This window comes from Gallinula chloropus, assembly GCF_964237585.1.
Source record: "Gallinula chloropus genome assembly, chromosome: 16".
NCBI classification, from domain to species: domain Eukaryota; kingdom Metazoa; phylum Chordata; class Aves; order Gruiformes; family Rallidae; genus Gallinula; species Gallinula chloropus.
In genome coordinates this window covers 10,529,682-10,648,033 of record NC_140101.1, presented here as the reverse complement: position 1 = coordinate 10,648,033, position 118,352 = coordinate 10,529,682, and the positions used below count along the sequence as shown (strand labels likewise).

The 118,352-nt window shown below is 50.3% G+C and overlaps 3 protein-coding genes across 3 annotated transcripts in view; 1 reads left to right on the top strand and 2 right to left on the bottom strand.

The window, feature by feature from the left end:
* Positions 1-34,479: 34,479 nt before the first annotated feature.
* Positions 34,480-85,924, top strand: RIMS4 (regulating synaptic membrane exocytosis 4; the record flags this gene model as incomplete). Its single annotated transcript, XM_084271733.1, has 6 exons — positions 34,480-34,576; positions 69,862-70,003; positions 82,511-82,623; positions 83,304-83,405; positions 83,651-83,790; positions 85,706-85,924. 6 exons carry the CDS (start codon positions 34,480-34,482, stop codon positions 85,922-85,924), a joined length of 813 nt encoding a protein of 270 aa, XP_084127859.1.
* Positions 85,925-97,647: 11,723 nt separating this feature from the next.
* On the bottom strand, positions 97,648-102,244 carry KCNK15 (potassium two pore domain channel subfamily K member 15; the record flags this gene model as incomplete). Its single annotated transcript, XM_084271781.1, has 2 exons — positions 101,953-102,244; positions 97,648-98,561 (listed from the first exon to the last, which is right to left on the bottom strand). Exons 1-2 carry the CDS (start codon positions 102,233-102,235, stop codon positions 97,648-97,650), a joined length of 1,197 nt encoding a protein of 398 aa, XP_084127907.1. The 5' UTR covers positions 102,236-102,244.
* Positions 102,245-115,529: 13,285 nt separating this feature from the next.
* The window catches only part of LOC311197723 (P2Y purinoceptor 1-like), a gene marked incomplete at its 5' end in the record, with an annotated part of 4,300 nt that continues 1,477 nt past the window's right edge, over positions 115,530-118,352 (bottom strand). Inside the window, 2 exons of the mRNA XM_084271517.1 lie at positions 115,530-117,345; positions 117,514-117,599. Coding sequence (XP_084127643.1) covers positions 115,715-117,345; positions 117,514-117,599 — 1,717 coding nt within the window. The 3' untranslated portion in view covers positions 115,530-115,714. The remainder of the gene's footprint in view (positions 117,346-117,513; positions 117,600-118,352) is intronic.

Sequence of the window (118,352 nt, the reverse complement as noted above, 5' to 3'; positions counted from 1 at the left end):
CCATGAGTTATCTTCAGCTGCAAACGCTGATTCAGCTGGATCAGTTATTGTCATCTCTCTCTGACTTTTCCTCTCTAGGCAAAACCTGGTTTTCCCCTGATCTTCTCCAGAGCCCCTATTCTCGCAGTTTCCATCCAGGCCATTCCCAGTGCTCTTGCTGAGGCCTTGGCAGTGCTGGTTCATGGCAGATTTACTTGCATTCAGCACTCTTTCCACACATACCTGCATACAATACTTGGTTTGGGGAAGTGTGCTGTCAACACCCGTTCATTTAGTCACCTGCTGTACTTCCCCCAACCTTCCCACTTTGCTGCCTACTCCAGCTCATCACTGCCCTGCCTGTGCCCAGGAGACATTAAAGTGTCTCTGGAGATATTAAAGACCCATCTGGATGCCAACCTGTGCGACCTGTTCTAGGGAACCTGCTTTGGCAGGGGGGTTGGAACCGATGATCTCTTGAGGTCCCTTCCAACCCCTACAATTCTGTGAATCTGTGCTGTCACAGCGCCTGCCTCCTACTTCCAGCAAGGTGCAGCAGGCTCCCTTCATGCTGCTCCTCTGATCTGTCTGAATCAAGTTCCAATCATCACCTCTGCAGTGCTTGCAGTTCTTCTTAGCCGGTAGTTTTGGACCGTACATTCTCCATCGCAGTATCCAGGTAGAGCAGCAATTCATCACCATGTGGTCACAGAGGTGAAAACACCAACCTCTGCTGTTACAGAGCTCCTGCAGCTTGGTCCCTGGCAGGCCAGAGACCACTAAGAAATGCCTGTCTTAATAATACAGTTCATTCCTCTGTGAGCTTGTCTTCTTGTATCCCTGGTTTGGTAGGAGAGAGAAGCAATACATCCTGTAGTTTCCCCAGGCACGGAACGGTCAAGGCTGGAACTAACACCAAACCTCAGCCCTGAAACACGTTACAACAGCAGCCAAGTCTTTCAAAGTGTCACCTTCCAGAGCAGGAAGTGCGAGTCATCTTGATGCAGCTCAGAGGATCTAAAACTTTGTGAGAGAACAGCATTGATCTCAGAGCCAGGCTCAGTCCATGAATAAACAAGCTCAACACAGAGACCAGCCTGCCTGGCCTCCAGTAGAAAACATTCTTCCCCAAAGTAATTTTCCCAATAGAAAACGTTTTCCCAAAGAAATACACTTCAGGTAAATAAAAGTGGGGAAGCACAAATGGTGTTTGGCTTTGGCCGGTGGTCGGCCTTACGCCGCTGCTGCGCTGCGGAGCGCAGAAGGGCTTTGCTGAGAGCATGCCGATGTGCTCACAGCGAGTTGCAGGCAGGCATAGAGTAAATCCCCTTTGGCTACAAAGAGAGGATTTCACTCTTCAAAATGCTTCTCTAGCAAGAAGTTTACTTGGTGTCAGTAATAGCTAAAGGAAGGGGAAGAACCTTGTTCTCAAAGGTGGCCTGTGGCCCAGCACCCCAGGTTGGATGGGGCCTTGAGCAGCCTGGTCTAGTGAGAGGTGTTCCTGCCCATGGCAGGGGGTTGGGACTCAATGATCTTTGTGGTCCCTTCCAGCCCAAAGCATTCTGTGATTCTGTGATACATCCACACCCTGTGCCAGCAGCAGTACCAAGGAAAGGGATCCCAGCAGACGGCTCATGTGCTCGAGCTGCTTCTGACGCTGCTCTGAACAGGTACCTGTTGAGAGGTACCTCTTGTGCTGCTTGTACAGGAGAAGTGAACCTGAGATTTGGAGTACCAGATTGTATTTAAATGGATAACCTTTCATTAAGAAATAAAATCCACATGAGTTGGTCAATTTTTGTAATTTTTTCCAGTCATTTTTGAGGACAGCAATACATAGTGGATACCAGGAGCAAACAGTTGATGGCACTGCATGATCACTGTCCCTGCAACTGATGTCTCCCTTGCTACCCAGCAGTCTTTGAATGAAAAGGGAAGGGGTTACTCTTCCGTGCTAGAGGAAAAACACTCACAAAATGGGTTACCTGCTAAGGATATTTTATTTCTGATTTTCCTGTTACTCATTTTCTCTAACTTCTGCTCTGAGAGTTCACAGCCTGGACCTTTCAATCGTTCTGGACTGGACCTCACAAATCACTAAAGAATGTATCTAGGTGGTGAATTCCAAATGGGATTAGTGGTGTGGGTCATGACAGCTACCATGGCTGCCCTGGTAGAACTGACATCTAGATGTCCAGTGCAAATCTGGTCAGCAAATTAAGAATTTAATCATTGTCTGTGCTGGTTGTGGTGCTGCTTTGAACCTGTATGTGGTGGCGTTAAGAAGGAGGCTTGTAAGGAAGCAACATGGAACACACAAAAAGGAAACAATGGGGTTTTTTTCATTAACACTTATGTGATAGGAAATGAAAAAGCCCCAAGGGAACAACTTCTGCTTGTGATATGACAGGATAGCTGTCATGAGGTTAAAACTAGAATTAGGTTAGTTAGAATTCAGTATACAACTAACCTGGAATCAGGGATAAACATCTTGCACAGGACAGCATTATTAGTAGCATTATTACCACCTTTGATTAAAGCAACATTCAAAACAAAGAGGAGCGGGTTTTCCTCCTGGTCTCTGCCAGCTCACTGCTAGACTAAATAATATTGTGTTTGTCCTTCTGCCCAAGGAATGCAAGTGGCTTAGCACAGCTTTGCTATTAAACACAATTTGCACTGATGTCAAATGGCTTTTTAAATTTGAAGCTGTTCAAAGGTCTGAAGGTGACTTCAGGGAGTACAGTTAGGAGTGTAACTGCAAAGCAACACAGTGACGTTTAGGAAGGAACTGTGGGAGCATGAAAATATAAATGACCTAAATAGCATAAAGTAGTGTGGTGGGAAATAGGGTAGAACAAATGTCTGGGGTGGGATAGGAGTTCAGCTCCAGGAATGTGGTTCTGGCAGCAGTGTGCCTAACACAGAACACTATTTCTGGGGAAACACACCGAGCTTTGGGCTGTGAATTAAACTCAGGTAATTAATGTTCAGCTTGGAAGTAGTGGCAGTGCAAAACCCAAGCCAAAACAGAACGGAAGATATTGCTGTAAAATTTGTAGCCACTGAAACCTGTAGTGTTGCTGTGTACATCTGATGCCAGGTAATGCCTGAAAATATCCAAGCCAAGGAGCACATAGCAAGCCCTTCAAAGCTGCCAGCTCAAGGACCTCAAGGAAATCCAGCATCAAAGCATCAAGTTAAGAGAGGTTTGAAGAGGTAACTTCCCAAGCCCTGATCTGTATTTATTAGCTGTTTCTGACAAGCCCTACAGAAAGGCAAATGTCTCGGTGTTTTGGAATTGTGTGGCAAGTGCTCACTTTATAGGAAACTGATCTTTAGGAAATACCAGAACTATTTCCTGATTTCTCATTCTTTTTCTCTCTTGGTCCTTAACACCAGTCTGCAGTGCAGATCCTCCAAGCCAGTGTCAGTTCCAAGTCTTGGCTGCCTGGGGGCTCGCAGAGCTCCAGCTTCCTCACCCCCAGCTAGCTTCCAGCTGCCTTTGAAGAGTGATTTCTGCCAGAAAAGTAGCTATGGAAGAAATATACATCCATGGCATAAGCAGAGCTGGGGCTGTTAAAGTTCTGATGATGTTTCACTCCTCATTAGGTGCAGTCCAGACAGACTTCTTGGTGGGGATATGCAGCCAAAAGAGAAAGCTCCATTTAGCAAGGGAATGGATCCCTTTGGGGGTCAATGAGATCAAATTAGATGAGTCTGGGCTCCTTACAGCAAATATGGGAGAAACCTCTCCTTAATACACAGAGTGGTGGAGTTCCTTCTTTGGTATAAAGCACAGGGGAGCCTGGCATGATGTTTTCGCTGAATGTCTCTGGGGAAAGGCAGCTTCTCTCACGGCAGTATGTATCTGTTTCAGGCCATGCTTCCAAGTTGAGCCTGTTTATTTTGTGTTTGCTTTGCTCATTTTAAATAGGAACTATCAGAAGGCCTAAAAATCTGAAGCTTGAAGAGCTATACCAGCTGCTTCAAGCTCTGAAGAGTTTCTTTATGATTAGAATACATGAAATATTTAGCCTTCATTCTGTACAAACCCTGACTTTCAAAAGAGAATTTACAGCATAGGGTGGAGTTTTATCTGCTCCTAAATAGGACAATTCCCCTCCTTCTATTTCTGCCCCAAATTTCAAATTCCAGTGTGCTGTGAACCATTTGTGGAAGAGGACATGATCGTCCCTCTGCCTTCCTGTGTGAATGACTCTCAACAACTTTCTTCTTCTCTGAGAAGCCAGGGTGAGAGCACTGAAGGAGCACATCTCCAGCTGGATACCTCTTCTTTATTCTGGTTTGTGTTTCAAGGTGTCTCTTTTTCTTCAGAAGCACCTGCCACTAGACTATTAAGAGTCTAACAGCCCACAGCATCCAAGGAAATGCTTTCCAGCGGTCAGAGCTGGAGGACAGCATAGGTCTGATAAAAGAATTAATAAACCACAGCACCAAGAGCTGCAAGTTCAGTTTTGTCTGATGCTGGCACTGAAGATTAGTTTGTATATTCTGTACCCTTAATTGCTTTTTCTCCCCCGAAGTTCAGTGTGCCTTCTACCACTTTCCCAAACAACCTGAACTAGATTTCTTCCTAATTTACATTTAAACTCATGTCCTTTCAGCAGAGTCTTTTATTTGAGGTACACTGATTGGACTGATAAGCACAGGGGTATGGGGTGACACCTTTCCTCACTTCCATCATGCCAAAAGTAGAATATTTTTTCAGGGTAAAACTGTGAACAATCCCAACCTAGCTCTGCTGTTCCACTTTTCTTGGAATTGTTCCGCCTGTTTCTCTGAAAATGCAAGTCTGTTTTTCCTCCTGCCACCTGCTATTTCCATGTGAGAAAGCTGGTTTGTTATAATGAAGGTACCATTTCTCCCAAGGGCAAACTAAGGACATCTCATCACACCCATCTTCCTGAAATTCCAGTAACCAAATTCAATGTTACTAGGTCTGATCCACTTCTTCACAAAGCAGTAAAGCTTTTCAGGGCAACCTCAAGTTCTGTCTGTGGGTATTTACAAGACAGAATGTGATCTCCCCACAGTGTGAGTCAGTCCCACTTTCTGGGAGGAGAGCAAGGAAAATCCAAGGAGCTGATCACAGGGCACCTGAGTGTCCTTGGTGGGATTCCTAGGGGAGAATCAGGGAAAGTTGATCCTCTCTTTTTAGTGTTTGTATAAAGGAAGAGATTATAACCCATCTTAGTGAACATGCTCTGGAGAACACAGGACAGCCAGGAGTTGGATATGCTGTTAGTTCGGCAGTGTGAGCCTGGGTGCTCTTGCAGGAGGGACCTGGCTGGCTGCCCAAAGGCTTCAGCATGGGTCTCCTGTGGGTCATCTACTGGACCTTCAGCTATGCCCCAGGTCACCTTTTCAGAGCTGTGCAGACACAAACATGAAATCAGAAGAGATTGGTAGGGGGACATAGCTCCTTTCAGTGCTGTAGCACTTCTCCCAGGAGCCTGGCATTCCCCTCAGCTGCAATATACTCCTTCCTCTGCCCAGGGTTAACAGGTACCTCGGGGGTGAGAAGGAATAGCCCACACTCTTGCTGTGCTGAAGGCTGAAGAGAAGACAAAGCTGAATTTTTACTCAAACTCCCAGAAAGCCAACAACTGTCACCAGATCTCTGGCCAAGATGCCACAGCTGGTATGAGACTTCCCAGGCTCAGAGAAACACACTAGGATATTGCTGCTTTTGGCTCTTGCCTAAAGTGAACCTGCAGGAATAAGTACTGGGGCCCAAAACAGCCTGAGACTCTGGAAATCCCAGCTGAGACATCCCTACTCATATTAAAGATCTGCCTGGTTCTGCAAAACATCTTTATTTCAGATCTGATTCATTTATCAAAGACTCACAGATCAGCCAAAGGCCAGGACAGTATATGGGAACGTGTTAATGCATTTACCCTTGGACTGCCAAGGCACTATCTAATTATCTACATTAATGCCAGCTGCCTTGGAACACAAAAAGCCCTTAATAAAGAAGCAACTGTGGTAACAAAATGATGAAATGAAAATAGCAGAAGATGGTTCCCCAGGCTGGTAGAATTTGAGACACAAGGGGATAACAAAACCCTCATAAACACATACATTTATGTTTGCAAACACTTTAGGTATTGAGGAATGAAGTCATCTGTAGCTGTAGCCCCAGGAAATGAGACAGAGCACGTCTTTTTATTTCAAACCCATTTTGGGGCCAGCTTTCTTGCAGGAAGCATGGTGGGCAGGCTGTGAGGCAGGGATGGGGAGTGCTACCAGACAGTGGATGTCCCAGCACCACGCTCCAGCCTGCAACCCCTCAGCTGCAGGCAAAAATGCAAACCAAATGTTGTGGGATAGAGAGAGAGACTATCTTCTAGAAGACTGATCCAGGTGAGAAACTGAGATGAGCTTTTAAGTACATACACCTTTCTTTAGGCCTTGGAGGTTGTGGCAGTTTAGCCCCAAGCAGTGGCTGAGCACCACACACCACTCCCAGAGGAGAAAGAGCCTCCATCAGTTGGGATAAAGACAGTTTACTGATAAAAGTACTGTGAATGTAGAACAGTAACAGCCAATTACACCCAGTGATAACACAGAGTACCTTAAGACCTGATGATCACAGTGTGATGCATGATGTGAGGACAGACCAAATGCTCCAGCCACACTCAGACTACCTTGGAGGCACCCAGGAGCAACCCCCCTCAACCAGCCCCTTTTATGGGAGAGTGATGTCAGGTGGGGTAAAAACAGCCCCAGCTAATTCAGCTCCCCTGGGCTGACATAGCTCACCTGGGCTAATTCAGCTCACCTGGGCTGGCTGCTTGGGGAGGATGACTCTGACCTGACCAGAACCAGGACAGGAGTATTGTGGCTGTGAATGTGTGAGGAAATAAGGAATTTGGACAGATGGATCTGAAGAAAGGCTTCTACATCCCAATGTCGGTCTTGCTTCATTTATTCTCACCTTACACAACCAGGAAGCAGAGGGAGAAGGGAAAGACAGCTTTTCAGCATTCCCAGGCTCCTCAGGGTAAGAAGAGTTGCTGTGCTTGTCGAGCTGGTGTCACCGTGTCATCTGCATGTGGCGGGTCACAGCAAGGTGCAATGGCAAGTTGCTTTTCTCTTCCTGTTCCTGTTTGTGGTTTCACAGCTTTGCTGGGCAGACTGCAATGGTGCAAGTTTCCATGCACACACACTCACTCACAACCCTCCCCCCTACCCTGTGCTCGCTGCTTTTCCTGTCATTTAACTGTGTTGCTGTCATGCTCAGAAAGTTCTGTGACCCTGGTGAGACGTGGGAGAAAGCTCAGAGAAAAGAAACAGAAACGGCTCAGATGTGGCTCTTGGTTTTCTCACACAAAAGTTTGAGACACAAACACCTTTCCAACACCCCAGTGCCCACAAGGTCTCCTTCAGCCCACTTTTAACCTCCTGTGCACTGCACAGGCATCTTCACCCACTGTGGCAGGATATCTGGGGGGCAAAGAGGATCTGTCCATGGAAGTGACGCCTCAAAATCCCACTGCTCCATGTCCAACTCTAAGTGCACCCCGATTTTTTTCTGGATTATTAGGGGAACCCCAAAGATTTGGATTCCTGTGACATACCTGAGTCTGTCTCTTCCCTGGGCCTTCTGCATGCACTTGCCACTCTGTTGCTGTTCCTTCTCTGTCAGAGCCGTAATTCAGTAACACACACCAGGAACCAGCTAACGTGTCCAATAAGGGAACAGAAGCAATTTGGGGTGATTCATGATCAGCCACAACTAAGCAACACTGCTAATTTTTTGGGATTCATTCTGGGAGTAAGGACTTAAGAAGCACACACACACACACCCCGCCCCCCAACATATTCTTGATTAGATTAGAAGAAAGTAGAGGAGTCTGCAGCCTACTCCCAGACAGAAAGGAAGGCAAGTGAATCCAGGACATCATTTTTGGAAGCTGCACACTGCCCTGCTGGATGAGGAGGGATGAAGGGCTGTATCTCAGCACCATCGTGCTGCCACTTGCTTCCTCCAAAGGGCTGCTGCCGGAAGGTATACAAAATTTCAGGAGACAAGGCTGGATGTGATGGTATAAGGTTCTTGAAGCACTCTGCTCTCTTGATTCCTTCCCATCAGCTACGAAGCAGGGTGAGGTAGAAATGGGTGTCTAGAGTGGTTTTGGAGGCAGGAAGGTTACATGGGGGCATCTGCTGTCTGTTCCGGTGCAGAATAGTGGTGTCATCTGTGCCCAGCAGGTCCTGAGGATGAATGAGAGGGGACTAATAAGAACATCAGGAAGAAAGCATCTATTAATGCTTCCATTGGTAGGAAAATCCATCATGTCTTTCTCCTGTTCCTTCTACCATACTTACTACTCAGTGACACTGGTGACATTTTTTAGCTTAGTCATTTTATAAAGCCCGCAAGATAAATCACTGCCCAGTGAGGGAAATGAGCTCAGCAGCATTTATAACAGTGTGGGCTCTCATGAAATCTTAATTTGATGACCTTTGAGTAAGAATAGAGGCAAATCTGCACCACTGTCAGGGGACCGCATCCTGTCCCACCCTGGAAATGGACTCAATCAAATCCCATCGTTTGCATCCCTGCCTGTTCTGAGCCTGTAGTGCTGGTGGGCCCAGGTCTCAAATGTTCCTCTCATTTGGTCTAAAGAAAGAACATGGAGAACTCATTTCTGCTGCCAAAGCTGCAGGCAGAGGGAGGGATAAAGCCTTTTTCCTAGGGCAGTACTGGTGAAATTGCCATCAGCAGCCAGGACAGTGGGTGCAGGTTGTTAGCCAGATGCTCCGATGCCATCTGAAAGCAGGCAGGGAGAGGAGCAGGACATGCTCCCATGGCAGCACCAACCAATCACACTGACCCCACAAAACCATCACTTTGCACCTCAGCCCCAGAGAAGTCCTGCTGTGGGAGGCAGGAGGGCAGACGAGCCTCTGTCAGTGTGTGATGTGACAGCCCCTCGCAGTGCCTGGGGACCTCCCGCAGGCACATACAGCTCCACAGTTCGTGGCACTGACCCAGGTAACAACTGCAATAGATGAGGACAGTGTCCTGGGAACTGCACCCCAAAAGCCCAGCGATGGCATGGTCACACCATGGCTGCACAGAGAGCCAGGAGGCAGCAGGGCAAAGCACAGCATGGCTCCTGTGTGGCTGAGCTCACCCTGCCCGGGATGTTGCGCTCTTCCAGTCTCCAGAGCACCTGTGTTGCTGTCCTTCATGATACACGGCTCTGGTGCTTCTCCATGGGCCCATTTCTTTATGTGGCTGTAGCTCTGTGGTCCTGTCTGCACAGGCTGCTAAATAATGGATGGATTCAGGAGAATCAGAATGTGCAGGGTTGGAAGGGACCTCTAAAGGCCATCTACTCCAACCCCCTGCAGTGAGCAGAGACATCTTCACTAGATCAGGTTGCTCAGAGCCCCATCAAGCCTGACTTTTTGAATATTTCCAGGGATGGGGCCTCCACCACCTCTGGGGGCATCCTGTGCCAGTGTCTCCTTGCCCTCAAATTGAAGAGCATTTTCCCTAATACCCAACCTAAATCTCCCCTTTTCTAGTTTAAAACCATCACCCCTCGTCCTAGTGCTACATGACCCCACAAACAGTTCTTCCTCAAGAAACACTGAAGCAGCTCCGATGCCACCATTCCCATGCCATATGTACCATCAGTTATGGTTTGTGCTGGCCATCCCAAACCATGAGGATAAGATATTCCTGCCAGAGGGAACACACAGTTTATGGTGTGATACAGCAGACATGGGTGGGGACCATCACTCCCTGTGTGGCTGTGTGGCTTTTGCCATGGTGGCAGATTCCTCTGGTCCTGAGCAGAAAACAACCCTGCCAACCAGGAAGCTTCTCACCTGTGAGAAAGCAAAGATAAAGTGTTTTATGCTGGCTCTACCCCATGACAGGGAGGGGAGCACTCTTCAGAGGAGAGAGCTGGCTTTGCCAAAAGCTGAACTCCTGGGTGGTGGGACGCGGCTGTCAGGAAGCCTGGCCAAATGTCTCCGGGAGCTTGTGACGTGGTACTGCCTCGCCATCACACGCACACCATCTGCCACCAGCCGTCCCCAAACACAGCCTGAACATGGAGCTGCTCTGCAAAGGAAGGCTGCAAATTCGCTCAGCCAGGAGCAGTCCGGTAACAAATGCCACCCCACACAGGGGTACCAGGGGCTGTCTGTGAAGGGTGGCAGGCAAACTGCACAAGCCCTGTGCCCCAAGTGTCCCCCATGGCTGAAGCCAAGGGCTGCTCAGTCTGCCCAGCACTCCGTGTTCATACAACCTCCATCTCCATGGGATGAAATGGCTTCATCTTCCACGGCTTTCTCACTGCCAAACATTTGAAGAAACCTCCAACAAGAGAGGAGGTAGACAAGACTGTGCTCTGTCCAGCAGTAACATCATTACCTCTGCGCACTGTTGGTGTGGAGCTCACGCACGTGTGTCCCCTGTACCTGGGTTAGCTCAAGCAGGTTCAGAGCATGACCCTCTGCCCAGCAAGAGGTCCATCAAATGGGTGAATCCTCTGCCAACCTTGCTCCTCTGGTGCAGCCCAGACACTTCCAGTTGCCCCCCAAGATGCCGCAGGACTGTGCCTGCCTTCCATCCTCAACTTGGTCAGGAAATACACTGGTCCCTCCCAGGGGTGCACAAGAAAACTTGGAATTAATGCTTGTTTTCTATAGGGCCAGTCTCCCACATATGGGGTGTTGTCTTCTTCACCACCCAGCACAACTTCCCCAAGCTAGAGGAATCTGCCCTTTCAGGAGGAAACAATTATGGATGAACGCTAAGGGTTCAGGTTTTACTCTCCCCCACCCTCTCCCTTTCCTCTCCCGATTTTTGTGCTGTTGGAGACAGACATCTGCTCTGCCTGCCCCAGGGCTCAGCCCTTGGGATAATAATATCTGTGCAGGGAAGCCATGAGCCAGCAAAGTCTGCAAGCACCAGGATGAAGAAGCCTCGTGGGAACTGAGAGAAAATAACAGGCTCGGCCTAATCATCTTCTTGGAGCACTCCCATCGTTTGGGAGGCTGGGACCGGCGGTGGGGAGAAGCTGCTCTGGGTTATCACTGCTGCACATGGAGCAAACCCACGCCAGGCATCTTTCTGGATTCCCAGGCACCTGTCTGCCACCCGGCTCAAATTCAGAGGCTTTGCAGAAGAACCCAAAAGTATGCCAATCTGCTGAAATGCTTACAGTCAGCTCCTGCCCAGGAAGGAGAACACGGCTTTAGAATGCAGCTCTCACCCTCCAGTGCTTTACAGCGACCAGCTGCGGCCCGGCAGCACGGTGACAACTTCAGCGAAGCCGGAGCCGTGCGGCAGCCAGCAGAAGCTGGACAGAAGGAGCTGGCAGCTGCAGCGTTGTCCCTCGCCTGACCCTCTGCGAGCTGGGACTCGGTGCAGCTGCACGGGGCTGATAACATATTGCATTGCTTTGTGTGCGCACCGCGGAGCAGAAGGCGCCGAGCCCCAGGACTCCTCTTATCCAGAGGCTGGAACATCAAGTCCGGCCTGGCCGGCAAAATCGATTCCTGCCTGATGATGAGCCAGCCAGGGCCCTGCAACATCAGGGAGTGTTGGGAAAGGTGGCTGCTTCTTGCAGAGAGGGGTTGAGTTCCATCATACAGGGCTTTCCCCCCACACTTCCCTCAGGAAACAGGACCGTGCTCCAGTTTTTCAGAGAGAGCTGACTTCTTTCTCCCTGCGGTGCTGCGGGCCCTTAGCTAATGAGACATCCCCGCTCTAGAAACTCTGGAGAAAAAAAGCAACCCGTCGCCAACATCCTGCCAGGTTCCTTTACAGGGAGCCCAGGAAAGCACCAGAATAGATCTAATCTGCTAGAAAGTAGGACTTGTTCCTCCCTCGAGCTTGTTCCCATTGCCGTGGAGTGAGCTGCGGCCCAGTGATCCACCAGCGCCACGTGGATCAGCCCAGAGGTGGGGACAAGCCCCAGAGCAGGTGGAGGATCCTCAGGCAAAGGGCTCCACGATCTCCTGGTGGGTTTTAAAGCAGGACAGGCACACACCAACTCCAATTCTCTTACCCCCTGACAGGTATATGCTGTAAGTGCCTGGGGGTCACTGCTGCGAACAGCCTGAACAGAGGGCAAGGTTTATAGCAAAGAGGAAGAGGTGACGTGGTGGGAGCCACAAGCAGCCTTTTAAAGAGGCACTTGGGCATCCGGGAGCTTTCTCAGCAAATATCCAGGTTGGACAGGATCCAACTGAGGGGATATGGGCAAGTCTGGCACAGGTGGTCCTACAGCCCCCTGGGGTTCCCTGGGGAAGGCATCCACATGGTCCTGTGTTTACAGAATGCCCACTCAGCACTGGAGGTGGGCACACTGGGATGACTTCTTTGGGCAGGGAAATAATGCTCACTCGGGGTGTCCAGCAGCGCTGCACACGTGTGTCGGACAGGAAATCAGGGAGAGCAAATATCCTGCTCAAGTACCAGAGGACAGCGTGTAATTACCTGAGCTGGGAGCCAGCCAGAGCTCCAGGAGTAATACTGCTGAGAGAGCAAAAGAGCTGAAAAGTGGAGGGAGGGATGAGGGAGAGAGGGAGGGATGGGGGTGTGGGTACTGAGGAGCCAGGTACAGCCTTTGATTCTGTATTAGGCAGGCAATAGCACAGCATTCCTACGCTATGCCCCTTGCTGCGGCTTTGATCTGGCATGGATGGAGAGAGACATACGTGGCAAGCCCTTCACACCCTGTCTTCCCCAGCTACCCTGCTGCTCCATCCTGCCCAGGGGATGTAGGTCCTCTTCCTGTGGTCCAGCCACAGTCCATCTTGCTGGAGTCCACAAACTCCACTGGTCTCTTTGCCCTGGGCTCTTTTAGACCCCATGCCAGTCCCAAGGTCAGTTTTTGCAGCCACACCAAATGCTGCTGTAATGGCACAGAGGGAATTGAGCACAAAACAGTCCCAGAACCTGGTGAGGAAGATGTAGGTGGGTTGGAGCAAAGCACCATGAAATACCCTGAGGGCAGAGCAGGGAGTCATGGGCTTCAGCTGGAGGTAAGAACACAAGGTCATGGGAGCAGCATCGGGATAACAGTACTAAAGGCCACCCCATGGTGGTTTCATCCTGCTGTCTGTCACCTTCCTTGGAGCAGGATGAAACCTGCTGGATTGAGACTTCTCCAGGGCTTTCAGGCACCAGGTCTGGCTGTGCTCTCTCCCTCAGCAGCTGGCAGCTGCAGTCTTGGTGCTGGGCTGATGTGCATGCAGCCCACAGGTCTCTAAACCAGGAGGAGAACCTTTGTGCTGTCGGGGGGAGGCAGTGCTGGAGTCTCTGCTGAGGAGCCTTCTCAAATGGGGCCAAGCCCTCCTGGCTCAGTTCTGTGCCTGTATTGAGGGAATCTGGATGTGCACAGGATGATGATGATGTGCCATTTTCTCAGGACTCTGGTAGATTCCCTTGGCTGGCTCATGCCAGGCTTCAGTCCCCAGTCTCTGCTGACAGCAGCTTGGTTTTTGAAAGAGCAGCAGTTACATAGCTGGGGTGTTGGACCTAGAAGCACCTCCAGGCATCAGCCTCATGGGGCTGACCTGCTATAACTGACAGTGAAGTGCAGTCATCAGCCTGCTGCAGCAGGCTTCTTCATGGAGGAGACTCTCGCTCTGCAGAGTAGACCCACCACCTGTAGATGCTTTTCCAAGGAGCCCTTTCTGCACCTCCATCCCTGTCTCTGCATATCCCATCATACTTTGCAAGAACAATTTTTCTCTTTCACCGCCAGCCCCAAGATTTGAAGTTAATTGGGGCTGGTGAGGTATAAATAGACGCTGGACCAGATGGAAACTCTGTCGTGATTTATAGCTAGCTGAGCCATCACATGTTCCACTTGTACTCTGAGCAAGGGCACTATTAATTATGACACTGCCCGGGCAGATCGCATGGGACGTTACGACAGTGATAGTCAAGCTGAAGACTTAAATATAACCTGGCTGTGACGTTTTGCTGAGTAAGTGAGACGTGGAGAGGACCTGCCTGTTGCTGTGGCACAGTTTTCAGGGCACTTCTCCAGCAAGCACATGTTTTGAAGAGCTTTGGACGGGCAAAAGCAATGTAGCTGGTCCTTTGAAGTGACTGTCCCTTTGCAGGGTCCTGCTTTTGTCCAGGCAAAGTGCAAGAAGATGCTGAGGGATGTTTTCCTCTGTGCTGAGGCTGTGTTTTTTCCCCAGCAGCTGCTTTGAGAAGAGTCAGCGTTACAGGTCCCCTTTCCCTGATGCGGACAAAAAGGGATTTAGGATTGAGCTTCACCCACAAAGCTTCTCTTACAGTAATTTCCCTTCCCCATACATCTCTCGGGGCCCCAGCAATGTATGTCTGGGTCCTGACACATCCCTCAGAGGCAGAAAAAGGTTCCTGTGAGAGAATCCAGGGAAGGGAGGACTGGGATAAAGAAAGAGGAGATGGCGAAGGCTGAGCCCTGGCAGTGGCTGTCCTCTCCTGACAGCTCTCTTCACCGCACAAGGCCACTTAAACCCTGGGAAGAGAGCACTGCAGGAGCCCATGAAAAAGAAAGGTGGTGTGAGCATCCCACCCCACAGGCCCTGCATCCTTTGCTCTGCAGCTCAGCTGGGCACAGAGCATCCCCATACCACTCTGGAGCGCGGGCGTTGCCCCGAGGGGCTGCAGTCCAGGCTGAGTGGGGCAGAGGGACTTCCAGGCGTTTCCAGCGGGGGTGTAAGGATCAAAGGACTTGCCGAAGGTCATCTGGGAGAGGCTGGTGCTGCACCAGGTCTCCTGAGCTTCAGGCCTCTTTTCATCACTGCTTTTTTTCCCTTGCAGCCCACACTTGAAACATCTATTCAGTTATCCATTGTGAATTGGGATTTTGCTAATTACTGGAAGAAAATGAAGCTCAGGACAAGGGGAAGAGGGGGTGGGACGGGTGGGACTATTCCTACCTCTCCTCAAGACCTTTCTGCCCAAGGAACATATTCCCCAGCATTTATGAAGCAGGCAGTTCAAGAACAGTTTGCAGATGTCCTGGTTTTCCTGGGACCTGCTGCTCAGAGGGAAAATGAGAACATGAGCCACACCCTCCTCTTGTTTTTAGAAAGCATCAACCTCTTGCATTCCCCAGACTGTGTGGCCTTCAACATCCATTCAGGTGTCATGCAGCACTGTCAGACATGAAGAAATCTTTACAAAAGCTTCCCTGGGAACTCTGTGCCACAAACTGAATAAGATGTGCAATTACAGAGCCATGATTTAAGAACTTAAACCCCAGCTAAGCTCCATAGAAGGTATCAGACTTACAAACAATATGTAGGGAGAATTTAATCTTGCAGGGACTGCGGTTATTTCAGGGGAGAGATTGTGTTTGGGATTAAGAGCCAAATTACTGCACAAGTTTTTATTAAATCTTTATATTTTCAGCCACAGCTTATTATGGCTGGTATGGGACAGGAGCTCGGCTTTGTGATGGGCATAAATCCAGAAAAATAGTTCAGATTCCCTGAAACAGGCAGAACGTGAAGAAAATGGATTTGGACCTTATCTGGGCTGCTGACTACTTGAAGGATTTCATCAAGGCAAGTGATTTCCCAGAAAGCACCTGAAGATGCAAAAAATGCCTAATTTCACTGTTATTCCTAAAAAAACACACCAAAGAAGCCCTGAGAGTGTGCATACACCCCCCTCGCTGGGCATCCCTCCTTTCCACCTGCACTCATGCTGGGAAGCACAAGTCGGAGCATCCCTGTTCTGAACTCAGTATCAATGCACAGCAGAAACGTTCACTTTGGGAAGCAAACTCCTTGTTATCTGAAGGAACCAAATCCCACCTGCTCCCGTGGGATGCTGGGGGGAATCAATGTGCTTTGCAGGTGCCTGGATGGCTGCAGTCCCAGCTTGACATGGGCAGTGGCTTTGGGGCAGCTGGGGGAAGAGGGGAGCAGTGGGCTTGGGGCTGCCAGGGCATCACACCCGTGACTGGGTCAACAGGTATCCATCATCCACCCAGCAGATGAATCCAAACACATATCTCAGATTTAGGTGGCTTTATGCAGCTGGCAGCCAACCCTGGGACTGGGAGCTGAGCTGAGAGCCACACAGAGCTGGTTGTCCCCAGCAACACCGCGGCATCCCTCTCCCGCTGTGTGACGGGTAGTGCCACGTTATTAGAACAACACTTCCTGCAGAAATACTTGGGGAAGAACAACGAGTGTCCCTGGCTTGATGCAGGAGGTGCTGGCCCCTGTGTCCCCACACAGCAGCTCCCCACAGCTTGTCTGTAGTGCCAGGCAGCTCAGTGTCCATGCTCGTCATGCAGGGTCATATTTGACAGACCTGTTCATGTCTCTGCACCTCTGTAAGGGGGGTGACAAACACAGGCTGCTTTGAGATCCTCAGTGGGAAATAACTCCCACTTATTGCCAGACCTGGGCACATAAGCATCGTTTTATCTACCAGGGATGGGTGTGTATGCCAGGCAGATGGGGATGGAGACTGCACATTAAGGGAGCTGCACATCCTTAAGGCTCCGCATCATTAGGTGAACTGTGGAGGCCAAGAGCTGGGAGAAAAAAGGAGCAGCCTGGGATGGGGAGCAAAATACCACACTCACGCTTACTGAGGTGTTTGTGGGTCAAATCTGTGGTACCAGAAGCAGCACCAGAAACCGCAGCTGCAAGGAACTGCATTTACAGGCACTCAGGCTCCCCGCTAGCTGAGGAGCAAAGCTGCTCCAGAGCCCCCGTGGTGCTTGGCGGTGCTGTGGCAGGGGGAGGAGGGCTGCGGCTCTGCGCCGGAGCTGTGCCACCTCCCTGCATACACATGGACACAGCTCCTGTGCTGGCTGCTGAGACCCCGCTGGTGCCAGGCGCTGCCACGGCACAGAAGTGGTCTGTTGCCTGTCGCCTCTCGCCGTGTGCCGCTGGCTCAACCCGCTGCTCTTTAACGGGTCACGCTGCTCTCCCGGCTCTGCTTGCTGCTTTGCCCTTTCCAGTCCAGTGCTTTATTCCTTCTGGGATTCACATGGTTTCCCAAATTGGGTCAGTCTGGGCAATTCCAGCTTGTGCCAGGTCTCAAAGACCTTTTCCCCTCTGCACTTTCCATCAGGGGAGGCCGAGGGAAAGCCGGGGCAGCAGTGTGCACTGACCTGACCTGGGGTCCAGGGAACGGCACCTCTAGAGAGCACCACGGGCACGTACCATCATCAGAGGAGCAGTGTGATAACACACCACTGCGGAGGTGCCCTCCCTGTCCTGCACTCACCCGCCACTACAGACTGATGCGGGCAAAGTCCCCTTTCTGTCAAACAGCTTCTCGACCGCTGGCTGCTGCTCCTGGGCCGGCTGGGATTGCCTTGCAGCATCCTCCCAGGACCAGCATCTTCCTCCCTGCCCGCTGCCTGCTGCTCTCCCTGGGCAGCAGGCAGGTGATGGGCGGGGAGATGTTCGGCTAGTTTGGGGCTGGCTTCTCACTACAGGGAAGCCCGGTTGTCTCGACAGGACGAGGACTTCTAATTTATGGTGACAGAGGGAAGTAATTTGATGTTTTCTGGCAGCCACACTCCTCTGTCAGCCATAAATTAATCCCGGGGAGCTCTGGCTCTGCACGGAGGGAGCTGCCAGACAAGGGTCCCCATCATGACACGGCCCCACCGGGGCTGCAGCAGGCTCTCTGCCTGGACACCCGGGCTCGGTGCTAGCCCCCACACACCTGTCCCTCTTTCCCTGGCACTGCAGTATGACCACGGCAGGGATGCAGCACCAGACCACCTAGCACACCTTGCTGACACCCTCTCCTGTTCTCTGCGTCCTCCCAGGAGGAAAAAACAGCTGTGCCCGTTGCTGGGGCTTTGAACGTGACTCGTGACACAGCACACCCAGGAGAGCCTTGCACAAGCTGTGGGTCAGCAGCAGACAAGGAAAAGCGATGGCCCTTCCCTCCAGCACCTCTGCCCTGGCAGCACTGTCCCTGGCACAGGGCTGCTCCCCCCTCCCAGAGCCACCAGCTCCTTCCCCAGTGACCCTGGCTCACTCCCACTGCGGTTGCTGCCGTTCCGGGTGATTAATTCAGTGTGAGTAATTTTGGAGCAGATGATCTCATGCACGTGGTTCCTGCTATTTCTTTGGCAGAGAGAAAAGGAGAGGAGAGGAGAGAAAAGGAGAGGAGCACAGCACCATGTCTGTGTGAGCCGTCCCTCTGTGCGTGCTCAGGAAGCTGGGCACCAGCCTGCAGACCACTTAGTGTTACAGGCAGAGCAGAAGGAAATTTGCTGGCAAATTGGTTTCTCTCGACAGAGGGCAATTGAATCATTTAGGCTGATGAGGGCTCAATTATGGCTTTTGCAACCAGGCCAGTGTTTGGGGCAGCAAGCAGCTCCTGTGGCCAAGGAGCAGCCTGGCTTGCTGGGCTCCTGGGGGGCTGCGGAAGGTCCCCGACACAGGACAGGGCACTGGGGTCATTGGGGACTTAGAAGCTCTGCCCCTGCCAGGGGATGGGGAGGCTGCAGTCCCCCCCTTGCCAGCAGGAAACCCCAGTGGATCTGGCACCCTCTGACTGCCTGCAGAGTCAGAGACTGAAAGACATCCTGGGCCTGTGTTTGGAGGGATGGGACCTATGTGGAGATGGCTGCCCATCACGGATCCCTGGGTGGTGGGACAGCTGTCAGGAGAGAGAGGGCAGCAGGGCTCCTGTGTCCCAGGCTGCACCGCGAGGAAACTGGAGTGAACCCTATGAAATGGGATGAGATTAGCAAAGCAGCTGAATTATTCTAAGCTAATAAAGTCCCTAGCCCAGATGGCTCCCACTATGAATACTATTAAAGAGAAAAACTCAGGGTAAATTAGGAGACTTGAGGCTAAGGCTTTTAATTTGTGTGTATAAGATGCTCTGTGGGGTGGGAAGCAGCCCCCTTCCAAGGGCAGAGACTTGGTGCTCTGTATGGAGTATGTGCTCCTCCTCACCCAGTTTCTGCTGGCTTCTCCTCAGAAACCCGTGCTGGCTGCTCTTGTTGCCTCCTGGCACCACCAAGTTAGGATCCACAGAGGTACTTTCTTGCCACACACATGCCCACGCAAACCCCAGCAGCTTAGGATCCCTTTGGAGAATTATTTCCCAGCCCTGAGGGTGCTCTGAGCCCCTGGACCCCTCTGTGTGGGCACCTCCTAGTGTCTGATGGGAGCCCACACTAAGACTCTGCCGAGGGAGCAGGAAACATGAATTTGCCCCTGAATTTCGGTGCCTGAAATAAGCTGTGAGCAGCAATGAGATCTGCACTGTGTTTGCCTGGTGAAGGGCTGAGCAGAGGGGCTCCAAGGGTGGCTGTTTATCCCACCCTTGCCCTGGGAAATGGAAGATGGGGGCAGTAAGTGAGATATGGCTGCAGAGCAGGGGTAGATACAGCCCTGAGCTGAACTGGAGGGACTGGGGCAGTGTTAACTGGGGTCTACAGTGCCTGGGACATCTGTGCCGTGCAGAGGAGAGTGATGGCTTCTGTCACATCAGCCTGAGCAACCCAGTGCAGGGAAGCAGAGCCCTTTGGGGCACAGAATTTGCTGCCCACTGTGGGGTTTGGCTGAGGGTGGACATTTAAAGTGCATTCTTAATCCGACAGGGAGAGGGAGAACTTATGGCAGGGAGAAAAGAGCTGGCTTTGCTCCGTCCACAGTGACTGGAGGAATAGATGCTGATGTGTTTAGTTACTGAATTACCCTGATGAGATGTATAAGCTTGTTATTTGTTTTAATTAATCTGAAGGAAGCTGTCAGAGAGCCAGAAAGTGGCAAGAGAGGGGGAGCAGGGAGGGGAGATGGGGACATTTGGAATTGAAGAATCCTATTAATATCCCCACTGTTGTATGAAAGGTCATTAATGAATGAAAGAAAAATGAGGGGGGAGGGAATCAAGGCAACCAAATCCCTCTCTCTGCCTCCTGCTGCCTGTGTTGCTACCAGGATCCTTCCAAGCCCTGCTCAAGCCCTGCTGCTGCTTGATCTGTGCCTTTATCTGCTGTCTTTAAGCTGCTGGGGGGTTTTGAGGAAGATGAAGATCTCACCTGGACAGAGTCTTGGACCTGTGGGGAGCAGCGAGGCTTGACCACTGCTGCAAACCTGCTGCTGAAGGCATTGAGCCCCAGCCCCGGGGTGATGTCTGACAGGGAGGGGTGCTCAGCAGGCAGTACAACCTCACTCAGTTTATTTCTCTCATTTTTCCTGCTCTTCCGGAGGTGAACGTGTCCAGTGTCATTCCCAGCCCCGCGCTGAGGCTCTGCTTGCCTGGGAATTGATTTGCCACGCTTGATATGGAAGAAAACAAAGATTAAATTTAAGCTATTTGTTCAGTATCTCAGTTACGCAATTGGACAGCGTAGATTAGGGAAGGTGACCTCCTGTAGCACAGGGGGGATTTACTGACATGTTCGAGCAAATATTATACTTCCTGGCATCCAGCACGGCTTGGGAAGGGGGGAGGAAAAAGGGACCAGCCTGTGCAGGTGCCTAAACCCCAGTGATCTCCATCCTCCCCAGAGCCTCAGACTGGGGAGCCAGGATCTCCAGAGCAGGGGCCAGCCTTGCTTCCTCCGGCAAGGAGGGAAGGGGCAAAGGAAAGGAGAGAAATGAATGGGAGGGGAAGTGGGGAATGAGGCGCTTGCAGGATCTCTGCCACCTGCCAAGCATGACCAGCCCTGGGAGATGGAGAATTTTGTTCTGGTAACCATGTCCCACGCTCCTGGCTCCTCAGAGCTTGGTGGTGGTGGTGGAGCCAAGCTTGGGGCTCTTGCTTGATGCAGGGAAGCTCCTTTGGGCCTGTGGCTGAGGGCTGGGGCAGAAGATGCAGCACTAGAGACAGGAGGTCCTTGCTGGACCAGCAATTTAGAATTTAAATCTGTGTGCTTAAAAAAGCAAAGAAGGGAAAGAAACCCAGGGAGGATTGGTGTTTGCATTGCCAACTGTCACTGTCTCTGTTTGTGAAAAGGCTTTTGACTGACAGCAAAGTTTGTCAGAGGCGTCTGACGTCAGAGCCCTGCGCAGCGAGGTGTCGGAGTGACAGCTTGCCAGCGGCAACAGCAGCATCAGCCGCCTCTGGGTAGCTCCAAGCTCCCCACCTCCTCCTCCTCCTCCTCACCAGGGTTTCAGAGCAGGAGAGCAGGCTGCCCCAGCACCCACCTGTCCACTGCCCATGAAAGCCCTGTGAGGAGGAGGAAAGAAAAGCTGCTTTCATGTTTGCTGGCTGCCACATGGCCACTGTACCTCTGTGGTGGAGGCATCCCAATGCGGAGAGGGCAGTGTGCCCAGAGCCACCTCCCTGTGCCCACAGCCCTGACCTCCCACTGTGCCCAGACAGCTTCTCAGCTCAGTCTGTGGCCAGGCACAGGAGCAATGGAGGGAGCTGGGCTCTCTGACAGGAGTGGGGCAGCAGAGCTGACACCCCTGCACGCCTCCAACCCTCACCGGGAGGGACATTTCCTACCAAGGCACTACATGGCCCCTGCTCTGACTTCTTCCCGGTCCAGGGAATTCATGGATGTGCTGAGTACCAGTCTGCAGTGCTAACCACATCCCTGGCCTTTCCCCTCTCCCGACGGCTTCTGTGTCACCTCTGGCGTGACCTGGATGAAGGAAGGGCTCTGCCTGAGGCAAACCAGGCAAAGCAGTGGGGCACTGGCGTGGTTATTGCATGATTTAGCACTGAGATGAGACAGTGTCAGGGCAGGGCTGGGGCTGAGCTGAGGACAGAGGGGGTGGCTGGGCGCAGGCTCGGGTTTGCTCTCTGATGTGAGGTCTTGGAAATGGAAATGATTCGCCAGGAGAGCATCTGTTCCTCAGGCAGGGGCTGTACCACTGCAGGCATCCTATCCTCCAGAGACACCCCCGTCCCTCTGTGCAAATAAAAACACCAGTAAAAGCACCGGCTACAGCACAGATTTGGCTGTCTGGGCTTGGGACCACCTGAGCCATGTGGGGTGACTACCCCATGGCTGAGGCCTGCTGGACTCTCTGAGCCCTGAGACACCTGCTTGCTGCTGAAGTGGTTCAGTCCATCCTTCGGATGCTGTGCTAGCTGGGAAACTGTTTCTCTGCTTTGGCTTTACATGATGAATTGTTGCCTGAAAGATTATCCTTTGTTTATCTCTCTTTGTTCCAGTGACCCCCTTCGCTGCCTCTCATCTCGCTTCCCCTCAGGCGCTGCGGGAGCAACCAGAGTCAAGGGCAGAGGGAGCAGGAGATGGACTTATTCCCAGTCCTGAGTGTCAGACCATGCAGCTTTCCTCCAAGCCATCCTGTCCCCAGCTGAATCTTGTCTCCATCCATCTTCTCCAAAATACAGAGCAGGGTCTAGCACGCCCAAGACTAGAAAGGAGCACGAGAAGTGTGTGCTAGCTGGAATGAGAGAGGTGGAGAAGGAGAACGACCGACCTCTACATCTCGCCCCCTCCTTCCCTTACCCTCCTGCCCCTAATCTCCTCCACTTCCATGGAGCTAGTGGGGGGCCACTCTCTGCGCTTGCACAGGAGGGTCTGTGTGTGCTCAGGGATGCTGCTGTGGACACACCACCCTTTGCTGAGGGCTAGAGGGATGTCCTAGGGTGGAGGGACACACGGCTGCTCCACCCCAGCTTGGCTTGGGCAAGCTCCGGTGGGATTGAGCTAGGCTTTGGGCTGGTGGGGCTGGGCACTGTGCAGGATCCAGGCTTCAATTGTCTGTGAGATGCCGTGTGGGTGCTCTCCACTGCACTCCAGCACCCCAAGTGCCAGCATTACCAGCACCCGAATGGCCCAGAGTGAGATCACATCTGTGGCTCTGCTCAGATGATTTCCTCAATTTTCCCTGTCTCCAGCAGAATGGTCTCTAGGGGAGGAATTTGCCAGCTTGAATTGAGGTTTATATCATTTTCCTTAGAAATCCTTGGGCTGTAACTCTCTTAAGAGGGTCAAATATTTTCTCTCTGAAATTTGGCTTGTCTTGCTTCCCTGTGAGTGCAGAGGGTGACCCTATCAGATGTCCTAAACCAGCTGGGTCCCTGACCCTAAATTGATAGAGGCAGCAACCCCAGGCCCCAAAACCACCTCTGAGAAGCTCCTATTTCATTCAGGTGTTTCTGAGAGCTGGAGCCTCCATTCTTCTCCGTTCCCTGAGGCCATGGACCCCTGGCTTGGGAACCAGGTTTTCACGCAAATTAATTCACAGAGGAAATAGAGCCATTACAAAACAGAGTCGAATCGCATGGAGGAAGCTTTGCAGCTTGGACCCAGCTCAGCACAAGAGCCAGAATAGAGAAACAAAGTGACAAGTTGGATTAATCTGTAATTTTATTAGAACTGGGGTGGGAAAACTGCAGAAGGTCACAGTGACACTAAACAAGTGTCTTGTATTAAACCCAGCTCAAGTTTTCGTGTCTCAGTAAAGAGCTGGAGCATCTATAACTAGTAGCAGGTTATTTTTGGCATCCCAACCTATTTTGTAGCTCCCAGGAGGATGAAACTGCTTCTCTTTGACTTTGCAAAGCCTGGATTTCTTTCTGTGTCTGCAGGATGCTGGGATCTGCATTTAAATTCTTCTACCACTGCCTGTCTTAACAAAAACTCACGGGTCCAGGCAATGACTGTTCTTGTTGCTTTGCACAGAGCAAAGAGCCCACAGCCCAGGTGAGAGCTGCACCACTCAAGCTGCTGTTCAAAACAACAATGCAAAAGGGTATTACAGCCCTAAACCCCCCTAAATTCTTAGCAGACATGGTGATCCCAGGGGTCACTCTGTTATTCCCTGTCTTACAGGTCACTGGGCCGCAAACATTTGCTTGGAAAGTCAGTAGCAGAGGCTGGTACCAGAGCCAGGCCATCCATGGTTTCCAGGGACCCATCATCAAGCAGGTTTCCATGACTCTCCCTGTTCCTTTGCGTGTCCCTTCCCAAGCGCCGGACGCACCCCCACCATGTTCCCACACTTCCGAAGGCTGTTTGTCAGACGGGCGCCAGCTCCCCAGTTCTGCAAGGCACTGGGTGACATCTGGTCTGCCTTCCCTCCCTCGCTTCTCCCACATGCAGATAGCCGGAACAGTATCTCAGCCAGCATCCACGGCCCCAGGAAAATCAAAGTGCTTCAGAAAATTGACTGCATTTTACTGGAATCTTGTTTTGAAATGAAACAAACAAACACAACGATCTGGCAGCATCAAAACATCTTGTTTCAGCGTTTTCAGGAGAAAGACGACCTTCCTGTTCTATTCTGGAAAGGCTTTTCACTGCTGAGATTGTTTCAGGAAATAGCTAAATCGAGCAGAAAGCAAATGTGAAAAATCAAAGTCTTTTGAAGATGGATCCACTTTCCAGATTTTGGTCTGACTGTGAGCCAGGGGGGCAGTGCCACTCCGGGCATCCCAACCGGTACAGCGCTGGTCCAGCAACACTCACCTCTGGCTCCCTGTGTTTGCACTGGGGTAGACAGCAGAAGAGCTGGGAGGTGACCAGGGCTAGTTAAAACCTAGGAAAACACCAGCAAAATCAAGGAAAAACCTGCTGTCTTCGAGGAGATGCTCCTCCTCTCATCAAGGACCAACCTCCCGAATGAAGCTGTGCACTGAAGAAGGGACAAAGAGGACTCATGGTATGACAAAAGTGGGTATCTCAGAGGTGTTCAGACATCCCCTGCCTCTGTCTCCTGCATGAGGGAAAACTGGGCAGGTTCCTCCATCACATCAGAACATGTAACACCTATGGTAGATAGATGGGGACAGGAGCACTCCTGCACTGCTCATCCCAGCACGGTGGGGACAACAGGGCTGAGAGCTGCAGGTCTGTGCTCGAGCCTGGTCTGCAATGACCCAAATGTCAGTATCCCACATTTCCTTCGAGCACTTGGATGTAGAAGGCCACTCTAGCTCTTGCTGGCCTTACGGAAAGTGGCCTTGTTGGGCTGATGCCTGCAGAGCCATCAGCTGGGGGTGAAGGAAAGGGGGATTGCCTCCTCCAGAATCAGCTCAGGGCTCCAGCATTGAGTGTATTTTGCCTTGAAAAGCAAAAATGGGCAACTGCTCTGGTAAGTGACCTGCTGGAGAAAGAGCCCTTCTGTGCTGAAGCGAGAGCTGGAGCTGTCGGTGCTGCAGGGATGTTGCATGGGAACCAGAGCACAGTGATCGCACCAGCCCTGGGAAACATGAGGCTTCCTGGGGTTCAGTGGCATGGGGCACAACTCAGTCAGAGCTGTATGAATGTGACATGCACAAGTTCATTTAGGCAATTTGTTCCTGAAAGAAATGAAAGTAGATTTGAGCCACTGGACCCCCACAGTGCGCTGGTACAAATGCTGAGGAGCAGGTCACCAGCACACTGAAGCCCTCGGGCAGACGCTGATGGATAAACAAAGTTCCTGACTCCTTTAGTGATGTGAATTCTCAACCAGCAGGAGGGAGAGAAACAACTGCGGTGTTTACCAAACCACAAACACCCTGAACCTCAGCCTCCAGATGGGGACTATACTGTCCACCAGGTTCACAAGGGATCCAAGGAGGAGCCGGTACAACAGGCTCTGATGCATGCAGTGGTGAGCCCACACCTCCTTCCCATATTTCTACACACACCCACCCCCCCCCAATTTCACTGAAATAAACTAAATGCAATTCTTGGACCTTGTAAGACAAGGTGGTTATCTCTACAGCCAGCCAGCAGCAGATTATTTATTAATCTCTAAGGTGCCTTCAAACCATATTTTCTTTTGCATGACAAGTGTCTTGTTTCATTCAAGTGTTTTTTCACAGCCCTGAATTGCTGCTGCAACTCCATATTGTCACAGGCAAACAGAAGATGCTTTCCATAGAGTCAGGGAAACTGAACGTTGTACCTTTGTGAAATGAGAGCATCAAGCCTGTGGTGGTAAGGACTGAAGTAAAAAAGGGCAGGTTCTCAGGCAACGATGATAAACGCTTTAATAGTTGAACTTGAAAGTCAGGGAGTCTTTTTTGACAGTCTTTTTTAAAAAAAAAAGGAAGGTAAACTGTTTATACAGTATTTTCACTGAGTATTTGAAGGAGTAGGCCTAATAATTTGAAGATTGGAAGCAATCTGGATGAACTTGAAGAATTCTCCGTGGCAAAAAGTGTGAAACCTGGTCCAAATTGCATTAGTGATGCTGACAATGATGTCCCCTCTTGACAAAGGGGAATGATTTGATGAATTTGCAAATGTTGGAAAAAAAGATGAATTGAGACATGAAGAAGGGAATAAAAATAAGACTGGGGAGATAAGTAATGATATATTCAAGTACTTGGTGTGAAATATAGTCTCAGGAAAAACATGAAAACATTAGCTGGGGTTTTACTGGTACTGCCAGAACCAATGTATCTTTATAGACAGATGATAAGAAATGCAACAGCTCTGGGTGTACTAAAGCAATCAATGTAAAAATATATATCCAAGATATGCTTGCAGTGAATTGTATCATGTGCTTCTTTAATTTTAAACTTCTGGAAGTTATACATTCTTCCAGTATGAAACTCCTTATGTTTCCTCCTGTAGTTTTCTGTACGTGGAGAATTAAAAGAGGGGTGTTACAACGCGAGAAAGAGCCGTCTGCTGAGGGCATGTATAGATAAGGCATCTCCAAAGGTAGAGCACATTATTTTTGGTTTTAGGACAGGTTATGTCAGAAGACAGAAGAGGGTTGTGAAGCTAAATGTGAGCTTGCTGGTGAAGACTACAGCAGGTTATTGAGAGCTCCATTTTCGAGTCGATGCAATGTTTGAGGGCATTACGAGGAAATTTGTGTTAATTTGTGTTATCACTGGGGTGATCATAACTGGTCTACCTTCAGTTTGTAGTTCCACACTTTGAGTCATGGCTTCTAATTATTTGTCCTGTATAAGATATAAACCATATATATATATATGTATATATATATAAAACCAATCTGTTAGGGGCTTCTTATGTAACATTATTGCTCTCAAGTTCAGTAAAAAATGCTGCCTCGTGAAAACTGTGTAACATGTAACAGATTTACCCCCTTTGGTAACTGCAGACAAGTGAATCTTCCTTTCCTTTTGGAACCCCGTTGCTGTAGCCTGGAGGAAGGAGAGAGGGGAAAGGCGAGGTGGAACAGAAAAAAAAAGGGTAAAAGCAGCCTTAGCACCAGCACCCTAAAAATAGAAATGCATCTCACCAAAGTGTCGCTGCCATCTGAGGTGAAGAAAAAGCATTTTTCCTTTTCTCCGATGGCTTCCAGGGTCTGGTCTGGCTGCCCCACACTGCAGGGCACAAGTCCTTTTTGACAGACCAGCTCCAGCACAAGCACAAGAGGCAGCACATCTGAAGCACTCTCGAGCCTTTGCAGGGATTGCTCCCTCCAACATGCAGTTTTGCTGTAGCTATGCTGCATCACCTCTCATTCTATAAATCTGTCGATGTCTATCCAAGCCCGGAGCAAATCCATTTGCTACAACTTTTACAAGTACTAAAGCCCATCTGTAGGAAGACACAGAGAGGATTATTTCTGTCCTCTTCTTATTACAGACTCAGCAGACTCATTTAAAAAAGGTATTTCACAAACCTGTTGCCTCCCAGGCTGAGAGCATGTGTGCAGGAGCGGATGGGAGTCCAAAAGCCAACGGGCTGCCCAGGGAAGTGGCTGAGCCACCATCCCCAGAGGTATTTAAAGGATGTGTAGATGTGGTGCTTAGGGACCAGGTTACTGGTTGGATGTGGCAGTGTTAGGCTTCTGGTTGGACTCGATGATCTTGACCTTTCCAACCTAAATGATTCTATGATCCTGTGGCTTCGGCAGCATCGATGACCCCAACGTGCCACTCCTGCAGAGGCAGCAGAAATGCCAGGATGCAACGTGAGGCCATGAGGACCATTCTGTCCACATGAATATCTGTTCTGGCAACTAATGGCCCCAAATCCTAACATTAAATCTAAATTAAATTACCATTCACTGAGCTGCTGAGAGGTCTCTGCTCTAAGGGAAGGTTTATGCTGCAGATTGCAGCGTGGCGTAGAGCTGCCCAAGCAAAATCAGCTCCCAGTTAGCTCGAGCCCCAGCAGCACACCAGCTGCTGCTGCACGGAGCTCATATACCCTTATTTGCTGGATTTCTTGGCCTCCTGACTCGGGGGTGAGCTACCCAAGCCCCATCAAGCTGGCACGGTGCCTTGGGTGCCCAGCGTGGTCCTCACTATGGGATGCTTCCCAGAGGTGGTGCTCTGCACCAAGGACTGCCAAACTCCCACACATGGGGGTAGCTCATGAATAATACATCCTTAGCCAAAAAGCTAGGCTCACATTTTCAAACTCAGAAGCTAATATCAGACAGCTGAGATGCCTATTTTCTGTATTCTTTCCAGGCAGCAGACCTTCCCAGTTTTGGCACTGAATAGTGACATTGCAGCAGTATCTAGACATTTACTGTCCTGTCAGACACACAGACACATCCCTGTCACAGGGCAGTTGGGTGGCCTTCCAGTCCTTTTCATGTCAGTGAGAGAAGTAAGCCTGAATCTTTCTAAGCATGACCTGGGATGGGTGCCATACCATCGCTGTGTAATTTGGCTGGGTAGTTCTGAGCCATCTTAATTCTCCAGCCACCGTTACTTTGCTGGGTTATCATTCATACATTTCTATATGCTAGTTTGCTTGGAGGAAAGAGGTTGGAAATTTACAGCTAGAGAGGATGAGTCTATATTTTTGGAATTGGAGCTAAATTACCCACCAGTTGAAGCATTATTGTGTTTTACAATAATTGCTGATTAAAATTTAAATGCACTAAATTCCACCTGTCATTCCCAGCGTCGCCTCCGCTTGTGACAATGCCAACGCCATGAGCAGCTATGAATGAAAGGACTGAAGGAAGCGGTTTGTCTGTACGATTCCCTGCTTTCATTCAGCTACAATCTGCTATCTCCCTTCTCCCGAGCCCTGGGGATATCTTCCACAAAATGTCTGCTCTACAGGATGCTTTGCAGAATAAAGACACCGTGGTTCAGGCTTTCCAGAGCAGCCTCTTCATTTTTCACAGCCACGTAGGACAGCCAGCCACCTGCCTGGGCTACAGCTCTCTGTCATTTGTGGTCAGTCAGCCTCCTGCTTTAACACACACACACACGCTTACGACTATTGATTGAGCTTCCAGGTGGGCTTTTCTCTCATGAAGCTTTTTAGAGGATGGCTAGGTGGGCTCTTCATGTACATGAGCTCTGACTTAGTGTCTCATTTTTGCTCCTGGCCATAGGATGTGCCCCAAATCCATTTCTCCAGCTCTCGTGAACTTGCTCCTGGCTGCAAAACTTCTTTTGACTGGTTAAACTTCCCAGTCCTTTCCTTCTCCTCTGGTGCTTCCTCCAGTTCAGCTTTTTTGGCCACCTTCTTGCTTTTCCTTTCCATCCTTTTTTTCCCATCTCTCTCCTTCCTCACTGTGCCTAGCATTTCCCAGCCTGGGGAGCTGGGGAACAGCACAGTACCTGTGGGGGTGGTGTATTGATCATAAATCAGGGGTGTAGATAAGCAAGTACCTGCTCTTAAGAGCATATTCTCTGTGCAGGTGTTTCCTCTTTCCTTTTGCTTGTGGCTGAATATTGCAACAGACAACACGTGTCTGCAAATTACTGCTACCCCACACTTCCTCAGTCTGCTTCCACACTTCAGTCACCAGAAAAACACGGAGTTTTTCCATGTAGCGTTCCAGCCAGCTCCTTAGGGCAGCATCTGCTGTGCCACAGCAGGTCACGTGTGTGGTTGGGCTAGCAACAAACCAGAGCTCCTGGTCTGCCTGGATCCCAACCAGCAAAGGATGCTGTAAAAGCCTGTCTGGCTCACAACGTAATTTTGCTAAGGTTAGAAACTACGAATGCTTGCACTAGTGAAAAGCAGAAGGTAGCCTTGAGATTAAGGCAGGAAATCTACATTTAATTCCTAGCTCCAACAGAAACTTCCCTTATGTGGTCTTGGGCAAGCCAAGTGAAACTCCCAGGCTTCATACTCTGAACTTGTGTAAGAAAAATTATACTGTCTTCTGTTCTTTGTCTTGACTACTTAGTGATCACTGGGGAAAAAGAAAGGCTTTCACTCTGTGTTTATGCTGTGCCTGGTTCTTCAGGGCATCACTCTGCAATATCCCTCAACACAAGTAACAAGCAACAGTAAGTTAAACTCTGTATTGTTATACAAGGTAGAATGTGTGTTGTTAGACAGGTGTCCAACCAACTAAGCCTGGTGAAACTGTGGTACTTGGTGTGGTTGGTGCATGTGTTGGTATCTCTCAGCATCATCCCTCACTGATGCAGTGCCACAGGACCAGACTGGAAATGCCAGGCCATTCTGTGGCATTTATTCACAGGTCATGTGTATCCATGCTCCACACAACCCACCTCCTGCCCTCCAGGCTGCCCAGAAATACCAAGAGAAACTCAAACCAGGAAAGGGAATAAATTAGAGCCCTTGAGAACAGAGACTATCAGCTTTGTATTTGCTTTTGGGATCTGGAGAACATCACTGACATCTGTGAACTGTCTGGCTCCAGCAGCAGCTCCCCCCCAGGCGAAGGAAGGGGTAGTATGAGAGAAGGAGGACCTCAACTCTCCTTACCCCGAGGGCTGCTGCGTTTGCTTTGAGTAGGTTTATGTTCTCACTAGCAGGGTTTGTTTCTCTGCTGCGTTTGAGCTCCCAGCATGGAGACTCTTTTGTGAACGAGCTGCGGGCAGGATAAAAACAGGGTAGAAAGAAACATAGACAAACCAAGGAGTTCGGTTTTGTTTCCAAACGGGCACACAGAGACCACAGGAGCGTGCAAGACAGCGTATCCTCTCATCCCAGTGTAGGGAAAGTAACTTCCTAGGCTGACACAGACACCCAAGACTCAAGGCAAAAAAATACAAGCTACGTGACCAGTGGGAAGAGAAAGAGCCAGCAGGAAAAATCTATCAGAGCTTTCCATGGGTCAATCAGTCAGAGCCTGCTTCACTGGAGAAACAATCAATTAACCACTTCCACCAGGGCAGCCGCTGACGTGCTGTTCTAGAGGTAGCAATCTTTGAGTTTATTTGTTCTTGGTTGCACTCTCAGTTTATTTACAACATCACAGGAATCTTCCTCCTTGCTTATGCTCACTTCTCTGAGCTCCTCCCAGGGATCGTTCTGTCCATGATGATCAGTGAGGAAGAACAGTTATGGACTAACAGTTTCCAGCTTCACTGCAAATCCTTATTTCCCTTAAACAGGCAGCCAAAACAAACTGCTTCCTCCAGGCATCTGGAGGGCATTACGCCTTTAACTGTCCATCTGACTTCCAGCTGTCAGTGTGGTTTGTCTCACTTTAAGGCAGATGGTTTTGGTTTAGGATGCTTTGGCCCAACCAGTAACCAAAGAGCCTGGCAGAATGTGAATTAGGTGAGTCCGTGCCCTAAGGAGCAAAATGCTGTAGCAGGCAAAGGAGAGGCAGAGGACACCAAAGGTAGGGGATGATGCTGACAGCACTTGGCCCAAGCCCCTCTGTTGCAGAAGGGTGCAGGAAAGGACTCAAGCATGGCAGGTCCCACAGGTGAAGACAGAGGTGTGAAGCCAGCTTGGAACAAAACACACAGGAGGAGCATTGAGAAGATGTGACCAGGGGGGTGAACTGCACTTGCAGAGGGAGGGGAAGCTGGTAGATGGATGGAGCATGGAGAAAGGTGAACAGAGGTGATGTGGGTGATGGTGATGTTCTTCCTCAGTGTCTCATAGGTATATCTCAAAGCAGAAGGGTCTTCAGGCCCAGTGCATGGTGAAGAAAGCATAGGACAGAGAAGGGTGTTGGGGATAGAGATCTGGTACCCAAACCACAGGCCTGTGCTGTCGGTGAGGCATAGGTACCTCTGCCAGCACTCTGCTTTAAAGATGTAGTGAAACAAGAGATGTTTAGATGACCACAACATAAAGCTGAGATCAAATTTGTATTCCTCATTTTTCTTTCCTTGGATGCTCTAAGCAAATAGCTCCCAGCACTTCCAGGCAGCTTCTGTCCCTGGGAACCTGGAAGCAGATTTTGATTCAGAGATGCCTCTTGCTCCTCCAATTAAACGTGCTGCCAGGAGTAGTAGACAAGGAGCTGACTTAACGGCTCCAATGCACTTGGATTTGTCCCTGTGGCTGCTGCTTTGATTGGTACTATTGAAATATCTTCTGAAACATATGGTAATACATTCCTGACTGACGTCCCTGCCTTTCAGCACCCAGACCTGGAGTCATCATTGTCTGTAATAAGTTCATTCTGTTCCTTCTGCTTTATTGTGTGCCCAGCCTTGCTTTGATGAAGTAATTCATGTAACCCACTAACTCCAGAGTAAATTCTGATTAGTTTTTGAATTAAAAATCATATTTTCTATTGGGAAGTCCTGCAAGCTCAGCCTGACATCTGATATTCAAATGACCTCTGTTATTCTGGATGCATCAGTGGTAGTGAAGATCCTGGGTGTCAGGGCTGGGAGTGCACTAATAGGCCTTAATTGTCCTGATGAGCTTCTTGGGGGGCTCTCATCCACCCTCTCTACCAGAAGCTCCATTTATCCTTCAACCCCTGGGGATGTCAGTCCCTGCTGTGCTGTGTTGTAGGTGAGCCTGTCTCAGACCTGTTCCTGAACTGGTGCTTGGCTTTCCCTGGTTGATCTTGGAGCTGTTTGGCAGGTTGCATTGCCATCATCAGCCTGTGCCACCTCCCAAGGTGTGGGACTGTGCCTGGTTGGTGGGGTTGTCCCTATGCTGGGGCTGCCCCCTGTCTCTCCTGCCCTGGGAGCAGCTCTGCTCTCACTGCTCCCTGATGCTGGCAGCCACAAACATGCTACAGCTCTGGTAGGATCTTCCTGAGATGCGAGACTCTTAATGGATTGATTTATTACCTGTTTGAGAGAAGAGTACAGGTAAAATCACAGGCTATAATTCTTATGTTGCTTACTGGGTATGGAAATCAAATCAAAGGCAGGGTTTCTAAGTACAAGGTGTCTAGTGCTATGATAGCCTTGGAGCTCCTATGGGGTTGAGCTGGGCACTGGGAATGGCTGGCCTCAGGATGCCTAGTCCAGTCATCTGCTTGTCTGCAGCTGGGCTCCAGCACTCGAAAGGAATATACTTTTTCATTTCAGGCTGTTGTTCTGCAGCATTTGGCTTGTATCAGTTCATGCCATGCCCTCCCTTACAGGGGTTTTGGGCTTTAATCTGCATTTTTGGACTAGCACAGGCTGGTCAGTCGCTTCATGTATTTGGCAGTGAAGAACTTTGTTACTGTGATGGGTAGACAGCCCAAGGAACATCTTGCTTTGTGCCCTGAAGAGACAGTACCCTCGCTAGGGAGAGCAAGTTGCTGTCGGAAAAAGTGCTCCATCTCATTCCCATCCTGGCCTTCCTTATGCTGGAGGAGTGAGCCAGGGTATCTGTACTGCTTCAGAGCAAGTGGCATTCACCACCTGCAGACAGCTGGTATTTCCAAGCCAGTAATTCTCCATAAGGCTTGTCAGAAAAGAAATCCAAGAGCCTTCAGGAAGGATCTGAAGGTTCACTTGTTCATATAGCACCCCAAGTTCCCACCAGCACCTATCCTGTGACGTGCTGCAGACCTGGTTTAACCCCCCAGTCAACCACTAAACCTCTTGGTTTACGTGCCTTCGGCCTAGAAGCTCATATTCCTCCCAACAGTGGCTTTTGGGTTTCAGGGGGTTATTTTTTAGCATTTGAGCAGGATTTTTGGTGCCAGGGGAGAGGAGCCTCTTGTGCTGGTTGACAAGCATCCTTGGGATGGGGCAGAGGACCAGGGAGAAGTTAAATGCATGGAATTCAGTGTCATGGTGGCCTGACTGGGAACGCCCTTGTCTGGGGAGACAGAGGCCCTTCTGGTACGGGCAATGCCTGAAGCATCTCTTCAGAAGCAGGAGGGATGGGTGTCCCTGTCGTGGCTGGCCTGTGGGGGCTCTGCAGGGGCTCAGGCCCCCCTTGCCCTGCGGCTGCCCTCTGAGATGGCCATTGATGGGGCCGAGGAGCCGGGCTGCTTCCTTAAATTGCTCCAGTGTCTTTTATTCACCCTTTGGAAGAAACCTCCTGAAAGCCTCAAAACAATTCTGGGGCCACGCAGAGGGCCGGAGCCGCCAGGCTGGGCGCATGGTGGGCGAAGGCCCGTCCCGCGGCGCAGGGGCCTCCTCTGCCAGGCAGATAGCGAGCAAAGAGCCCCCACCCGCGCCTCCGCGCTCTCCCACCACCGGGCCCAGCCCGGCTCTTCTCTCCCCTCCCCTCCGGGCGGCGATTGGCGGCGGCGCTGCCAGGCGTGAGGCGGGGCGGTGGGGCGGCGCCCAGAGCGCCGGGCGGCAGCAGGTGGCTCCGCTCCGCACCGCGCCGCTGCTCTCCGTACTCCCGCCTCGCCTCTCCCCGCCGCCTCACCGCGGCCCCCGCCGCAGCCAAGACGCCGCGGGCCGTGCTCCGAGTGAAGAATGGGGCGGCGAAGCTGGCCAAGCCGCCGGCGGCGGCGGGCGAGGCCCCCGGCGGCGCCCCCGGACCGGGGCTCTTCATGGAGCGCTCGCAGAGCCGCCTCAGCCTCTCCGCCTCCTTCGAGGCCCTGGCCATCTACTTCCCCTGCATGAACAGCTTCGACGAGGAGGACGCGGGTACGGGGAGGGTTAGGGGGGCTGTCGGGGTGGGTGCCGCAGCCAGGCCAGTGGGTCTCGGTCGCGGGTGGGGCTGGGGACGCGTGGCGGGTAGGAGCGTGCGTGGGGTGGGGGGGGGAGAGACCCCCGAAGCGGGGGCGAGAGCCGGGGCGGTGGAGGGGGCGTCGGTGGGGCGGGTGTGGGTCGGTCTCCCGTGGGGTTGTGCGTGTCCGTGTGCCCACCCACGGGTGCCGTGGGGGCGGCGCAGCCTTGGGCGGTGTGGAGGCCGTGGGCAAGGGGGGGTGGGCTCGTAGTACGTCGGTGCTAGCCCTGACCCTGCCGTGGGTTTGGGGTGTGAGGGTCCCCGTGCGCTGCCCTGGGGGAGTTGCGCAGGGAAGCGTGTGCCCGCAGACATGAACCGGGAGCGTTTTTTCATGACGGTGAATCGCGCTCCCTCTTCTAATCGGTAGCGAAGCCGGGGTGCTCGCAAATGGAGCGGCTTACGCACCAGTCCTCTCCTGCCGAGCCGTGGGAAGTGGCGAAGGGCAGCCCCCGGGGGAAGTTATCGCTTCTGCCCGCTGCTGTGGCCGCTCTGCTGCTTCTGCCTTACGCACCGTGAACTCTCAGGCTGATGGGTCTGAGGGGTTGTTGGCACGATACACCGTGCTGCTTTTGGAGAGGGGAATAAAAGGGATTCTGTTCAAATGAGAGTGAAGCACATTGTAAAACAGATACAGAAACCTTTGCGAGCAGGTGCAGTGGGTTTTGCCTGCTACCTAACGACCTTTCTGGCCTCAAAGAGTTGGCAGCAGTCATAAAATAAGACCAAGCTTCAAACTGAGGGTCGTTGGTAAGGAAATGCAGGGGAGAAATTGGCTTGAATGGGAAAGGAAGGACAGTGGGTGCTGGAGAAGGTGCTGGGAGTAGAGGGCAGCACAGCAGCTGGGTGGGTAGGGAGTGGATGGAGAGCCCGTATAAGCACTTTGTCCTTTCCCAGCAGCTCCCTTATAAACGAGGGATGTTTTTCACAGTGCGCACTGTACCCCAGAGACTGAACCTGTAAGTGAATCTTCTGAGTGGCAAATAATGAAAGTTGGTAACTAAGGCGTGTTTTAATGCTGGCTGTCATGGTTGCATCCCTCAAAATGCCGGCGTGCTGCTTTGTCTGGCAGCTCATCCCAAGATGTGCAGATGCCAGCAGGAATACACGGGCAAATCAGCCTGCGAGCTGGTACACCTGTAACGCTGCTGTTTTCAAAGGCATTGACGTAAGAATAAATTCATCATCTGTGTGATTAACTGAGGATTGTCATCAACGTTGTGCAGGGCTGTCAGGCAGAAGATTGTATCCTCCAACAGATGTATTTATAAAAAATACTGTTCTCTAGTTTTTGCTGATGGTTTATTTGCAATTCATATTTGATTCAAATGCTGGGGAGCGTACCTGGCGGTAACGGGAGCTTTGGGAAGTCTCAGCGCTGTTGCTTCAGGAATGATTGATAGTGAGACATGCTCAAGTACGAGAATCCGACGTGGTGCCTTGAACAGGGTGTCGTTCCCTGGTGTCCAGCCCCTCTTGCTCTGAGCAGGGTGTCAGTTTAAGTGAAGGCTTCCTCTTCCAGCGCTGAGAAAAACGGGTTTGCACCGAATTGTATTTATTCACACTTCCCAAATGCTCACGTGTGAATGTTAATAAGTTCCTCCTAACACAACACCAGGACTTGTCTCTGAATTAAATAAATCTACAATTAAGACCTCATTCTCCAGCAGCTTATTAGTGGATCTCGCTTGCCTGAGTTAGTCTCATTAGGAAAGCTGCTTGGGGTACTGTGCAGTGTGGTGGGGACACTGCATTACAGCTCCTGTTCTGTGCCTCTGAGTGTGTATTCAGACATGTATGACCAAGCAGCAAGAACAAACGTGTGCTGCCTCACATTCTGTGTGCTCAGGCTACCAGCATATAACTTTCTCAAGAAAATAAATGTCCTGAAAGAGGAATGATAAAAGAAATGCTGGAATGGTGCGAGGCAAGAGTCTGTATTATTTGTACCCATGCACCCTCCTGAAATCAAGAGAGATTCTGACCGGTTCTGGTTGCAGCGTGATTTCTGTCAAAAAAATAGATCATTCAGGGAGATGAACATTGCACTTGGTGAGATGTTCTCCATAGGAGATGGCAGAAAAACCCCAAATTGATCCCACAAGCTCTGAAAAGGTAAACAAACCCCTTTCAAACAGACACGTCATCCATTTTGTTTGAAGCGGAGAACCGCATCTTTAAGAGCATTGATGTCCTGTGGAAAAGGAGAGAAGCTGATAAATGGCCAAGCCTAAAGGAAACGTGACGTTCTCCTCTGAAAAGGGAAAACAGCCTAGTGAGAACTCAAATCTGCAAACCAGAAAAATTCTTGAGGTGTTTCATTTAAGTTACTGGGAGAGGGTCAGATAAAAGAGCAAATGTGCAGGAGTGGCTATGCTGAGAGCCGTGGTGATGTGGAAACCCACTTAGCCATGTTTGGCCAATGCTAATGACAACCATGGTGGCTTCCAGTGTTTCCCACTCTTGATGCTGAAAAATGGCTTGTTTCTTACTTAAAGAATGTTACCTCTTTTGTCTTGAACTTTTTTGTTCTTCTTTATTGTCCATCTTCTGGACACGAGGTGAGAAGACTCTTCTCATCTTCCACAGCAGTTCTGCCTGTCGTACCACCAGGGATGTCCAGACGGAGTTCTCGGCAATCGAGTGGATGCAGATGATGCTGGCTTATATCTTAGTGCACAGAAGCAGGAGGCTGGCATAGGCAGGGCAGTGGTAGGACTTGGAACAAGAAACTGGATCTCTCTTTCATGCTTCCGGAGCGTGAGGGTGATTGAGTTTCAGATGTGTCCCGTAGCAAATACGGCCACATGCCTCCCTTGACAAAGATGTGGATGTGGAATTGTACTCCTGTGTTGTAATAAATACCCTTTTCCTTCCTTGGTTGCCTACACAGAGGGTAGTCTGAGCAAACACTGAGCTCTGTTCATCAGTAAGCTTCTGTGGGGTTCTGAAATAGCAGAAACCACTGTCTACACTCTGTAGTAGAACTCTGGGTTAATGACTCTTTTGGTCTCTGCATGGCAATTCTGCTGTCCTTCTGTCTGGCTGAGTGCCGCTGACTTCACTCCACTGAGGTCCCAGTGATGTCAGTGAAGTTAAGGGGTTTGAAACTGCAGTTATCATCATCATAATTGTTGGTTTAACTTATGCAAATGTCTGTCCTGAGCTCTGATAATTCTTCAGTTACGGAGTGGTAGGGTAAAAAGAGGTAAGAGGAATTCATGTGCTCTTTGTATGCGTGTTTCTAGAAAATGGGAGCCTTAAATTGGTGCTTATTTCTAACAGTTCCAGCACAAATCTGAGCAGGACTGAGGATCTGCCATTCGCTTGGTCTTGGTCTCAGCTGGAATCAGGCATTCAGTGTGCTAGTATTCATGTGGCAATGTGCCCAAAGGGACCAAACAGTCAAGTGGCAAGCACATGGGTGTCAAAAATGGCATGTTGAGGGTTCATGATGACTGTGAAGACCTGCTTTGTAGGCAGCACATGAGTCCTGGGTGCAGTTTGTGAATAAAGCTGCAGGGGTGTGGAAGGGGGGGAACGAAGCCCACTTCTGACAGCAGCTTAGCACAGCCCTGTCCATTCCATCCTGAGGCACGTCCATAAGGTTAATGGGCACATGTTTGCTGGCATGGAGGAGAAGCAGCTTGCTCCATGTTCAGAGCACACAGCTTGGAAAGCTGCCTAGAGCAGAACAGAAAGTGAAGTTTTGGTGGAGGGCAACAGCAACTGACTTGGAGCTGCAGATGCGAAACCCTGCGAGCCTGGGTGGGAGAGGAGGAGGTGTTAGTTGCAGGGACAGTCAGTGTAAGGGTGGTGGGCTTGCTGGGAGTCTGGAAGCCAAATAAGTCCTCAGCTCTGAAGACGTGAGAGCTTCCAGATGGGGACCTTGTGTCCTACAAAGGACAAGGGCTGTGCGTAGAGAAGCAAAGGAGGGAAATGCTGAAAGACACTGAAGGGGATGGAGTTTCATTAAGCCACTGTGCCTGAGCAGCACAATCCAGGAGAGCTTCTCAGGCTTGGGTGTATGCTCCAGCTGCACTGTGGCTCCAGTGGGTGAGTAATGCACCAACTCCTTTCCCTGTTGCCATATGTCCTGGTTTCCTTAGGAAGGACACATGCTTGTGCTGGGAGAAGGGATCTGAGGCACAGATTTGGAAGTTTGTGAGACTATAACCATGGGTCATACTGCAAATGCAGCTGCCCTGAAGTTCAGCTGCAACTTTTGAGGGTCTGCACAAGGGGAAACTCATGTGTTTCTTACAGGGATCCCGAGTACCTGGGAAGTGTGGAAGGCAGAGGGATTTTGATCAGGAAGCAGGGGAAGGTACAGAATAGGTGTGAGGGACCAGTGAGGGTCCCGCAGATCTGGGCCCAGCACGGGGTCTGTCCAGCCTGGCAGACCTCTGCCCTGTCTACAAGACAGCAGAATCAAGTCGTGTCTCAGCCAGCTGGAACCAAGTGTCTGGCAGAGAGAAAATGGTTTCCAAAGTCAAAATGTCTCCTAGATACTCACAGTAAGCCTTCCTCGTGTCAGCTGCTCGTTCAGAAAAGAGTTAGAGAGAAAATTCTCAGCCTGGGCTGTGGCTTTCACACACCATCAAGTGCTGGCAGATGCGCTGTGTTACGATCAATTGCTCTGAAGAGAAGCTATGTGAAATATTAATTTAATGGACTGATCAAAGCATTTAAAACACTGGGGTGGAGAACATGCTGTGGACGTGTAGGTTAGTTTAAATACTCGTTTGGGTTTTATCTGTTGCACTTCTCTCTAATTTTAGACGTTAAAACATCGTAAAGTTATTAAATAGAGAGAGCCCCTATGTGTGTTTTGACGTTGCCGTGGATATTTCTCAATTGCAGCACTGTATTGGGTTGGGGTACATATGACTTTTAGGGTACATGATGATTCAAGTCTTTTAACTAGCCTGTCTGTGTCTTAAAATGTGTCTGGATCAAGCATGTGAAGTCCTCTGGTGTTTAGCCTGGGTTTGCTTCAGCCAAAGTTACTGTTGAAGTATTGCAAGCCTCTAACCCACTTTGTTAGTTACTCATTAGGGAACATGTGTTCTTATGGCAAACACAGAGGAGACAAAGGCAATTCTTTGCACATCTTGGAATAGTGACTATTTTCCTTATTAATCTTTTACAAATGAAATGCGAGTTCATCTCTGTAGCCCTGAGAAGACACAAACATAGGGCTCACCTGGCAGGGATGCTGCAGGACGAATCTGAATCAGCCTGGAATACACAAGTGCAGGGAGAGTTTGTCTGTGGCCCAGTCCCTGCCATGCACCTGGCCAGCTCTCTTCTTGGCTGGTGCAGGAGGCAGTCAAAGCCGTGTTTTTTCCCTCTTCTTGCACAGTAAGGAGCACATCCTTGGCCATAGGTTATCCCAGTGATTGTAAGAAATGATGCTCTCTCTGCTGGATGTGTTCTAGCTGTAGGTAAGCAGATGTTTGTTTTATAGATTGATTAAAATTGGGAAGAGTTTTAGAAGGGTTGCTGTGCAATCAGTCTTTTGTCAGAGGAGAGTGTATGTAACAGACCAGAAGCCCAGAGGTGGATGCAGCGGGTAATATCTGCAGAGGTTTGTGATCTCACCCCCAGACATGAGTTAATCCAGACCATGAATGCAACGACTGGCTCTTACACCGCCGATGCACCCAGTCGATGCAGAGCTGAACAAACCGTGCTGTTCCTTACATCTCCTGTGCAACAAAGGCAGCTCTGCTCTCCGGGTCTCTTGCCTGCATGTGTAATCAGTAGACAGCAATTACAGAGGACGAGTTTTGCCTTCTCCTGAGGCCGTGTGAGACCAGGGGAGAGCAGGAGCCCTGCGAATGAGTCAGCACTAGGAACAAGAGATCTGAAATCTCATTTGCGTCGCTCTTGGTGTGGCGGCCGCACGTGAGAGCTGTAGTCCTCAGCCAAGTTCACGCTGCGCCTGTGGAGAGCAAAATGTCAGTCTCTGTCCCAAAGAGCTTACAGTCTGACAAAGCCCAGCAGATGGGTACGGTTAGACAGATGGGAGAGCGCAGGGGAAGGGTGACGTGGTATCGGTCACGCTCAGCGTGGTGGGCAGCCTTCCTGGGGCACCAGCTGCCACCCCCTCCCGTCTCCCACTGGGCACCCTGGCAGAGTTGTCCAGCACGTCCTGACCTGGAGCATCCACCTGTGCCTGTTGCTGGCTGAGGAACTGTTTTAAGGGATGTAAGATGGGGAAGAAGATTGGTAGCGGGCGGCCCTGGGATCTGGAGCGCTGTGCCACAGTGTGCTGCATGGATGTTGTGGTTATCCAGGCGTGGATTCACAGGGGAGAGGGGACATGGATGAAGTCATGGGCCTCCTGATGGTGACATGGTTCTGTCCCCTCAGCAGGGCTTATTGCAGCTTCCTGGGAAAGCACAATATTGCGTCCTTCCCTCGAAGGTGACTGTGTCTGGCCTGACGTGCATTATAGTGTTCGTGGGATTATGTTACGTTCCAGCTACGTGTGCTGGAGTCGTAGAGGGCTGGTGATACGTGACCCCTTCCCCACAGGGGAACAATATATATCTCTCTCTTACTTTGCTGTCAGTTTACTCCCAAATAGAAAAGTCTGTCCTCGGAAAGCTTTTAATCTAGGGGAGACTGCTCTTCATGTGAAGTTAATTTTAATGCAACATTTATTAATTCAAAACCACTCTGTTCTTCAGGCTAAAAAAATTATCTTTACTCTGTCAGATTCCTACATCAGGACAAGTTGTGAAACGCTGTAACTACTTTGCTTCAACATCTCTGTTTGACAGAATGCATGTATCTGCTTTGTGTAAGGGAGAATCAAGTTTGATTGGAGTAGTTGTTTTGAGCAATAATTTATCTGTGCAATTATTTTCTGAAGCACTATCTGCTTGTATTTGAGTGCCTTCAGTTAGATTAGAAATACAAGTGTTTTAATTTAGGGAATGGTCTGCAGGTTGCTAACATGTTTTATTGGGGCAGTAAGACCTGGCTCACAGAGGCTCCTTAGCCCTGCCATCTTCTCTCTCTTGCCCACAGGCATCTGTCGCACCGTTAGTGTGTTTGAGTAGGGATTTCTCCAGAACTGTTCAATGAGATTTGAATATCCATCTATCCAAATGATACTCCTTTGGGATTTGGTTTTATTTTCTGGGAGAGGGTGTGAAAACCACACTGCACTGTATGGGAATTGTGTCATAGTAGGGATCTTGCAGCACAAATGATACCTCAGTAGGTGCTGTTGCTTAAATCGCTGCTGCTGACATGCACAGATTAGGTGTGCTCTGATTTCACTGTCACACTATGCCTGCCTTGGGATCTGCGTTTAAGGGGCTTTGCTTTTGGAAAACAGCAAGTGTGAAGCCCTGGTACAGCCTCACTTCACGTGGGAATACAGCCCCGTTTAACCCAACCCAGCCACAGGTAAATCACTGTGGCAGATAATGCTTCAGCTTCGTGCTGTTGCTCTGTTATCCCCTTTGTCCGGTACACAAAGAACTCGTGCGGCCCTGCAGGAGCCAGGCTGAAACGTGTAAGTGCTCAACAGTTGGGAGAGTACAGCATGTACAGAGGTAAATGTCACATTTTCCTCAAAACTGTTTTGTGAGTAAGAGGATCTCGTGCTGATGTCTGTGTGGCCTTATTCTGACACACACAGAGGTAGAGCAGTCCCGAGGAGTCCCTCGTGTCTGCTCCCCAACAAACCAGCCTCCTCCTGTTGAAATTTCTAACTGGGGACAGTTTACCCTAAAGTGTAGCTTAAATTAAGCTGATTACTGGTGTCTTGCTCCCAGCAACATGACAAGCAATTGATCACTGCTGTCTGTAGAGCAACTCTTCACGTGGCAAAGCTCTGCTTCCCAGTGCTGACAGTGCCAAGCCAGGAGATGGCCGTTCTCAGGACGATCGCTGCCTGGCACCCCCTGCCCCTCCTTTTGCAGACTTTTGCTTTTTGGATCAAAGACATCTGAATACTTTGCATAGAGCAGTTTTCCAGGTGATGTGTTGGCCTTGTTGCTGGCCTTGGGAACTTGCACTGGGAGCAGCATGGACAGGGCTCTGTCTGGAAGGAGTAACTGCTCCCTGCACCTCCAGTATTTATAGGAGCATTGCACACACAGTGCTTTGCAAGAGCATCCCCCCTCCTGACTCACAATGGGGCTGTGACCCATACCACTTTCCAGATCATTCTCCACAGGATTGCTGCCTGGCTGCTCATTCCCTTTCTGGCATTCATGCACTTATTTTTTCCAGTGTTCTGAAGTTGTAGCTTGTTACATGTGCCTTTATTGAGCTTCCTTGTATGGATTTGGAGGGGTGAGGTATTTTAGCCCATCGGTACCTATCTAAATTCTATGTCTATTGTTTAGCAAGGTCCATGATGCTGTGATGTTCATGGGATTGGGAGGAGGTGTGTGATAAGGTGCTTTGTCCTCAGGGCTCCAGGAATACTGCGTTGTTTTGTGGGCTTTGGCAGCTGGAGGAGGAGAGCTCTGATAGTGCTAGAATAGAGAGACTTGTGGTTGCTGGTTGAAAGACTGCATTGGTGAGAGGTAAGATTTAAGAGGTCTCCTTCCCCATGGCACACGTGATTCCATCCCTCTCTGGAGCTGAACATCCTCTTGGGTGCAGCAGCTCAGCTGCTGCTGGGGTCAGAATTGCAGAATGAGCCACCTTGTCCCCAACGGGCAGGAGTGCGTGGGCACAGCCTGCCCCTCATGAGGCTCCACGGGCAGTATGGATCAGGCTGACGTTCCCAGTGGTGACAGCTTCCCAGTGGTGACAGCTTCCCAGTGGTGACAGCTTCCCAGTGGTGTGGGACTTTTGCCAGCTGCCCACCAGCAGTATGCATATTTACAGTTAGCAGGGAATGTATCCTGCCACGTGGATGGAAAACATGTTAATTGTGTTGCAGCCAAGATGTCTAAGAAGATTAAAATATTTTTTTCTTGGAAATCCAGCTCCCTGTTTAGCACTTCTCAGCATCCCAGAAGGATTGTGTGGGTGGTTTTTTATTTAATTTAATTTTTACTATTTACCTTTCCTTTCTTGTATTTGATGCATGACAATCACAGCAGTAGTGAAAAGGTAGGAAAATGTAACTGAAGATTTTAAGGTTTCTGCTTTATTGTCTATCTTTGGGTTATAATCAGATTGCAGGAAAACAAAGGAGAAGACTCTTCCTCTTTCTAATGCCTGTTAGACTTCCAGCTGTTGTAGCCAGTTCACTTCTGGATGGTGGCATCATGACCCCCAGAAGCTGTCTTGGTCTCTTATGTTCAGCTCATGCTGCTGTCCCTCTGGCTGAAGCCCCATTTGCTGCCATGAAATCTCACTGGTGGCCTGTGGGATTAGAGCATTGCCCTCCAGCGGTTCTGCAGAGCCCCTTCACCTTTATGGGAGCTTTAATTAAACTGGTGATGAATGTGGATAGTGGTCCAGATGGACTGTTGAGGCTTGACAATATTCTGCTTCCCTCCAGCTCCCCCAAAACCGAAGCAATTGCTGTCACAACCCAAGTGTTACATTTTGATGTGTGGGTTTTTTTGACAAACATACCCAAACCACCTTTTTGTGTGGGTTGATCCCCCTACATCTGCCTTTGTGAATCTAATAGTCCATGGTTGCATCCCCTCCGGATTGGGGATTCTTGTTTCAGTGTAAGCAGGCAGGGAAAGGTTAGGTTGGATTACCTCATGTGCCTTGAGATAAAACCAAGCTTTCTGCAGTGAACACTGTTTTGACACAAGAGTCTGTGCTTGGTTTAAATATTAAATATGCAAAATTGGGCATTTTCAAACCTGCCTGGGAATTTTGGTGTCTAGTATTTGCAGGAAGTGAATGGGATTAGAGGCTGTAACTGCCTTCAGCAGTTCAGAAAATCACCCTTCAGCCCTGCAAGTGTGGGGCTGAGACTCTGCTGCTCGGCTCATACAAAGCCAGCTCCAGCAGAGGAGCAGGCTCTGCCCTGGATTCTGCAATTCAAGTGAGTTGCTGAAGGAATATTGGGAACGCTCGCCTGGAAAGCGGGGCAAGCAGTGCCGAAAGTAGGCGTGCAGGCCAGTGCTCAGCCTGGCAGACAGCGCATATTAAATCAGGGTGATTTATGGAACAGTTTCTGTTAAAAGCTTCCTCGTGCATTTCAGAGAGCGGAGCTGCCAGATTGGTCAGAATCCAATACCCAGACAGTTTGAATTGGCTGCTGGCTGCAGTAATAACCGTGGCGAAACTCGAACAGCCGCGCCGTGCGGGCTCTGCAGGCTGCCACGGCGCTGCTGCTCCGCAGAAAACAGACAGTGTCAAAATGTTACGTGGTATGAGGACATTTCCATGGCAACGTTAGCATCCCATGACACCCATTCTTGTACTGCGATTTCAGCGCGTGCTGTCATCGCTGTACTTTCTTCTTCTTCCATCTGGGGCCATCCGTCCTGATCGGGTGGATTTCCTCAGCGGCTGCTGGTAGTTATGGGGCCGATGGTGGAAGAGATGCTCTCTCTGGGCTTTTGGGTGTCTTAAATAAGGCAAGTATTCCTCCTTTTAGCATAGCAACACTCATATAATTCAACTTAAAAGCGCTTGGTTTTGCTTTCTGCTGCAGTAATAAAGCAGCTTTCCCCCTGTGATGAGAGAGCTCACTGAATAGCTGTTTGGTACCTGGCATCAGAGGCACCTGCACTCCTGTCTCCCAGCTCTTTGTCAGGCAGCTTCAAGATCGCTCAATTTGTGAAGACACGCCAGTCTTGTTTCAGGTCCAATCCGTTCAGCCTGGAGGATGCTTAGCACTGATGTCCATCTGCAGCCCAGCAGCAGTCTGCTCCCTACTCCCCTTCCTTGCCAGGAGCCACTGGCTGCTCCGGACGCTGCTGCTCATGGGGCTAGAGGTCTTTGGGTAGAGTCTCATCTGTGGCTGTCTCCTGGTTTCATTTGTGTCTTGATCAATGGTTTTGCCCTATAAAAGTTCCAATATTTTATGCTGCAGTAGCAATGGCCCATTAAGATTTTCAGTATTCCCTCTGTGGCTTTTTTGCTTTCTGTATTTCTTTGTTTCCATCAGGTGATGTTTTCCAAAATTAGCATCGTGTTGGTTTTTCACTGTGCAGGCAACACGTTTGTTGGCTCTTTTCCCTTGACACAGAGAAAGCTGTTCTTAATATTTTATTGATAAGCTAGAGCTTTGGCAAGAAATAATAAAGGTAAAGATGTTTTCCATATGTCAACCCATGGCCAGTCCACCAGCACACATTTTTCACGCCTGCTTGGTGTTTTATAAGAGCAGTAGAGAGATCTTACTGTGCTTGTGTAGGTTCTGAATATTGCATGGGTGAAGAGACAGTCATTTAGCTAATGATTTGCCTACCCGATATGCATAAGCTCTGCGTGTGCAGAGTCAGCATGTGGGTACATGGGTGGCAGTCCCGAGCACAGCTACAGGCTGTGTGGGGAAAGTATTGAGAGCACCCCTGAGGAGAAGGACTTGGGTGTGTTGAGTCATGAAAAGCTCACGTGAGCTTGCAGCCCAGAAAACCAACTGTGTCCTGGGAAGCATGGCCACCAGGTCGAAGGAGGGGGTTCTCTCCCTCTACTCTGCTCTTATGAGCCCCCCTGGAGAGCTGCATCCACCCCTGGGCTCCCCAACCAAAGAAGAATATAGAGCTGTAGGAACATGTCCAAAGACTATAGCGTCTATGCTATGGAGGCAGGCTGAGAGAGATGGGTGTATTGAGCCTGGAGAAAGATCTGGGGAGACCTTAAGACTCCCTTCCAGTCCCTAAAGGGGCTCCAGGAAAGCTGGAGAGGGACTTGTTTACAAGGGCCAAAGAGTGACAGATAAGGGGGGAATAGCTTTAAGCTGAAAGAGGGGAGATTTACATTAGATATTATAAAGAAATCTTTCCTGTGAGGCTGGTGAGACCCTGGCATAGGGTGTCCAGAGAAACTGGCTGCCCCTGGTTCCCTGGCAGGGTTCAAGGCCAGGTTGGGTGGGGCTTTGGGCACCCTGGGCTAGTGGAGGGTGTCCCTGCCCATGGCAGGGGTTGGAACTAGATGGGCTTTGAGGTCCCTTCCAACCCAAACTGATCTGTGAGGCTGTGATTCTTTTTCTCACATACCTGTAGTGTAAATGGATTGTGTATGAGAAGACCCAGTGCTTGTGATTTTAACATCTGGTGTGAAGTGTTTCACTTGAAAGGGCTGAGAGGATAAATGGGAGTCTTGGGAAAGTACAGGTTGAGAATAGGGAAAGGAGCAGAACTCGACTTTCAATCATACTTGCTCCTCAGGACCCACTTCTGGACTGTTTCACATTAATTCTCATCTCTCCCCTTTTTCCCAGGGCTCTGCTTTGAACCATGCCAGAGTCCCAACTTATCTTTCTGTAGCCTTGTTTTTCATCTGTTTCCACTGAATTCCCAGCTTCTGCCTAGTAACAGGTCTGCTCTTCTGACCTGCCTGCTCTGTGTCTGCAGAAACACTCCTCCTGCTCCTGGACAGGAGGCGGCTGCTACGTCCTAAACTCAGTTTTTCCCAAGACACAACCCAAGCCAAGTGCCCCTGAACCTGGCATGGTGTCGGCCCTATTTCAGTATTTTTCTATTTCTGTCTCAGCACTGCCTGGCTTACCTGCCAGAGCTCTGTGAAATATCGCCTGGTCGGGCAAGGCAAAATTTGGCTGGCTGCTCTAGGAATAATACCAGGCAAATTATCCACAGTCCATTTTAGTTGGTGAATTTGACTCTCTGTTTTTACAGTCTGTTCACTGCAACCATCTGCTGCAGAGAGACAGCAAGCTTGTCGGACAGATTGACTGTGAAAATCAGGAAGTCTTATTTCAGGCCGCAATTTCCTCTAATTTCCTGAAATCTAGAAAACTGTTTATTTCCTTAAACATCTTTTCCCTAGAGCCCCAAGCCTGTGTTTCCAAAGATCACCTGTACAGGGTGCTGACTGCATGAAAAACGTTGGGGCGAGGGGGAAAATGAATCCTGAAAGTGTGACAACGTGAGGGTCTGAACATGTTTTGCTGATGATCAAAATGTTCATTAATGATTCCCAGAGATTCTGTCTCTTCTGCCAAGGATGTGCTGTTATGGATGGGTTGACCAATACAGAAGTGCTCTGTGTGTGTCAGTAATGCGAATTCAAGCAGCGTTTGGCCTCTGAGGTTCAGTAAATGGTTTGGAAAGTGGATTTTGGCTGCTCTCATGCTAAATGTTCTGTCAGGATGGATTCTCAGCCTTTTAGTTCCGTTTGTAAGGGTGGGGAAAAAAGCTTAACATCTTGATGCGAGCGTATCTTGCACAGTTTAGACACTGTAAAAGATTTAGTGACCTGCTCTCTTAAGCTCTTATAGTCAGGAGATTTGAGGGGAAATTGCTGTCAAAAGTGACCATTTTAAAACTTGCTGATCTAAGTGGTCTAATAGTCGACCCTTTCTCCCCCTTGATATTCCTGTGCTTATCTCTCCAGACCTGCAGGTGTTCAGTCCACTAAGGCTGTGGTGCAGAGAGGGGGAAAGAGCTGCGAAACTAGGACAGACTTGGATTATATTTAACAATGTTCTATTTCCACTTGACAACCAGCTATCGAACACCTACAAGTTCACAACTGTGATTCACTCGGAAGCTGACATAACTGATGTCACGTTGTATTAATAGCTACAGAATTGTAACTGCTTTTAGCCATGAGATTCATTAACAGCCTCTACAAACACACTGACAATCGGTTGAAAACCTGAAAATATTAGGTGTGTATAAAAATGGATTGTGCCATAAAGGAACCTCCCTGTGCTGCCAAACGTGTTTACAGCAAGTTCTTGCAGGTGTCATGCATAATGATTCCTCTTCATCACCTTCAGTAGGTCTTACTGATAGCAAAAGGTGTTTGAGGATTGATACACACTCTGAATTAATTAGGAGCTGCTGATCTAATGGAGTGATACGACATGAGTGTATTTGGGAGTTACTGTGTCCACAGCGTTTTTCTTGGCGAGTGGAAGCTGTCCAACCTATTCCTGTGTAGTGCTGGTGGTGTTTTTGGAGGTGTTTTGTCCTGCTCTTGTTTTAGTTGAACATTTTGGCTCCAGTGGGAAGTGCCAACCCATGCCTAGACAGTACTCCCCAAGCTGTGCTGAGTGCGTCAGGTTCAGCTCCCCTGTGAGCTCTGCAGGGTTTCTGTGGCGTGGGCTGCTTGCCACCTCCGAGGAGACTGGTGCAGAGAAATTGGAAGTGTTCATTACTTCCTACCATCTTCTTTGAAGATCCTGAATTAATAGCTAATGCCAGAGGTATATAACTAGTCCTCACCAGCCTCTATTAACTGTCCTGTGGGGTGAGTGAGTCAGTTACTCTTCCAGGCTCTCAGTAAAGTCATCTCTGCATTACGTACATGGGCTTTTAAGGTTGCATCACCGACATGATAGGTCAAGACATTGTTATAAAAGTGAAATGAAAGTGAGATTCAAGAGTTCAGGGTGGCTTGATGTTAGGTTGTGTGGTCTTGTAGACTTGTTGCTGGGAGTAAGTCTGTGGACCTGTGCATTTGGGATGAGAGTTCGAATGCTCTGGGTACCTCTGAGAGCTAGTCCATCACTCCTCGCAGCGGTCAATTCATCTGCTTGCCTTGGTTCCTTCTTTCCCTTCTCTCATCCCATTGCCTCTTCTCCTCCTTTTGGTCATGAATAATTCAGCTGTGTTTTCAGGCCATGTCTGCTTCCGTCTCATTTATCACCTGGCTTTGGCCTCTGTCACTTCGATGACCTGCGACTCCAAGGCTGGCCCTGTGAGCTGACTTCTGGAGATGGAGAGTCTCCTGAGACTGGAATGGCTGACTCAGGACACAGCAAAATTGCAAATAACAATCCTTTGAAAGCCCTGTCCAGCAAGGGAGCAAAATTCCATATTTTGATCCAATGGGAACCCTAGGCTTCCCCCCCTTACAAAGTTAGGAACCTTATTTTCAAGTACACCACCAAATTGTCACTCACCCTTCCTCCCCAGAGTTATAAATAGCTGTCCAGATAATTAAGTACAGTTGATTGTCTTCCAGTGACACCATTTATACTTTAAACATCGCAGTAGCAGACAATTCATTGGGCACATAATGCAGCAAGTGATCCAACCACCTCTGGCACAACGTGTCTGTGTTGAAGCAGCCTATGACAGTGAAGGAGTGTAATTAGCAAGACACATAGAATGGGATTGAGAAAAGATGTGAAAATAAGCAGAAGGATTTGAAAAGGATTAGAAAAGTAAATGACAAACCAGTAGTTAAATGGTGCATGATTAATGACTGTAGAAGTAAAAGGTTGACTAAATATTGTGACTCTGTAATGGCTGCCCCAAAGTGATAGAAAATACCTTGTTCAGATGACTCCAGAAGTGGATTTATATCGACACATACGCTGACTCTGGGTTTAGCCACGTTTCTTAGTCTTGGCTTAGGTCAAGGTGAGCATCCTGCTTGACTTAGTGACCTGAGATTCATCTTCCATCTTTAACGTTGATGATCAGTATCAAAGTACCTCACTGAAACACTGTGAGAGAATTTATTCCTCTTCTGAGCATCGGTATGGGTGGGAGTATCAAAGCTGCCTGCAGTCTCAGAGGTGATTGACAGCTCTTTGTCTGGTATTAAAGGAAATTTATATCTGTCCTGGCACTGTTTTTCTTAGTGCTGCAAAACTGGTTTGCATATACAAAAAGAATCTGAAGAATGTATAACTTCCAGGGTGCTTAGAGGCACAAGTAGGGGTTGCTCTCGGTAATGTGGAGTTGCTGGGTGTCCCTCTTTGTCTTAACACTGACTTTGTCATGTCTTTTATGTAATGCTTGATCTGGGGCTGGATTTTATCTCTGGTTTCTTACTGCTGCATCTTAAATGCTGATTTTCAAGGGCGTAGTGAACTCCTCCATACATTTTGCAAATAGGCTGTTGAGGAGTTTGAGCAAACTTGAATTTTTTTCTGTAGTTTCTGTAGTATTTTCTCTATGTCTTTGCTGTGTTTGTGGTGTTCCTAGCCATGTTTCACCTTCAGTCTGGGCCTACATCCATTCTTAGCTCCACTCTCTTGTGTCCTAGAGGAAAGAAAGTTGTACATGAATGTGTTTTAAAGTTGAAGATTTGTCTCAAATTGGTACAAGCCACGAGAAGTGAAAGTGCCATCCTAATACTGAGATGGTTTGACCAAAGATTTGCAGTTCACATCACCTCTCCATCAGGAGCATTGAAACAGAGCTGCAGGATAGGGAGATTGGAGATTTTGAATGCAGCTGAGCCTGGCTATCATGAAGTACCTTTGCAGTGAATATTGCAGGATGGACCCCCAGTGAAATGATTCTTTACTCTTAAAAAGATGGGGTGTGTGCTTCCCAGAGCAGATGCAGCTCCCTACCCTGCCTGCTCCTTGCTGGAAAGGACACAGCCAGCACTGGAGGAAGCAGTTTCTCTGGTTTTCTCTCAAAGTAACCTTTTTCCTGTTACTGCTTATTTATGGCATATGTAATGGTAAGGAATTGTGACAAGCATTTTGTTTCCTTAAGAGGACCGTGCTCAGGTTCCATTCCCTGCACGGTGAGCAATTCCCCACCAGTTTCTTTGTGTTGGGAGAGAAAAGAAAAACTTTTAAAAATAGGTGAATCTGACTGTAAAATCACAGAAACCTGAATAATATGTGAGTGGGAAGGGAACAGATTTAGGTCTCTAAATGGTTTTTGACTCATTTTTTTGAAAGTCTGTATTTCAATTGGCACTCCCCTCCACCCTCCAAGGACTGTTGCAGGCATAGCTGAACTAATTACACCTCTCCTTCCCAGACACTGCTCCAGGGCTCTGCCAGCTCCTCCCGTCCATCACCAGCAGCCAGTCTGGATGTGCAGGCTGCAGTTCAGGTGTACCTGGTGCATCCCTCCTCACCAGTTACCCAGCTCTCGCTTCTTGTGGCAGATAAGAGGCTGAACTGTAACATTTCTGTCAGTGGGATTGTTAATATGGATCTCATTTCTGGTTATTGGTACTGGTTTTCATGAATCTTTGGGAATAGGCTGCCTCTGAAACCTGGCCTCTCTGTCAGGTGTAGTTTGAAGGTTCAGAAGCCATAGAGGATGGAAAAGAGGAGAGACATGTCTTGTTTCCTGCAGCAGCTCTGTTGAAATGGTTATCTTTGCTCTGCAGAGAGGGAAGCTGCTGGGTTGTGTGGTTAGAGCAGGGGTCAGATTTGCAAAGGTACTGAGACTCCTGAAGCGCCCCCTGAGCTTCCAAGGGTGCTTCCCAAGCCAATTCCCACTAATCTGGCATCTATGTTGTCATGAGGCTGAACACCTCTGAGAACTTGGCCTTCAGCTGCAAGCGACGAGAGGCTGGGCTCACTGTCCTGTGGACGGGCAGCCAGTGCACACCTTCCCCCAGGGCATGAGGGGCTGCAGGCAGCTCGAGCCCCCTCACTCAGCGTGGTGGGAGCCCTGCAAAGTCTCCAAGAAACTGTGGATCTCAGGGACCTCTGGATCTTTCCCAGAGTCAGAGCCCCAGAGCGTGAAGCGCGGCTGATCTAAAAAGCTGTGGTAAATAATTGCCTATCAACAAAGTGTCTGCAGTTGATTTTCATCTTGTCAGTGACGCCGTTATTAGAGGTGTGTGTTAGGAACCTGTTTATCTTCAGGGATAAAACCATCCGTGTAAAATCATCTATCAGTGTGAAACATTCCATCACTGTGGGACAAATGACTGTGAGGAATGGGATTTATATTATACACTGCTTTATAATTGGGATCTTTGAGTACAGTTCTGTGGGCACGAATGTGGAAGGAAAAAGATTTGATTTAATGCAACTGCTGTTTTATTTATACTTTCAATAGTAAAATCTTCCATTGTAGTATAACAGGCTGTGTGTGTGGCTTTTCATTTTAATGGGTAGGATTTAGAAGAGTTCAGTTCTCTCCTGGTTACTCATGCCTGGGCAACGTTGCACTGGGAGCTAATGGGAATAGCCAGCTGTTTAAAGGAGAAGAATAGATCCCAAGAACTAGATGGTATATAAGAAATTTCAGCTGACTCTTAAGCAAGGCTAGCCATATAAATTGAGTTTGGATGGAGAAGAGATTGGTGATTGGGCTTCTGACATCTGCCCATCATCTGCTGGGCATCTGGGTTCCTCAGCAAGTGATGTCCATAAGACCAGTGAGAGTCCTCCCCTAAGACTTGTGATCTAGTAATAGTTTTATCTTCCCATGTCCTGGCTTACCTACAGAGGAGATCACATGGTGTTAGAGGTGGGCTTTTGCTCCCCATTTTGAGAACATTCCCTGCTGAACTGGGATGCTCTGAGAAGTGGACAGCATAAAGTATAAATGAGCTGGTGGGACCACAAATTTACTGCATCAGGAAGAAGAGCTTCTGCCTCCGGTGCTGAAACCAGGCATTAAGGCTACACTTGGAGAAGCCATGATGCCCTACTGCAACTGGGTGCTGGGGCAGTGACACTGTTGTCTTTGCAAGAACGGGGTGATACAGCTCCACTGCCACTTCATGCTAGCCCAGCATGGCCTGCTACTTCATGGATGGAGCCATTTCTTGGCTCCAGTGCAGTGAACGTGGGGAGACGGCTGTATAAAAACATCCACAGTCACTGCGACGGGATGGTACTTCATTGAGAAGATTGCTGCCCATGATTTAATGAAGAGATGGTGTTTCCTCTTTTGAGGACAGGCAGTCTGGAGTGTGTGAGTAAAACTGTTCTGGGGGAAATCAGGCTCCACGTTCAGTATCTCCCAGCTCATAGAGTTTAGTTTTGTGTCTGAGCACTAAATAGCTTTGAGTTCAATAATTCATCTCCCAACTGCTTTATTGTCATTTGATTTATTAATGAGTTGGCTCGGACAGCTGTCCTAGTGCTTTATCACAGCACAGTGAAACAGGCTTGTGCTAAGCACAGACTGCAGCCACGAGCACGTGCTGTGGGAGCAACGCACCGCTCCCCCATAGCTGGTCCCGGTGGGACGCCCTGGTTAGCAGACTGGGCCTGCAAGAACTGGGGCTCCAAAACTAACCCTGTTTTGCCTGTTGGTGTCCCTTCCCAACACTCAGCCTCTGTCTCTCTCTTGCTGTAGAATCATAGAATCATAGAATGGCATGGGTTGGAAGGGACCCCAAGGATCACAGAGCTCCAACCCCCTGCCACAGGCAGGGCCACCAACCTCCAGGTGTGATCTAGACAAGGCTGCCCAGGGCCCCATCCGACCTGGCCTTGAACACCTCCACCACCTTTCTGGGCAGCCTGTTCCAGCCCCTCACCACTCTCTCTCTAAAAAAGTTCCCCCTAATATCTAATTTAAACCTTCCTTTCTTCAGCTTCAATCCATCCCCCTTGTCCTGCCAGTGTCTACCCTTTTAAAAAGCTGATTCCCCTCCAGTTTCTCTGCTCCCTTCAGGGACTGGAAGGCTGCAATGAGGTCCCCCTGCAGCCTTCTCTTCTCTAAACTGAACAGAAGAACTTCAGCTCATGCTTGCTTTCTTTTCCAGGAGTGGATCGTGATGGTTAATTAGATAAAGTTTGTAGAGCAGCGTACAAAACTTGCCAAGGGTTATTGTCCTCCCTGGTATTATTAGATCTGGAGGAAGATTGCCAGAAGGTATTGATTACTTGGTAAAAATAAACCCTTCAAACTTCTTTGGTCTTTATTCATTACGGCTTTTTATCTCTGCATCCTGCAAACATTTCAGAGGGTGGATTTGTTTGCCAGAAGATCAAAACAAAATGTTGACAACTACTGGTGCCAATTTGTCGCCTCCTGTGTGGGCGACATGAGAGGAATTTGTGCAGTGCTCAGGAAAGGGCTTTCTAGGCTCTATATCCATTTGGATCCGGGAAGCGTCGTCTGAGCAAAGCATCCAAGTGACCAGGTAGGGGTAGCACATTGAGTATCAAAAGCGAGACAATCTCTGGGGCTTGTGAAACTCTGTTGTGTATAGAAGCTCCTGTAGACTTCTCAAAGTTGACACTTTGGTGTGTTTAGTGATGTCTGTTGATTAGTTGGGTGCATGTGGAGACTCGCAGTGTATAGTGGGTGCTGTCGAGGGAGCCATGGCTGACGGGTGGGAAGGGCTTGCTGCCTTCTGTGTTTTCTAGTTCATCTCACAGTGATGGTTTGCAGCTTCTCTTATACCTCACTGTGGAAAACAAAATGTCATGCTTTGAATTCATTAAGCAGCTGTGCAAGGGAGGGGGGGGACTGTTGAAAGGGAAAGCTGCTTTGTACAACAGGAAAATGCGGAGGGAAAAGTCACCTATCTGTAGCAGAAAATCCATGAAAAGGATGGATACTGTGTAATGTTCCAAAGGGCCCAGTCATGCTCAATAAAGTGACATTTCTAAGGAGAATGGCTGCAACAGGAGGATGCTTTGTGCAGGAATATGGCTTACAGGGTCCTGGAAGGGTGTCCTAGTCAGTCGTGGATCCAGAGTGATAAATTTTAGTGGTGACTTCAAACTCAAGTGTGGCCTGATGGCTTAGTCTGATTGAAGTGTGCAGTTAGAGCAGAAGGAAAACTTAATGTCCTTGTCCAAATTAGGCCAAGGACAAAGCACAGACCTCCAAACATCTGTACGTGTTACGACCTAGAAACTGCTTCAGCAGGGAGACTGGAGCCAGGCTTTGGTGGAGACTGCAAAGTGCATGTGTCAGACTCGCAAATGGCTTTGCTTTGGTTATCACAAGTCCCCTTCGTGTTCATTTCCAACTATTAACCTTTTTCCAATGAGTATTTGTGTAAAAAAGCGGATTTTAAGCAAATATTGATGAGAGTGCACTTAGGTAGAGTCATCCGGCAGCCAGAGAACCGCCTGTCATGGAGTGAAGGGCATGTCTCATCACAGCCACCTATTAGTGCTTGAAGGTGCTGTGCTGGTCTGGCACCCAGCCTGCTTGTTCAGGGGCAGAGCACCTTCTGTGTGCACTGACCAGTGTTACTCTGGTAATCTCGAATGGGTACCAGCTGTTTCTCTAAAGCCCGGAGCAGTTACTGAGCAAAGGAAGGATAAGAACTGTCAGCAGATGCTGTAAGCTCATTCCTCAGTGGTGGTTGATCAGATATCCTTTAGAGATAACCAAGGGGTGAGTAAGTTTTCTAGCTGCCTGCTGCCTAAAGTATGGGTGAGACAGGTTTAAAAAGGGGGAGGAAAAAGGAAAAAGACCGAATTAATGTGCAACTGCGTGGGTATGTTACTGCTGAAGGGGAGGGATGGTGAAGTGCCAGAGGAGGGAAATGTGGAAGCGGCTTAGGTAGTGAGTGAGGGGCTACTGCAGTCTGAGGACTGTGATCTCACTTCTCTGTGTTGTGGCAAAATGGAAGGAGTACGAGCTTTTCATGTCTGGAGATGATCAGGGAGATGGTAAGAGTCTGACACCATGGAGGGAGCCTGTGAGGGAGATGAGTGGTGGGGCAAGGCCTGACCTCCTCATCACCAGCAGTGCTGGTGTACCATTATCCCTGTGTAACGCACAGCTAGACAAGAGATGGTGAAACCTGAAAGCAGAAGCATGGCTTCTTCCCAGAGAGCCCCTCTTCTGCCAGCCAGGAGTTTGGCCTCTTTTACAAGTGTCCACATTGTAACCCAGCAAGTGGTGGCTGCCCAGATTTATTGGGATGCTTCTTCATGATGCTGGCCCAGCCTCCACTGATTGATGGCTTAGGAGCTTCCTCTGCTCCTGACTTTTTATCCTTATTAATTTTGTCCAGTTGTTTCTTTGAACCCTTGTTAATGTCCAGCAGCACTACAACATCCTACAGTGAGGAGATACTGCTCCCAGCCAAGAAGGTGGTGTCTGCTGCCCCTCTCACCTCCTTAGGATATCTTCTCAACTGTTGGCATGATGAGTTTGTAGCTGTGGGTTGCCACAGAGCTGTGGTGGGGCAGACCCTAATTTTAGCACGTTATGCTGATTTAATGACAGTAATAGAAAGTCAATTTATAGGCAAGAACAAATTGCCTTTTTATATGGGGAGGAAGATAATTCCTCCCATGTGTTACATTATTAAATTTGTAATTCATTGCTAATGCTTTTCAAAAGTGAATATTAACAGAATCTAAAATACAGTTCTTAAGTTTATGAGCTGCATTTTTTCTCCAGATTCATCAAGTTCTATAATTTGTCTTTAAAGGTGAACTTCAAGTTTTGGTTTTTTTTTTTTCTGTTTAAACTTAATAAATGAAAATCCCTTATTCCCCACCTCTCTCTGGACAAGCTTAAAGGCTCTAAATATCCAAAGATACTTACATTTTAAATAGCAATAATGGGGATCTATTTCCATCTTTGCTGAGTGGTGAGTTCTGAGCTCAGGTTTATTCCCTAGTGATAAAAAATACTGGAGAGGAAAAAAAATGACACATTTTTATATGCCATTTGCTAGCAAGGAGGCTGTTGTGATGCTCTTTTTTGTTGCCAAGGAAACAGAGCCCTGAACTTGTGTCAGGAGGAAAGGGGTGTTATTTCACTCCTGAGTTGGCTTTGCAGTTTTGATTCATGATGGGGGACTGTGAATGGGTTGGGACAGAGGTTCTCTCTCCAGAATTTGCTTTCAGAATTGTGCACCCTACCCCCTTGTGTTTGTGCTGAAGTTAATGTGAAGGTTGGAGCTTGATGATGCTGCTCCACGCCGTGGGGATGAGGTGGGGTAGGTGGCTGTGCACACAGGTGCTGTTGTTGAGTGGAGGGAAATGGTGGTGGAATGGGGTTGTCCTGCATCTGAAATGAACTTCTCTGACCTTGCCAAGAAATCCTGAGGTTTTCTTATGTCAGCCTGGTCTTTAAATATGAGAAGAGAAATGTAAAAGTTAGCAAGTATAAGAAGAAAGCCAGTTCAGCAGATGCAGGTGCTTCGTAAGGTTAATGCCCAGTGTCCTCTTCTGACCTTGTTCCATTACTGTTGGTCAGCAGTTGCCTGCACATTTTATAAAGTGGTTCCCATCAAACATTTTGTTGCTAATTAGGTTAAAACTATTTTTTCACTCCTAAGTAAAGCTACGTACTGCTCTGTAAGGCATCCTTGAGCTTCCTGAGCTGGCAGTGTGGTCTGCAAGACCAGCTTTGGCAGTATCACAGCAGGGTGCTTGTTACATTTCTTCTTCACCTGCTCCTTTTCTGCTCCCCTGGGAGAGGGAGAAATCACTGAGGGGCTCTGAAAGTGTTTTGTTCATCTCTGCTCCTTCTACAAAATGTATTTAGAAATATTTAGCACAAATCATGGGATTCTGGTGAACTTGCTGCTGTATATTTGTCACTGGGTAGCCACGCTCCAAGTACCATCCTGCTCCTCATGAAGCCAGGCTGGTGTGTGGCTGGTTTACACCAAGTGTTTAACACAAATTACATTTAATACAATATTGAACACTGTAGTGTGTCTCTTGGCAGCAAAGGACCTGTTCTTCCTGCATGTAGTGGTTGGTAATTGAGAAAACTGGGCCTTGGTATTGCTCCATCCATGGCTTTTTTTTTTCTCTAATCCTCAGTAATCTTCAGACAGCCATGATATTTCAGTTGGTTTCCCACATTCTCCAGTATCCTTTAGTAGAGATGAAGACCTGTCCCTTCTACAGCAGAGCTCTGGTCAAAGGTTTTTTTTCCCTCTCTTGGAAGCTCAGATCTCTGCTTGGACAGATGGTGAACCAAATTTCCCAATGGACTTCAAATAATTTGGGGAGTGTTCCTGTCTGAGCTCTGCATTTGTGCCTGCAGAAGATGTAGGGAGGCAGTGATGTGTCTGCCACGCTCGTCTGTGGGAGAGTTTATCACTGGGATGGGAGTCTGCGTGCATCTCCTCAGGGTTTGGGCTGTGAACATTTTCTGGTCTGTTTCTGTTAGGAAGCTGCTAGTTAAATTTCAGCCCCTTGGGTTTTGCTGTTGGATGGTGTTTGCTGTGTTTAACTGTTTGACTTGTCACCAGCTGACAATACCAGTGATGTATGATTGGCAGAGCAGTTTGCTATGAGATGAAACCCAGTGTTTTGAGCACTTTGATTTCTGAGTTATGAATCACTTTATACTGTGAGGTACTGCTGCAGCATGATAGCTGGTTCTGTCCTGCTTCAAGCATCCAAGCCTGACCCTCTCTTCCAGCTGTCCAGAGATTCCTGCAGCTAAGTTACCATGAAGGGCATGGTGTTCTCCTTTCCACCCAGGCAGAACTAGGCACTTGCTCTGTATGAAAGCCATCCCAGATCCTGACAGGGGTCTGTACAAGAGAGCTGGTACAAGCACAGTGGATCATTTGCAAGAGCAGAGCTCTCATTTGTGGGCTGGAAGAGCTGATGAGCAAGTTGTGCAGCTGCTGTGCCAAAGCCCTTCTCCACCTGCCAGAAAGCACTGGGCTCTTCCGCAGGCTGTTGGGAAGCGCAGCCACCCTCCGTGCTTGCTGCTTTGGCATCATCACAGGCATGCTGCAAGCAGAGGTTTCCATGCTGTTCTTTGTGCCTCATGGAAAGAAAATTGTTCCCTTTAAACACACCTATGGTGGGATGTGGTAGTTGCCTGGCAGGATGGACACTGCGTGGCCACAGACCTGCCAAAGGATGTCTTTGTGTGATTCAAAGCTATGTGTAGAACTAGAGGGGAAGAATGTGCTGGCTCGTTGCCTTCCCTTAGCTTTTGCTGCAGGTATTACATGGCAAGACCTTTGCTGAAGCCTGACATGGCGAGTTGTATCCTCTGTGACACCGCCTGGAATTGGAAGCTGAACGCCTGAAATTGTTCGACTTCTCTGGAAACCAGACCATCCTCTCCCCCTCTCTGCTTCCACAGTGGATCAAATAATTGCTTCCAAATGGACGCAAGTTATTAAGCAGTGTGTATAATTAAAGTCAACTCCTTGTGAATTCGATCATTCATTTCCTTAAGGAAAATATGATGAGGTAATTACAACCCAAGCTAAACACAAATCAAATGCTATTCTGAGCGCCATTCTGCACCATGATTCTAGTTTATGAATGACTCGGGGGTTCTGTGGTTTCATGCCTGTGAAAGAAACATGGCTGTGTTTTTAATTGTGTTTATAACAAATGAACAAAAGGTTGCATGACTCATTCGCTGTGCCAAGACTGTTGCTCACTCTTTGTGTTCACACACACACACATTCTTGACAAAGCAGCTCACTACTGAAAAAGCAGCAGTGGGACAGGAGAGGAGGGAGGAATCTTAATAGATCTGGCCTTGTTGGCTCTTTGCCCCTGAATTTTGTCTGTACTAAACCTAAACTTTACCTGCTCTAGCTGTGAATGAGGGAGGTGATTATTTCTTCAGTACGTAAGCCAGAGCCCTGTCCTTGCCCTCTCCTCTCACTCTCTCCATCATTCCTGTAAATGTAGCATGTACTTTCCAGGTTCCAACAGATCTGGTGGAGAGGTGGAAGATACAGAGACCCCACGAAATTAGTGGTCCCAGAAGAAAAGGTCTGATATGTTACTTTAAAAATGAGATTATATTCTGAGTGAAAGTTAAACCCTAGAGCCGAGTATACTAAATCCCCAGGATGGAAAGGTATGTTAACTTCTCTGAGAAACGTCGGTTGCTTCAAGAGGCTCATGACCTCAGTCCTGTTCTAGAACAGGAAAACACAACTTGGAAACAGGCTGCTTGAGTTACGTTGCTCACCTCTTTCTTCCCAAGAATCATTGAGAGCAGGACGTGGGGCCCTTTCAGGAGGGACAGTGAGCCAGAAGGATCAGGAAGGGCAGAACAGCCTCCTGCAAAGCTTCCTGGCTTAATGAAGTGTAGGCAGGGCAGCTCTTTGATCTCATGCCATCCTTCTCTGACAGTGATGATTTCTAGCTACTTTACTTTTGTGAAGTCACCTCATTTTTGTGATCCTCTTCTAAATCAAGAAGGTTTCTGCAGTTCAGGCTCATTCATATTTCAGATCCTGGGCTTAAGCAACATCCTCAGAGTTATTAATAGGGTGAGATGGACGGCAGAATTAGGACAGTGCTCTGGTTCACCTCACTTGCCATTAAGTAGAGATCTTTCCTGGCCTTCAGAACTGAAGTTGGTCAGCTGGAGGGCTTCCAGCTATAGGAACACAGATGGACTCCAGGTCTGGTGCTCCTTGTGAGATAACATGAAGAAAGCCTTGGGATGGCCCTGGCAGACAAACTGGCCACTCACCTTTCAGCTTTGCACGTTTCTCTGGCACCCAGATCTTCATAGCTGGCCACGTTTTAAGAGCTGTGAAGGTTCTGTCTTGCAGCACTGCTGGTGGCTGGTACTATGGCTGATACTTCCTCCAGCTTCCTAGGGAACAAGTATTACAGCATAGTACTTTAACAATAAAAACCTGAGCTTTACTAATTGCTTGTGGCTGTGCCACCTGTACCTGTTCTCTGATCCCATCACCTCAACTTCCCTTGGTTTGGCAGGTGCTCAGAGCTCTGGGGCCTCTTATGTGGGCAAATGCCAAAGAGGGGGCGACTTAAACACTTAGTGAGGTTTAAACCACAAAATCCAAGAGGTGGAAAGGCTGGGTCCCCTCACCGCTGTGGGGGGGTCTGTTTATACAAGTGGTTTATTGCATTAGAAATATTATAGTAAGGTGTTTGTTTGTTTGTTTGTTTGTTTTTTAAATTCATCATCCCTTGGCCAAGAAGAAGCAGAAGATGGAGAAAAGCCCAGGATGTGTCTGTCCCAGCCATGCAGCATCAGCCATCCTGTACTTGCAGTTCCCAAAATCCTGGGCACACAGATGGGGCAATATTTAGGTTTCGTTGCTTGGCTGCTGAACACATACAGTGGGTGACTTTCTGTATGAGGAGAGACCTTGCATTTTACCAGCCTCAAAGCGTGGCAGACTGGGAGGGAGACAAGGGGGCAGCAACTTCTCTTTTCTCAGAAAAAGAAGCAGGCGTCAGGTGAAGCTGTTTGGATCCTGTTGTGGCAAACAGAGACATGGGAAGAATTCTGAAGAGGTGGGTCTGGCTGCAAAGTCGTTCCCATAAAATGCTTTGAAAGAAACAAAAGGTTTTGTTAGTGTTACAGTACTGCAACATTTTTGTGGTGGAAAGGTAAACAGCTTTTTATGGTGGTCAAAAAAATCTGTTTGGAAGTCATTGACAGTGGAATAATGATGTTTATCTCTTGGTTCCTTGGCTTTCTCTCATGTCAGTGAAGGAAAACATCTTGGAGTAATTTTCCTAGCTACGTGTTAATTGCAGAACTTTTTCTTTAGACATTTTAAAATGAAAATTTTGGCCGTTTAAATTTTTTCATATAGATGAATTACCAGGAAGGTCAACATTAAAAATAGTATCGTGGGATCTGTTTGTTTTTCACCTCAAAATGAGCAGAAAAAAATTACAGCACACTTCCCTAATGGAAAATATGAAGATGGATCTCAGGAAGATGGGAAGCAAAATCAGTGCTTCACCAGTGCTCCACACGACCCAGGAGAGGTGACAGCGTCTTACTGGGAGTGGAGATCTGCTTAAATACAGCTGGATTGAAATCAAACTGCAGCTCAGACCAGCTTGGGGGAGAAAACGTCTGCTGCTTTGAAGTGGCTGCGGAGTTGAGGATCTGGGCTGGGTAGTGGAGTTATTAGGAGCTACAGGCAAACCTGAAAACCCCTGTGGGGATTTTGGTGCTTCCCCTGCCCACGCTGGTGGGGTGGGAGAGGTGTAGAGGGCCAGACGCTCTTCTCCCAAGGCTGTCTTGTTGGGCTGGTGGGAGGGGAGGACAGGCTGTGCAGAGCTGTGTTCCCATTTTAGCATTTATAGGAAGGGAGGGAGAGGGAGAAGGTTGGCTTTGGCCTACCTAAATTCAGCTACTGTTAGGCTTTGGAAGTTTGGCTGTTGCTTTATGAACAAGAGCCCCTGTGCCACGCACAGCCAAATGCCGTGTCACCCATCTGCGGGCCAGGGGGGGATTTTTGGTGTGCATCTCAAGCTCTATCAAGGACAAAGGCACCTTCTGAGGTTGCTGCTGCAGCCCTACATAGTAAAAATAACCCTGTGAATGGCTTTTGGTGCTGTTACCGGTGAGGAGGGAGAAGAAAGAGATATGGGTCGGAGGGGAGTTGGTTTGACATGGCCACATCTGGCCATGTGGGTGAGGAAGGGCAGGGTTGAACACCAGGATGGGAGGAAGCTGGTTTGGGGCTAAAATACCATCATGGCCAAGGAGCGGTGTGAAGTGTTAGTGACTGTGGCGTGGGTGGGAGTTGGGAGGGCTGTTACTGGTATCCCCATGGGCTGCAGCCCTCACAGCAGTACCAATAGCTGCTAATGGTGCTGTCTTCTGGCTCTCAAAAGAAGAGTTGAGTGAACTTTCCCAACCCTCTGGATGTATGTAATCTGTACAGATTAAGAATTGACTTGTTGGTATTTTTTCTTCCATCCCATAGAAGATTTTCTGCTTTATTTGGAGAAAAAAAAAAAAAGGGGGGTGTGATTTTATTAGTGCCTGAAACTAGGACAAGGGGAATGAAGCAAACAGCCCGATTAGTGCTCCTGCTTATCCCCAGCCATTTTCTGTCGTTTCTGGTGGATTATTCAGGCTGGGATGCTGCTGGGCTGCATGTTCTGGAGCACGGTACAAACTGCCTCTCCTTAGGTGCTCATAATTCACACTCCGTTAGGATGTTGATGGCGGGAACACTTGGCAGGATGTCAGAACTTTCCAGGCATGATGAGATTGTCTTGATCTCATTAAACTGCATTCTGAAGTGACAATCCAGTAGATTTTTGGGTGGGTTTTTATGAAGGTTCCCCCCCTCCAGCTCAGCTGGAGCAGCATGGCTTGCTCCAAACACCGATACCAATGTAACAGGGCTTGTGCTGCCCACCCCGACAGCCCCTCTGCTCAGCATGTGCCAGGCTGGTGCAGGTGTTGGGGATTCATGCAAGGCTGTGGGGAGACTTTTTTCCCTTTTTGAAGCTGAACAATGGAATTCTTTTATTCATCTCAGAATTGATTCATGGCACACAAATCTTAACACGCGTCTGTGGGGATTCAGCATCTGACTAAACAGAAAACAATCTTTTATTTTTAAACCCATTAGGAACAACAATGCAGTGACAAAGTTTGAAGCAGAGAAGCTAACGTGTTGGCTCTTTTCCCAGAGTGTTTGGAAATAAGAAGTAGGTGAAATGGTCAGTGCTTCAGCAGTCTCACAGGCGCTGAGCTGAGACTCCCACTGCTGCTTTTTACCCACAGACATGCCAAAGACCAGTTGGGGACCTTCTTCCTAGTCACAGCAGGTGATGATATCCTGATGGGTGCTGGGTATTTTCCTGTCTTCATTTTCAGCTCCAAACTGGACAATCTTTGCTCTGGGACAGATTTTCATGGAGAAGAAAGCAAGACTCTCAATACTTTGGTTTTAACATTGAGTGAAGTTTATGGCTGTGGGAAATGAAAAGGCCTTCAAGGCTACGTTTGAGACAAGTATAGAGCAGGCAGGTTTGGTGCATGCTGCTGTGTAGCTTGGGGCATACCTCCTTTGCGGGCAATCAGGTCCTGTCCCACCTGGCCATGCATCCCCTGTCCTCCTGGATGCTGACTGCAGATGCACTCTGCTGTCGCAGATGTTCACACCCCTCATCTCTGCTCTTATATGATCTGCAACATGCTCCAAAGGATGCATCGACTGTCAGATGGGTTTTTCTCTGCTTCCCCACTGGGGTTGTCAATTTTCCATGCTTTGTAAGTGCTGGTTTGTACCTGGGGCTTGTTTTGGAGCAAAGCAGGTAATTCACTTGCTGAGGAACCCAGATGTGAAGCCAGAGAGCAGAGCATGTCCAGGTCAATACCCTGCAGCATGTATGGATGCAAATCGATGGATTCTGTTTGGCTTGCGTAAGAAAAGTAAGAGAAATGCAGTCGCTCTGCTTGAGCCTGGACCAGCCTTTCCTGGAAAATAGAAAATGTTATTTTGCCCAGAGCTTTACAGTGGGAACAAATACAGCCTGAAAGGAAGCGTCCAGCTGATTTCCCTTCCTGTGCACTTTGCACCCCAAGGTGAAGTTTGGGAAGGCAAAAACCTAACCAGGCTGTTCTGGGGGACCCTTGGTGAGTACTGCCTGACCTGTGTTGGTGCTGCCTGGCCATGTGCTTCGGGCACCAGCATGTGCTGTGCATGGAAGCAGTTGGTTAATTTAGGAGCAAAGCTGATCAAGTTGAAATTCAGTCAATCCTAATCTCAGGGTTAAATCAATATCAATTAATTCTAAAGTGTGGGAGGGTCCATAGCACACGCATCGTGCTGGTTTCTTTTTGCGTTGGCAGCACCCAGCAGACTGAGCCAATGTGGAGGAGAAAACTGAAAACAAAAAGGAAGAGAGAAGAAAGGTGCTGAGTACCTGGGTGGGGGAAGAGGAAGTGACAAAAAAGGAGGTAGCGTGAGGGTAACGGTGAAACGGGCACGCTCTGACCCTCAGAAACATGAACTCAAACATCTATCGCAGAGTAGTTCTGTGTAGGAGTAACAGTTACGTAATCATGACCTTGTGATGAGCTATTGCAGAACTCACATAGATTTTTTTCAAGACTTGATGGCCTCTGAGTGTGGAGAGAGCCGTCAGGACTCATGTGTTAGACTGACATAGAAGAGGAATGGTGAGAAACAGTAACCTTTGAGGAAGAGAAGGGGACAATGCCACTCTTATTTTTCCCTACCCAAGGTTTAAGGCAACTACAATTCTTGATGGCAGTCAGTTCTGCCGCGAAGTGGCATCATCCTTGAGAAGAGCTGCCTCTTGATGTGATTGACAGCTGAGAATATATTTAAGGATGGGAACTCTACAAAGGATGCTCTGTGCTATGCAGGGCACCTGCACAGTCAACTTACTCCTTTTAACCCATTCCTGGCTCATCTGGTGGGAACTTTTGGTTAGTTGGTCTGATGACACAGACTGAATTAGGGGAAGCATGATAATGAGATCTAATTAAAAAAGAACAAAATGATGGAATATAATTAATACCAGTCAGGAAGGATTTAGGGAAAATGGGTCTTGTCAGACGTGATTTTTTTTCTCCCAAGTTTTAGAGGAAGCAGATATCTGGGTAAATGTAGTAAGTATGTGAGGGGTTTGTCCTGGAACAACATGACCCTAAAAAATGTGATAGTGATAAATAGATTAAAAGCTTACTTCAGATTTCAAAAGGCAGTTGTCAAGGAAGAGCCTCAAAGGCAGGAGGCTCTTTTGAAGGCACGGTACTATTCAGCGTTTTCATTTGATTTGCAGCAAGCACGAGTTTAAACCACACTGAATTCACAGGCTTTGCACACATTAGAAGGATAGTAAATAGTATTGAGGGTAGTGAGAGAGTTGTATAGAATGCTCTGGGCTTTTAGCTCTTTCTGTTCAAATAAAATGCATTTTCTTCCATATTTTTTAATATAATGTTCTACAAGGTCATCCCAGGCAGACAGGCTGGACCAGGCAAGGTATGGTGCTATACTGGGGTTTTGGGAGATGCAAGTAGCAGCAGGGAAGGTGAGAGTACAAGCTGATTCTTACCCCTATGTGGTTTTGCACTAAAATGCAGTCTCTGGTTCTGCTCTGAGTGTTTTCACAAGGACATTTAAAATCTGGGAAGGTCATTGAAAAGATTCAAGGGCAGGAGAAAAAAATGCCAGAGCATGAGAAGCATAAAGAGCTCAGTCTGTTTAACTTGTCAAAAAAGATTGAGAGATGACTTGATTACACTGCAGAAGAGTCTTTACAGTGAGAACACAAAGCAGTCCTTGCAGGGAGAAAGTGCATTAAAAATCCTGATGGGGGAAAGTTTGTCTGTTCTAAGTCACATCTCTAAATGTCAGGTAGTAAAATAAACTGCATGGGCAAATGGCTGATTCTTCATCTCTTGGTATCTTCAAATCCAGAGTGGGTAGCTCTTTAGAAGATGCTCTTTAGAAGATACTCTTTAGCCAAACATAAATTGTTTGGCTGAACCAAGCAAAATCTGAATGCCTGTCACCACAGAGAACTGGGCAAAGTGTCTGCTGGGCCTTTCTGGTTCTTGGCCTCTGAGAGGTATCTTCATCCTGGAGTTTTGAGAACAATTTTCTTCTTCTCAAGGTCGTTCTGCAGCAGAATCTGCTCTCTGGGTGTGTGTTGCATTGCAGGCTTGACCAGCTGCTTTTAACCTTTGTCTTTTACTGCTTAATTGGAAAAGGTGCAGGGAATAAATCCGGTGACGCTGCAGAAACCATCGATACTACTCTCCCTTGTTCCAGATACCACTAACGATTAAATTGAGACAAAGGGTTTTGCCAGCTCACACCCACATAGATCATTTACCTTCTTCATTTGCAGAGGTGTTGAAGCACAAGGTTTTGGGTGAGGGAGCAGGAGGCGCAGCCCCTCCACGATGCTCTGCGCTGACCAGAGAAGGTTGGCAGTAGGTGGCTCTGATTTGTGAATGTTTTCAGTCCACAGAGGAGCAGTGAGTGCAGCTTTGTCGGTTATTCCCTTCCCACGCTGACCCTCTCTGGATGTACTGCTGCTGATCTGCCCTTCTCTCCCAACTGAGGGGGGTTAACACACTGGGGGTTTGTTACATGCTGATTACAGCTAAAGTTTGACTGAATGGTTGATGTGGGTGAGTTTTTAGGAATCTATTTCCCATTTCTGATGGTATCTCTGCTGTTTTTGCTGATCTCTTACCCTGTATCAGTCTCATCTGTGGCTGCAGTGGTTTGGGAACTCATCTTTTTGGCAGAACAGTTTACTCCCCATGTGTTCAAGGGAAACTTCTGGCAAAAAGAAACAGGAGGGGGCAAAGTCTGAAGAAACCTTTCTCTACGATAACAGGACGTGGTTTGTGAGATGCAGGAGTTGCTGTCATGTTTGTCTGAAAGAGGAGGGAGGAACAAAGGATTCTCATCATCTATTCCTATTGTCTTATTTATCAGAGTTTGTCCGTATATTAATAAGAATATCCATGTGTGTAGTAGCTGTAAAAGCAATTAGGGACACTGCAAAGCCACCCACTCCTGGAAAGCCAGCAGACTCAAGCTGTGCATGTGGTGCTACAGCTGAACTTGCCCCGTGCCAGCTGAATCGTCTCCGGTACAGTGCTCTGGTACCGCCTGTCTTCACAGTGCTGCCTTGCTTTATCAGCGGCCCTTCTGCTTTACATGGTAGCTGTGGTTCAGGAGACAGCTGATGGGAAGCAGCGAGCACCTTGGGTTGCTCTGAAGCCTTGTTTGTTGCCAGATGTTGATGTGTAGCCTTCTAAGTCTGAACGTCTCCAGGCATGGCTCATTACACAGGGGAAAGAAGAGATTTAATTTCTTTAAGCAGATGCTGTGTAGCCAGGAAACGGTGTTTTCCACTTGTTTCCTGCATTTGTGTCATTGCTGCTTCCGCTGCGGTTGCCTGCTGAGGCTCCTGTGAGTCCTGACCCCAAAGGCATGAAAGGGCGAGTGTTCCGAGAGCGCACACGTGAAGGAGGGCAGGGCTTTGGGGGGTGTAGGTGGCTAAAAGACTGTTTGTGGAGGTAAACATGAGACTGTGGGTGCTCTCTGGAGGGAACCTGGAAACCCCATCAGAGGGGGGGTACTCCAAACTGTACCCGGCTTGGAAAGCTGCGACAAAGGGAGCTGCTTGGCAGTGGCTGGGGGAGTGGGTAAAAGGCTGTTTCACGAGGCTTTGCTTTTATTGATGCCTGTATTACTGTTCTTGCCTGAAGGTTTGGATTTTGAAAGCAAGTTAGAAATATGTTTCACGTTTGTGTAACTTCCTGATTTATACAATGTGCTTCATAGGTTGCTCTAGGCACACAAACAATGCGAGCTGTGGTTAATGTTAACCCAGAACATACATCCTCTTAGCCCATAGGGACACACATGCTGCACCATACGTGGGGACAGCAGCTGGTACGGAGCCCTGGGGCCAACACCTTTACCCGGTTGGAAACCTAATGACACCAGAGGAGAGGGGACTTTATAGCTGTATTTAATGAAGAATGTTTGCCTTTGCATTTCAGAGTAGGTATAATTTGAGAAGTAGGATATCCTGATATCTTACTGATAGTTTTTTTTAAGGTGCCTGTTCACACCATGATCTAAATAAAAGTATTTTAGGTCAAGCAGCTTGCAACACAAGTAACAATGTTCTGCATGTTTTAGATGGGTTCTTACAGATATCCTCATATTTCCAAAGTATCTGGGGAAGGACTTGTTCTTCTTAATATTTGGGGGTCTTGAGCTCTCTGGACTCAGTAGCTGGGTTATTTCTCCAGGGCTGGTACTCAAAAAGCTGGTGGGTTTCTGAGCACTGTGTGTCAGAGCATTGTTGCCTGAATCCAGGTTAATGGGTGAGCATCTTTAAAGGATTTAGATAATTCTGCTTTGTTCAGAAGACTTGTAGCAGATGTGTTTCAGGATGAGTGCTGTATGTGGGATGAAATCTGGAGCTTCGTAACACCGGCTAAAGCAATTAATAGTAATGGTATTCATTACATATTCATTACATAACGGGGTTTGTTCTGAGAAACAGACTGCTAGAGATGGAGGATGAAAATAGCAGCTGTTAATTTCAGAGGGCTGAGCCTCTGAAGACTGCACCCAGGAGGAACCAGAACCTATTTAATTCCCTTTGCGCTCTGCCCAAGGGTCTGTGTGAGGGGGAATAGTCCTCTCCAGGGTTTACAACTGCTGGTGCCTTTCCAGGGAATGTTTTGGCCATGCCCAACTGTTTCCCTCTGGGTGCCTATGAGGTCTCCTGCCTTCGCAGTACCTCTGGCCTTTTCCTGCCCTCTTCTCCCTTGGTGCTCACCAGGAGCTGTGGCTGCTGCTCTGCACAATCTGAGGCAGCAACATGGGATATAGGAGACATTTCGAGTCGTGGTCAGGCCATGCACCTCAGCTCTGTCCTGGTTACTGGGGCTGTGGTCCCAGACTGGGCAGCTCCACATACAGCCAGCTCACGTGCCTGCTTATGCCTGTGCTCAGTGCATAATTAATTGGTACAAATGGTTGGAGTAGGTTGGTGGTATATGTGTTTTGAGTTTCTGCTGGGCCTTGGCTTGCTGGAACACTGGGTTTGTTCCAGAGATGACTGGGAGCTGCTGGTGAAGCAGGGTTGAATGACAAAACACTGCATGAGGGCAAAGTGCTGCCTGGCTGACAGATGCCAGGCTGATCTTCTGAAGGACCTTCTCGGCTTCTCCTTGACTCTGTGAGCAATAGCTGACTGCCTTTTCTCCCCTTCTGTGCCTAGATGGGGATGGTCGGAGACTGAAAGGAGCCATCCAGAGGAGCACAGAAACTGGGCTGGCTGTCGAAATGCCCAGCCGGACCGTCCGTCAAGCCAGCCATGAGTCCATTGAGGACAGCATGAACAGCTATGGATCAGAGGGAAAGTAAGTCATTTAAAGGGAGCTGGGTAATCACTTGAGGGATGCACTATTCTTCTTGCACCTATTAATTTTCCTGCAGCATGATAGATAATGTGTTTTTCTGACTTGCCTGTGCTGTAGGTGTACTGCCCATTCAATTAGAGGAGAGCAGATCTCTCTGCCTGCAGAGCTGGCAGATATTCTAGCTGTTTATATACTTTTTTTAGTGTCCTCATTATTCTGAGCTGAAGCAGATTACCCATTACTTTTAACCGCTTTGCCTTTAGAAGAATAATTCCGGGTGAATAGCTGAGGCTCATTATGGGTAATAAATTATAAGCCAGTAGTCTTTAATGTTGCACAATAGCTGTCCATCTTTGCTATTTCAAAATAGCCTTTTGGTTTTGAAGCAGAGAGGGAAGTGCTGAAGTGGTGAAAAGGATGCAAGTAGCAAAATAATCATTCTGATATCAAAATACACAAATTAGAAACCCGTGTATACTTTTGGCACCAAACTTTCTTTTGTTTCATCTGAGTTGGTGTCCTGAAAGAATCTCTTGTAGAAACAATTTTTGACCCCCAGTGAAGTTCTAAAACTCTGTGGTGTGTTTAGGCTTTGTAGTAGAATGCAAAGCAGGGCATCCTTAGACCAGAACTTTGGGTGCTGACTTATCTTCAGTTCTGGTTTATTTTATTGCTGCTATTAAAGACCATATATGGGAATCTTTGGAGGTGAAAAACCCCAGTATGTGGAAAGAGGCAACATTTACCATCAGATTCCATGCTTGTAGGTATGAGGCCAAAATGTTTGTATACCAAAAACCTGCTCTGTTTAAGCCAAGTACCACACTTGGCCTTTCTCTGTACACTCACTAGTCCTATGTGATATTCCAAGTATGCTGTACCGCTACGTGCTGGGATAGTCCAAAGACACGCTCAATTAATGTGATTCTGGTGTTAAATAAGTAACAGGCTGTAAATTAGGAGAGACTTTCTTTAGCTTTAGAAGTAGGCTAATCCTGGAAAGGCATCATAGATCTGTGCTGAAGGTTGGAAATAGTAATGAGGCACAGGCTGCGATAGCAATCTTGTCACTCCAGAGCCGTGATGTACCTTATCTCTTCTATGAGCTGCTGTCTCCAAGGAAATATTCCTGCTACACCAGCACAGTCCTGTGGCTTGAAGTTCTGCCTCCGCTATGCAATGCAGAGGATTAGTGATTAAGTTCAGTCCCTTGGCAGTGCAGGGCAAGGATCTGCTTTTGTGCAGAGTAGAATTCTTCCCTGGTTATATTTACATAGCTTCCCCTCCTGGGAAGGGGTGTAATTCTTAGAAAGGTCTGTGTCCTATCCTTGCACACGCTGGCTGCTTTGATTGTGTTTTCCTGGAGAGGCAATATTTCTGCCAACAAAATATTGCACCCATACATGTGCATTTTACCCTGAAGGCAGGCAGCATGTAGCTGTTGGCTCAGCAAAGAAAGACAGACCCTGTCTTACGATCCACATGTCTTTGTTAGAACAAGTCTAACATCTGGTATTCCAACCTCCAGCATTGCCAGAACATCCACACCAGCCCCTCTGCTAGGGATGGGGTGGTTTTTCCTCTTACTTCTCTGAAAAGTGTGATTAAGTGGTTCCTGGATGCTTTGTTCCTAGGTGGGATAATTGATCTCCTCTGGAAAGCCGGTGGGAATTGCAGCCTGTCTGAGCTGCAAGTGATAAGCAAACAAGGCGGAGAGTACAAAGCACTAAGAGGGCTCTATTCTCTTGAAACATGGTGGGAGGGCAGTTTCTCTGCTGTCTTTTCCTGCAGCAAAGGAAGGAATTGTTTGGGGAACTGTTTGAGGGACAGAAATGTATTCACCTAAATCAGATTTCTCTTGACCTTTCTTGTTTGCTGTAGCTGCGTTCCCAGGGAGGCAAAATGAAGATTCATATGACTGCCTTAGTTGTGGCAAATTCATTTTCTTTTTAATGCTGGGTTTCTTTCTGATGCTGATACTCCTAGGTCAGAGATGTTTTTCACCAGTGATTGTCAAAACCACAGTATTCGTCAAGACAAGGTTGCCCTGGTTCTTCCTACCCATGTGTCTCTTCGGTACGGTCACACAGGGAAGAAAATGGATTCCAAACCTTGTCTTCCAAGAGGTTTTGTTTTCCCAAGTTCTGTGGATTTTTGTAGTACTTTTAAAGACTAAAAGGACAACTTCCAAAGGTGGCACACTGAAATGATCAAAGATTTGGTGCAGCTTTGCTGCAGGAAGTATTAAAATACCTGCTCTCAGTCATACAAACGTGCTTCTCAAGTGATGCTGATTGACTGCTTTCATGTGTGTTGTGGCGAGCTGGCTGCAGCTACCTACAGCTTCTCAGTGCCAGTGCCAAGCATCACAGTTGCAGAATTCTTTATAGTGTATGATTTTGAGCAAGGCTGCCTTTCGTGTGAATTTCGTGTGAGTGCACGAAATCCAGTTGTTTTTTTATGGAGAGGCTTATTATGTAGGGATACACTTCCCCTTGTGTAGGCTAGGTCCTCTTTCAAGGAAATATTCCCTTTAGGGTTTTGCTTGAAGATGAAATCTGCTGAAGAACATCCACACCAGCCCCTCTGCCAGGGATGGTATAAAGAATGTGTCTCCTTAAACTTGTGTGCATGCCAGTAAGTGCTGACAGTGTCAACGTGCTGCTCCATTTAATGTTTTGCTGTACAGAAAGTCCCCCAGGTATATTACCCAGCTTCTGTACTGCACAGTGGTTGTGCACCAGCGTAGAAAATTAATGTAATAAACTCAGTGTGAGACCTTATAGAAGGAAAAGGTGATATTTATTCTAAACAAAGCTGTTTTCAGTCGTTCATGTCCTAGGTTACACTCGTTCGTGCTCTCTCCGCCCTGTGCAGGGCCCAAGCCTCATGCATCCAGGTGCTGTAGCCAGGCTCAGCTGTGTGCTGCAAGGGAGGACCAGGGACACATCAGTTGAGCCTTCACTATGTCTCGAGTTCTTCACGAGAAGACTGGCTCTTGGACTCTTGTCTACACTTTCTATGAGTTACCTGTGTTATGGGTGATCTTTCACATCAGGGTCTTGCTTTTTTTTGGCTTATAGGACTTAAGGAGTTCTGCTACCTTTCTGTTTCCTTTTTTTTGGAATCTTCATGGCCATACTCTGCCTTCAGAGGGGCTAGGGAGTTTATATGCTTGCTAACTTTTTCCTCCTTGGGTTGTCAGAGAACAGGTCTGCTGCTGACAGGTTGGTTGTACTTCCACACTCTCAGATGTTTCCATTCCTAAGTCATCCACACCAGTCTTGGTACAGGCTACAAGTCTCTACAGCACTGGGTATTTTCTGTTATGTAGGTACTTCAGAATCTTCATGAGAGGACAGTTACCTGCTGTAGCAGGTGCCTGTCAGGTAGTCTCAGGACACCAAGTTTACTGCAAAGGTAAAATTCCCAATGTAGAAATAACTCAAAACCAAACATCTGAGATTGAGCTGAGATCTCCAGCTCCATCCTGGCTCCTGCACAACCTACATCTTGTTTTGGCTGCATTTTGCTGCAACGGCAAGAGACCATGTACAACACTTAGGAGCAATAGATTCTGGACTTGTGTATAACTTAATTCCTGCCAGCCACTTTTCTTTCTGAAAATGGAGCAGAAAGACAAAAATGGACCTGGAACAAAGGACTGCTAGCTGCTGTAGTCACTAATAAGCGGTACTTGCTGGATTTTTTTGTTCTTGTAGGCTACTGCTGAGATGATTAAGTTACGGAGAGCTAAGGTGGTTTTTACCTTAGAAGAGCACAGCAGGTGATGAGTAGCGAAGATCTAGAGGAGTGTTCTTGTACTATCTTAGATGAGTCTGCCTGTCCAGTGAGGAAACATCTTATTGGTAGCTGTATCACCTCTTTCCCCATTGCAATGGCAGCACCAGGCACCTGAAGCCACTGTCACGACGAGGGCCGGAGGCAGAATGCAGCCTGGCATGTGTGTTGCCAGCATGGGCATCTTTGTTCTGTCTCATGTTCTTCCTGCAAGCTGCTAGTTCTCCCACCTCTTTGTACAGGGCTGATGTGAGCCAAGGCTGGGTCTTGGCTAGGAGAGCTACCTGCCCTTCTTTGCTTCACTATGGAGCAGTAACTAAAAGGAAGCTGGAGAAAATACTGGCCTGACTTGTGACCATATGGCTATGTGAAAATTGGTCTTCCTGCTCCAAAAATTATCCATCGTTCAAGAGTTACCAAAAGATTTGATTCCTGAACACACCATCTAGGAGATTCGTGTTGCATCTATTCACTGAATGCCTCTTTTGTGGTATCCAAAGCCAGGGGACTTCTAGATTTCTTTATAGCAAATTACCTTCAGGGCTCTCCTCTATCCAAGTCCTTTTAAAAAATATAATGAAACGTGGTGTTAATACAGCTCAGGCTGTAAGAAACCCAGACCTTTCAAGATGGAAATTGGGAAAGGCATGGAGATTGTCTCTAATACACCAGGAGTTAGGCAGCCTGTTCAGCAACAGCCCATCTTTTTGTGCTGTTAAGCTTGACCGGCACGGCTCAGAGAGGCTGTGACCTTGAGAGCTGTAGTTCCAGCAGCAAATAGAGTGAATCCCCCCTTTAACAACCTCTTGAGAACAGGCAGAATTGCTCTCTGAAGGCAGGTAGCTATCTTTTATTCAGTGCGTCTGTGATGACTTGGGGTTGCTAAAAATGGAGCTCGCCCGGTAACGTGGGGAGGGGACTGCACATAATTCACTGAGGAGTTTTTATAGCTCCGCTTAGGTGGCAGGATTCATACAGCAGGTGGAGTCGGATAGGCGAGTGGAGTACAGTGTGTTACAGCACGTCAGGCAGCACAGCACACTGCTAAAAACACCACAGGAAGCAGAGTGGCCAGGAGGGAAGAGGAGCTGGTGGAGAGGCAGGCGGGGGTATCGCCTGGCAGAGGAGGGGTCTGCGGCCGGTGGGGTTGGGTTGGGTTTGGGTGCTGCAGGGATAGGTGCCGGTAGGAAACCTTTCCAGCCAGAGTGAAGGCTCCTGCAGTGTTCACATCGACTTCAGCAGGGTAAGGGGCTGTGTGCCCAATCCCTGACGGTGTAGTCAGATGCACATTGCATTAATAATTCCTCATGTGCACCATAAATATTTGAAAGATGGGGCAGTGGATGTTAAATTAACCAGTTCTGCCTTCCTCCTCAGCTGATAGACATCTACTTGGCTTCCGCACGTAGGGTACGATTTCAAAGACCTTAACATGCAATATGGATGAGTGTGATTGTTACACAGTACAGTCCTGCTCCCTGAAATTGGAGTTCTGATGGCTTCCTTTTTATGCTCAGATAAAATAACTGTCAAATATGTTATCAGTCTCAGAGATTTCCCCCCCTCCCTTTCTTCTGGATGAAGGAAGATGTGTTGCTGTCCCTGATTTTTAAAGACAAAGCTGGAGAACGTAGCAATGTATTAGGTGTAGAAGTACAGGGAATCTGTTAGTTCAGCTGTGCAAGTCAAACCATTCAGTTTCATGATCGTATTTACATGACTTGCTTATTAATTGCAACTTTGTGCACTAAAAAAAAGGACAAAAAAAAAAAAAAGGACAGAACAGTAATTTCTGAACCCTGGCTCCAGACACACCCCAGGTACACACTAGACGCAGTGGAGCACCTCTGTAAGAGTGTATTGCTACTAAGGGCGTGAGTTGATGGCAAATGAGCGGTTGTGTGGATAGTGTGAATAAACCCATGAAAAGCACAAGACAGAATGTTACCTTCTGAAAATAGCTGTTCTCTGGGTGTGCCAGGGGGTGGCAGCGCTGAAGCTGGCTGGCTTCAGCGTCTGGCTGAACCCACAGCAGCAGCGCAGCTCTGCGGAAGGCAGGATGTGCAAGTGTGTAATAGAGGGGCAGTAATGGGGGGTTGGTCCATAGGACACAGGCACAAAATCTTCTCAGAGTACCCCTCTCCTTGTCAGAGCTCCTCCACAAAAGGGGGATCCACCCGGCCTGCAACAGGAGCAGATTAATTCCTTGGTCTGCATTTTTTCTGCGCAGACATAGCAGCCAGTGTGGCCACTACAAGTTGGTACAATCAAGACCAGTCCAAAAGTCTTGTAAGATGGAATTGCAAAGTACTGTATCAAGGGCAAAGGGGAGGAAATATGCTGGTCTCTGTGAAGAACTGGTAGCTCAGGACCCATGTTGAGGACTGATGTGCAAAAAGGAAGGACTAGGAAAGGGTTTAGAAGGAAAAAGTAAAGCAAAGCACAGGAACAAATTCTCCAGGGAGGGATTTTAAGAACAGATTAGACAAGCAGCTGTCACAAATGATGTAAATAAAGCTGCTCTGGCCTTGGGACCTGGGTGTGGCCAGGGGAACCTGTGGAGATGCCTCCTTGCCATATTTCCTATGAGGTTAGCAAGGTTTTGACAAGCTGATTCTGCGGACGCTTGCAGCAGCGTAGTGGTGTACCTGGCATACAGAGTCCCAGAAGCAATTTAAAAATAGATTTAGAAAAGAGGTCAGACAAACTCTGTATGGACAGGAAAAGAAATTAATGATACATTTTCCCTAAATGTGTCTGTGCTGCTACACGTTCTGCATGCTAATGCCGACTGAAGGACCGGTGGGGGTGTGGAAGAGCCTGAGCAGAGCCACACATGCAGAGTGAGAGGGGTTTGCACAGGTCCTCCGAATTTTCTTTATACCATTTTATATCAGAATCAGGATTGTCTGTCCAGACATTCAAATCCCGATCAATTTACATGGAAAAGCTAGCTCTGCATTTTAATATATCTGAAGAAAAGCAACCTTGCTGTGAAGGACTCAGCTGCTTTGCATGGGGAGAAGAAGGGCACAGGTCTTTGCCATGGGGAGGTCAGGAAACGCTGCTACCTTGGCAGAGCAGGAGAGCAAGCAGCTGGCAAAGAGCCTTTAAGCCACTCTTAAATTACACTACAGAGGACAGATTGCATATGCCCTGACCTACAGCGTTGCAACACAGGAGCAGAGTCTTCCGAGACCGCTGCACAGATTTCCTAAATAATCAGGATTATGAATGTTGTGTTTAAAAAAGAAGAATATCTGGGCAATCTCAGCCCGGGTTGGAGCGTGTGGCTCCTGAGATGGAGCGAGCACGCTTTTATTCTGCATATAAACGTGCCACAAAAGGAATAAATCCTTTACGCAGTCTCCCTTTTCTTTCCACGGAGCCGGGAATGGTAATTAGGGACATGTTCTGCATGGGGATGGCGTGCGGGCATTGCCTGCGGCTGCTGGAGCTGCGGGCTGGGCTCAGGCCCGTGTCTGCGTGGTCTTGTCTCCCTCTCGCGGGTGTCCAAACGACTGCAAGGAGAGTAGTTGTCCCCTGCTTCCCAAGGGTGCCTTCAGCATCGGTGCTGGCTGACTGGCTGCTGCCCCGGGGGCAGCTCGGCTAAGAAAAGGCTTATGGATGTGTCCGGAACGGGGCTCCCAGCCTGTGCTGAGCCCTGGGGTGGAACTGGCAACTGTGCAAACAGAATTGATGTTGGTGCAGGTTTCTGCTGATGTGACTTTGTGTCGGTGGGCTCAGAGACCCCCAGGACCAGCAGCTGCTGGAGCCTCACCCTGCTGCTGCCCCTGCTCTGTTCCCTTACTTTGCCCGGCTCTGTGGGTCCTCCAGCAAAATGTCCTTGTTTGTCCTTGACACGCCAGAGGTGTCACTGACCTCCCTGTCCTCTCTCTGCCTTCGGGTCAATAGCAGAATCCTGTAACTTAAAACCAATCCCACAGCAAAACCTGTAATCTCTGACTTCATTGAAATCGTTCTCATTCAGTGTGGCCACACAGACCCATGAATCCTGACTCGAGTGAGAGCAGAGCGCCAGAGGAGAGGCTGAATTTCTCTTTCCTGTCCCAAAGGCTGCGCTGCCCTTGCTCTGTGCAGGATTTGTGCCCTTTAGACACAGAGCTGACAAGTGTCACCTGTTAATCTTCTCTGTGCACGGCTGCTTGTCGCCACGAGATGGTCCTGCCGCAGCCCTGGTCCCCGGAGCGCTGCTGGTTATGACAGCAGCTGTTTGCAAGTCAGCTGCAAAATGCTCCTGCTTTATTTCTCCAGCTATTTTTAGCACTTCTTTGTAAATTGCAATGATAACTAAAAAAAAAAAAAGTAAAGACATCTCTTACTGGTGATAACTGGGCTGTGGTGATTTCTGCCCCTAAGGGAGAGGCATGTTTGGCAGTGGGGAGGAAACGCTTTCCAGTGTTGCTCCAGTGCATGCAAAACCTGGCTGGTGGAGTCACCCAAGGTGGAGTCATGTGTGGCAGATGCCTTTGGGAGTGTGCCTCCCTGCCTGCCCAGTGTGTCCAGTGTATGTGTGGTGGTTCAGCTGGAGAGCTGGTCCCTGAGTCAGAGGTAGGTGAGAAATGGCTTGGTTTCTTCAGAGGTGGGGCAGGAAGTCTGCTGAGGTGGCAGCATGTGGCAGAGGAGGGCTCTTGGGAGCACCACAGCTGTGTTTAAAGACCTGAAAGAAGTCATAGTGGTCCCTGGAGCCCTTTTCCTCTTTGCTTCAGCTCTGGGGAAAACAAGTGAGTGAATAGGGAAAATCTCAGAAGCACACTGTGCATGGACCCCTCGCCTTGCCATCCCAGCTTCTCTCCGAGCACTTGACAGACAGAGCTCACTGAGCTGGATTTGAGCATCCTAAATTTAGCCGATGCAGCTACATGGCTCCTGCTGTTTTTAATTCACATGCATGCTAAATTTCTGCAGTTTTATTTTCCCCTTCCTTCTCCAGGGAGAAGCAATGGCTTTCTTGGAGGTGGCTTATGATTTTTCCAGACAGAAATTGTTTCCATTCCAGGGTTATTGGCAATACCCAAATATATGTCTAGGAACTGGTCAAAGCCAAGGAGCATGATTTAGAGCTGCTGCTTCTAATGTCTAATAAAGGAGCACTGCAAAAGGTCAGCCTCTGTGCAGTGCAGCAGCCAGTCCCACCAGCTAGTGCCATAATCCATTAAAGAATTAATTCCCTACATCTTTCCTTCCCAGTCAAATATAACAACAATGGGGAACATTATCTGTCTAATCTAATACTGAGTTTCATATAGTGCTAGTAAACCTATTAACTGAGGCTGTTATCCAAACTGCCGGAGTCTTGACCTTGGCCTGTGTTTTAAGTGGGCTTTTGCCATTCCTCTGGAGATCAGCCTCAGTGCTAGAAAGCAGCATCAGCTTAATTCCACTGCTCTGTTTGTGAGGGCCCGTGCTTGCAGCACAGCCCTGGTGTCTCTGCATCTGTGATGTGCTCTGAGGAGTGTTCATCATTTCGAGGTCGTTCTGAGCCTTCCAGCTTCTCAATCTGCGTGCAGGTAACAGGATGCTTTGCTGCAACCACTTCTATGTGCCGTGGGTTCACCTTTAGCCCTCAGCTCTTGTTCTTGGGCCTTTCAGTGCTGTTTTTCATGCTGTTCTATTTTGCTCCATATCATTGACGTAGGCTGTAGCATTGGCTGCTCCATTAACGAGTGCTTTTATGTTCTCCTGAGCTGCCCCAGCTGCTGGGCAGAGCTTTTGGGACCAGTGTTGCCCAAAAGAGGGATGAGCTGGTGTGTGAGAGCATGTGTGGTTTTTCTCCCTGAATGTATCAAGCACAGAGAAATACTTGGCATCAGCCTTCAACATGATTCTCTCCCCAACAGGTAAGGGGAAAGGTTTTTGATTCTTTTTTTTTTAATTCTTTTGCCTGTTCAGGGGCCAAAAGGGTCTCCATTCCTTGCTGTCCTACAGTGAGAGGAGTTTCTGTGGGTGGTCTTCTCCCAGCTTTGTGCCCCACTGCAGTAACGCAGCTGGACTTCACCTCAGAGAGGGATCGCTCCGAGATCTGGTGCTGGGTGTGCTGTGGGCTCTCACATTGCTGGGCTTCACTCAATCCTGAGCTTCCCCTTTGCTGTCCTGGTCCTCAGCATGTTGTTAATGAGCCCAAGAATCTGTTCTGAGCACAGCAGTGAATGTTTCCCTGAACGGCTGTGAGCTGTCTTGCCAGCTTGTTATTTACGTGCTTGTTCAGGTCACATACTCCCCAGGGTAGGAGTGAGACCCAGGCTCTGCCCGTTTATCTTCCATGAGTTGAAGAGAATAAAGAAAACATTTACCTTCTGGCTTATAGTCCATTCATCTCCTACTGAATCTGAGGTCTTTCTCTGTCAGGACTTTTTCTTTGACTATTTTGGGTTCTCTAAGCATTAGTTTTCATCCTTTTTTGACTTTCTGGGCAGCTCAAAGCGCCTGAGCCAGCAGGCTTGAGGATTCTTGCTGGTCCTCACGTGAACAGGACTCACTTCTTCCCTCCTTGTATGGGTAAATCATGAGCCTGATAAAGCCTGTCTGACTCCAGGCTCCCCCTTCTCCTGTTTTTCCTATCACATGTCCCCGTCCCTGCAGATTTACCAGCCCTGGGGATGTGTCTGTGCACAGCATGTCCTGAGCACATGGCCCCACATCCATTACTTCTGCCATGTTCCTGTGTTTGGGGCGCTGCTCCCCGGTGAGGATGTGGGGTGAAAAAACACTGAAACAGTGAAAATCCACCCTGTGCAAGAGCCTCTCCCAAGCTTGTCTTCAGGACATCCCCTCCCTCATCTCTTTTCACAAAGGTGACATTTGTAAAGAGCTCGAGGGCAGGTTTATCCATGCCAAAGGCTCAGCAGCTCCCTGTATATCAGTGGTAACCAGGCTTCTCAAAGAGCTGGGTCAGCAGGGAGCGGGGATATGGTGCTCTGTTGAAAAGTCTGGCTGTTTAATTCTGTGACCCTGTCACGGTGAGCTGAGCCACCCCGTGAACCTGTCTCAAGGACATGTGCTAGTGACACGTCCCTTCAGCCCTGTGCATGGCAAGATGCTGTGGTGTGTGTGCTGGCTTCACCATTCCACAGCTGAATGAATAAAACATTCCAGTGGGGCTGAGACCAGGTCTGCAGATAAGTAATGAGAGCTGCAATCCCAACCTGAAATCAATGTTCTTTGGCTGGATGAGGTTTAAAAAAAATTTGGGGGGGTGGGTGTTGAGGGGTTTTTTATGGGTTTTTTTTAAGTGTAACTGGCTTGCAGGAAGAAATCAATGGATCTTGGTGGCTGACACGGGCTGCGTGAGAGCCACAGTCCCCAGCCTGCCCCCAGGCAGGGCTCCTCTCTGGCTTCACTTACACCCAACGTGCAGCCTCCTCACAGCATCCTTTGGGGCAGTGGGAAGCCATGTCATTAAGTGGGTATTTGCCCCCCTCCAAGGACGCCTGGCAGAGTGCGGGAGGTTCCTAATTGTTCCTGAATTGGCATGTGAGCAGCTTCCCCGGAGGCAGCGCAGAACCCGGCGCCGTAGCGTGGGTACCCCGGCACAAAGCTCCTGACGTGTGTTTTGGTAGCTGTGTCATGGCTTGGCAGATGCCTGCAGGACAGACGTGGGTGTGGAACGGTGGCCTCCAGCCTCCTCCTCACCATTCGCTCCCAGTTTTTCCACAACCTCTGAAACAGCTGCGTAAATCAGGGTAAATCCTGGTTTGTATTGGTGTTCCACAGGGTTTGGCTCTTTTGTGTTGCTTCACTGTCTTCCAGTGCAGTGACCAGCACCTGCAGTCGTGCTGTAGACCAGCCTCCAGTGCCTGGTGAATAGATTTGGGGGCTCTGTCCCCCAGCAGCTTTATGTTTTGCAGCAGAGGCTGTTGTCCTTTTAGCCACCAGTGTTCAGATCCTTCTTCATGTTTGCTTCAGGCCCAGGTGTGGAAGCAGTACAAGAACCCCAGAGCTGGTGCAGTAGGTGCTGCTGGTGTGGAGAAGTGGGAAATGGACCCCTCTGGTTCATGGGTTGCTCTGTGCGTCTGTGAGGAATAAATAGGGAATTGAGTCCCAAGGGACTGATGCCAGCACCCCTCAGTTCACCTTTAACTACAGCTCTAGGTGCTTTATTTCCTCCCCAGAATGAGAGTTGGGAAAGGACAGCTACCAAGGGAGGTTCTGTTTTCTCTGTGGGGGTGGTGGAACACTGGAACAGGCTGCCCAGAGAGGTTGTGGAGTCTCCTTCTCTAGAGACATTCAAACCCACCTGGATGTGTTCCTCTGTGATTTAGTCTGGGTGATCCTGCTCTGGCAGGGGGGTTGGACTAGATGATCTTTCTAGGTCCCTTCCAACTCCTAATGTTCTGTGACTCTGTAAGCTGTGCTGGGAAGCTGCTTAGGTTATAATGCTACCTGGAAGAGGTGACAGGCTGCGTGTGAGCCTGAGATGGCAGAGCTTTTCCGTCAGACAATTAATTGAATGAGTAACCAACTGGTGACTGCAGCCATTGCTGTTGGTTGGGGTTTTTTTTTGTGCAAGGAAAGGGATTTTTAAATGTCTTCCATGGAACTGCTTGGAAACCAGTGAGTTTTTCACAGGGAAAAAGGCTTCTGTAGATGTCATTCATTTCAAAGTTATATTAAATCTGGTTCTTTAGTTACTGGCTTGCTTTAAAATGCAAATTAACCACTTGCCAAAATCGATTTCTTTTGCAGCTTGAATTTCAGCGGAGTCCATCTGGCATCTGCCGGGCAGTTTAGCGACTTCCTGGGGAGCATGGGCCCTGCACAGTTTGTTGGGCGTCAGACCTTGGCCACCACCTCGATGGGTAAGGCACACAAAGATGTTACGTGGCTTTAACTCAATCTTGAACAGACTGGTCCTACAAGCCACCTGATAACATGTCCAGCATCTGCTGGTCCACCGCCCCCCTGCCCTGTTTCTCTGTTAAATCAAATAAGGTTGGCTGAAAGGCTTTACTGATCGCCGTGCGTGCGGCAGTAGGAGAGCATCAGCTTTGTGCTTTCCTCTGTCAGACCTGAGAGACACAGACTGTGTAAAACGTAGCTAGATCCTGAAAATGCATCCTGTGCATCTTCATGTTTCTCCTCTTCTCTCAAGCTCACCAGGCTGTGTAAAAAAAAAAAAAAAAAAAGTATTTTCTAATGGTCCACCATAATTGCAGTTTCCAAAGCACCCTGTGACCCTAGGTACTCCATCTGGGAGAGGGGAGAGGCTGGCTGCCCTGAAGGGTGTGACACTGAGTCACCAGAGCCATTTTAAAGGGCTGACGTTAGAGATGATTTTGAAATCATGGGCTTGAACCATGGCAGAGCTGCTCCAGAATAAGCAGAAGGAGATCAGGCACTTGGGGCCTACAGTTTGGTACCACTCACAGCAGACCTGAAGATTGTTTTTTGGGGGTTATATGTTTTGGTTTAACACTTTAGTAGCCCACAGATGTATTGTTTTTGAAAGTCTCCTGTCTGTTCTGACGCTTTGATTTAGGGGATGTGGAAATTGGTTTGCAAGAGCGTAATGGACAGCTAGAAGTGGATATCATTCAGGCTCGAGGACTCACACCAAAACCCGGCTCCAAAACACTGCCAGGTAGTATGCTTTGACTCCTCAAGTAATTCGCTGAGCCCCAGACTCCCCTGATGCTTGTGAACAGAAAGAACCTTAATTCCACTTGACTTCTGCAGGACTAAGCAGTCTGTATGTGGTATTGAAAATAAGGCTGGTTGAGCAGATCTCTTCGCTGCTGTAAAGCCTTCTTTAGAAATACCTGAGACGTGTTACTTTGCCTTTCTTTGAAGATTTTTTTCATCTTTGACCATCTTTATTTCTTGCAGCTGCTTACATCAAAGCTTACCTGCTAGAGAATGGCGTGTGCATTGCGAAAAAGAAGACAAAAGTGGCTCGCAAATCATTAGACCCCTTGTACAATCAGGTGTTACTGTTTGCTGAGAGCCCCCAGGGCAAAGTATTACAGGTAAGATGAGCAAGTCTCAGGTCTGCCTCAGCTGGAAGATATTAAGTCTGGCAAGGGATCTGGATAATTAACATAGATGAGAAAAAGCTGGTGTTTCATTGAACCAGATGCACTCAATCTGAACGAAACAAATGGAAAAAACTCCTGTTTTTCATACTCAAACTGATTGTTGTTTGACACCCTGCCAGGTAACATGACTGCCTACTAGAAAAAGGTTGACTTTTTTTTTTTTTAGTTCTTTTTTTTCCCCTGCCCAGTTAGGAGATAGGTAGAAACTACAGATCCTAAAGTCTTGCAGCATATGTTGTCTTCTGCATTTATACTGCTTTGGCCATCACGCAATCATATATCCTGCCTTTTTCTACCTCTTTTACTGATGTACATTTTCTGTCATACTCATATTTTCAATCCTGCACCTATGTTTTCAGAGTGAAGAGTGATTTGCATTGTTAATTCATACCTGAATCATTTCCATCCGATAAAGCCTGGCTAAAATCCACTGGTAAAATAGATGTAATTAATCCACGAGTCTCTATTGCTTACCTCCACTAGCATCTGAATTAGCACCAGCTAACCTGCTGGATCCTTCTCATTAGTGTATTTTTCCTCATTTGCCTTGATTAGAAGCATTTTCCTCTGTTGCAGTGAGGCCAGGCGTTTCTGACTGGAATGGGGTGGGACCTGGCTTGGTCTGTTCTTGCCTTCCAGGGCTTTCCTTACCTGCTGCCATGCTGCCAGGAAAGGCACATGTTGCAGGAGAATAAAACGAGGAGCTTGACGCTCTGCCAGTGGCTGTGCTGCCAAACCAGCTTTCTGCAGCGGCTTGCTCCATCTCATGCTGACCTAGAGTGTTAATTTTTTGCTCTTTAATTGACATTCTTTATCTCTCCTACCTCATTTTACAGAAAACTGTAGTGTTCTGGTTATTTGGAGCCTAGGGAAGGAAGCTGTCAGGATTAGCCAGAGATCACTAGTCACCGTCATAACCCAGCATCCTCATCCCCTCCTCTTCAGAACACGGACTCGCTCTGGAGTCAGTCGTCACCTTTGTCACGAGCTGCGCAGGCCACTTGGTCACGTGCAGGCCTCCAGCATGCCTAAGCCCATGACCCTCACTACATCTGTTGTTCCACCCACTGGTCTCCATCGTGTTGTAAGTGTGATTCAGCTTTCCCTGCTCGTCTGCCAGCTCTCTTTCATTAGACCTTCCTCTGCGTCTGCAAGCCTTTCTCGGCAGTCTGTTCTGCTTCCCCTGCATGCCACTCCATGTGTGCCCCTTGCGTCACCGGCCCTGCTTGCCAGCGCTCGGCTCCTGCCCCTTCTCCAGGTGAGTAGCTGTGCCTCCTCACCATCTGCCCTGGGACAGTGTGAGCCATCCTCACCATCTGCCCCGAGCTCTGAGCGCAGAAGTTAAGACGTGCTCTCTTCCGCACACTGCTGGCTCTTGACCCAAGCTGTTGCCCACCTTTTATTTGTTGGTGTATGTTTCCCCAGAAGAAGCCCTTCCTGCCCTTTTCCCACAGGCCATCTTTTGTTGTGTCCAAGGCCCATTAGAGTGCCAGGACCAGGTTTTACGTGCCGGAGTTGGAGTTGCAGCTCCAGGGATACTTAGTGCCTGTGCTGGCCCTACCCAGCAGGTAGAACAGCAGAACGATGTCTCCTCCACATGTGTGTTTGCCTTTTCTCTGTGGGCTGAAAAATAAAATCTGAGAAGTTAGGGTTTGTAAAACTGTGCTAAAAAAAGTAAAGTCATCAGCCAGCGTTTCACATCCTGTTGGTAGTGTGAACCTTTCTGAGACTGTAGTAAAGCTCTGGGAAGCTGGATGAGTGGAAAGAAGGATTGGTCAGACTTGTGCTTCCCCAGCAAGTGTGCAAGTTGGAGGATTAACTGTGCTTCCCCCTCCTTGTTCCTAAGGTGATAGTCTGGGGAAACTACGGACGCATGGAGCGCAAGCACTTCATGGGAGTCGCCAGAGTCCTCCTGGAAGAACTGGATTTGTCGACTTTAGCAATTGGCTGGTACAAGCTCTTCCCAACCTCCTCCATGGTGGATCCTACTACAGGCCCGCTCCTGCGTCAGTCCTCACAGCTTTCCCTGGAGAGCACAGTGGGACCCTGCTGTGACAGGTCTTAGTGAGTAAGGAAGGGGGAACTGCTTTTGATTTTTAAACATGCTGTCAAGGTTTTGTTTGCTGGAACTCTGACCTCAAGCGCAATGCATGTTCAATCAGTTCTTGTGGAGCTGGAAGAGGAGGATAAACCAGTGACCTTAGACAGAAGATGAGGGGGAGGGCGCTGTGCCCTCTCCGTCCGAGGAGGAGGTGCTGCGGGGCATGAGTCCTATTTGTCAAACTAGACATAACACCTCTTGTTTCGCTTCTCACGCTGTCATTCTTGGACCCTTGTTTCAGATCAGTATTAACCCTGGAAAGTTGCAGCATTTGAAAGAATTTGGGGGGGGAGTAAGGAAGGTGTTTTTCTTAACTGTGCAGCTTAGAAATTTCTGATACAGCTTCTTATATGAGAAAGTACCTGAAAAAAAAAATCAGAAGTCAGTATTGGACCTAAAAAGAGCAGGAGCAGAAGGTTTCAGAGGAGGCATTAGGTTTTTTTATAAGGTTGGTCTTTCTGATAGTAAGAGAAAGAAAGAAACCTGCAACTCTTTAGAATCAGTTCCACATCACTGAGTCACGTTAACACTGTCGTTGCTGTGTTTTCAAACTGTGCCAAATTACCAGCAAGTGTCTTTACTGCATTACTTGTCTAACAGTGCTGATGAAGCATACTTGGTGGGAGAGTAAGTAGCGCCTACTTAGACCAGACAGTTTGAACAGTTTGAAGTTAGCAGGGTAATTAACTGCAATTTTGGAAAAAACAAACCCAAACCAATAGAAGGGGGAGCTGAACATCAGACTGCAGCTTGAGATGTGTTTTGCATTGTCAGGTACAATACCCTGCAATTTACTGACTCCCTTACTTGTTGCTGTGCATCCTTCAGTCATGATGTCTTCTGTTTCCTGCTTTTCTTCCATCTCCTTTGTCCTGGTACATATCTGCTGGAGATGCTGCCCATCCTGATGTGCTATGGACTGACTTGAAACAACACTGGTTTGTTCTGCACAGGAGAGGAAATTGAGGTTTCTAGGAGGGGGTGCAGAAGAAGAAACCTCAGCTTGTCACCTGACAAGCTTGTCAAGGTGCTGCAGAGCGTGTTACTTTCCTTGGGGAGAGAAGGGTGCTTTAGGCAGTCTCAGTAGTACACAAATGTTACCTAGCATCCTGAAAGAGGAGATGCAATCCCCAAAGTATGGAGAGGTTGTGGGTGAGGAATCTGAAGACACTCTGGTCACAGCATGTCTATTTTGTTAATTGAAATGCAGCACTTAGCGTAAATGAGTCTTGTAGATCAAGCACATTCTCTGAGCTGCCCAGATAGAGCGGCTGTTGTCAGCAGAGGCACATGCTGGAGTGAGTGCACTAGATCCTTCAGACAATTAAAAAATGATTATCCGAAATCACAGAGAATCTCCAAAGATTGTCTGCTGATAGGCCAGTTTTGGCTAGGCTTCGCTGCAGTTCTTAATGAGGATTTGATGACTGCTCTCTCAGAATGAGCTTTTGGAGATGTTTTGCTTTGTGATTGAAAAGTGAAGGTCCCACATTGCGTTTAGGAAGGAGCAGATTCTTGGCCTGTCGTAGAGGCCAAATACAGTTTATTTCTGCATGTGGGCCTCCGCTTCGTTAGAATAAAAGCATGAGTGTTGAGTGGATGGTGACAGCAGTTGCTTTTGGTCCTAGCTTGTCTATGGCATTTTAAATTATTTTGAGATAAATTACAGGATAGATGCAAAAATAATAGGCCTTACAATAATCTCTGTAAAAAAAAAAAAAAGAATATAAAGGAGAGGGGAGAAAGAGAAAGGACATAGAATGAATAGTTTTTTGAGTCTTCAGTGGCAAAAGCCTCGACATTTCAGACAAACCTCTTAATTTCCTTGATCAAATAAGTCTCTGGCCTCTCACTAATTATTTTTTCTAATTGTATTAGACAATTTCTATATATTAGCTGAAGAAAGTTTGTTGCATGCTGGTCAAACTATGTTGTGGCGCTCTCTTTATTTTAAACAGAAAAAAAAGCACATTTACTGTAATTCAATTCAGCATCTTTTCCTCTTGGTATGTAGTGAGTACTAGGCAATATTGTACAATATGTGTATGAACTAGAATAGATTAGGTAGATTTAGTGGTTTGTAGCACTGGATCTTTTAATAACTATGTCTTTAAAAGGACCGTGGGGAGCTCCGGGTATGTACCAGACCTGGCAGCTGAGTAACAGGGCTTCTGTCTTAAGTTATGCTGAAAACTTTGTATTGGTACTTAGTTTGGACATTATCTACCAGTAATAGCTACTTAATCCTGGTTTTCCTGTGTCTGATAAGACGAATGCAACGTTTTTGTGGTCTTTGATGGGGAGTAGGAGACTATCTATGCCAAAAATATTCCCCCCCAAAAAAACTTTGTTTAATGACTGTTGAAAAGCTCAGCTCCTGTATGCCTGAGAGGCACGATGTGTCTCTGTGTCCTGCCCCTCCCAAAGCCCTGCGAGCTCGGTGATGAGCAGCATGGTTACCATAGGACTCCTGAACGCTGAGGACTACGGTCCGTGTGGTTTTAATCCTGCTGAAAGGTCACTGTCAGGGTGAATAAAAAGTTAAGCTTCTGCCTGTGTTATTTTTGTCCAAGGCCTCGGGCTCTGCAGCTCGGAGGCAGTTGGAACAGTCTGCTCCATCCTGTTTTTCTTCTGCCGTCTTTCCGTGGTTGATCGTAGTCCAGTGGTTCTCGCTTGTGTTTCTGCTCACTTCCAAGTCCTGTTTCTCCCCGGTGAGCGAATGTTAGGAGCCCTGGCTGCCACACACAGCAGAGTCGTGCAGACTGGCAGCTGGAGATGATCTTCCTTTGTAAACCAGACTGCCAGGAGCCCTTTGGGGAGTGCCAGCGGGGCCACGCGGTGAGGCCAGGGCTGTTGCACAGTACCTACCCTCTAAATTCTCGCTTCACTCCTGCCTGTGATTCCTGCACTGACCGTGGTGTATTATAGTTTAAAAAAAGAAATCTTCTAGTTATCCAAGGCAAGTCTCTGGCTTGGAATAGCTTATTTTTATAAAGCCTAACCCTTTTTCTTCCCCAAAAATTTGACTTGCCAGTTTCTGTCTATAAGGTGATGTGATACGACAGTCAGAATTCCTGGTGTGGTTGTGTAAAAACTATCAGTTTGCCAGAGTGATGAGCAGCTGAAAATGAAACTTTGGTTGTCTTTGCAAGTCCTGGCAGAGTTTTTTCCCCTGTGTCTTAGTCTGGCTGTTAGTTGTAGTCCGGGAGAGAGAGGGTGAGCAGGAGACTTGGTGGGGGAAATAAAAAGCATCGTAGTATTCTTGGTCTGAGGGTGGTGATAAAGGGTGAGACTGAGGATAAATACCAGCCCAGCTCAGGGCCAATTTCCCTGTTCCTTGTGCATGAAATACTACATTTTAATAGTAATGGGAGAATTGCTTGCCAAAAAAAAGGGATAACCTGTCTCTAAATGTTACCTGCATTGCTGTTACCAGGGAAAGCAAAGAAATCCTGATGCAGAGAGCAGAACGACCTCTCCCTGGTGAGAATCCCCTGCTTGCAGGGAGAGCAGAACCCTGAGACCCTCCCTCAGACATGGCTTGGTCCTTTTTGTGGCTGGGTGGCTGGTCCTGGTTTGTTCAGGCAAAAAACTCCGTGCTATTTTCCCGGTCTCCTGGTGTTGCTTTCCCTTTGCCCCCACCCAGCTGGGATGCCACAGAGTAAAGAGTGCAATTCAGTCCACAGGTCCTCATCCTGCAGCCAGAGCCGCCTGGGCAGGCTGGAGCATCCCCCTCACACTGCACATGGGCGTTGGTGTCCAGGGGCAGGGTAAGGCCCAAATGACTTTATCACTTAGCCAGGTACATCCCCACTTCTTGGCCATGGGTTGTGTCAAAGGACATTGCAGAATTACTTGCTTTGAATGAAAAAAACCATTAAATATTTATTGTTCCTAGCTACTGGCTCCTTTATTGCTGTACTGTTCTAAATCCGCGGGTCTCCTGGAGTATGAATATCACAAGCTCCTGTAAAGGAGCTATTTTTAAGATGTTGAGGCAGTTAACAGAATCTCAACCTGAGCATGTTTAGTAACGTTTAGACAGCAAGACAACTTTTTTATGAAGCTCATTTTAAGTTAGTTTATTACATGCTGTTGGTAATATTTTAACACAGGAGAAATATTTTTCTTTAAAGACAAAATGATGTATGTTTTTTAACAGATAACATAATTTTAGTGTTTTCAGAAATGTTTAACGTTCTTGGTATGAAGTTTACTCATTCTTTTGGTTTCTATGCTCCTTGTTATAGTCTTATCAACTTTTTTCCAAGAGAAAAAGAGGCATATGTAAATAAGCACCCGAACAAAAGTCCTATAAGAAATTCTGTTCAAACTGGCCATGGAATTATTAGTAAATATTTGTTACTGTTCATTAACTCTCAGCTACTCTTCAAGCCTTTGTTGAAAGAATCGATGTTGTATTTTCAAGACGAGAACTACTTTAGCTAGTTTTGTCATAATCCTGTACTCTGTATAAAGATCTTTTTATAAAGAAAGTCTAATAGGCTAACAAGCAATAATCTATTCCATTTGGTGTGCACAGATTGTGACTCGCAGGCTGTAGTACATATTGTTGGTACAGTTTATAATTGTCTTCAATCTCCACGGCATCACTTGTGGAAAAGATCCATGTTAACTCTGGTTGTGAAAAGCGAAGGCTGGGCTTGTTGCCTGGTGAGATAGATTCATCCTATAGACTTCTCTGTGAGCGTATGTGCCCATCGACATGAAATCTCCCTTAGGTGAAGAGTGAAACAGCCGTAGGTGACTTCATACCACAGAGGTAAAAATAGTTTCAGTATAAACTTCATGACTGTTTGGATCTCCCTGGTTTTCTTAGGCTAATCCAGTGTTTGTAACTCGATGAGAACGGTTCCCACTGCCACATCGCCCTGATAAAGCAAAAAAGCCTTTGCACTCTGGGGCCGCTTGAGTTCTGCCTGACAGCTGCCTGTTTTCCTCGAGATACCAGGGGCAAGCTAAAGGGAGGGGGTTTGGGGTTTTATTTCAGAGCAGCTCTTCTCTAAAGGCTTTGTGGGTTATTTTGTCTGTTTTGTTAGAGAATTCCACCCAAGGCAGAGAGATCGCACCTTCGCAGAGCATCCCGGGGGACTAAGGGTGCAACGGGAACAGGCTGTTCCGTGCCACTCCTCAGAAGTTAGCTAATGCTGGGCTCATCTAAAGATTTTTCCAGAGTGGCAGCATCAGGATATTGGATTTTAAGTCAGCTCATTCATCATTGATGCGGTGCGTAAAATTAACCAGCTTCAAAACAGCGTCCCAGTTCATTGCCTGTGGACTTCTCACAGCATTTCCCATAGGAAGAATCTTCACGTTCCCAAGATTGCCAGTCTGCTGGCCAGGCAGGCAGCAGGTCGCTGGCCCGGTGATGCTGAGAGCCCTCATGAATGATAAGTAACTCACTTTCTCTGTGTGAAAGGCTTTGTGAAGAATGAGAGACATGTAAATGCAAAGTGCTGTCAGCAGGGAAGTCCAGGGCATGTTGAGACCTAGAGCGAGCATCTCAGATGAAATGCAGCTACTGAATTTGAGCCAAACCTCTCGAAAAGAGGATGATCAGTGAAAGCCTTTTTTTGTTTGCCCCAGTGCATGCCTGCTGAGGGGTATGTGGGGTGTCTGTATGTGTGTGTCCATACGACTGCGTACAGGCACACAGCAGCACACAGGAACGCTTTGGAAAATGCCACATTCCCTTCAGGATGCAAAATCCCTACGAGGGGCCTGGCTGGTTGTGCCATCAGTGTCGTTCCCTTGGCTGAGTGCTTTGCCCAGCCAAGCCTGTGGGATGCTCATCAAACCTGCCATGGCAGAGACCCAGAGCTGCATTCTGGCTGCGCCCTGCGTCTGTCTGCCGGTCTGCCTGGCTCTCCAGCACGTGCCTGTGAACCCGGAACTTCCCTGGGGAGTTTGCAAGTGATTAGGTATTCTCAAAATGTGGCTAATGAGTCTTACACTGCCAGACTCCCCTCTGCTCAGTGACCAGCATCCCAGTGACCTAGCAGCTGCACATCCATCCCTCTCCCCAGCTACTCACCCACAACTGCAGCATCAGGCTCGTTCCTCAAGCTCTTCTGGTGACAAAGACACCCTCCACCATCCCTTCCCTGAGGTAGCTGCTCTCATCCCGGTGGAGGGGAGGAACTGGGGAAGAGTTTCTGGTAGCATTTGGTTCTTTGCACTTTAGAGGCAGAAATGGAAGGCGCCAGCACCAGCCCTTTATGGAGCACCAGCACACAGAGCCACGACCTGACGACTTTCCCTTCGTCACTCCCCAGTAGCTAAAATGGCCACCAGAGCTATACTGCCAAACCCCGCTCTGCTGGGTCGGGAGGCGGCCTGTGCATTTAGGGTGCACTCTGGGCACCCCACATGGGCTTGAGACCCCCCCTTGCCCGGGAAGGAGGGGGGGCTTTTTGTCTTGCTGCAAGGCGGTTGTGGGCGCGGGCAGCAGCGGGCTCCGCTCGCTGAGCGGCCACGGGGGCAGAAGCAACCCGAGGACAGAGGGACTCGGGCTGCCAAGGTCGTGCCACGAGCCTTCCAGGAGCTGGGTGTTCTCTAGGTGCTTGAGCACCACAGATGGGGACGGCTGCTCCCCTCAACACCAGCCTGGAACTTTAAATCCTGCAGCGGCTTTTCTTCTGGGGCTGTGGCCCCTTCTCCAGTGCTGCTTGCTGGGCTCTGCTGGTTTTTGCTTTCTTTGGAGCGAGGTTTGGAGAGTGAATCCAAGGTGTGTTCCTCAGCCTCGCCGCGCTGGGCTCGCCTTCCTCCTGTGTGCTGCTGGCTGCTCCCTGCACCGGGAGGAACGGGCACGCCAGGTACCCAGTGCCTCCACCCAGACCCCCGTCCGCAGTGCTGCCATGGCCTGTGATCCACTGCGGTGTCAGGGCTGCCTTTGGCAGCAGGGCCTCCATCCTTTCCTGTTCTGGGTAGGAGCTAAGGGTCTTTTGAAGCAGCTTTGCAGCCCACGCAGGCATAGTGTGCCATCCAGAGAACCAGGAGAAGGCAGGGACAGGGTGGGAGCTGCCTCTGTGCTGGTCAGGGAGACAGGGACCTCCCAGCAAGCTTTCCTCCAGGTTCCCTTTGCTTTCCCCTGTGCCCGCTGCTCCCTACGTGGGTTCTCCCTTCCCTCTCGATACGAGGCCTTATTCTGAGCCGAGGGGCCTGAGGCTGCCCACAGCATCCCCTTGCACCGAACCACCCACCCCACGCTGCCTGCGGGGAGCCCCGGGGCGGTGCTGCAGAGCTGGCCTCTGCTCAGGGATGGAGCCATCACCCCCAGCACATCGTGCTCTGCCTCCCCAGCGCCAGCATGCCGGCACTCTGCCTTGTACCCCTGCTGCCTGGGGCCTGGCCACACTACGGACATCTGCTTTCATCGAGGTTAAACCTTTTTACTTCATCAGTTGCTCCACAAACCCCCCATAGCTTGGCAGGAGCACCCCGCAGTTGCTACCTCTCCCTTTGCCTTTGCGTAGGAGTAGGGGGAGCTGATCTGCTCTTGTTGGCCTCTGTTAACCCTCTCCAAAACCTTTTGGAGGTTTTTAACGTCATGCAGAGAGATGTAATCTCCATGGAGCTGGAGGGAGCGCAGGCAATGGAGCTGGGCAGCCTGCTTGCCACCGTGGCCAGTTGCTTGTGAGGTGCGTGGGCTGCCTTGGGTGGAAGGTGGGACGCTGTCCCAGCAGTGCGGGTGTCCCAGCAGTGCCAGTGTGCCGCCAGCCACTCGGCTGTAGTCGGGAGAGGATTCCGCTGTACTCTTTTTCCTGTCTGTAGGTTTTATTCAGACAATATGTAATGATTGAGTGATTTACAATTCAGTGTTAAGCTAATGAAAACGTTGATAATGGTGATAATAAAACCTTTTTTTTTCCTACGGTGTGTTGGAGGGTTTTGTGGTGTCTCTGCCCTTTCTGCTGCGCCCCCACCATTACTTCTAACCTGAGGTTTCAGCTGTCCCATCATCCTTCCTTCTGTGCCTGAAGGGAGGAGAGCTCAGCCTGGCATGTCCCTGTGCTTTCTGGGGCTCTCTCATTCAGTCCCAGCTCCAAACCTCCAGCTCCCCGTGCCATTTCCAGATGGTATGTGGCTCTGGGCACCTCCAGGCAGAGAGCTGAGCTTGCTCTCAGCTTGTGCTCCGCTTGCTGCCCCAGTTGGAAGCTGCCTGCTCCTGCAGTTTTCTTCTCGAGTCCTTTCACAGGCACCACAGCCCATTCAAGGTCGGGTTTGGGAACACTGGAGGTGGAGATGCAGATGGCAGAAAAATCTGCCCCGGCTGTCAAGGGTACCAGTGGTCAGTGTGGGTGCAAGGGGGGCCTGGGGACCCTTAGGGAAGGAGACTTGTGGGCATTACTGCGTGCGCAGCCACTGCCTGGTCATCCCAGGGTATGCTTGAGCTGTGAGTCCTCAGGGAGCATTTGGGGGCTCTGCTTTGGCACCTGCTGCAGGAGGAAGCGGTGAGAAAAGGTAGCACTCCCCAGAAGCCACCACAAACCTGTTTTCCGTGGGAATTACAAGGGATCTCAAGCTCCCAGTTTAATGAGCATGCCTTAAAGGTTTTTCTCATGCCTGCAGATCATCAGAGCAGGATGGAGGGGCAGGGCAGCTCCCTGCCCACCCCACCTGCAGTCCTGGGAGGAGCAGTGATGGAGGAAGAGGAGCAGGAGAAGGATTTCCCCAGCGGTGTGGGTGTCTGGGAGGTCAGAGCAGCCCAGCCCAGCATGGAGGAGGAGGGGGAAGGGGGGCGGTTGGGGGTGTGAATGGTACCTCACACCCTTACCCCATCACCAGCTGCTGTGCAGCAGGATGGGGCTCAGCAGTCAATAAGCAACTGAGCTCCCAGCAGTGCTGCCTTGCATCTCAGGCTGCACAAAAGCAGCAGTAAAGCCTTGCAGGTGCCCTGCATTCTGCTCCATCAGCTCATGGCTCTCTCCATCCACCGCCTGAGACCGGCTCGTCCATGCAGACCTCACGCCACTGGTGCCTCTGCCGGGCTCTGCCTTTGCATCGATGCGTAGCAAGCTCTGGGGCACAAGCACAGAGCCCAGAGCGCTGGCAGCACCACACTGAACCCAGAGGGACAGCTCAGCCATGGGACTTTGGTGGCTCTTCTGCTTCCAGCTCCCAAGAGGTAGGTTTCACTGGGGTAGAGCCCTGTGGGCTCTGACTTGTGCAGGGATTGAAGAGCTGCTGTTTCCCACGAGGATGGAAGGAGCTGCCCCATCCTGGCTGCACTGAGGGTGTCCCACGTTCAACATGGAGAGGGTGAGAGGTCTCCATCTAATGCTTTGGTGGGGAAGGCCCCGTGCACACCCTGTTGAGGGTAGGGGGGAGATGGGACACAAAGGGGCTGTGCTGGTGGGGCCAGCATGAAATGACACCACCAAGGAGCTGAGAAGCCAACAAAAGGCTCATTCACGAGGCAGCTTCATAGGCTCACAGCTTGGCTTCACCTGCCCCTTTCTGCTCAAGCCACGGCTCACTCGGCTGGTCCGGATTTGGGGCCAGTGGTGCAAAGCGATGCAGCTGCTGAGCATCAGGGGGAACTGCAGCCAGGGCATTTCCCCCACTCCTGCGAGATGCTACACACTGTGGAGGGCCCTGGGGGTCTTCCCAAACCAGCCCCTCGTGCCAGCTCAGCAGCGCCTGCACCATCTTCCCAGGGCTGTGCTGCCTCCATCACTGTCCCTTCCCTGCCTGCCAGCAGGACAAGGGTCAGGCTGAGGCTGGGAAGGGCTGAGCATCTTGCATGCTGCCCAGGGGTGGAAAGGATGGAACTGCTGTGATCACCTCATGCCCCAAGAGTGGGTGTAAAGTCCTAGCTCTTCTTCCAGCAGGGTGAGAACCTGGCAGAGAGCATCCCCAAACACACCTGGTGAGGAATGCCCCCCAACCTACCCAGCCATCACAGCAGCCCCACAGCACACCCACCCCACTCTGTTCCTCCACCAGCCAGCCCCGGCAACCAGAGCTCCTGCCCATCCCCGTGCTTCCCTGATTGGGCACCCTGTCTTGAACCCCATAATCCCTAATGGTTTAGGGACTGGAACTAGTCATAACAAGTCTGCAGATTTGGGGTGACATTGAAGGCCAAAGCTGCCTCTTGGGATGCCCAAGCACCTGGAATGGCTGGAAACGGGAAGGTCACTGCTGGGGGAGTGGAGGAGACACAGTGGGCAATGAGATCCAGTGGGTTCCCAGCTCTGGGACAGCCACTCTGCCCCCCTCATCCCTGTGATGCCCAAACATCCCAGCAGGCACCCACAGGTATAAGGTCTCTGGGCATAAACCCTGCCCCTTCCCCCATGGCAGGGGAGCCAGCCCTGGCGTACCCCTGCAGCTGGGAGGGGGTTTGGGACTCAGACATGTCTCCCTGGACCCTCGTGACAAAAGAACCGACCACCACCAGCTGGATTCACCTTTTATTAAACTGCCCAGAACAAAAAGGGGTGAGCAAAGCCTGCCCTGAGGCCCTCCCAACACTGCCGCTCTGCATGCCTTCCCCACAGGGAAAAGGGGATTTTCCTCCAGGAAAACCCCCTTGGAGGGTATTTTAGAGAGAACTAAGAGTGAAAATGTCCCTTTATTGGGGAAAGAAGTGAAATGGATCTCCTACGGCTGCCAGAGCCCAGTCCTGCTCTCTTGCAGACCAGGTAGGATGGATACGGGCCATGTTGGGGGGGTACCCCACCCTGCCTGGGGATGTATGCTGAGATGGGGTCACCCCACCTCTGATAAACCCAGCAGCAAGAAGCACAAACCTAGGGGCTGGTGGGGCCAGGAGGAAGACAGGAGCAGGCAGACTTGCTGGGCTGCCAGCTGGAGACGACATGGAGGGGGAAAGGGTGATTTTAGCTGACAATCTCATTGGAGCCAGCACCTTTGCAGGTGGCTCTGGGTGCCTCTCCCTGGGGCTGTGCCCTTCACACAGTCTGGGCTCGCTGCAGAGGAGGGCGATGGCTGGGCCAGGGGAGTTCATCTCCCCTGCATCCAGGATGCAGCACCCACCAGCCAGCTCGGTCTGGAGGGACCTGCCCACACTGGTGGGGACGTGGGTGAGCGTAATGAGTCCTGAGCCAGCCACGAGCCTGAGCTTGGCTGGTGATGGGACAAGCCATCCCCGTGTGCTGAGCAGCAGGACCGCAGCCCACCCCTTCCAGCCCACCCCTCCCTGCCCACCCACCGGCTGCGTGGCACCGACTTACCTGCACCTAGAGTCAGGGGACAACCCCGCAGAGCTCGCTGGCAGGGGCTTTGCTTTTGATACACTCCCAGCAAGCGCGCTCCAGCCTGTGCAGTGAGAGGCACGCGCTGCCCGAGGGCAGGAGGGCAGCAACGCCGCAGGGTGGGCAGCGGGGAGGTGGTGGGAAAGCAAAACCTACAGCTCGCTGGGTTTTGGACCGGGGGCCTCTCCCCAAACCCAAATGCTTAAACCCAGTCAGAGGAAAAAGCAAAGAAAAACTAAAGAGTGTCGTTCAGTGCCTGCGGAAAGGAACGGTTATGTCTCAGCAGGGTTTGAAGGCTCCTGTCAGACCCTGCGTGGGGCTGGCGGGCAGCGGAAAGGGGAGAGGAGCAGAAGAAACGAGAGCAGTAAGAGGGACCCGACATCTCTGTTCATAATTCATCATCATAGTAAGACTCGAGCACCGAGGACAGCTCGGTGCACACTCCTAGATGGATTTCCTCCGCAGCCGGGGGTGCTGCCGGCAGCGAGGGCTGTTGGATGACAAAGTGCTCCCTGGGGAAGAGCTGGTCTGACCCCGCGTGCTCAGGGACACCTCGTCGATTTTGTAGGAAATGGAGTTGTAATACACGGGGTTGGTGTGGCAGCTCAGGGTCTTGGGGTGGGAGGGCACCGGGCTGCCACACAGCTGAGGTCTGTAGCACAGGCACGTGCAGAAGGAAGGGACCGCGGCCGCCGAGTTGGCTGACTGGCGCCGCTGCCTCTCCGTGTTCTCCTGGATCAGTGGGATGAGGTTCATCTGGCTCGTCCTGTCCTCCACGGGGAGAAAAATAGCATTGCTGCTCTGGCTGTCCTCTTTGGGCTTGAGGTGGATGTTGTTCCGGGCTCTCCTCAGCGAGGCGCGCTCTTCAGCATCCCGCCGCTCGTCCTCCGAGTTCATGGTGAGGAACCGCAGCACCACCAGGTTGAGGAAGGCGCCGATGACCGTCAGGCCCACCAGGATGTACATGAAGCTGAAAGCCACGTACGGCGGCTTCTTTTGCAAAGCCTCGTTCTTCTGCAGAGCCACAAAGTCCCCGAAGCCAATAGTGGTCAAGGTGATGAAGCAGTAGTAATAGGCGTGGAAGAAAGTCCAGCCCTCGAAATAAGAGAAGGCCGCTGCGCCGATGCACAGGGTCCCCATGCAGGACAGAAAGCCAACCAGGACCATGTTCTCCATGGAGACGTTGGTTGTCCTCATCCCCAGACACTTCTTGATCTTCTTGAGCAGCAGCCTCACGACGGTGTTCATGCGCTCCCCCAGGCTCTGGAACATGACCAGCGTCAGGGGGATGCCCAGGATGGCGTAGAACATGCAGAAAACTTTGCCAGCATCCGTGCCTGGGGCAGCATGTCCATAGCCTGCGAAGGGAAGAGGACAGGCAGGCGTTCTCAGCGAGGCTGCCCGGGGACCAAAAGGAGCAGTAAGAGAATTGGGGGGGGGGAAACAACAAATCAGCACCCGATCTGCAGGCAATGCTAACAGCACCGTGGGATGATGCAGAACCGCATCTGGCCGCTAAAGAGAGAAGGTACCCCCTCAGTGCCCCTGAGCTTGCATGAGGTTATAGAGGCCAAGAGGAGCCCTGGGGCTGGGTCAAGGCCTGCAAGCCCTCTGCAGCTCACCAGCAATTCAGAGGCACCGAAGCCACGCCAGGGCTGCAGGGTAACCTGAACCCCCACGGCAAGGCAGGACGGAGGCTCCGCAGGATGCTGAGACCACAGCACCAGGTCACCCTGTGGGCACCCAGCCAGTCCCGTCCACAAGTGCCCTTGCAGGGCCATCATCACCTCGCCCAGCACCCACGCGTGCCCCTCCTGTCCCCATCCCTCCAGTGTCACGTGCACCTTTGACACTCAGCTCCTGCTTGCTTCAGGGCCTGTTGGACAGGAGCTGTAGGGTCCATCCCTGCAGGAGCAGCTATCTGGGAGGACTTCTGCAGAGCAGCTTCAGATTTACTCCCATGTCACCCAGACTCAGACCTACAGCCCGGCCATGCTGCTGGGGAAGGGGCGGGGGGGGTCTGCTGTTTTAAATGCAGGGAAGTATTTATGCCACTGCAGCTCTGTCAGCCCTCATCCCAGGGACAAGGAGCTCAAGGAGGACAAGGAGGACAAGGTTCTCCTTGAATGCCTTCCCAGATTTAATTTCCCCACCTTGCTCCAAGTGTGAGCTGTGACTCAAGGACACTCACACCATGAGTCGTAATGAGGCACTTGCAGCATCTCTCAGACTTCAGCCCTCCTGCACCCACCTCACAATTACAGCGGCTCAACAGAATCGGTGCCCTCTGACCTCAGCGGATGAGTAACTAGCTCAGCGCGGGGAGTAACGGCATCCAAAGGCATCCAAGCCTTTCTGTTGAGTTTCTATGAGCACCAGGGCTGGAAGGTTCCCTTCTGAAGGTGCCTGCAGCACAGCCTCAGCTCCTTCCCACGCTGCTGCGTGGCCTTTGCAAACAGCCAGTTATTTATATTTCTGCTTTGTGCAGGTGTTTGCTGTGGTGGGGGAACACACCAGCACAGTAATTATTTAATTACTCTTTTATTTCCCAGTCCTGCTCAAAGCCATGAGTTGATTTCACCCTGTCTCTGCTGTCGCTGGATTCCCAGGACTCGGGGATGCTGTTGGCGTGCAGTGACAGGATGACCAGAGGATGACAACCACGCTGTGCCAGGCTCCCCAGCGAGCCTCCCGCTCCAGGAAACTCCTGTGACAGGACAGGGCTGGGGCCTGAGGTCAGCGTTATCCTCGACCGTGCTGTGCTCCCAGCTGCAGGCAGGTAGGAAGGGACGGGCTTCTACTGGCTCTGTCTGTGCATAAACCCCTGCCATCAGGCATGACAAAGTTAATGCCGTGTGCCACGTTTCACTGGGCACAGAGCAGGCACGAGGCTGCGGTGGCAAAGCCCCCATTGGGCCTGTGGTTATCAACAGAGTGCAGTTATCAGGTCCTGGGCTACAAGATAATGCAATGACAGCAGCGAGGAGGTAAATATAATGATCCAGAAGAGCAGTAAGTGGAAAAGCAGCTGTCCTACCCTGCCAGACCGCTGAAAGAGCGTGTGACTGATGCTTTCAAAATGACAAAGGGAATTAGAAAGAGTAAACACAGCGACAGTAACGTTAAGCCAGGGTTCAGAGCACGGCCCCACACAGAGCGACCTGGCATATGGTCTGAAATATGGCACCTGGGCTGAAGTTATTTGTTGTGGGGGTGTGGTAAGTGGAGCGATTGTTTGTCACAGCCAACAGAAACATCATGTAAATGAAGCCATCGCCTGTCGTGAGATGATGGAGATTTTCACTGAAGCTGTTCATCCTGCCCTCCTGCTGGGGCCCAACACTGACCGTGCCCTGAACCCATCGCTGTCTGCTGGCCACATGTGCTGCCAGCTGCAGCACCCCATCTCATGGGGACATGCAGAGCCCCCAGGGGCAGGGTCTGTGGGGTACCCACCCCTCTGCTGCCTCTTCTCCCCTGGTAATGCTGCACAGTGGGTCCCACCAGCCCTCATCATGACAAATGATGCTTTCAGCTGCCAGATGTATTTCACCCATCCCCAGCCCCCCGGTAAGGTTGAGCCCCCTCCTGCAGACAAGGAGGTGGCTGCTGGCTGTGGAAAGGCAGGATTTGGCCTCGGGGTTCCTGCCTCCAGAACACTTCTGCTGACTGAAATCCCAGCACGAGCACAGGATCCCACATCTGCCTACCCCCACGAGATGCTCAGGGTGCATGAATTAATAAAAGTGGATTAATTAAACAATGCTAAACTCCCATGTGACTAACCTCACCTAGAATTAAGGCAATCCTCATTCAGTGTAGTTTCATGCTCCTGCAGAATAGAAGAGGGCAAACCAAGGCACTGGGCTCCAGCACGGGTAAGTGTGTCTGCGTGGGGGCTTAATGCGATTCAATTGTTCCCCTCCAAGCTAATTGACAGCCGTCTCTCTGCAGGCTCCGTGCAGGCAGAGGTTCAGTGTCTGGTGGTTGTCTCTGCTCCCTGAAGCAGGTCTCATCCAGCCAAACCTCCAGAGTTTTCAGCTGGCAAAGGAGCCAACAGTTCTTGCCCAGCTCTTCAGCCTGGCTTGCTGGGTACAGCATCCCACGGAGGATGGATGTGGGGTCCCCCCTCTGCCCTCCTGCACCCCACCGACTTCTACAGCTGCCAAAGGTGCTCCGCGTGCTGCCGCCTCCCTGGGGTAACATGCACGTAACCTTTTGTGACCCCGGCCATCGCAGCACCCCGACATCCCCCGAAAGAGGTGGGCCCTGTGAATTACCTCTGCCACTGCCGGGCACTTGGGTGCCACAGGGTCAGACTGGGGGGGTGGCCTGAAGAGATGTCTTACAAGGGTGAGACCTGCCTCTCCCACGCAGGCAACCCGCCCCCCTCACCTCCCCTGCTCGTCCCGGGGCGCTCGGAGGTGCTTGGAAGCGCGGGAGGCTGCGGAGGTGCGGGGATGGAGGGAGGGATACGGGGGTGTAGGGATGGAGGGAGGGATACGGGGGTGTGGGAATGGAAGGATACGGGGGTGCGGGGATGAAGGGATACGGGGGTGCGGGGATGGAGGGATACGGGGGTGTGGGGATGGAAGGATACGGGGGTGCGGGGATGGAGGGATACGGGGGTGTGGGGATGGAAGGATACGGGGGTGCGGGGATGGAGGGATACGGGGGTGCGGGGATGGAGGGATACGGGGGTGCGGGGATGGAGGGATACGGGCTGCACGCCGGGATGCCGGCACTCACCGATGGTCGTGATGACGGTGATGGCGAAGTAGAAGGAGCCGGCGAACTTCCACTGCCGCCCGGCGCGGTGCGGCTCGGCCTGCAGCACCAGCCGTTCCAGCTCCCGGTAATCATCGGCGGAGAAGCGGTACTTCCTCCGCAGCTCCCCGCGCTTCTGCTCCAGCAGCCGCTTGCGGCCGCTCTCCGCCTCCGACTCCAGCGCATCGAAGACGGCGGCGCCCACCAGCAGGTAGGAGAAGATGCAGAGGATGAGCGCGGCCGTGCGCAGGTTCTGCCGCTTCATGGCGAGGGGCGGCCGCGGCGGCTCAGCCCGGGCTCCGCATGGCCCCACGCCCGCCGCCGCCCCCCGCGGGCCCCGCCGCGCCCCCGCCGTGCATCCCACCCCCCCCCCCTCCGCACCCGCCCGGCCTGGCCCGGCCCCGCGCCGCCCCCTGCGCGCCCCGCCTGCTGCGCGCCCGCGCACCGCCCCCTGAGCGCCCCGCCTGCTGCGCGCCCCGAGCCCCGGGGCGCCGGGCTCCCGTTTGCCCCGAGCCCGCTCCGCCCGGCAGCCCCTGGGGCGGGTGAGCCCCAGGCCGGTGACATTACCGGCGCTCCCTGTCCCCGGAGCGATCCGGCGGCGTGCGCCCGGCTGGAGCAGGTTCCGCACCCTGCGGTGCCATCCCTGGGCAGACCTTGCGGGGGAGGGTACAGGCGCCGCAGCTCTGCGGTGCCATCCCGGGATGGACCTTGGAAGGGGGGGGGGGTGTGTCATGGACCCCCGCAGCCCTGCGGTGCTATATCCATGGACAGACCTTGGGGGTACAGACCCCGCAGCCCTGGGCGGACCTTGAGGAAGGGGGTACAGACCCCCCAGCCCTGCGGTGCCGTCCCTGTGTGGGCAGCCCTTGGCTCCAGCACTCCGCCCGGCTCTGGGCAGGCTTCACACCCACCCGAGGCACACCAGGAGCACGCAGCTGTGCCTGGCATCTGCGCTGTCTCAGCCGGACCAGCACGTACAGTGTGGCCCGTGTGCTGGGTGCTGTTTGTGGAATGTAAGAACTGGGTTCAGTGTTCCTGCTGACTCCTCTGGTGTGCTCACCTGATGCTGGGGGAACGTGCAGGGGGACGGGGGGCCCACAGCCCTGTGCTGGTACGGGGAGCAGCGAGCGGGGCCTCCCCACATTGATGCTCTGCACGCAGCCCAGGTCGGCTTGGAGGTGCAGGGAAAGGAGCTGTGCAGGGGGCAGAGCCCCCAAAGTGAGCACCCTGTTTCTCACTGGCAGTTTTCTGAGCTTTTATGTAACCCTCATGTTTCACTTTTAAAAATAGAAAGATACTTCTCTGTGTGTTGCAGTAGATGGTCTCTCCTCCCAAAAATAAACTCTTCTTCTTTTAACTGGGAATAAAGCAGCTGAGGAAGGCAAAGCAATGAGCAGGCTTACAGCCCTCTTCTTCCATTTCAGGCCTCTCTCTGGAGATGACAAGATGCTTCGGGCTTTAATTGCAGCAGAGGAGGTTTGAATTGGACACAAGAAAAACTTCTAAACCATGAAGTCAGTGAAACACCGGAACAGATTGCTTGGGGAGATTGTGGCAGCCGTGTCACTGGAGGAGTTTAAAAATAAGATAAGCAGATGTCTAGATATCTGCTGGAAGCGCTCTGGGTACAGCTGATGTTCTCCTGGCACAGGGGATGACTCGCTGCTCTCCTGGAGCCCCTTTCCAGCCCTGTCCTCTACATTCCCATGGCCAGCATGAGGAACACGCTGCCCTTCCTGCTGTAATCGTGAACTCTTTTTCACCCTGGACACTTGCCACTTCCCTCCTCCTTGCTGAGCCTCCCTGCCAGCACCATTAGGGAAAGTTGTTATTGAAGAAAAAATACAGGCTCCAGCATCCATCACCGGCAGCACGAGCTGTCGGTGCTTTGCTGTTCGACATCCTAGTGCTTGCAGCCTCCTCAATCACGCAGCAAAGGCTCTGCTGGAGGAATGTGACTGGTTTATCTTCTTTGTGGTGGTGTTTGGAGCCCTGCTAACAGGGCCTGGGATGCTGTCAAACCTCCGGACCCGGAGCAATGTGGGGCCACCTGCTACAGAAGATCTGCTTCACCTGCTGCCCTCCTGCTGCTGGTGATGTTTTCCACTGGTCGGCAATGACATCCCACCAGGAAGACAGGACACTGTGCTGCTAACTGAGCTATTGGTTCAGCTACAGAGAAATGAGATCTCATGGTGATCAGATCACTCTGTACCCATCAAATATCTTTTAAGAGGGGTTCTGGGTGCTATAGTGCCTTTGCAGGCCAAATTCTGGGGTCCCTGGGTAATCTTTGGAGCAGTGAGCTGATGCTGTAGCGTGTTACCTAAAGCCAGCTGCCCTGTGCAGATGTTGTGCCAACGTGCCAGCCTGGGTTCAAGCATGCAGAACCCTGGGAGACGCTCTCCAGCACTGGGTGAAGGTAGGCACAAGCTACCTGCAGTTTCCTTTAGCAACAGCATCAATGGTCACAGACTACCTGATCCTCCACAGTTTGTTTCCAAACGTGTGTCTGTGATAACAGCCAGCAGTGCTTGGGCATCTCAAGGTGCTATAGACACAGGGTGGATGGGATCTCACCTTCCCTGCGATTGTGGGCATTTGGGACAGGGGGTCCATCCCAGCCCCTGCAGTGTGGATGGCCCTCTGCGCTTCCTTGCTCTGGGTTCTGCTAGCCCTGTCCTCTTTGGGTCGTGTGGTGGGCTGGCCTTGGCCGGTCCCTGACTCCAGAAGACATCCTCACCCAGCAGTGTCTTGTGGCATGGGACTTCCCCTGGCACGGCCTTTCCCCGCTATGCTGGGGTTTACACAGAGCCAGGCAAACCCTCCTCTGGAAAAGGGGATGCCCTCGATGGAGCAGCCTTGGAAAAAGGCCTCATTCAGGAACAGGCATGATGAAATGGCAGCTATTGCTCCCATGGGGGCTTGGGACATCCCTGGTTTGTCCTTTTGGGTCTTGCAGGTCACAGGCTCCTGTGGGTGAAAGCTGCTCAGGAACAAGGGAGGCAGGACCCGTGTCCTGGTGAGAGACCCCCCTCAGTAACAACTCCAGTGTTGATGAAACCAGGACCGTGCAGGCAGCACGGTGTGCTCTGGATGGGGTCACAGGCTTCCTGATGGCGACAGTGCAGAAACCAGGCTGCTCTGCTCCCTCTCCGCCCATGCTCTGCTCTCTCCGGCACACAGTGAGCAGGGGGGCATGAGCAAGACCAGGGCTGTCCCTCCCCAGGCACAGGGGCTTCGCCCTTTCCTGCTGGGAAGCTCCCTCAGTCCAACCTTTGTCTTTCTCCCGACATCGCTGCGCTTGAGAAAGGTCAGGCCGGAGCCGCAGGATCAGGCCAGGCAAGATAATGTACTTTATCATTGATTTCCAGCAAGAAGTGGCATTATGAGATTAAATGTCTCGTTTTTATTGCGCGGGGAGGCAGCGAGAGAAAGCAGCAGCTCTGAAAATAAACCAGAGGGTGAGGTGGTGTGTTTCTGCCGTACGGGGCTGAGACCGGGAACAAACACACCTTGTTTGTTCAGCCCTTTGGAGGTGAACTTTGAGAAGCTGCTTCCTTCCGTGGCTGGTAAACAGTCAGACCTCATCTGGGTTTAAAGCAGGGCTAATTAATGGGTCTGATTCACCCATGTCTACTAATTCCAGGCTGGTGGGGCATTTATTAAAAAGCTTTTTCTAGTTTTAATGGACTGAAAGAAGCAGAGCTGCTTAACCACCTCCAATGAAAGACACTAAATAGGGACCTGCAGCTCTGTTTGAGCCAGTCCTGCAACCTGACGTACATGAGGAGAGGTGGGAGCATCCCCATAGCTGCTTTGGGCAGTGGTGCTGCCCTGGGCTGGCAGCTCCTGGGCCCTGAGCAAAAGGGTCAGGGATGCACGGTACTGGCTCTGCCGCAGCTCCAGCTGTGCTGCCCACCGACCCAGCCAAGGACGGGCTCTGGCAGGTGTAGGTCTCCTGCCTGGTTTCAGCCACAACGTGCTCCAGCTCTCTGGGATCTCAGGGACCCTCCTGGTGGGATCTGCTGCTTCCAGTTATTTTTAGAGAACAAAGAGATGTTTTCTTCTGCCTTAGTAAAAACATCAGCTATTCTGGCTGTAATGCTATTTAATACCAAGATTATAGCCCCACAATGCCACAGGATATTTTTAAAGCAATGGATTATTTCGTTTCTAAAAGGATTAGATACCAAGATGTGAATAACGACCAGCTGCAGCTGCCCAGATGAGAGCAGGACCCCAGCTGCCCCAAGCCAGGCGGCACCGAGCACCAGACACAGGGAGTGATCCCTCCTCTCCATGCAAGGGGCACAGCAATGCCCTCATCTGCAGATGCTGAGGCCCTGACTAGTCTCCTGCTAGCCAGAGCTACCTTGTCCCTGTCCTACAGCCCATGGTCTGGGTTACTGGAGGCTTGGGAACCTCACAACTTTCAGCTCTGACATTTCCCACTGCCTCCCTGCCCTGTAGCTCTGATGGCTGCAGGTGCTTTGCACTGTGCTTTGCATTGTGCTGCAACCTGGACAGGGAGGGAATTAACCAAACGTTGGGTACAAACCGGTTACAAACGCAGATTGCCTCCAGATGATCACCATGGATGTGGCTTCTGGGTTTCAAACCCCAGGGCAGGGGGACACAGGTCCATGCATGACTGTCTTCAACCACCTTGCCCACTACCAGCCAAGCTAAACCTCAGCCGTGCCTTCTCATCGATATCCCACAGCCCCTTGCTATGTCTTCCCCAATTACCCTTCCTACCCAAAACTGGTCGAGCAAGGGGCAGTGCTGCCCCATCCTCCCCACCCATGCTCCCCCCAGCAGCCTGATCTGCCGCTGCTTATACACGGAGCAGACCTGGGCTGGAAATGCTGACAGTGCTCTTGACAGTTTATGGTCACAAACTCTATTTTCAGCCTAATAAGTTTTTTATATGCTTGGAAAGCTGTCAGTTGAACATCAGCCAGGCACAAAGTACCTGCCATAAACTGCCTGGACCGCAACCAAACAGGAAAGGTGCTGCTCTGCTTTAGCAAGTTCTTGGGCTCAGCTGCTTTAGGTGGTTCATTTGTTTGTTCAAGGATCTTGACCTTAATAATAAAATAATAAGATAGAATAATAATGCCTCTGCTTAACAATTTGTAGAAGTATTTGCTGAGAGCCTGTTAAATTAGAGCTGGCAGCTAGTTTGGAGTGGGGCTTGGGAGTGGGAGGCTCCGTGGTGCTGCTGTGGCTGCTGCTGGGGTAGGCTGGTCCCTGCAAGGAGCCGAGGGACCCCGGTGCCAAAGGAGAGAGGCTTTGGGAATGTGTCTGCAGCAGGGTCCGGCTCCCTGGGAAGGTTAATCTGGAGACGAGCTGCCACAGCCATGACCTCAGGATCACTGTAGAAACACAGTGGTGTCAAAGCCAAGCAGAGCAGGGTCTGATCCTGAGCACACCCTGGCTCCAGCCGTGGCAGTGTCATGGTGCTATAAATGACTTCCCTGCATCCCAGTCCGCGGGATTGCTGGGAAGATCGAGTGGAGGGCGGGGGTGTGTGTGTGCAAAGGGTCTGGGAATGAACTGCAAATGTGCAAGCTCTTCTGGAGGGTGGCCTGGTGACAGCTTCACCCCTGCCCTGCAAGGCAGCCCCTGCCACCATGGCATGGGACAGGAAAGGTCCTGTAGGGCTCCTCTGGGATGCTCCTGGGTGAGCAGTGGGGCTCCAGCACGCTGCATGCCTCAGCGAAACCCACGCTGGGAGCCCCACGGGTGGCTGCAGCACCAAAGGTGCCTGCCCAGGACCACAGCAAGTCCCACCGCAGGCGGGCTGGGTGCCGGGCTGGGCGTCCCTGTGTACGTGCCGGAGGAAGGAACAGCCGGCGAGCGGAGCCGGGCCGTGCTCTGGTGAACTTTGGCCGTGTCAGCAGCCGGGGCAACGACCCGAGGGCGCGGGAGCTGCAGCAGCGCTGTCTGTCTGCCGCCTCGGGGCTTCACTTCCCAGTCAGACGGGTTATGGCAAATGGCTGGTTTCAATGCTAAAAATAACCCAGTCAGAAACAAATTGGGTGCAGCACTTCAACTGGGGAAAAAAATGCCTTTATTAGTAAAACTCAAGACGTCCTTTCCTGTTCTGCCTCTGAAGCTCAGGCAACCGGCGCCGGGATGCTGACCCCGCTTCCCAGCCAGGCACCAACTTATTCCAGCTCAGTGTTTGATTCCAAGAGACGTGTTTCGCTTTCCCTGCTAGCGAAGAGCCACAGGCTGGCCCCAGCCACCAGCCTTCCCCAGCCAGAAAACGGCTCCAGCTTTGTGTCCACCAGCGATTTCCCAGCCCAGGGAGCTGTGAGTTGCCCTGTGAAGATGCTCCCTCCCAGCTGCACCATGCCGGAGGCCGCAGAAGGTTCCCTGTGGGGAACGAATACCACAAACAGAAAGCATTTGTTTTCTCTTGTGGTGAAAACACTGTGTTGGGGCCTTATTTCTTCCTCTACCTCAAAACTTGCAGATCTTACTAAGCCTTGTTTGCACGCAGAGATGTTCCAGCTGCTTCCCTCCAGACTTTTCTCTGGAAGGATTAATTGGGTAGATGAGATATATCCTCTCTGAATTGCAAATGCGAAGATGTTTCTGTGTGCAGCTGTTTGTGCCCTGCTCCAGCCCTGGTCCTTTCTTTCCAGCCACGCTCAGGGGCTGTGTGGCGTCCCTGGGGCAGAGCAAGTGGCGGCACAGGAATCGCAGCTGTTCCGGGCATCAGGATGCCAGATCTGCCATGAATCAGTTTTAGGGAATCAAATTAACACTCGGCATTTCTGGAGGCAGGCAAACCACCTGAGCTAAGTTGGAAAAGAAACCCGAGGCTTCTCTGGATTCAGAAATATTTTAGCTGACTTTTAGGTGCTTTGTTTGAGTGTCTCTTGGGGCAGGACCTGAGGCATGGCAGTGACAGGAGATGATGCTTTTCTGGGTATCCCCCCAGGCCAGCTCCACACAGGGCCAGTCAACAGACTCAGGGCATGACTGGTTTTGGATTTCCAGCTTGGGAACTGCATTTGAATTTGTAGGAAGCTGGAGACCTGTGAGTTGTCTCCCAGCCTGAGATTTGCAGGTGCTGATGCAACTACAAGTCCATCAGGCATCCCTGTGCTGTGCCTTTGGGAGGGGATGCTGCTTCACCCTCTGTGGTGGTTTGATCCTGGCTGGAGGCCAGATGTCCTCCTGTTGTGATTTTGTGTGGTGGGGTTCTGATGGAGAAGGGGGGGGGCTGCAGGAGTGGCTGCAGCAAGGAGCTGACAGAAGCTCTTTGCAGGCTCCACAGAGCAACCACCAGACGGGTCAAGGCCAGAGTCATTGTTGCTGGGGGACTTGTGATTCCGTGGGGGACCAGGCTGGAGCAGTCTGGGCCTGAAGGTCAGCAGTCTGCATGGAAGGGACCCACATTGGGGCAGCTGGTGAGGAGCTGAAGCCCCTGTGGGAAAGGACTCAGTGTTGGAGAAGTTTGTGGGGGACTGTCTGCCGTGGGTGGGACCCCACAGTGCAGCAGGGGAAGGGGGTGAGGAATGCCTTCCCCCCAGCTGAGAAGCTGGACATCTGGTGAGGAACTGACGGAAACCCCCATTTCCCCAGTCCCTGCCCCTCCCCTTGCCACAATGGGGGGAAGAGGGGAGCGAAATCATGACTAAAGTTCAGTCTGCTAAGAAGGGAGGGGTGGGGGGAGGTGCTTTAAGATCTGGTCCCACTTCTCACCACCCGACTCTGGTGTCACTGGGTGTGCAGGGCAGTGCCATCAATTAGAGACTTTTCTTTCCTTTATTCTGTGTTGAGTCTGTTCTGCCCGTGATGCTCACTGCAGAATGATCTCTCCCTGTCCTTATCTCCACTCCTGAGCCTCTCAACAGATATTTTCTCCCCTGCCCAGTTAAAAAGAGGAGTGACAGAGTGGCTTTGGTGGGTGTCTGGCCTCCAGCCAGGGTCAAACCACCACACCACCAAAATTGCTCTAGGGAAAACCTCCCAGATCTCTTTCCCACCTCCCAGCTTGGCACGGTGGAGTAGTGGTGATAGGACTGTTGTTTCTGCTTTGTGTGCAGCAAGATGTTTTCCCCAACAGCCCTGGGGAGGCTGCAGCAGCTCCTGTTGGGTATTGCAGGCCTGCTGGGGTCTTAGAGAGCCATAGGCACCCTCATGAGTCACATCCCAAGGACTATCCTTGTTCCCACCTCCTCTGGACCCTCAGCATGGCAGCATGTTGCCATCCCAGCATTGCACACTCTTTTATAGGGGGATTTTCTCCTCCACAACCAAGTAACACTTCATTTGGTGAGAGTTCCGGGCTCTTGGCATCGCCTCCCTACCTGAGCTCTCCTCCGTGCCAGCAGATTCCCATTGCCATGGGACCTTCCCACCGTAAACAGCCTGGACTAGGGGCACAGCACTGGTAAGCGCTGACTGGGAGCTGTGGGGTGAGATTGTCTCCCGCCTCTGCCAAGCAGCACCTCTGCATCAAATAGCAAAGGCAGCTGGGACAGAGTTATGTGTCTCCTGCCCTTGGATGTCCTCTGCACAGCATGGGAGCAGCTGCTCCGAGGAGGAGCTGTGGTGCTGCTGAGAAGCCTGGGAGCTCTCTGATGGTCCTCAGGGTATTTTTTGCCCATGAGCCCAAACAGGCAAAGGAATTTCACACTGGCTGGGCTGTGTCCTGGCACAAAGGGCTCTACAGGGAGCCAGATCTGACCTGAACATCTCCTGGTCAGACCAGAAGGGAAATGTTGGGGGAAATTCAAACTATTCTCCTGCCAGGTTGCTGCGAAGGCAGCACAGGGGGGGTTCTCACTGCCCTGCTCTCTGTGCTGATCCCTGCCTGGAGAAGGATCAGCACTGATGGGAAGGGGCGGGGTGGGGGCTCACTGCTGCGGGAGACTTAAAAGGACAGCCTGAAAAACGGCACATCTCCACTAATCCTGTGCTCCCCAAGTTCTCCAGGCCGAATCCCTGCCTGCAGGGTGCAGCTGCAGTCGCTGTGCAACACACATACAAATGCGCGTTCCGGCCGCGAGCTGCGCAGTGCTGCCGCCGCCGCGCTGCCAGTGCATTGCCCAGCCCTCCCCCCCCAGGTCCCACGCCACGCAGCATCACCTATTTATAACTGCACACACCACAGGAATGATACCAGACCGATGGCCTCACACAGCCATGCTCAACGTTATGCTGTTTATGTGGTTTGCTCTCCTTCGCAAGCTGCTGGTCTCCAAACTCCCTGCGCAGCAGAGACACAGACTCAGATTCTTCTCTGTTACAAACATCCCCACCAACAGCACCCATTCCCAGGGATATTTATCATTTTTCCCCAGGTCACCTGGAGTAATTGCATCTACTATGCCTTCCCAAGTCTGGTCGATAGCTTTGGTAAATAAGATAACCCATCAGGTCTGTTGTCCCTGTAGCCAAAAGTACTTCAGCAATGAAATTGTTTTGCTGAAGAAATAAATGCCCCTCGCTGAAGCTGAGGATGCTGTGGCCTTTCATTAGTGATCTGGGTGACTCATCCCTCCATGTGTGCACACTGCAGCCTCCCACCATGCTGTGAAAGATGCACCGCAAAGTCCCACTGCCTGGTGCCCCATGTGACAGGGAGTTGACACCATGGCAGCCTCTTGCTTGCACCACTTCTCCTCTTGCTTCACACGTGGTCTTCACACATCTGGGGGCTCTCACATTATGGACATGCCCTGTTTGCATGGCAGGGACCTTGCGCACTATCTCATTCCCACAGTGTCAGCCCCGGCACCCCCAGCCCTTGTCCGAGCATCCCCTCCCGCTCCCCCCAGCCTGTGGATGTCTCTGACACAAATTAACACAGGAGCCCATGTTTTCAGCTCAGGGCAGCCAGCCCATGCTCACTGGCCACACCGAACCCCCCAAAGTGCATCGGGCAGCTCAGTCAGCACCAGATTTCAGCCAGAGGTCACGTATCTGAAAGCACCAGATTTCAGCCAGAGGTCACGTATTGCACTCTGTGACCTCTCTTCGTGGGTGGGGTGAAGCCTTCCTCCTCCTCCAGCAGGCAAACGGCTCGTACCTCAGCAGCCAGCTGCTGTTAAACCACCGTTTCACCCAACTCCTGGAGTCTCTGCAGCTCCTGTGGCACCCGCCGCCCCCTCTTGCCCCCCCTCACTTTGCTGGGTGCCCCCAGAAACACAGAGATGCTGGGAACACGACACGTTTAGTGTGAGAAATGTGCACAAAGTGAAACAAAGAAGTGAGGAGAGTCGAGTCCTGTGCATTTGACTGCTGCCTCTAGTGATAACTTTCTGGTGTGGGTGTTTTGCATGCCAGGAAAAGGAGTTTTGTATTTTAGAGAAAGGAAGTGGTTGTACATCTGTGCGTTGCCTGTTCATTCTGCGTGAACAGCTCCCCAGGGCTGTCACCTCAGAAACTCTCAACGAAATAAATCCTGACTGTGGTTGCAACAGATCCTCAACTGAGAGGGGTTCCAGTCTTGGTCCCGATCCCATTAATGCCAGCAGGAGAATTCCCACCATGTTTGGTTTGTGAGCTGAGTCTAATCTGGTGAAGGGGGTTAAAAATCTGCGTTCAGGTGGGAATTGCAGACGAGCTCATTGCTGTCCTTTGCCATGCCAGAGAGGCTGTGGGAAAGGCAGACAGTACAGGTGGGACTCCTCACACCAGATCTTAGGCATCCTCAAGTCTGGCAACTGATAGCCAAGGCAGGGAGAGAGGAACTCTCAGCCCATCATAAACCAGAATTCCAAAAAAGGTGAGATGAATGCTTCCTGCAGAGCTGTCTCACCACATGAGGATGTGCAGCTCATATGGAGGAACCTGAGAGTGCTGGAATGTCTCTGCAGCAGAGGGGAAAGGACCTTGCTCAAAGCCAGCCCCTGAGCGGGGTAGGGGAGAAGGAGGTGGGGTGCTGACCCAGGCTCTGTGCTGCCCGCTCAGCTCTTCTTCCTCCGCTTGTGCCAGCCAGGAGCTGAGGCCAGCACCTGGTTCAGGACACAACCATGGCACAGCAACTCCAGCAGGCACCCACCTCCTCCTGCCAGTAGCAACTGCAGAGCCACTGGAAAAACGGAAAGGAGGACTATGGGTGCTGCCCACCTTCCCTGTCCCCTGATCCACTGCCAAAACACACACTACATCCTTGCCTCCCCGTGCTGTGAGTGGGGAAGGGCACAGAGCAAGTGCTACCCATGATGATTGCTCCAGGGACAATCCCACCCCTCTGTTCTCAGGGAATAAAGGCCACCAAAGGTTTTTTTTTGGGGGGGGGGGGGGGGGGGGCAGCAGGGCCCACCCATTTTGAGTGTGTCCCCAGTGTGACCACACACCTGCAGTGTCCCGCAGACAGCAGCAACTGCTCTTCGCAGGGGAAGGAGCCTCCCCTGTCAGGGAGGAAGGAGGGCTGCTCCATCACCAGCTGTGAGAGCTGGCCACACAGGCTTGTGGCCCAGCAGTTCTCCTTAATTACACCCACAGCTACTAAAGGGAAGGAGCTCACCCCTTTGATTTATGGGGGAAGTGGCGTTGGCTGAGAATCAAGGGGAAATGCAAAGCATGAGGTACAAACAAAGCCCAACCACCCCTGTATCTCAGGGGCATCAGCCCGACACATGGATCCTTAATGGCTTCTGCTGGTCTGACAGGTGCAGGACACAGAAAAATGAGCAGATTTATGGCTGCAACCGTCCCTGGGGCTCAGAGATGCTTCTTGGGATACAGATCTTTAAATCATCATTAACAGTGACATGAGGGGGCACTGGAGAAGACAGAGATGGGCACAGCGGTGCAGGGGGTCAGAGCAGAGTTTGCTGGTGCTTGCTATGCAATCCTCCCTCCCCAGGGATGCTGTGATGCTTTAGTTCCATCAATCACGCACTAAGTGGGTGCGGTGACAGGGTGCTGCAGCTCCTGTGGGCTGTGGGGAGGCGGAACTGGTTCTGTGGGGAGCTGAACATCTTGGATGGGATCCATGCAGGAAAATGGAAGAGCTGGACAGCCTTTAGAGGCATAAGTATTTTTTCTGAAAAGGAGAAGAGTCCAGAGCTGGAGAAGCCCAGATCCAGGGACCATGTGCAAGCAGCAGAGGCCAGACCTGCTCCTAATGTCCCAAAGATCATCCCCACTGCAGAGACAGAAGAACATCTCATTTGGGAATTTTAGCTTTGTCTTTTGATTTCCTCTGGATAAGGTGGGAGCTGAACATTTCAGAGCTTTGCTGTGCCCCTAACAGGTGCTGAACAGATTTTGGGGACCCACCTAGCATATCCCTGGCCCAGAACTGCTCTCCACCAGCTGCCTGCAGTCCCATGGAGCAGGCAGGCAGCACTGCCAGCAGCTCCCTGTTTGCAGAGCCCCAGGAAACTCGTCACTGCTCCCTGCAGCAGGTGAGCCCCTGGCTCCTGCGTTCCTATAAAGCTTTAAAAGAAGCCAGCCTACTCAGGACTGAAAGCATTGGGTGTTTATTTGCACTTTATACACATTAACTCTGTCTGGAAACCAGGCACAGCTCCCTCGGTGCAGTGGCAAAGGTGGGCCCAAGCAAGGAGCAGCAGTTAACACTGATAAACACTGGGCTTTGGTCCAAAGAGTGCTGTGTCTGTGGGTCAGCACTTTCCCAGCATGGACTGATTTTAACTCACAGTCCATTTCCTTCAGCACAGCTGCAACAGCTGCTGTTGCAAATCACATCCCTCCTTTCAGCAGGACCAAACCCTTCAGGCTGTGTGAGGTGGGGAACACCAAGAGCAAAACCAAAACACCAAAATGCCGCGTGGGACTCTCTTCTCCTCCCAAAGCAGAATTCCCCCCCCCCCCCCCCAGCAGCACCACACAGACTGCCCTCACCATCGACTCGTGGCTGCACAAGCCTTCAAGCCAGCGTTGCCTACCTCTTTTATCTGCTAATCCCCTCACCAGGCCGGATGCTAGAGTTGGGTGCAAGACGCAGCCACCCATCTGAAGAGTTCACATCTCTCCTGGGATCTGCCTGCTGAAAACAGTGGTTGCAAAGAAACCAGACCCAACCAACAGTCTCCAGGAACTGTAAGATGCTGATCTGCTGCTGCCTGCTCTTCCAACAACAAGTGAGTAATACCTTTTTCTTCTGAGAAGGAGGTGGGCAGTAGAGGGTAACACGGATTCCAGAGTAGCTCAGTCACTCAGGAACAACTAACCCAGGAACTGGTACATCTATTTAAAACATGATATTTTGAATGAGTATTTCCATTTCCAAAGCACTCCCCCCTGCCAAAGTTCATCATCTCAGCTGTCGAGTGATGCAGGGAGCTAATTATTGGTGCCCTCTCCTTGGGTGAAGGAGGGAATCCTGTCTTAAATGCATGTCCCTTATGGGAGAGGGGATGCAGTGGGGTGACAAGGCATCATTCACCCCCATCCCTCACTCACTGAGGAGCTCAGTGGGTGGCCGAGGAGCCAGGGGCATGTTAGCCAGCTCTAAGCTCCACAGGATCCAAAACTGGAGTAAACACAATGTTTATCTCTTTCCATCTCTAAGTATACTATAGGCAAATGGAGTAGCTTTGAGTAGCTTTGCTCTAAAACCTTGTCCCTGTTTGGTCTCTGATGCTGGCAGTCCTGTTTGTTCCTTGTGTGAGACTGCAGACAGTGATGCTGCAGTCACCATCTCTCTGCAAAAGAGGCATCAAGGCAGGGGGACCGCTCCCATGAAGGGGCCAAGCACGAAGTAAAGTGATGCATCCTTTGGAGGGGGTGTTGGGTACCTTTAGAGCTCATCAGAAGCCTCCTCGTCACAAAGAACGGTGCTGATCATCTTCTTCTCTGTCTGCTGAGAAGTTTGCCTCTTGAAATTGGACTGCAGGGACTGCTTTGCTCTTTGGTGGATAGTCCTCATATGAGACAGGCAGTCTTCACTGGTGACCACATAGAGCAGCGGGTTGAGAACACTGTTGAAGCTGGCAAGACCCCGGGTCACCTGGTAGGAAACATAGATGTTCTCTGTAGCCGGTGTGCAGGACCCCTGCCACTGCCATCTTCGAGACAACAAGTTGAGGTTTCTGAAGATGTGGTAGGGGAGGAAGCAGATGGAGAAGAAGACCATCACAAGAACCACCAGTCTGATGCTTCTTTTCTTCACGCTGAGGTCGATAGTGTCATTCCTGCAGAGCACCACCACTACATGGCAGTAGCACCCAATGATGATGAGGAACGGGAAGACGAACCCAGTCATGGTGATGGCCACGGTGTATGGCATGTAAACTTTCAGGTTGTTGTCCCATGTCGTGTCGTGACACTTAATCCCTTTGTCATCCACCTTGCTGAAGGCAAAATTGGGAGCTACCTGTGTGATGACCCACACCCAGACTATCGCGCTGAGCCACACTGAAGACGTTCCTCCCTGGCACCTGCCTCGCATCTTCAGCGGGTGCACGATGCCCAGGTAGCGGTGGATGCTGATGCAGGTGAGAAAGCCGATGCTGGCGTAGAGGTTGATGTGGAAGAAGACCCGGGTGACCAGGCACCAGCCCTGGCTGAAGAGCCACACTCTGTTCCGCTGGTAGTAGCTGACGAGGAAGGGCAGCGTGCTGACGTACAGCAGGTCGGCCACGGCCAGGTTGCCCACCAGCAGGCTGACGGGATGGCGGGCGCCGCGCCGGAGCCCGGAGCAGAGGTGCCACAGCACCAGCGCGTTCCCCACCAGCCCCAGGGGGATCACCGTCAGGTAGACGGCGGGCAAGTAGCGCTGGGCGAAGCTGGTGTCCACGGGGCACAGGACTCCGCTGCCATTGCTGGTGGAATTCTGTGTGGCCATCGGGTGCCCTGCCCACGGTGGCGTGGCTGCTCCTGGGGCAGCGCGGGTTGGTGCTGGCAGCGCCGATCGTGGCAGTGCCGCTTGCCTGTAGCAGCGCTGGGTCGTGGCAGTGCCCGGGGAAGCTTTGCCGGTTGCCCGTGGCAGGGGCGGGGTCCAGAGAGCGCGGTGCCCAGAGCCAGCCCCGGCGGTGCCGCCTTCCCCGGCGCAGGCTGTGGCTGCCTTCAGCTCCCTGCTCCTGCCGGGCCCGGGTCGGGGAGTTTGGGGCGCAGGGCTCTCTCCCAGAGTGCGTGGAGGATGTGGCAAGGACCGCCTCAGCAGCGAGACTCGGTATCCGGCCGCTTCCCCCGCGCTCTCAGTGCCTGCCGCCAGCCCACTTGAGAGATGTTGGGCCGGGCTCCAGTGACACGCAAACCCCCGGCTGTTTCGGACGCCATGCGTGCCTGGAGAGAGCTGGAGGAAGGGGGCAGGGAGGCAGGAGGGAGACTCTGCCTCGGACCAGGTAGGAGAGGTCTGATAATGGGGGCCAAAGCTTCCAGCCTGCTTCTGTCCCGTCCCCCGACTCCCCCACACCAGGGGCTGGAAGCCTGCGCACAGCCGTGTGTGTCACTCCGGTGCCAGCTGCCTCCCCTCACTGCCAGCACCAGTAAGCCCCTGAGCCCTGCCAAATGGCCGCAGCTTCCCTGCAGCACACAGCAACACCCTGCTGCCTACTTCGGCATCCCTCCCCAAAACCAGAATCCCCTCCCCCCCACCTCCTTTGAACGGTTTTGACCCACGCAGGGAGGAAAGGTGAGACGGGCTGTCGCGGGGGACGTCTCGCAGAGGACACCCAGGTGCTCTGAGGTTGGGGCAAGAGCTAAAATCAGCGACCCCAAAGAGGACCCCCAAAGAGAACCAGCCCATTTACATTGCTGAGCAGCTGGTGCTGCATAAATGAGTCCAGAAATAACTTTATCTCCAGGTGCTGGGGTAAACGTGCTCACAATCAGGAGGGAGAAGGTTCACCCCGGCGAGCCATAAGGAAACGACCTCGGCAAAGCAGCTTCAGGTGAAGGGCTGGGCCCAGGAAGGGCCATGGCCACCTGCTTTCCGGGAACCTACTGGGTGTGGGAGGAAGCTGATGGCTCACCCACCAGTGGAGGAGGGGGGCCAGTCCTGCTGAGCTGTCCTGACTGCTCTCCCCTTCTCAGGAGCAGCCCAGCATCTCTGCTGGGCCATGCTCAGGCACCACAGCTGAGGGCTAAGATGGGGAAGTCCAAGGTAAGGGGTGGTGGCAGTTGTTTATTGTGTCATTGTGTGGAGTCCAAAAAGTGCTGGCTGGAGCAGATAAACAATGGAAAGGCTGTCATTTCCTGCCTGTGTGATAAAATCTAGCTGCTACAGGCGTGCCCCAAGAGGTGAAGTGTAAAAGCTCCTCTGATTTGGGTGAGGAAAGGGTTCTTCTGGGGTTTGCAGCTGCTCGGGTGGGTCTGTGCTCCTGGAGGAGCAGCAGCAGCAGAGGAGGGGGCTCGCCCCTCAGGAAAGCAGTCCTCCATCCTCCCTGCTCCTGTGCCCTTGCTTCCATGCGTTTCAGCTGCTCCTGCAGCCTGGA